The sequence below is a fragment of the Patiria miniata genome, unplaced genomic scaffold (genome assembly GCF_015706575.1).
Source record: "Patiria miniata isolate m_02_andy unplaced genomic scaffold, ASM1570657v1 HiC_scaffold_5, whole genome shotgun sequence".
Taxonomy (NCBI): Eukaryota; Metazoa; Echinodermata; class Asteroidea; order Valvatida; family Asterinidae; genus Patiria; species Patiria miniata.
In genome coordinates, this window is record NW_024037072.1 from 33,768,022 (window position 1) to 33,873,738 (window position 105,717).

Sequence of the window (105,717 nt, forward strand, 5' to 3'; positions counted from 1 at the left end):
TCATACAGATGGGAGAAATGCAAATGCCAGTTTTAATTTTTTATATTTGAAATCTGAAGCATTTACTCCTTTTTATTCATAAGAAACGAAGTATATTGCCACAACCTTGATACAGTCTTGAAAGTGAAACTGGTTAATTGGACCATCTGAACAGAATGACGTTGAAGGCTTCCTCGGAACAACACTTGTAAAAACCTTGACTTCTTTTTTTTCTTCTAAAGGCGTGATAGCTTTCTTTGACAAGGCTTGGGCCAAGTTCGGGCAAGGACCATTAGTCGACTAGTGGTTGATTTGTGACGTACCTTACGCCTGCGCACTGATAGCAACGTGCGAACATCTCTGGTCAAACGCTGGTCAAATTGTCATCGCAAAACTTCTGGCTCCTGGCTCTCTGCTTGCGTTATGAATGCGCGCGGCTATTGGTTACCAGCCAAGCAACCAACCCCAGTAGGCTGGTTCCAAATAGTCGACCAGCGTAGTCAACCACCGTCGACTACACAGAGTTTGGCAAAACTGTGACCCAGCCGTGTGCAAGAATAACATGGCTGGCGACAAAGTGGATCTATACCAACAACGCCCAATCGGTGGAAAAACCTATTGTAAACAGAGACCATTGCTCGTCGTCTGCACCCCATTATAAGCTATTCGTTCATTCATTTGGTTTACTGCTTCGTAGGATACTTGTGTATCGGGAAACTTCAATACTCATGGACGCGCCATGTCAAAAAGTTCGGCTTCTATGCAATGTGATAAGATGACGGAAAATCTGTCACTTTTATATAGTGACAGATCTACGGGGAGATTTTTGGGGTCTAAATCCTGGTCTCTAACACTATCAGTCAGTTGTTGTTACATTATTGGTTAGGACTGATAATGTAACAAAAATTGACTGACAGTGTAGTAGCTCTGCGCTCGCATTCCTCGACGAACAAAATGCCAATTCACGCTGCCCTAGGCTGGCTATCACGCTGTGATGACGTTAAAGGGAATATACATCATTTGCAAACATCGAAAAATAAAACTACAAAGTTTTTACGAAATACCTTACTAGGATGTTGGTAAATGACAGTCTAAAGCATCCTGTAAAATTATGGCACCTGGTGTGAAGTCATTGTCAAGAAAATGATATTTTTGTATACATTTCCAACGGTGGTCGGCCGATCACCGTTGGAAAAACCTAACTATTTATCAACTACTGCTCCAACTTTACACTTTTTCAGTCCAAATTTTGTTTGCTATTGGCTACATGTTCATGAACAGGTACAGGCCAGCTAGACTGGTTCCTTTACCTTACAATTTTCCGACATCTATAAATTGATCCATTTTATCTTTAGTGGAGTCAAGGAACCAGACTACTTGAACATTTTTGTTTTTCTTGGTTTTTCCAGCATTTTCGAACGTAAAACTTCAAACATGTCAGTGTAACAATATTTGATCTATTATACTAACCCCTCAAATAGTTCATTTCTGAAAATTACAGCAAAAGCCAATGATGTACATTCCCTTTAAAGGGAATATACAACATTTGCAAACATCGAAAAATAAAACTACCAAGTTTTTACGAAATACCTTAATAGGATGTTGGTAAATGACAGTCTAAAACATCCTGTAAAATTATGGCACCTGGTGTGAAGTCATTTTCAAGAAAATAGTATTTTTGTAAAAATTTCCAGCGGTGGTCGGCCGACCACCGTTGGAAAAACCTAACTATTTTTTAACTACTGCTCCAAATTTACCATAAATTTAGTCCAAATTTTGTTTGCTATTGGTTACATGTTCATGAACGGGTGCAGGCCAGCTAGACTGGTACCCTTACCTTACAATTTTCCGGCATCTGTAAATTGATCCATTTTATATTTAGTGGAGTCAGGGAACCAGACTACTTGAACAGTTTTGTTTTTCTTGGTTTTTCCAGCATTTTCGAACACAAAACTTCAAACATGTCAGTGTAACAATATTTGATCTATTATACAAACCCCTCAAATAGTTCATTTCTGAAAAATACAGCAAAAGCCAATGATGTATATTCCCTTTAAGTTGACGTCAATGTTCGGCGCACAACTTCAGATGCTGGTCTAAGTGTGTACCAATTATAAAGGCAATAGGATTGATTTTACTGGCCAAATTGCCGGTAACCAAAAAAACGTGTACAAATGCTATGGGCGAAATGACTGAAAAAGAATTATACTTGAAGCATTAAAAGCAAGGAAATATACGCGATTGTGTATTTAAGAATTCCTGTATACATTGTGGTTATATTACTGTCTGGAATATTTGATTATTTAAAAAATGACTTTACTGACCTTTAATAGACTTCTCTGAATCCGAATAATACCTGCTTTTGTCATTTGAACAACTTTGCCCTGAATTTGTTTTGAAACCACGGACCCTCTGTGAAGCCGTACAGTATAGGGCCCTGACCTTGTGTAAACAACGCACACATTCATGGCGTAACAAGTCAAATGGACTGGACCATTTCACACAATGGGTGGATTCTAAATCTCGGGACATACCGTTATTTCGTTTTACCGTTTTGGATTTCCTGTTCAACCTACACGTTGCATATACATGCATATTCTAACCGGGTCATGGTCTAGAAGAGAGACGTTCCATGATTGGAAGCAAAAAAGCCCCTTAGTCCACTCTTCCAATCAAAATGATTCTTATATAAATTCTTACATGTAGTTTATTCAGAAGTGCGATTCGAATATGTAGGACAAAGAGAACGACTGTGCCGTTCAATTAAGTGAGACAACCCACCGGAAAATGATCGAAAATCGTGTTGACCTCCTTTGACTTTGTCGATTTTGAGGTTTACACCCGGTTTTTGGAGTGAAAAAAAAGCCCCTTTTCTCCGTGCATCATTTGTTAAAAATAACCAAACTACAGGTAATACTCTGAGCTTTGAAATGTGTAGCGAGTTGGTGAGAAACATTGACGTACTTTTTTGTTACTGACGAAAGTTTGCAATGAGGGCTCTGTATTCGTGTCATTTTCATGCGCTGAGCGTATAGGGTCACGGAGCTCCGTGAGCAGATGCGCGCAAGTTGTTCATATTATGGAAAGATTTACCAGGTGGAAAATGCAATTTTCTTACGCGGGTCACGTTTTTGCTGGATCAAAACTACCCCAACCCCTATCCCGCCGCCAGGTGCATTGACGTGTATAAAGGGGTATTGCGCAATCTCGTATTTTTTTACTAGTTAACCCCATATTTCTCTCAAACAAAGCTTGTAATCTGTCTACGACATAGCTGTTTGTTCAGAATGTGGCATGAACAAACAACTTACGAGTAGAATGTGTTCATCCGTGGGGAAAAGTGTCCTAAACTTCACAATCGCGATAAAATAACAAAAACAAAGGCTCATTTCGGCTGGATGCCGAAACAGCCAAAAAAACGAAACCTGTTACTAGTTCAAGCCCAAGGAATCCCGAATGCGGCAGAGTTCATCAGAAAGTGTCTCGCGGCTGTTTCCTGTGAAAAAACTTGTCCAAGGGGCGTGACGGGAACTCATGCGCGCCCGTGGATTATGTCGGGCATGCACATAATGTTTACTGTACTGTTGCTGTAATTGATCTCTTACTTAGTTAGGCCCCCTACTTTGTCTTATTATAGTCACTTTTGCGCTGTTTTTTTTTGTCTGAAGAATTGTTTGGAATTGACACCTTTGTTTTGTTTAGAGGGACTAATTAACGACTTTCTTTAAGAGAGGAAGACATGAGATCAGCCGTATTTTTCAGGTTGTACCTGTCAACTACTTTCTACCTCAGTTTAATCTTTCATAAATCACTCCGGCATTTCAGAGTATTTCAGCACAAACTGTTTGTGTCTGCTCAACGTAAACATCGTGCAGACACAGCACATATTGAACTACAACGGCTGTTTATTGTTGGCTAGTTTAATTTCTTCATCACATATGAAACTTACAGTGCAACATTTGACTAATTCCTCAAACAGCCGTCTGTTGTGCAAAAGTAAGAGGCTGTCGGTATTTTAACATTTACGGACAAATCTTTCAAAAACTAGTCATAAGCTACTGTTTTAGAAGATCTATCATATTTGTCTGTACTTTTCATATTTTTCTCCACTGAAAAAATCATATTAGACTTATCCCCTCAAAATGGTACCGATAAAATTTGCTGGCTCATGGACTAAACAGACGGCGTCTCGCAAAGGAAATTTAGAAACATCTTGACTTCCTCCCTGATGACATCTTTGACGGGATGTATGTGGTATCCGCTCCGGTGGCTTAAAGTCATATCCCAGACATCAATGATGGCGACGTCAGGAACGTCGGCAAACACAGCCCTCATCATCTGGTCCAGATCGTAGGCAAACAGATCGTTGTTTTCCACGCTGAAGGAGTTCATCGTGTTGGCAGACTTGAAGAAGATGGGGCTGGTGCCCGTCCCTCGCTTCTGCAGCCGCGCAAGGGCGTCCCTGATGTGCTCCAGTCGGGACCGGTAATAGGTGAGATTGGTGGGGGTGAAATGAGCCCACAGGGCGAAAGCTACCACCGTGTCCGCACCACCCTCCAAGCCATCAATCTCGCTGACCGTGAACTTGATGTCCGTGACGTTAACCCATCCGCTCCTTATCGGGTACTCGTGAAGGCGGAAAAACATGGTGATGTTATGCTGGGTGTCCCTTGCGCGCCTCGGACCGACTTTTGGATTGCTGGCGCCCATTGCCTCTTCCTTCATAGTTTTACCGAGGTTCGTGGCCAGATACTCAAACCATTGCCGTAGGGTGGAGTCGCCGTAGAAGTAAAGACTCCTATTGCTCAGACATTTCAGAGTGTCGGTTGGATGGAATTCCCTCGCACGGCAGAGTTTTGATCTCCAGGAATCTTTGAAGTAGAAACCAGCGGCGTGATTGGGTTGCTTAGGTGGAAGGCCAAAAGTACAAGTCGGTAGATCCATACACGTAGCATCACTCACTGAAACAAAATATAATACTAGAGGTCAACTTTTTTTCAGATTAAAATTGCACAGATTTTCTAAATACGTTGTTCACAGTTCTGTTGTTATAATTGTGCAGTTTAACAGCGCTTTCCATCGTATCAACAATCTCAACGTGCTTTACAATAACCCCGTTCATCAGGCCAAGGGACCAAGCGACAGCCGATATCAGCGCTCAATCGGTCCTCGACCCTCACATTAACTTCTGGGTAGAGAGAGGCAATTGTAGTTAAGTGTCTTGCCAAAGGGCACAAACACCATGTTCCTGGCAGGGTTCGAACCCACGCACCTCCGTACACGAGTCAAACACCTTATAACCACTGGACTCCCCGAATAAGTATGAGGTATTTGTAATCTCTTGTGAGGCGATATTGAGCATTAGAATTGAGATTTGAATGATATTACTCAAGCTTACCGTTAGAAATCACTGTGACTATCTTTAGTTTTCCTGTATTCTTTAAAGCTCCAGGACTATGGAAAGAACGGGACAAAACAAAAGAGATCATTATGAGAATTATGAATTAATAATGTTTATGACCTTGAAATAATTGAAATAGTCGATTTAAAAAAATGATGCTGCATTATATACCGTGACTCATAAGTGATATTTTGCCATAATCATATTCTCATTAAATCCCCAATGAAAGGTAATTTGAATCATTTTGACAATACGGTTTTTTTTGTACAACCAACATAATATCTTGCATTTAATGATCTTTTTTTTTGCTTCAACGTTAATTTCTAGTTCCTTGCTTCATTGACATTTAGACTGTTTCTTTTGATTCGTCTTTCATGTTCATGATGTTCTAGGTTTCCTCCATGTCTTTTGGTTGTTGTTGATTTATGATTAATGAATAAAAGACATGAACTAATAACTGGTAAAAGTCGAAACTGAGTGAGCCAAGTTTGGTTTTACAAGTGGCGTAACTATGAAGACATTTCTGGGGGCAACATCAATTCGCCAGTGCATTGTATGTTTTTTTTTTAATTTATATTTCAAATGGGAGTGGCAAACAGGGGAACACGGACCATCGCTGCCGGGGGCGTACCCCATTCCCCTCCCCCTAGTTATGCCACTGGGTATCACCCACGTATCACCCTGTGATGTTGGTATCGGGATGGGCCCTGTGTTTAGATTTGGCTCAAGTTGTATCTAAATTTCAGTTTAGTCGTTATGAGAGTGGGTCATAATGCTTGCTTACCGGCCCACCACACTTGATTCTCCTCGTCTTATTCTTGCATTGACATATTCCCGGCCTCTCTTCAAGTTACCCCGATGTTGAGTGAAATTGGAGCACGTAAGAGTCTTTGGCTTGAGACAGTACCACGTCGTGCCTGCCGTCCGATTTGAAAAGTCACAAACCTCAGATTTCGAGGACAGTGAAAGCCCCACGGCCCTTTTGTCGACGAATACATCTCTGTCGATGTGACACGGAGTTATTTCGACGGTAGTGTTGCCGTTCGTGAACATGGCATCGTAGGCGAATCGCATGGGTGCACGCTCTCTGATGTTCCGCAGGTAATCAGCATGTTCCGCGCTGAAGGAGAGCCGTACCAGCGGCTCGATTGCCCCGGTCCAGTGTAGCGTGAAGCGGGCGGTGAAGGTGCCGTTACCGTGGTCGATCAGCTCGTCTGCTGGGGCACTGGCGTGCAATGACGCCGTCCGAAGAAACGGCCACATGTGGTCGCCTCCTCTGGTCTTTCTCTTGTTCTTACCGTCCCTGCTTTCAATGTACAACTCCAGCTGATCGCATACAGTGTAACTTGCCTTTGGGTTTCGGATGTAGAAGAAGGAGTTGCTGGTACTAGTTGGGTTTGGCACCTGTGCTGCTGAAGTACTTGGTAGTACCATCGCATTAACGTTTGGTTTTGAAGTGCTTAGTAGTACTTCGGTTATAGGGTTCGAGGTCGCGTTTAGAACTTGTGTTGAATTTGATGACAACACACGTGTAGATGATACATTTCTGGTGAAGTTTGTGCTGGGTGCTGGTTGTGGCCGATACCACTGTGGGGGGAAATAGAAGTCAGCATCAGACCGGAATATTATGATATAATAAAAGCAAACTGTTTGATTTTTCAGGATTTAGTCATGGAGTTGATAAACGGAACTCATAGTAAGTTGAAAGCCATTTGTTTCTGAAAAACAAACGTTTTTGAACGATTTTTTTTTCACAGACCCTATCTCATGGTACCCCGTCTTGAAAATCTATAGGCGAGGCATTTAAGGCAAACACACATGGCGACGTTAATAATAGTGTGTGCGATGAACGAGGGTCTCGCAAACCTATATCAGATTGATAGTCTTACAAATGGAGGGAAAGCTCAAATACATCGAAAAATCAATCAACATTCTCGGTAGGTCACGTTTCATTGTAGTTTGAAGAAGGACCTGATATCTACAAAGCCCAAAACCAGTGCGGCCGAACTGAAGTTGTTGTGTTAGTTTAATAAGCGTATGTACAGCACCACCAGAAAAACGTCAAGAATTCATATTTTTCACTTTTTCATCCTCAACGGTTTTCTGAGCTCAAATTACGTTTAGTAGATATTTAAGTTTTGAGGCTAGCTGGATTTGCAAGATTGCGTATCCTGAGAAAGGTCTATTTAACAAATCCATATTGATAGTGAGTACCGATAACAAAGGAAATGAAAATATGAAACGAGGATATTTCTATAATAACGACAAACTTCGTAAGGTTTTAAGGCGGCAAAAGTGAGCAAAAAAAAAAAGAAAAAAAAAAGAATAAAAAAAATCGGGTTGATCATGGTTTCGTCGCCCGTCACTGTAGGTTTGGGCATATTGAGGAAGGAACCATGGTTCGGGCATGGACAATTCAGCCCTAATTTGTAAGGACAATTGTCCATTGTTTGAAGTCCCGCTTTTCGGTTCAAATTATAGGCAATTTTATCATGAAATTCTGATTTCGATTTTGGCAATTGTTGTTGAGTTTTAGGTTCTCATGAATTCTGAAATCTAAGCAAACATTTACAGACTGAGGACGTTTTGTATTGTATTCTTTCTTTTTTTACTGGGACAGAAAAAGATAGTCATGAACTCACCTGCACATTGCTGTTGCCAAAATACACCAGCGCATATACAACCAGTCCGTAAGTTATCAGTATCGCCCACAGCAGCCACGACCGTAGGCACGCTTTGCCGGTAGGCGAGGCCGTATTTCCAGCGTAACTTTTCGATCCATTGAGGTTGTTGTTGGAGGTCTTATTTGATGCCATTAGGCTATTTCTCAGTCGCGTATTCACACAAATCGGATCGAAATGCAAAACGCGGTTTCCAAAAAGTTCGTCGGAGAATTATGTCAGGTTTGAAACACTGCGCGTAACTTTGAACGATTCTGCTCTCCGTTTAGTTTGGTTCCCATACCAAAAGATTCTGACTATTCCTGATGAATCTTAGGTCAGGCTTCGCTCGTACACCCCGCCCTAGCCCTGCAAACAGGACGCTGGGATACTCTGATGAATTCACGCTCTGATTGGTTGGATTTTGCGTGACCAGTGACCTGCGCGTCATCAAGGTCATGGCTCTGACTGATTCATTTCTCTTTTATTCCAGTTTAGAGATGTTTTTTTCTCTTTGAAAAGCGTAATAATGTGGGAAATTCTGTAAAACTTATATGTGTCGTAAATTTACAATTCCCGTCACTCTCTCAGGCTCCGTTGAACGGTCGGATTGCATTATGCGACGCTCAAAATGAAACAGAAATCACATCCGGTATGGAATGTGCGCATTTCTATGGGAAGTTTTCGGATAGTATTTGCGCACATTGTCTAACTGCGGTCTTGAACAGCTCAACCTCGTCCCCAGTGCTTACTTTATTTCCAACCGCGTTTCCAATAGTAAACCCTGGATAGGAAACTTCCTTCCTGTATCCTGATTGGATACCGCAATTGGCTAGTAATGGATTTTCATCGTGTACATGTACTTGGTGCTATATTATTCACAACGTGCAGTACGTGTTTTCGCGATCATTCGTCCACGCCTTCTCGAAAATACTAATTTCCTTTCCAATTTGCTCATATTAATATGAAATATGATACTGCATGTTGTCTCGATAAGATCGTAACAGTTTGATTTAAAAAATCGTGTTTTCGTAACTCACGCCGTGCTCGCGCTGCTACGAATTGACTCTGTTTTTACCCCAGACACCGCATACAAAAACAAACGGTAACGCATATCCAGGCACCAGACTGTTCCTCATTTGCATACGTGTGCAAAAAATCTTGCACATGCAAATGATCCAATACCAGGGTGAGAGAGCAGGTAGTGGTGGGCGCGTACTGCTCGACACCCTGGGGACGAGGTTGTGAACAGCTAGCTGCAGCCAGATGCTTTATACATAGGTCATAAGCCATTTCCTTCACAATATTCTGTGAAGCTCATCAGAGTATCCCAGCGTCCTGTTTGCAGGGCGGGGGGTACGAGCGAAAGGTCAGGCAGCCTCCGTGGTTAAAAATAAACATGACGACATTGATGGCCCTTTTTCAAAGCTCGGCTTCATTTCCGAATGCGCTTTATCACTTTTAGCTTTTAATGTTCGATCTGATCAAATTAAGTAAATCACTTGCTTCGCAATATCATACAGTTATGATAATACAGTTTGATGTTTCTGCAAGATAACATTGACTTATGTTGATCTGGAATCTTCAAAATTAGGCACCCAAATACCACTGTTAGCAGGCGGAGCCGAATGAAGACCGAGTTTTGGAAAATCTCAGTAACGGTCGTCAAATTCAAATCAAAATTGTACATGCCGCAGCAAAAAGTTCGCCCATACGATCCGAGTATATTTGATGTACAAAATCGTCGTTGAATTTCAAGTTTTCTAAATGAAAGCAATGAATATTAATTATCAACTCATTTAAAAAAAAAATTAATAAGCAATTAGCAGTTAATTTAACCTATATTATATTCGGAAATACTCGGGCGCTATCCGATTGTCGACGAAACGAATTCGCCAAACTTCGGAAATTTTCGGAAAAAGGAGGAATTCCTCCCGTTTTAGTCACGTGACGTTAATTGTAATACAATGTATTACCGGAGGCTACCGGACGCAAATATTTTATTTACACAACTATCTGGGGTACCCATTTTTCAGGCGACTTGAATTACGGTTATAGGATTGTAGAGCGCCGCGTAGCGGCGCTCCACAATCCTGTAACCTCTTACCTACGTGCGCGCGTATACTCTCTCCACGTGTGTGAAAGTATATAATTTATGAATTGCAGGGATTTTTCGAGCACATGCCGTTGCCTAGTGGTTAGGCATGTTGGCTAATGATCGGACGTCTCGAGTTCAATTCCTTGCTCTGCCCACAAAGATTTTGCTCTTTTTTTCAACAATTTAAAGTTGAATCTTAAAAACGTTATTTTTCAGTCGGATACTACTTGTATAGCAGCAATTTCCATTTTCTTTTCCTGATCTGAGGCTCTGGAGGATTTTTAAAAAAGGGAAATAAAGTCCGAAATCCGTACCAAGTTGAAAAATAGTAGCCTCCACTCAAGCCTGGTTATAAAAACCAAGCCCCATAGGAAAGCGCACAAAGTACCCCAGATAGTTGTGTAAAAAAAAATATCGCCTACCGGACCTCAACCTCATCCCCAGGGTGTCGAGCAGTACGCGCCCACCACTACCTGCAAACTAGGTTGGAAATAAAGTAAGCACTGGGGACGAGGTTGACCGGACCTAAGGGTGCAGACCAGTAAATCGGTCCGAAATTGCCTGCGCCGGCCAAATCACGATTTGCATGCCCTCAAAATCTTCGGTATTTGGGCATGCTTTGGGCCATGAACTTGAGGGTTTGTAAAAAATATGGGTGGAAGCCGTGCACAGGACTGGGAGCTTGCAGTTCTGTGTAATTTTGATGTAATTTGGACCCTAAAAGCGCTCTATTTTGCAATGGAGTGTAGGCATCGCTTTTCAAAATGGCGATGGGCTTCAGGACTATTTTCAGGGGTGATCATCTTCAGATGGAAATTTCCCCTAAAAGTCATCAGTTGACCCCCCGAAAATTGAAAAGAAAATGAAAGATGATGAAATAAGCTTTTATTTGATATGCGTCTCGAACACCTTGGAGAGTTGTGAGTATTTTTCCCGAATTTTTGAAGTGGGAGCATTTACCATTGGGGTCTATGGAAGTTTATTTACTGGTCTGCTACCCTAAGATCCATCGGGAATAGTCAGAATCTTTTGGTCTGGGAACCAGACTACTCTCCGTTGTGGGATGGAATTTTATGTATATAAGTGCACGTACTTAAGCTCAACTGAGGGCGCTGTTGTAAAAACCGCAACCCTCCGAACCCACCATAAACATCAGCTGATAAAAGCGGTCCTACTAAAGCGCGTCAACAAGCGTCAACAAGCGTCAACAAGTTTTAGTAATCGTTAAGTGCGCGTCAACAAATTTTGTATAGGCCTTTGAACAATAAAAACAGCTTTATATGGTAGGAAAAGCAATAATGAACATCTTCTGCATATCAATTAAAGTTAACATTATTTTAAAACTTGGTTTTTTGAACGCGAAATGTACAACGAATTTGTCGATAAAAGTTGGCCGCCATCTTGTTTATGTGTAGCTAGCCGTACTACGCATGCGTGAAGTGTAAAGAGCCATACTACTGAGCTATAGGCGTGGGGTTCGGGGCCCGCTTAGGGGCCCCGAAAAATGTTGGATTCTAAATGCTCTGTGGTGCTATCTGAGGCAATTTCTGACCACTTTAACCAATATTTTCTTAGCAAAAGATACATTGTAGTACATAATAGGGCCCTGTAAATGAGACACGAGTTCAAAAATCTGGGGGGGGGGGGGGGGGACATTTGATATTGTGTCCCCCATCCTTCAAAAAGTGGGGGTGGGGGGGGGGGAACCAGTCCCCCGTCCCCCCCCCCCCCCCCCCCCCAGGATGACGCCCATGGCGTCATGTAGATCAATGATAATTTTTGTAGAAACTCAAAATCTCAGGGGGGGGGGCGACTGGGGGGGGGGCAACAAGGTTTCATGGGGGGGGGGGTCGCCCCCCCCCCCCCACCCCCCCCCCCCCCCCCCCCCCCCCCGGTGGCTACGCCACTGGAGACACGTTCTCGCTGAGCCGAATGCAGCTACGCGATGTCGCGCACTGATCTGAAGAATTATAGCAACCGGGGGTGCGTGTGCGTCGTGCCAATGCTTGCGCGCGCTTCGCCGAATAACAAAACGAACTACTAATTTAAATTTTCCTACTCTTAAGAAGCACCGTTGGAAAGGCCTTCTTTCGTTGATTACTTCAAAATGACAGCTTGCCAGAAAGAATTATTTCACAGGGAGTTTAGTACCCTTACTATCTTTCAACCAAGTATGTTTTTCAACAATAATTACGCCAGCTACTTTTCGGATAGCTGCAAATGATGGACTATAGCTTTAAGGATTACTTTCAGGGGTGATCATCTTCGAATTGAATTTTCTCCCGAAAGTATTTCGTTAACCCCGAAAAAAAATTAACAGAATCTGAAAGGTGATTATATAAGCTTTACTTTGATGCGTGTCTGAAACAGCTTGAAGAGTTGTAAGTATATTTTAAATAATTTTTGGAAGTGCGCGTAACTGTTATTGCTGATGTCTATGGAAGTGTACTGGTCTGGAACCCTAGGGCGCTTTTGAGGAATCCTTGGTTTCATCATGGAGGAATACAAGCACATTACCAAATAAATAAAACCAAATAAATAAAACAATAAATAAATATTCCAAAGTAGAATCCCAAGTTGGTCTTTATTGTGTCTGGCAAAATGTCGGCCTTTTATTCCAGTTCCTTTTGAGCCTAAAATGTAAAAAAAGTTGTTCAATTTGGCCTTATTATTAAGCCCGGTACGTGTGACTCTAGCTCTGTGAAAGGGTTTTTTGGCACCTTTTTTGGAAGTGCGCCCTCTATCTATACTTGTAGTACAAAATGGCGACTTACATGGCTGCATAACGTGCTCGAACGAAAGAACGGGTATTGTAAAAGTAAAAAGCATTGTAATTTGTATTTTAAAAACCTCTTGTAAACTTTCCCTGTAGTTCCTCAGATTTCAAAATTATAATCCAGGGTAGAGACTGTTGGGTTAAGGTTTTCATGTATTTTTAGTAGTTTTTATTTAGCAGTGTCGACTCGGCAGCGCAACGTTTGAAATACGTACTCCTAGAACTATGAGGCTCCACGTAGTGGAGCCTCATAGGTTCAGAACCCCGCAAAATTGTTGTCAGCACAAAACACTAATTAAGTACAAAAACGTCCCTCCTAACCAAGCCGTTTCCCACAGAACCGCTGCACAGTTTGCCCCTAAACTCCGTACAATACCTCATGACATACTCACGCTATGTGCACCCAACAAACATCGGTGGATTCTGTCGTTTTTTTTGCAAAAATGATGGAAAATATGCCCTTTCCGCACTGAGCCAACCTGACACTTGAAATTTGCACGCGCGCAGAATGATCGCAGTCATTTTCGGTCCGATCGCTCGGAGCGCGCCGCGGGGGGTATGGTGTAGGAGCGGAACGATAGTATGCGCATGCGTACAAGTGCGAGTACGTACCCCCCGCGGCGCGCTCCGAGCTATCGAACCCGAAAATGACTGCGATTCTGCGCGCGTGCAAATTTCAAGTGTCAGGTTGGCTCAGTGCGGAAAAGGCATATTTTTCATCATTTTGCCGAAAAACCGACAGAATCCACCGATGTTTGTTGGGTGCACATAGCGTGAGTATGTCATGAGGTATTGTACGGAGTTTAGGGGCAAACTGTGCAGCGGTTCTGTGGGAAACAGCTTGGTTGGGATGGACGTTTTTGTAATTAGTGTTTTGTGCCGACAACAATTTTGCGGGGTTCTGAACCTATGAGGCTCCACTACGTGGAGCCTCATAGTTCTAGGAGTATGAAATACGTTCATGACGATGTCACGCCCCAACTATCGCATCGGTCCCAACTATAGTTGGGCCTGTCCCAACTGTAGTTCCACAGTTGGGCTGGCCCAACTATAGTTGGGCCTGTCCCAACTATAGTTGGGACGGTCCCAACTGTAAGTTCCACTGTTGGGCTGGCCCATCTATAGTTGGGCCACTCCGATCTTTTTATTTTGCGGTGTCCCAACTATAGTTTACATTGATGTACAACTCTAAAACGTTCCCTACAGCTCTGATACACGTCTGACTTTACTGGGGACCACTGAAATTAGTTATTGATGGGGCGAATCTATAGTTGGGCCACCCCAATCTTTTTATTTTGCGGTCCCAACTATAGTGTAAATTGTTGTACGATTATAAAACATTCCCTACAACTCTAATACACATCTGACTTTACTTGGGACCAATGAAATTATCTATGGGTGGGGACCATCTGTAGTTGGGCGACCGCAATATTTTTATTTGGCGGTCCCAACTATAGTTTACATTGATGTACGACGACTATAAAACATTCCCTACAGCTCTGTTACATACTGTCCGACTTTACTTGGGACCTTTGACATTAGCTATGGGTGGGGCCCATCTATAGTTGGCCGGCCATGGCAATCTTTGAATTTTGCAAAATGTTGCTGGACAATCAACCCAGCAGCTGGACAACTCATCCAACTAGGCAGTACCACGTGACCGGCCAGCCTTGCGGCATGCATGCACGACGAATACACGGTGCCAGCGCCGCGGAACATTTAATCCAACAAGATCTATCAAGCATGAAGCATCCGGCGCAACTCCAGTCCTAACTATAGTTGGGCCGACCCAACTGCCGCACTGTAGTTGGGACAGTCCCAACTATAGTTGGGACCGATGCGATAGTTGGGGCGTGACAACGACATTGACGTTACTCACTACTCAGTGTACAGGCTGTAGTTTAACGGATGGCTGTAATGGCGGTAGGCTGTGTAGCGGATGCTGTAGCCATGGTGGTACTAGCCAGGGGGACGGAAGGGGGGGGGGGTGGGGCCTGAGAAGAGCGCGAATGATGCTCTGTCATGTCTGTGTGTCTCTTCCATTCGTAACAAAGGGATGTGCAAAATAGTGATAAATAATAGAAAATCCTAGCTCTACCGAGTGGAGCGTTGAACTACGGGGGGTGCTCTCAATTAACTCTCTAGTCCAAGTAACTTTGACCCTACTTATCACCTTTTTTTGACATTCAGACATGGTCTGGCGACAGCAGGAAAAAAAACAGAGTTGTCTTCGAAATTCCATAACCATAACTGGAAATGAACATGAGCAATCTGAATGATTCGTGTATTAAAAGAAAGCTTATTAATTGGACTTTCATATCCTAGATCTGGAAAGCACTACCACTGAATGTCGGACACTTCCCCCCATTTCCACGTCGCCCCATGTCACTTCGCCCCTAACCACTTCGCCCCATCCCCACTTCGCCCCATCCCCACTTCGCCCCATTCCCACTTCGCCCCATCCCCACTTCACCCCATCGCAACTTCGCCCCAGCCGTTACATGTAAAAAAAAAAAAATGTCATCTACAAATGTACATGTATTTTATTGGCTTAAAAACAATTGCAACAGATTCACTAATTGCTTACCAACGGAAAGAATTAGCCCACCAAATGAACAATTCATAACCAACCTCTCAAGCTATCACTCTCCCCTACCAAGAAAAAAAACTTGAAGTAAAAGATCCAGCTTTGTTCCCAACCCGGCTATAGCATAGAGCAAGGACTTGCTCTATGGCTATAGTACCAACCCGTCTCCCACTTATAGAGAACGACAATACCTTTGACATCCTAATTTCACTCTTGGAGGAACCAATCTACATGGGGCGAAGTGGGGATGGGGCGAAGTGGGGATGGGGCGAAGCGGGGATGGGGCGAAGTGGTGATGGGGCGAAGTGGGGATGGGGCGAAGTGGAGATGGGGCGAAATGGTTAGGGGCGAAGTGACATGGGGCGACGTGGAAATGGGGCGAAGCGTCCGACACCCCTACCACTACATGCAGAAATTCCTTCAAAAAATAGGGGGCACACTTTGGGTTTCCTTTTTTTCTCACCCAGAACATCTCAAATAGGTCAAGTTTGTATAAAATTTGTGGAAAATATAATTGTTTAAAGCAAACTATATATGATTATTATTGGATATTTTTTCCTCACATCAGGTCATCAAGGAGTCAGTGTTTGTCCTAAAAGCAGCGTTGTACCCTAAAAGTTCAATATGAGTGCCGCTAAGAAGGGAGTAGGCAGGTCCCAGGCTCCCACTGTAGAGCAGATCAATGCGGATATCCTGACACAACTGGCCAGTGAATACTGGGCACCACACAGCCATCTCCCAAGGAGGCCCTTCAATCACCAGGTAAGACTCTGGAACAATTGGGCTTCTTCAATAGCGGCTATGACCTTGCAAATTTATGCAGCACGTCAGACAAAGATTGAAGGTCAATACATAACTATTGATGAAAATAAAATTTACAAAAAGCCCAAGGCTGAGTTAAAAAAACCTCAAATTTTCTGTCTGGGCTTTTTGAAAAAATGGTTGGGGATAGATTCTTCCATTTTCTCGAATTGTGTCACCATTTCGACATCTATAGACTAATTCAGCGACGGCCAGTTTCTGAGGTGGCACCAGACACTTGCAAGTCGCACTCGGGTAGTACGCTAGCCTTTCACCAACGCCATCGTGGCTTAACTTGCCCGCACTCAAAGCGGCGAACGCGAAGCGACTGGAGATGGAGACCACACATGCGAGTGGCGAAGCCACGAGGGCCTTTTGCAACTTGTCGAGAAATTCTTATGTTTTTCTTTATAATCTCGATTTTTGCTACCCCAACAGGGTAGCAAAATTCCAACCAATCATCAGCCTTTTCGTGCGTGCGTGGCTACCACGCGGACGCGTTGACGCGTGGTCACGTCGGATGCTTGCACAAAATTTAAAAACAAAAAATGCGCGTGTAGTTTTTCACAAGATGGTGACTGCGTAATTGTTATTACATTATCTTATTTTAACTTTACTTATAAAGGTATTTCAACAAATTATTTGAGGGTATGAACTTATTTTTCATCTGAACTTACAGTTATTTGCTCTTACGGTTTCCTAATACTCACCCTTCTTTTAAAAATGGAAGCGACTAGTCAAAATCCGCGTTGTGATTGGTTAACCTTCAGCACGCTTCTTATTTGCATAAAAACTATGAATAATTCAACAAAATCAAGTAGCAAAAGGCCTTGTGGCTTTGCCACTCGTGCGTGCTGACTTAATCTTTGCTCCTGTCGCCTCGGGTCTTCGCAACTCCGCCGCTCTAAGCCACGAAGGCCTGGGCAAAAGGCTAGTAGTACGCAAGCACTCTGTGCTCTTTGGACCAATAGGGCTACCAAAATGCGCGCACACCTCTGCAGCAAGAATGCCTGTAACAAGTGCGTGAGTGTAGCACCGCCGTAAAAATGGCTTCTAATTTTGTTTGGCGAATTACACTATAGGATAAAATTGGTCGACCACATAAGGAAACCTGGCACTGCCTAGTGTAAATGAGAGTGTGAGATATAAACCATACTCACTCATGATATGACCATGTACTTACTTTATTTGCAGCATAGCATCAACCCCAGTCAGACCCATGGTTTGTGCTTAATAAAAAGCAATTGATTTCTCCCCCGGCCTGGTCGAAAATACCCCCGCTTACTCTTGCTTCAATTTTGTTGGAAACAAATAAAGAGACAAGCTTGACAACATTTGCAAAATATATATTGAAAGTATACGAATTTAAGAAAAAGGAAGGGGGCGGGGAAAAGGGAGTGGGTGGTGACAAAAAACTGTTTTATCATTTGCAAAAAGATATCTCGATGATGGGCTTTTGGAAAAATTTTGAGTAAATTTTTTCTCCCAATTTTAAGAAATCATTAATGTTGGCGTTTTGATCTTTTGAACATAGATGTCATCTTTGGGTTGTTCTGTTTATTAAAATAATTTCAAGGAAAGTAAACACAACAAGAAGGATGCTGCAGACTCCTAAAAGTATATGTCATGTAATAAAATCATTTCATTTCTTTATTTTTGACCTGTTTATGTTTTTTTGTTTTATTCTTTGAAGGTGATTGAAGACGTGTACCAGAAAGAGCTCATCCAAAACAGGTAAGCTCAGCTGATTCAATACAGCGTTTGGGCTCTATATTACATGTACTATGATCACTGCAATGTTAGCAAAACGCATTTCTGTTAAAAGTTTGAACTGACAAGAGTTATTTCAGCAGGGAGCTGATGATGAGTATTTCCAAAAAATGTAGCAACATTGAGCTGTATGATACACCGGGGAGCTGCTATAATCTGAGGAATGCATGGCCTAACTTTGCTTTTGCTAGCATGACGTACCTTGCAGGTAAAAAAAAACTTTATCGGCCACAAGACCTGAGGCATAATGAGCATCATGCTTTGTTAAAGCCAGAGTCCATCATTTGCAGCTATTCAAAAAGTAACTGGCATATTTATTGTTGAAAAACATACTCGGTTGAAAGATAGTAAGGGGACTAAACTCCCTGTGAAATAATTCTTTCTGGCAAGCTGTCATTTTGAAGAAATCAACGAAAGAAGGCCTTTCCAACGTTGGAAATTTCCGTTAGTAGTTCGTTTTTTTTATTCGGCGAAGCACGCAAGCGTTGACACGACGCACACGCGCGCTGTTGCTATAATTCGTCGGATCGGTACGCGACATTGCGTAGCTGCATTCGGCTCAGTGAGAACGTGTCTTGGATGCTGAATTGAGGCCCAATTCAAAACTTGATTCAGCAACTTTTGATTGAAATTGAGATCCTAGAATGGTGTTTTCTTGAAATATACAGCTGAAGCTGAAACTTCATCAGGTTAGTTGTTCAGCACCCTTCTTTAGATCTTGAGCACTTTTGTTGCTTCAAACGAACAAAATGCACAAATTACAAATGATGGACTATACCTTTAACATGTTGGTTTTCTCATGGGAGCTTGTTGGTCTGCCTAGCTCCCATGTCAACAAAGCATGACACTCTATTTTATGTTTCACGCCTACTGTGGCCTGATTGTTGACTGATGACTTTGCATTTCACCCGGCAGGTTTGCGATTCGCAGAGTGATGCTTCTGGAATTCAGCCAGTACTTGGAGAATTACCTGTGGCCGAACTACTCCCCAGATAAGGTAAGCAGCTTTCTTGACTAAACTCGGTACAGAACAACCAGACACGTCTTCTACATCATAAATCAGAGAAACAGTGTACAAGGGTTTCTAGTGTCAGAATATTGTCTGACGATAGTCCCTGAAGTTTGGTTTGAACTTCCATACAGAGTGAGCATGATATTTTCAAATGCCAACTTAACCCATCAGCACTTGTACTACATTGTATTACATAGTGTTTATTCACTGAAGAATGAATAAAATCACAGAGTGAGCGGGCGGTTTTGGGCGCAACAGTGAGTAATAGGCAGGGCGGTTTTGGGCGCTACAGTGACTAAAGGGATAAAGCCTTTGTTCATCAATGCTCAAACTCGTGAGCAGTTGAAACATACCCCAACTGAGCTTCTGTTCATCTCTGATGCTGCTTGTAACTCCCGTAGCCCAGTGCCATGCCAACTCTAGCGAAACGTGGCTTCTACTGTTTGGCTTATAAAGTTTGATACAGAATGAGTAAAGACATGCTCGTTGATGTGATGTTGATTGCCTGATGTTAGTGGTGGTTTGGTGTAACCAATTTGATCAATTTTCTTTTAATAGGCCAAGAAAAACCATGTCATCTCCATCGTGGTCATGATCAATGAGAAATTCAGAGAAGGTGTTCCACCATGGGAGGTAAGCTCATGAAGTTTGACAAATACTCCTTAAAAACCATCCCAGAAAAGGAGACTTATCCTTTCACAAGTAACCCTCAACAGTGATAGTGACAGGCAGTCAGACTCTTGGCGCATGGCATATGTAACAAATCTACTAGTGCACATTTAGATTGGTTGAGCGTACTTACATGTACGTACACTAAATACACGCGAACCAGTTCATGCATGCAATTTGCCACGCACATGTAGCTATCATGACTGGTCACAAAGCGCCATCTACTTTTCATGTATGGAGTCTGTACCAACAGGCAGACCCAGTAGTGGACAGTGTCTCATCCCTGACCCCAAAACCTTACCACCACCCCCCTCCCACCCCCTCCCCCGCCCTATTCAACATTGTGCCATTCATACTTCCCGGGCTACTTCCCGAACAAGAGAGGGCACTTTTTGACCACTATCAAGTGCCCAGTGGACTGTTTTTTTCCTGCAGCATACATCGTATATTAACCAATCACATCACGTACCCTAGCATGAATATTTATCACGCTGTGTGGATGGAAGACACTTAGATTCTCGCAGTGTTTTCCCTTCAATTAAACTTATCCCAACCAACAAAAATATTTGATGAAAATGGACAGGTGTCCGAACCACAGATCTTGCGATCCATAGTTCACTCCACTGTCCACTAGGCCACTGTGGCAGCTCGACAAACGCTGTTCTTTAAAATACTTTAATGTACTTGCATGACTGAGTTATAGCAATGGCGTGACATGATTGTTATTTTCCTATGAATAAACATCGAACTAGCTGAATAATCATGATCCATTGACGATGTGTGCTGCAAATAAAAACACCGCGGACCGGACACACCATGTGCACGTACTGGTTTACACACGTAGCGCAAAATTTGCACAACCTATGTTTCTTTTGAATGTGCGCAAAGCCATAGCATCTTTGCATGAGCGTCGGGCGTCATCGGCAATGTGTTCTTAAGCCTTTCCCTGTGATCTTCCCAACTCTCCCTTTCTTATCGTTGAGGGGGTACTTGTGCAATGAGCCAGTAGTATCCTGCGAGTCACAAGGATGCTCCGATTGAGTCTTTGTGACAAATTAAGCATACTGTAATATAAGATGGTAAGATATGGATTATGATTATTGGTGTATTTTGAAAAGATGGCTCTGAACATTTGCTCTTTTTAATTATGGGTAGCAGTCCAAGTAGCTGAACAAAATGACTCCATACCTTGTTGATCCCTTATATTTCATCTATTCTACACATCGTCTCAATGACCTTCAGTCTCTGGAGCTGAGTGAATATTTCTTTGCAGTTTTCTCCTTGGCACTGGTTTGTTGGTTCATGACAGGAGTCCATCAATAACCTGAAAGAAAACAACTATAAGGCCAACTTAGGGGCATAAAATAAACCTGCTAGTTTGTTTTCCTTCTTTAGGCTTGCAAGGCCAAGCCAGAGCATTTTGCCGGTTTCTTCCATCATGTCATGGAGCTTTGTCTTGAGGAGGATGCAGCTGTGGTCAGCACCAAGGAGCAGACAATCTTCATGGGCTTTCTGATCCATTGCTTCAATAGTCTGGTGAGTCTGTGGCTGTAGTCGGTACAAGTATAAAAGTTGTGGGAAAACTCGTTTGCAACTTAGCATGGTTTTGAGAAGAACCTGTGGCAATCTGTTTATTTATTTTTTTTCTTGTCCGAAAGTTTTTGTAAAGATTTTAAAAGTTTTTTTTAAAGAGTAGTGCTTGCATGGCGTGGTTTGCCATTGTCTGAACTCCATGGAAGAAATGTGGATTAAAAAAAAAGAAGATATTTCACATGAAAACTGTACCATCGTCAGCACTTGACTTGGCAACTAGTTTCTGTCTGATAAAATGGCCAAGTCTTACCCAATCCAGGGGCGCTTAAAAATATCCGTGCCCTACATAAACCCAGTAGGACTATGCTCTTGTAAAATGCATGCACGTTTCCAGCAATTATTGCTTATAATTAGTCATTGGCATTGCTTTCTCTTATTTGATTGATTTTGTAGGAAGTTGATCTAATAAGGGAACAGGTCCAGCGCCTTGTGTCCCTGCCCATGTGGGTTTGCCTGCTGCCGGTAAGTACAGTGTTTTTCCTTTACCTCACGTTCTTCTGCAGGGTGTTTAATCTAAGACTCTGCCCAATGCAACAACATACAACACCAGTCAAGATGAGAGGCCTGCACAGTGTAACAAGATACCACCTGCCAAAAGCCTTCAAGTCGAACTACTCCAGATTCCGTGGTTGCCAACTGCGACAGGACCATAGAGCTGTATTAAATTACTAGAGCGCTAACTCCTCATTCTTGCGCGCGGAGACGCTTTGAAGCCGTCCTGGGCGCAGTCATTTTGAATTCATATTCGTGTTTGTAGAACATAATGAAATTAGATGGATTGAATTTTGAAAGTGTACTCTAAATGCAACTCTAAAACGCAAGTAGAACGTACGCAAATTTCTTACGTGTGTTGCGGTTAAAAAAAAACACGGCTAATCAAGGCTGCAGCGGATACGCACACATGTTGCGCTGTTTGCGTAGAGCAAAATGACACGCTCATTTGCTGATCGTGCGTTTCGGTTGTGGGCGTATCGGCCTCGATGACGCACCGGTATGGAATACAAACGCAGATAAGCAAATTGACATACAAAATACGTACAAAATTTCTAGTTCTCCATAGGTTTGTGTACAAACATGGATGCGCCCAGCAGGCAGCTCTTTGTACATCGAGTTAGCGCTCTAGTAATTTAATATGGCTTTATGGACAGGACACAACTCTGGCATTGTTCAATTGGACTGACTCTCAGTGTCTCAGAATCGGCAGTTTATGCACTGATGTTGTAGCCCATAGCAGCAAGGTCCCACAGACTTCCTCAAAGCCATGATAACCTCTCCAAACATGATCTTCCTTTTATTCTTGCAGGGACGTCTTGAGAAAGAGCTGCAGGCATATCCAAAGTACAAAAAATTCTGGAATATTATCAAGAAATCTGATGCCAAAGCTGACGAGAAAACCAAAGCCAAGTAAGTGGATAGTCTTAGTTTTTGGGGAATCACTGAATTTAAAAGTAAACTTCTATTCAGTAAAAATGGGTTTAGAAAAAGGGAAGCAACAAATTATGAAAAAAATATCAATTTTTAATCACAGTTATTGTTTTGTCATGCCAACTTTGTTTGTATAAAGTGATAGAATTAATGTGTGATGTTTTATTGTGATTTTCAGGAATGACATTGAGAGGAAGTTTCTGGCAGGACTGATTCAGCGTTTCTACAAAATTCTGGATTCTATCCCAGAAGATGGTAAGTTGTTAGGACCTGAACTTAATCATTCACAAATTCCCTAAGTCAGTGTTTACAGATTCCATCATGCAAAATGGGTGCTTAGAAATGCACAGTACCATGAAATGGGGCTTTGATATTTTTTTGTTTTGATATTTGCTTGCTCTCAGGGAGAATCTTAAAAAAAAAGATTTGGAGTTTTAAGATGTTGGTAAATTATGGTGGCGTTGGTAGTACTGTAGTTCAGCTTAGATAGGCATCAGCCATTTTTTGGGCGAATTTTTTGTCATTGGAATTTAATTACAAAAAGTGGTGTTTGTGCCCTTGGGCAAGACACTTAACTACAATTGCCTCTCTCCACCCAGGAGTATAAATGGGTACCTGTGAGGGTCGAGGACCGATTGAGCGCTGATATCGGCCGCTGATATCGGCTGCCGCGTGGTCCCATGGCCTGCTGAACGGGGTAATAATTGTAGTGGGCTTTGAGATCGTTGATACGATGGAAAGCGCTATATTACTACTATTACTGTAATAGGGCGACAGGTTTTGCGAACTCCGTCCACAATAGGGCGATACACCTTATTGAGGCGACAAAATAACTGTCGCCCTTTTATGAAAACGACCCTTAGGACAAGGAATTTTGCTGTCGCTAACCATCTAGATCGATTCCTCATGGTCCAATTAGTATAAATACTAAATTTCGTGGAAAAAACATAAGGTAAACTTGGGTTAGGTGACAGTTTAGGTTTGTGCACAAGTCTATGGGAAAGTCACCCTATTGGGGCGAAAAGAGTAAATTATTATAAGCACAATTATTATTATTATTAAATGCCCACTGCAGATGGCTGTTATGCTGTGCAGCTGTCTGTGAGGACATGCAATCAGTGTATGGATCTGTGCACTGATACCTACATGTATCTGATTCATTCCGTTTCAGGCAAAGCTCAAGCCAGTTCAGTCCACTACTGTGAGAGATTTGTCGAGCTCCTCACAGATTTAGAGGTAAAAGGTTAACATGTTACATTCTAAACCCTAATATACTCTCAAGCACCTAGCAAGCATCAAATCTACTATAGATGTGACACAAGTCAAAAGCCACGCACACTTTTTCAAACTTTTTGTTGGAACCCAAATTAAAATTTAAGTGTTATTTTACAAATAATTATTACATTTATTCAATGTACAAAGTTCCAGGAGTGTCTTATTACTTAAAAACCTCTTAGAGAGGTTACATTGTACATTTTCAATGATCAGCAAATAATCTTATTGTTCATGTAGCTACTTGTATATGCATTGTCCCAGTATATGGGGGCAGCCTTTAAGTATAAAGTGTTGACTAAACGTTTAAATGTTCAGACATGGATTCCCATCCGTACAATTTACAATGCTTATTATGTCAGTGCAGGGAAAACCCCCATATTGATCTTTAATGGTATATAAACATGGCCTACATTGAGAGTTTGTTTTTTGGGGACCATCACTTTCCCATTAGGCACAGCTACCTACCAGACGGTTCCTCAATGTGGTCTTGGATGACAGTCACGTGGTGGTACGGTGTCGCCTCTCCAAACTGGCCCAACGCAAAGAGGGTAAACTCTTTAACCAGGTAGGCACAAAATTTGTTTCATATTGATTCAGGATCGCTGGTCACTGGAGGTCTTCTCTTATATCCGGTCAACACAATTGGCCAGGTATTTGTGACGTGGTAAGTCAAAATCAGGCACTTATGGGCAATGAGTCAGTTTTGAGTTAGTGAAACATAGACCTTGCTCTTTCAATCACCGTTTTTATCCCCTTCGCTTTTAAGCAACTATTTAGTACTGTCAATCTCAACCAAACTCGGTGACAATAATCTTTGGGTAGGGGGACTTCAAATGAGGTCGTTGATGTTTTTGGTTTATAGGTAAACTGAAAAGTGCTGTCATATGAAAAGCCAGACTTCACTCTCAACCAATCTTGGTGACAATAGTCTTTGGGTAGGGAGACTTGAGATGACTTGAGACATTTGGGGTCAAAAGTCATCTAGGGGTCAAACAAGGTCATTGTTGACTTTGGTCAGGTCAACTAAAAGTGTACTTACTGTATATATACTGCCAGCATGCCAGAGCGATCGCGCAAGTTATTGCAGTATTTTTGTTTTTGAAATTGGATATTGCAAAGCGAAGTTATTGCATTTTAAAATTGGACTGTCCAAAAGTCATGCTAATTTTGCATCATTTCAGAACAAAATCTTGAACAAAGGGTCATTTTGTGAAATGACATACCTCAAAGTGTTTTATAAAACACTTTGCCTATGAAATTTCAGTTTGAAATTCTTACAGAACATTTTAAACACTAGAAGCATCAAAAATTGTAAAACAACATCTCAAAATCGCTGAAAATTTCCCTCATCTTTTGCAGCTGTTTCTCCATTCGTAGCTCAGCCCCATGCTGCCTGGTTTTGACGTACCACGTCACATTTGTGCAAAAGCTCTCTGCCAAATTAATTTTTTTTTGCTAACGTAGTAAAATTCCCTTAAAGGTGAAATATTTTTTTCCCCATCATAGCCATGCATTTTGTTTGGGTGCAGAGCCTTGTTAACAAGCCACGCATTGTGGCATAATGTGAACTTTTTAGTTGACACTTTATAGAATAGCTCACTTGATCTTTGAAGTTAGTGTGGATTATTAGTGAGTGATGAGTAACGTAATGAGGCACGAGTATTTTAAACCCGTGACTCAAAAGGTTAAAAATGAAAATATTAATATTCATCCTGCCTGTCAAATATACCTCTCTCATCTTTAGAGGTTCTTCACAACGTTGTACCATGGAGGAAAATGATTCATTAGTGATTGCAATTGCGTCTGTTTTTTTTCTGTAAAGCTTCTCGACATGCTTGCATTCTACACTGGTTTTGAGATCTCTGATTCCACTGGCACTGCCCTGACTGATCACCAGATGACAGACCTACACTATGATAACATGAGCTCCCTTCAGGTAACAAACATACCAATAGCTACACTATCTTGGGGTCCTACTCAACTGCATCAACAAGCGTCAACGGTCGTCAACAAGCATCAACACATTTTTTATATATGCTTTTGAACATTAAAAGTAGCTTTATATGGTAGAAAAAGCAATAAAGAACATCTTCTGCATATCAATTAAAGTTAAAATTATTTAAAAACTTGTTTTTTTTAACACGAAATGTACGACGAATTTGTCGCTTAGTGTTGGCCGCCATGTTGTTTGGATGGCGCTGTACACTTCGCGCATGCGTAGTATGGCTCTGTACACTTCATGCATGCGTAGTACGGCTAGCTTCACGTAAACAAAATGGCGGCCAACACAAATTTGACACAGTTGTCGTACGTTTCGCGTTGAAAAAAACAACTTTTGAAATAGTTTTTACTTTAATTTATATGCTGAAGGTGTTCTTTGTTGCCATTTCTACCATATAAAGCTGTTTTTGATTTCCAAAACTTCTACAAAATTTGTTGACGCTGGGTTGACGACCGTTGAAGTTTGTTGACGCCAGTTGACGCTTGTTGACAGTTGTTGACGCTTGTTGACAGTTGTTGACGCATTTTAGTAAGACCGCTATCTTGTGCTATTACGACATCTTTATCATCATTGGCAAAAATGTGACTTGGTCCCACAAAATGAGTCTCAAGGACGTAGTTTGAAGTACTTTGTTTTCCATATGCATTTTAAAGACCACAGGAAACTCTTCAGTTTGGGATAATTCTCGGTTTCACATCTTGGTGAATGTGGACATTATGTGGTTGAAAACAATATGTTGTACTGACTTCCATTTGTATAAGGGCATATGTGATGCGATCAAGCTAAATGAGTCGTTTGTCGACCCTGGTCAATTTTTTTTTTTTACAGATTTGAAAAGAGCACAATCTCAGCATTACTGCTGTGAAAACCGCATGCTGGTACCATCTTTAGTTTAAAAATTATGGGAAACGGAATGCCAAGAGATGTGATGAAGTGATGTGATGAAGTGGCCCTATTTTGGCCTGAATCTCCAAATGAAAATTCCCGACAAATGACTCATGTAGCTTGATCGCATCACATATAACTAAAATTAGCTGTGCAGACTACAGCATCATTTGGCTGTGTTGGGTCACAAGTTATACATGTCTCAAGAAGCTTTTAGCCGTCACACAATTTGTTTTAGAATAATACAAATAATAACCATTCGTTAAACCTTTTTCAAGAATATTAAATTGCACCTCCTGATTTGAATAAGGGAATAAATGTGTGCTTGGGAGGTATTAAACAATATGTTTCAGACTGGTTGGAGTCTGGAATGCTGATATTCACCTCGGTTAGTTATCAGCATTCCGGACTCCAACCAGCCTTAAACAAAGTGTTTAATACCAAGCAAGCACATATTTATTCCCATTCATAAATACCTTTTTGGTAAAAAAATCTAAACTTTTCGGCCCAAAACAAGTCAAAAATTAAAAATGTTCTACGATTTTGTTCAACAATTTTACTTTCTGTTTTTTGAAACACCCCTCTAGCTATATAATGCTTAGCTAACACATGCTTTGTCTTTTATTGTGCTGAAATATTTGCGGGTTTTGTGTTTCTACTGAACCAAGACTTGACTTTTGATGTCATTCCTTTTCTGTCAACAGAGGGCAGCATTCAAGTTGTTTGAGGACCTTCGGAGATTTGCCTTGTCCAACGTAGCCAGTGTGGACACCAGGAAGGCACTATCTAATCATTTTGAGAAGCTCAAGTAAGTGTCTGAGGTACTTGGTGGTTTTGGGACCTATGGGCTCCGTGTGCCAACGAAAGAGGGCGCCCTTTTACTAAGCAACGACATCCCATGGGCGGGACATTTAGCTGGTTGATGTGCACCATTCCTTGTGTGTGACCATTGATCTCCATTAGTCTAATGGAGATCAATGTGTGTGACGCACGTACAACAGGGGATTTGTACCATGTGCACGCAGTGAAGTGGTACGGCCGCGCGTCGTGACAAAATTGCAGTCAGGCAAGATGGCGTCGGTCGGTCATCCCCAACTACTTTCTTTGCCAGTGAGGGAGTACTTGTGAACGGATTAGATTAGAGTGAGGAATAAGGAGATGGGAAATTCTCCGCTGTTGCAGCCTGAAAAAAAAATCAGTCTATTCCTACATTTGATGAACAAATGCCAGCATCACTTGTGGGACGCCTCAATTTTTTTTGTTACATTGTGGCAGTTTTATTGCATAGAATGCGTTGGCCTCATGTTCTGGAGTCCAAATTTCATGTGACACTGGAAATGTGACAACCAGTTAAAACTGGCCATGTGACGGGCTCTCAACCAATAGGAATGGGTAAACTGTTTTGGGTATTTATGAATGACACTTGAATTACATATTACAATTGTTCACAGGTAACATGGACAGGAAAAAGGTCACACTTTAAACCCTAACTTTATAGAATGACTCATGTGGCAGTTGTTGGCAAAGCCCATGTTGGCCTTGACGGGGATGGTCTTAATTAAAGGCACGTAGGGACATTTGCAATCACCCGGAAATGTACCGAAAATCCTTGATAGATAGGTACCAAATACCCTGTGAAATTATTCCGCCTGAAATCATCATCAAGTCGACTCTCGTCGGACTGCAACAAAGGCATGCCACACATCACGGTCTCCCATGGCCGTCCTGATCTCAGCTGCGGAGGCTAGCCCAGTATCACGACGCAGCTGGTCCACGTATGTTAGCGTCTGCCCACCTCGGGAGGCTAATCCATGAGTGGGTTCCCATAAGATGAGTAGGCTTGCAGCTATCTCTGGATGCCGAACGCAGTGACCAGCCAATCGCAGACGCCTAAGTCTGATAGTTGTAGAGATCCTTGGCAGATTGCCATAGAGCACCTCATTCCTGACTTTGTCTCTCCAACTCACGTCTAGAGCCATCCTCAGCATGCTGAAATGGAGTCATTCGGAGGAGAACAATCATTGAAGGTGGTTTAAGAAAATGTGTCAACGGGCACAGTTTTTTTTTATGTGCATTAGCAACGGAATTCAGGTATAATTCCAAAATTTTTTACATATACTTTCTGTGTTTTCTCAAAATGTATGGTATCCACTGAGCGGAAACTTCAGTAAGTTGTCTTGCAACCGTCCTAAGATTTTGAGCAATTTTGTTGCTTCAAACGAAATACAGAAAAAGAAAATGTTCCCATGTATCAAGTTGGTCCAGATTAGTTGATTTCCTCTCCGCTCTCATTCCAGTGCTAATCAGTTGCATCAGTTTGCTGCTCATTTGCACCTCCTTCCCCCACTCCCTGAGGACACCAATACCGTGCATGACAAGGAGTTCCTTCTGGAGCTGATGGTAAGCTATAGACATAAAGCTGAATATCATAGTACGCAAGTGCGTGTGACAGTGTACAAATATTGACTGCTTCGAGTGATGTAGTAAAACTAGCCTCCCGAGGTGATCCATGGACATTCTATTTCCCGAGGCGAAGCCGAGGGAAAATAGAATGCTCCATGGATCACCGAGGAGGCTAGTTTTACTTCACCACGAGATAAAGCATTCAATATTTGTTTTATAACTCTTCACCCACAGATTCTGCTTGATTATAATATTTTAAATTATTTAAATCTGAACACAGTTGAAATAAACTGCAATTTCAATACAAAATTGGTGGAAAATGTATTTCTCTCTTCCAAACTACCCCTTCGCGAAATGTTTGAACCCAACTCTGTGGCGCGCTCTCTTTGGAACAAAACGCGCTGCGTGCAACGCGCATACCAGCATGCATTTGCACACAAATGCCGCGCCGTGGAAATAGTACTTTGGTTGCTAATGGTATAGTACTTTGGTTGTTATGGGTATAGTACTTTTGGCCGTGCACAGAAAGATAGCAAAAATAGAAAGTATCATGTGACTCGCTCTCGGCCAATCAAGACACAGAATCTGAGGGTGAGGTGTTATAATGTACAAATATTGACTGCTTCGAGTGGTGTGCTAAAACTAGCCTCTCTCTGTGATTCATGGAGCGTTCTGGTTTCCCGAGGCATAGCCGAGGAAAATGGAACGCTCCATGGATCACTGAGGGAGGCTAGTTTTACTACACCGTGAGAAAAAGCAGTCAATATTTGTTTGGATTGTTTTTTCTTCTTCAGGTGTCAAGACATGAGCGTCGCCAATCTCAAATACAAGTCTTGAATGAGACTCCACTGTACCCAACAGAGGATGTCCTATGGGATGAGAATGTGGTCCCCACGGAGTATTTCTCGGGAGAAGGTACGTTGTCGACCCCTGCTCCTACCGATGTCTTGCTCTCCTAGAATTTTTGTTTTTGATATCTTAGTAATTAGTTGTTTGGTTTCATTCATAAAAATTGTATTGAAAAAGAGGAGAAATAAATAACACAGTTTTTTCCTAAGTGCCAACCTTACTTATTTCTGGTAATGAAACTTTGGATTCCTAAAAACACCAATAAAATTGAGCCTTGTAAACCAAAATAAAAATTTGGATAAGGAAACTCTAAGAAATGACTGGTGTCAACTGGGGCCAATTTCATAGAGCTGCTTAAGCACAAAATTTGCTTAAGCACAAAAAAAGCTTGCTTAATATAATCAGGATACCGGCCAAAACTCCATGCGATGTACATTGCTTGTGACTGGTATTTAGCTGTTGTTTACTTGGCATAATAATCGAGTGGAGTTTGGTCGGTTAACTGATTTTTACTAAGCAATGTGTTTTCGTGCTTAAGCAAATTTTGTGCTTAAGCAGCTCTATGAAATTGGGCACTGGTTTTGATTTCAACGATCTCATGTCACCAATTAGTTGCTTTATGAAAGGAAGTGTAATGTCTGTGACAGAACCAATTAACCATGATATCTAATTAATGATTCAGAGAAATGATCCCAAACTCCTAGTCTGTAATCTCCTTGACCATCACTAGATGATAGATGTACAAGATTTGAAAAAATACATTTTCGTGTTTATTCACTGAGCTCGTAAAAGCTCCGTCACGGAAATTACACGGAATTAGCCGTTTGCTTTCTGAATATCAAGGTACTGGCCTGTTTCCAAGCATTGTGGGGAAACTGATTTGATGAACGTATGAGATGTACTGGCTCATAAATATGCATGAGCTGTAATAAAATATGCATGTGTTTTAAAGGGAATATACATCATTTGCTTTTGCTGTAATTTTCAGAAATGGATGGAATTGGGGGGTTGGAAATATATAGCAAATATAGTTACATTGACTTTTTTGAGGTTTTGGGTTCGAAAATGCTATAAAAACCAAGAAAAACAATCATTTTCCTGTAGTCTGGTTCCTTGACTCCATATAAGAAGAAACAGAGCAGTTTACATACATTGGGGGATTGTAAGGTCAGGGAACCAGTCTAGCTGGCTTGTACCCGTTCATAGGTGTGTAATCGATTGCAAACAGTGCGATGGTCAATTGGGGCCAGTATTTGAAAAAAAAAGCCAGTATTTTCCAACGCTGGTCGGCCGACCAGCGTTGGAAATTGATACAAAAATACAACTTTTCTTGAAAATGACAGTATACCAGGTACCATGATTCTACAGGATGCTTTACACTGTCATTCACTAACAGTCCAGCAAGGTATTTCAAAATGATTTGGTAGTTTTATTTTTTGATGTTTGCAAATGTTGTATTTTCCCTTTAACTAACCTTACCTTTGTTTGTCTGCTCTTCAGGCTGTCTTGCCCTACCCAAGCTGAACCTACAGATGCTGACCCTGCATGACTACCTGCTTCGGAACTTTAATCTCTTCAGATTGGAATCCATGTGTGAGTCATTATTATTATTATATGACTAAATGTACCATTATTAAAGGAGACACGTTATCGTAATTTCTTCGAACGGTGGGAGACATTGGTCATATGTCTCCCTAATGTCACAGCCCCCTTTCAGAGGCAAAATGTTTCCGTCGCAATTAGGTTATATTTGTTGCTCGTGGTCTAATTAGTAAACATACCGAAATTCGTGGAAAAGGGACAAGGGAATATTGGGTAAGGGCACATTGAAGTTTGGAAAATTTTGTGCACAAGTCTATGGGGATGTCTCCCAAATGTCCAATCCAGGATAATGTTATATTATTATTATTATTGTAATAACATTTCTGATAATGTCAGGGGTTGTGGAAAAGACAGAACAGTCTATCTTGGATCGCTTCCCGGGTAAAATAAATAAAGTTTATAATAGTTAAATAATAACCTGTAAATAAGAATGAACGCTATTTAAAGTAACTAAAATTAAAATTTGAGAAATAAAAAAAATGAAGTAGGAATAAATTAAGGAATATTGCGACACATGCGAGTATAAAAACAATTAAAGAAATGAAATGAAAATAAAATGGTAAAATTAACATGATAAAACCCACTGACCTACAAAAACAAGGGAGTTAAATAGAAGTATGATCAAACAAATTACACGCAAGAACGAAGTACATGTATTATAACATTGGTGGTTTTTTTTACATGTGATAGCAGAAAGTTACCATTTTTAAACACTAAGTTTATATAACTGATTGTAATGATTTGGTACAAATGTAATGAATATACATATATGTTAGATGTCATTGTGCACACATGTTTGAAAGAGTAATATTCAGCATCCTAAGGATAATAAAGGAAAAGAGTGATTTTTGAAGTGTGGAAAGTTCAAAAATTCATGAGCATTTTCCTAGTAAAATTGAACATTTTGGGCTTCTATTCAGCAGCCAAGCAGAGTATGTAGCATCTTTTATAATTGCTCGGGATCATAAGTGAAGTCTGAAGGTGACGCAATTTATTGCTGTCTTTTGTTGAAATTCTTATGAACAAGAAACTAATGTTCTCTTATTTTTTTTACTGTTTTTTTTAGATGAAATTCGGCAGGATCTTGAAGATGTAATTTTGCGTATGAAGCCTTGGATTGCTGAGAATATGGAGACATACTTTGGTGGCTGGGCTCGTATGGCACAGGTGATACACAGGCTTCTTGTTTTTTTTCCCAGTTGTTTCCGTCCAGAACATGTCATTTTCGTGGCTTCTTTGCACCCTACCCATTTTGTGCCCTATTACAGTGGAATGCCGCTATACCGAACACCGCTATACCCATTATCGTCCTTGGGACCCAATTTTTTTTGTACAAAATGTACCAAACATTGTTGTTGAAAAAATGTCAACAGAAGAGCGACAAGTGGCTAGTATTTCCCCAAGGAATAGAAGGGGAAAGCCACCCATTGCTGTAGGTAGCATGCTCAAAAACTGTAATTACTGTACATGATTCAATAGTCGGCACGTGTTTAAAATCGTCTTTCAGTAACTACCATGGCGTGCAGGGTGAGGTTCCAAAGGGGCTAATATTGAAAAGTGAGTACCAGAGCACCGGCAGCTTAAAATCGCTATACCGAACGATCACTATTACGAACAATTTCTGTGGATCCCAGGATGTTCGTTATGGCGGCATTCCACTGTAATTAGATTTAGTCGGCACTTGCTCAAAGTCGTATTTCAACAGGGCGTGCAGGGTGAAGTTCTGGAGGGGGATATTTATTGAAAAGTGAGTACCGGAGCATCAGCAGCTTAAAATCGCTATATCGAACGATCGCTGTTACGAACAGGTTCTGTGGATCCTGCGATATTTGTTATAGCGTTGTTTCACTGTATTGCAAAATGCTGATTATAACTCTGTGGATTACGTGTTTTGTTTTGTTTTGTTGTCGCAGCCAATCACAGCCTTATCTGTTGTGGAGGTAGCTAAGCCAAATATCGGAGAGACCCACCCGGCCAGCGTACGGGCTGATGTGACGGTCACCCTCAACCTACGCCAACAGATCAAGGCTGAATGGGAATGTAAGTACGGCAGTCAGATAGTACCTGAAGACATAGTGCAGTCAAAAGAAATATAGCAATTGATGGAAAATTTGTACTAATACATGGATTTGGCTTTTTATTCGTCAGGTTGCCGTTTGTAAGATGCATCTGCAAGTGCTTGTAGTTGCTCAAGTAAATATTGTAGTTAGTCCCCTCAATCCACTCTCAAATCGTCCTGGCTCAAGTCAATTTACAAGCTATTCAAATAAACTGTGATAAAGACATTCCTTTGTCGTTGTTTATGCCCTGCTAAAGGTGGAGTAGATCATTTGCAGCTATCCAAAAAGTAACTGACAAAATTATTGTTGAAAAGCCTACTTGGTTTAAAGATAGTAATGGCACTAAACTCCCTGTGAAATTAGTCTTTTTGGCTTGCTGTCATTTTGATGAAAACAATACAAGAAGGCAATTTCTAAAGATGCGTCAAGTGACTTTCCGTTAGTAGTTGGCTTATAATTTGGCCAATCCGTAAGTGGGCGCGTGCAAGCGTTGACACAACACATACGCGCCAGTGCCCGGTTGATGATGTTCGTCGGTTCAGTGCGTGACATCGCGTAGCTGCAATCCTCTGAATGAGAACGTGTCCCAGACGATGATTTCGTGCGCAATTCAAAACATGACTCGGCAACTTCTCAATTAAAATTGAGATCCTAGAATATTGTTCTCTCAGAATATACAGCATTCACTTAGCTAAAACTTCATCGGGTAGTTGTTAAGCATCTGTATTTAGATTTTTAACCCTTTTGTTGCTTCAAACAAAAATTTTTAAAATGCACAAAATGACAGATAATATATCTATGTTTAAATCTGACCAGACTCTGCTTTGAAGTTTGCAGTCTGTTTCCATTAAAGTTGCATTACCTGTGCTATTTAGATTGTCATTCCAAATAATAAGATTCCTTTTCTAAATTGCTATTTTCTAGCAATACCAAAGCTATTCACATTTGAATGAGACATCGACCGAAAAAAATTGTCCTATGTGTAGTTGTTGAATGATTACTTTACAATTTCGAATTATTTGCTGCCAGACAATAATTCCGTTATCGCACGCTGGGTAGGCTGGTTCCACCCCACAATGAGTGTTGATAATGTAATTTACAGACCGGGAGCCAGTCCAAATCTGGACGTTGCAGACGTCCAAAAAAGGAAAAAAGGTTAAGTTCATAATTAAAAAAAAAGAGTAAAACTGCTGCAAACTGCTTACTGACTGGATGGACCTGAAATATATAAATCTTAAAATTAATGTGGCCTGACGTTGCGAACTTAGCAAGTTCTTTGTTCTCTCATCCACCCTCCCCTGCATCTTTCCACACCTTTCACACCTAATCCTCCTTTTGTGTTTCTTCTTTCAGCCCTGCATGTTTGTGTGCACCCCCATGTTAATGTATGTACCTCTGTCATTTCTGTTTTAGCCTCTGAAGAAGAACTTGCTAAGTTCGCAACGTCAGGCCACATTAATTTTAAGATTTAAAAGTTCATAATTAGTCATACATAAAAAAATTGAATTTGTTGTAGAGCATGCGGTATGCAACTTTAACTTAGATTGTTCTTAACTGTTTTCAAATAGCTCTCCGCAAGCATGACGTTGCATTCCTCATCAGTGTCAGACCCACCAAAAAGATAGGCACGAGGTTCAATCTTAAAGAGGAGCACTTCATTGAGGCGGTGGGCCTGCTTCATGTCAGAGGCTGTGAGGTGGAAGGAATGCTGAATGAAGAAGGCAGGGTCATTGAAGATGGTAAGAACATAGGGCAATACTCTTTTACGACCCTGGAGGTGGCCTAAAGTTTAATATTGTCAGCAAACTTTGCAAGAAGCTTGCTAATGGAGCTTTTGACAAGCATTCATAAATACCTAAGACAGTTTACCCATTCCTATTTGTCGAGAGCCTATCACGTGGCCTGTTTTAAACGGATGATAAAGACATGGCTAGCTGGTCTTAAACACTTTTCCAGTGTCACATGAAATTTGGACTCCTGTGAAATCCAGTGCCTTTTACAGTTTTGGATGACCATTCACAATCCTCACGTAGGCATGTGCAGTACTACCAGTGAGTCATTATTTCATGGTCCTAAATTCACACTACACGCCACATCACACAGTACGCGTGACGTACGCATCAATTTCCATATAAGGAGTTGTTTTCCCAGAGGGCCTTACCATTGTATAGTCAGAGGGGTATTTTGTTGATCGAAATTGTTGAAAATTTATAATTTTTGACTTGTTTTGACTTTTGGACGAAAAGTTTTGATTTTTTTTCACCGAAAAGGTATTGATGAATGGAAATAAATATGTGCTTGGTCGGTATTAAACACTCTGTTTAAGACTGGCGATTAATAATAATACACATGATAACACACAGGTATTGCCACTCATGTGATTTGTATTTTATGTCGCGCCAGTTTGGCTCAAAATTTGATGGCTTTATTCACTGATGGAAATATGTATTGTGTCCAACCGAATCTCACATTTAAGCAAAATAATTGTTTACATAAATTACAGTGCAGCATTAATCAGAGTCCTCCCCAAGTTGGATTTTTAAGGATTTATTATCCAGCCCCTCCACCCCCCCAAAAAAATAATCCACCTTTTTGAAAATTTCCATTTTGTCTTTGGCCAGGACCTGACCCCAAACCAGAATTGCCCGGTGCCCAGCGTACCTACCGTGTATGGTTAGATCCCAATCAGTACCAGCAGGATATGGCTGGTACTGCCGCAGGCGGTGAGGATGTGTACGAGTCATTCAACATCATCATGAGAAGAAAACCAAAGGAGAATAATTTCAAGGTTGGTCAGATAACCCCTCCCCCCCTTCCCCTGAATGCCACTCTCACTCCAACCCTCCCCCTCCCGAACCCCCCTCCCCCCGCGTAATTTATATTCCTAGGAGGGTTAGGGGCAATGTCATGAATAATTCATGTTTGTCCATGAGAACGGACAATGACATCAACAGCATTGTTGTTAGTTACTCAACTAGTTACAATACATTAAAGCATTTTAAAGAACGGTTGTCGTCGAGCTACCACACAGTAGCCTAGTGGATATCGAGATGAGCTATGTATACAAATATCCCTGGTTCGAATCCACGTCGTTGCTGCTCATTTTCATCAGCTATTTTTCTTCTCCAAATTTATCACTGAGATAATTTTAAATTAGGGGAAAATAGAACGAGAACCTAAGTCTTGCAATGATTCAAAGGAAAAACTGAATTATTCATGACATTGCCCCTAACCCTCCTAGGAAAAAAAATTACACCTTCCTCCCACTGCCCCATCGCCCCACCACCCCACCGCCCCACCACCCCACCGCCCCACCCCCCCCACCGCCCCACCCCCGTAGGTAAAGATATATTTGTTATATTGTGTCCGTTCTATTTGGTATTATAATAGTGCTATTTTCTCACTTTTATCAAATGGATATACAAGTATGTCCCCAAAAGTGTCATTCTAAATATTTGTGAAATAACAACAAAACCAGGAAGTAAATTTTTTTTTTTAAATTTGTGCAGAAACTCCTGATCCTTGGCCTCAACCGGTATGAATATTATTTAATTTCCCTCACGCCTCACTGCACAATGGTCAATTGATCACAACTGCATTTTTGGACACTGTGACCAAGTTCCTTGCCTTAATTTGCCTGTGTTATGCAAGCTGGGTCAAATCCTGCATGTTGTGAAAAAGGCTGGGGTTGGGATTGGAGTCATTTGCATGGCTATCAGTCATCATGGCCAGACCTCAGTTTAATGCTCAAGGGCAAATGATTCCAATCCCAAACCGCTGCCCTTTTTCTCAACATGCAGGATTTTACACAGCTTACATAAAGCACTGAAAACGACTAAGGCAAGGAACTTGGTCTCGGTGTCCAAAAATGTTGTGATCAGTTGACCATTGTGCCATGAGGCGTTATGGAAATTAATTGAAACTCATAGGGGTTGAGGCCAAGGATTAGGAGCATCAGCACAATTAAACATTTTCAAAATTTACTTAATGGGTTTGTTGTTATTTTACAAATATTTAGGCAGACACCTTTTTTGGGACATAGCGTTTTGGAATTGAACTCATCATATTATAGTAGCTTTTTTCTTAAACCTCATGTGACCAACAGGCAGTACTTGAAACCATTCGCAACCTGATGAACACAGACTGCGTAGTCCCTGATTGGCTTCACGACATCATCCTGGGCTACGGTGACCCCGGAGCGGCCCATTACTCCAAGATGGAGAACCAGATCGCTACGCTGAACTGGAACGACACCTTCCTCAGCTTGGACCACCTCAGGGCGAGCTTCCCTGGCTATGAGATCAAAGTCACCACAGAGGAACCTGTCAAGCAAATACCACCTTTTAGGTACTGGTCCTGAAATAGAATTCAAAATTTCGATTCAGTGTCGTCGTTTTCCAGACTTCGTCGGTGGCTAAGGCATCGACTCCAGCTCTGTAATCATTTTTGAGGCCTTTATTTCAAACAAATGGAAATACTCTAAACTTTAGCCAGAAATTAAACATCAACCTTTTTTTGAGCTGGATACCTAAAAGTATACCGGGACTGAAGTCATAATAACTAAAGCTGTGTTTGCTTTTGGGTGGTGTTTTTTTTTTGGGGGGGGTGTAAAACTTATGAAAACTTTTGTCAATTTTTACCAAATTCAATGAACACATACACTTCCAAAATTGTCAAGTGTCGACTGTAGGCAGGGTTCGAAATTAGCAGTAGCCCGCTAGCCAAATGCTAGTCAAAACAGCGGCGGCTAGTCAAACTATTCTTTAACTAGCAAAGATGAACGTACAGGAAGAAATAAATCATTACATTCAGAAAGGAAACCCTATCAATTTGTGTCTAAATTTATCAACTGTTTTAAAGGATTAAATTATTGGATCTGTTAGTCCAAAAACACTGTCAAAATTGCCTCAGAATTGAGCCTGAAAATACGCCATTTTGTATTTTAAATAAGAAAAAAAAATGCGGGCTAGTGAAAATGCCCGCGGGCTAGTTAAGAGTCCGTTTCAGTAGCCCGGCTGGCTAGTGAACAAAAAAGTTAAGGTCGAACCCTGCTGTCGGTGTTACTCTCTGCAGCGGTACATTTTACAGGGACAATTGGGTCGCAGAGGAGTTACATTGTTTTACTTAGTGAATGACTTTCCACGGTTCAAAGTTAATCTTAGATGAAATTTTAATTATCACTCACCTTAACTTACAAAAAATCCATACGTTCAGTGCGAATGCTGTAATAGACCCCCTAAATCTCAAAAGGAAACCTTCGGTGTTGGCTGCCAACAATCTTTTAGCTAACACGCTGAATCTGAAGGTTTAATTTCTTTATTTCATTGCTTTAACCCATTAGCCCTTATACCACCCCATACCGCCCCGTCTGTTACTCCTCATACCGCCTCAAAGCGCCCCAGCATTCTAGCGTTCTATTGAGGAGTAAATACAATGTAATACAATTTAATACAGGTGATGAATGGATAATTCCACTATTAAGCCGTCTACTTTACTATGTTAACCTCAAACCTGTGAAACTCCTACAGTTAGTTGGATCATGAAATATTAACCATAGTATGGCTGCGTTGCCTTGATGTCTGGTTAATAACCAGTTACAATTCTCGCTCCTCAATGCAGGATTACCTTTCCAGTCACTTCTGGTGGAGGAAAGAAGCGCAAACAAGCAGACAGCGATGGCACAGAGAAAAGGGAGTTGTTAGTTGAGCCTCATGTTATTCCTAACAGAGGCCCCTACCCTTACAACCAACCCAAAAGGTAGGTATTAAATACATACAGCATTGATATTCAGTCTAGAATTGTATCTATTGCTGCCCATGATATGTTAAAATAGAAACACTTGAAGTTTTGGTCCAAACATCTGGCCAGTTTATGGTAAATCTGTGCAACTTTGGCGATTAACGAGCAAGACAGCTACCTCTGCACCTCCAGATTTTGACAATTCACTGGGCATCAATTATCATGCCGTCAGCAACCAACGACGTAATAGATGAAACCATGGCACACCACCGTTGCCGACATTACAGACCCAAACTGCTGATGAATAAGACTTTTCCCGTAACCACTGGGGAACTGAACAAAATTTGTCACACTAGTCCTTTACAAGTGCACAAATTTCAGTTTTCTGTACCTCTGTCTGCTCTTGAATTGATGGATGGAGAGTGTTCAAAGCTGACGAAAAAAACCTTTCCCATGGATGCCGCAATGTTGATTAATGCAGAAGGGTCAGCTGAGAAGTTTTGACTGGTCAACAGCTTGGGACACTCTTCTGTCCAAGATTGTGTCACAGTTTCAAAAAGTTAACTATGATTACCCAGCACACAGGTCGCATAAAATTTGCATGCAAAGATCAAATCAGACGATTGCGGCCTCCATTGAAGAGTTGATACTCGGACTACTGGCCACTTACATGGAGCGCACAAATAGGGCTCAACCTTGATAGAAGGTTCGCTTCACAAGCCAAAAATTGGTGTGTATTTGCATAGCACAGCTAGGTTTATTTTGAGGTGAACGTTGGCTAGTTGTTTCATGGGACTGACATTCCTTGTTTTTTTCTTGTTTTTGTTTTCAGGAATGCCATTCAGTTCACACCGACACAGATTGAAGCCATTAAAGCGGGCATGCAACCAGGTCTGACCATGGTAGGTAAAAATACTGGAGTGTATCGGGGCCTAATTTCATGGCGCTGCTTAACAGTCCAAGTGATAGCATGAACGGATTGGTCTAAACTAGGATTTTACTGCCTTGAGGATGTGCGTCAAAGTGTTCTGTGTCCTAAAAATGTTGACATGAATGCAGACTGCACACATGTTCTAAGAAGTGTCTTGCTCTGCTGAAGATATTTTTGCGTTGTGCTTTGAACTTCTGATGGAGATATTTTTCCGATGGAGAAACTTTTCTCACGTCGTTTATTTCCTTTTTACTAAACGAGACTTTGAGAACCAGCAATGCAACTGTTCCCAGAGATCAATGCATAGTTTAGAAGTCAAACTATGATTACAATTTTTTCTTGCTCCAATTTGCTGATTGGCCGTGCTTTGTTTTTTTTTCTTTAGTGTGACTTCTTGTTGTCTTCAAACTCTTTTGCATCTTATTTTTCTTTCCGAAGGTTGTTGGTCCTCCTGGAACAGGCAAGACTGACGTGGCCGTCCAGATTATCTCCAATATCTACCACAACTTCCCCTCCCAGAGGACGCTCATTGTTACACACTCCAACCAGGTACAGACATCTACATTGAGATTTCACCAGGACTCTCTTGCCTACAGACTTTTAAGTTTGATGCTCATTATTCAATGCTTACAGGGCTAGCATAGGAATTCTGTACCTAAGCTGTTAGCATATAATCCGCAGTTTCAGAAAGTATTCTTACATGCAAGCCAAAGTTTCTTAACCCTAACAATCCCCATCCAGTCAAACTCCAACACCAGGGTCTGTTGGAATATGTCGGAGTGAGTACTGCACTAGTCAACTGATTATGCTTTACATGGGGTCAGGCACACCACCACAATCAGAGTCCAATAATGGTGTTGGAATTTGCAAGAGTGAGGAAGGTTCCTAGTAAATCACTCAAGGGGGTTAGGGTTATTGCTGTACATTGGTGGCACAGAAATGGTATGGCTTTGAAATCTTGTGAAATATTGTCGCTGTTTAAAGGTAGAGTACATCATTTGCTGCTATCTAAAACTTAACTGACAGAATTACTGTTAGAAAACTTACTTGGTTTAAAGATAGTAATGACACTAAACTCCCTTTGAAATGATTCATTCTGGCATGCTGTCATTTTGAAGAAAACAATAAAAGAAGGTCATTTCCAAAGATGCGTCTAAAGATGCATTTTTGGAAATTTCCATTAGTAGTTCGCACACACGCGTGGTTGCTAAAATTTATTGGTTCAGTGTGTGACATCGCGCTGCTGCAGTAGGCTGAATAAGAATGTGTCCTGGATGCTGATTTTGGGCGCAATTCAAAACACGACTTGGCAACTTTTCAATTGAAATCGAGATCCTAGAATATTGTTTTCTCAGAATATACAGCATTCACTGAGCTAAAAGTTCATCAGGTTAGGTATAAGGCATCCGTTTTTTAGATTTTGAGCACTTCTGTTGCTTCAATGAACATAATGCACAAATTACAAATGATGTGCTGTACCTTTAAAGAGTGTTGCTATTAAAGACATTTGTATTTTCAACAGGATTTTTCCTAGCATTTGGGAACTTGGTGTTTTCGGGTTGAACCAATGGAACACAATCTGTTCCCAGTGAAGAACAGCCGGTGTCATTTATGGAACACTTGAGACTCTGCCTAAATTGTTTTGACGTTTTGGTTTGTTGCCATCCGTTCCCCTGTCCGCAGTATGTTATGTCTTCCTCTAGTATGTCCCTTAGGCCAAAAAAAAAAAGACTCCGGTTTCTGGTATGCGCGCGCGTCGCCGTAGCCATGCGCGTCGGCAAAATGAAAAAGTTTTTTTTTAAATGAAAGATGATGTCCCAAAACCGCCAAACTCACTGGTTTGACTGGAATACTGCTGCTGCACAATTTTAACGTGTTTTTAGATTGGGTTATGGTCGAGAATAAGCTTTATGTGGCCTCTCTGGACTCCCATATATTTGCACTAAGTTTAGTCGGGCACCATTTGCAGTCATCAGCACACATTTGAAGCAAAAAAGTCAGGAAAAAAAAAAAAAAAGCCGCGTCGCCGCATCACTTTTTGGGCAAGCTCCATACCAGAAACCGGAGACTTTTTTTTTTGGCCTTATGGATGAGATTTCCCGTAGGCCACTTGGCTGATTTTTGGTTGCATTTTTGTTTTTCTTCCCCAGGCCTTGAATCAGTTATTTGAGAAGATCATAGCGTTGGACATCGATGAGCGGCACTTGCTGCGTCTTGGTCACGGAGAGGAAGCCCTGGAGACAGAGAAGGACTTCAGCAGGTAAGCATCAGTGATGCAGCATTGTAGTCAAGTCACTTGAGTCAAGTCTGAGTGTGGGTAACGAGTCATGGCATGTAGTCTGAGTCATGGTTGACGAGTCCGAGTCCTTTGACAATTTGACTCGAGTTGAGTCCAACTCTCCAAAATTGCGACTTGAGACGGACTTGAGTCAAAGTCCTGGACTCGAGTCCTACGACACTGCTACGAGACATTTTGTTAACCGTAAACCTCCCAGAACATTCCAAATCCTGTGGGAAGTTTTGGAGGATAATTAAGGAATGAGGACGATAGCACCCAGTCATCATTAACTTAGGCCAAGTAAAAAAAAATAAGCCAGTTTTCTCATCCCCGCCCGCTTCCTTTTTCCCGCCCGCCTCCTTTTAAAATGTTTTATTCATACATCTGCAAATATTTTGTAAATATAGTGTCAATATATTCTCTTTTTATTTGTTTGCAAGAAAATTGTAGCTAGATGTAGAAAGGGTTATGGCTCCTTTGGACCCAATTTTGTATCAGCAAAAGAGTTGAGAAAATCGAAGAATCCATCCGCCATCTTGGAAAATCTGCCAACTGAAAGGGGAAAAAAATGCTCACCTTCATTTTTTTCAAAAAGCCTGGAGGAGAAACTGTTACATTTTTTTACTCGGCCTTACATGAGTTCCAGCATGGCAAAAAATCCAAACAAACAAACTATAACAATCCTTCAATGGAACATTGTAGGTACAGAAAATACGATCAAATTCAAAGGAGCAATGTTTTCCAGACTTCTTACCAAGATCATGCATCTACATGCATTTCCACATTTATTAGACTGGATTTATCAAGCAATTGTCACACTTGACTTAATCTTATCTTTGCAGATATGGCCGTGTCAACTATGTATTGGCACTTCGTCTGGAGTTACTCAAAGAGGTGGAGAGACTGCAAGCAAGTCTAGGTGTTACTGGCGATGTTTCCTATACATGCGAGACAGCAGGCCACTTCTTTTTGTATCAGGTACAAGAATCTGTCTTTCTCTGTGTCCAAGCTGCCCACTGAAACACTTTATTTTGCTACTCATTTAAACTTGCCTTCCCTGTCCAATTTTCAAGTTTCATCCTGAAAAATAGATTCCTTTTCCAAATTGCTACTTTTCTAGCAATACAAAAGTTATTCACTTTTGAATGAGACATCGACCAAAAATATCGGCCCATGTTGAATTTATTTATTTTTTATTGAATTATTACTTTACAGTTTCAAATAGTTGGTTTCCAGACAATAATTCCATTCTCGTAGGGTAGACTGGTTGCCGCCCCACAGTCAGTATTGATAACATATGGACCGTGAGCCAGTCTGCTTGCAAAGTGATCTGTTTGTGCCCAAAACAAGTATTATTTTTTGCTCAAAGGGTTTCAGACGTCCAAAAAATGGGGGGGGGGGGAAATCAGATTTTTTGGTTGTAATAGAACATACAATTTGTTAACAGAAAAAATATAGGATTTATTGAAGAGCATGGGAACGGAACATTAATTCATTTAACAGATCTCTGATCAGTTTGTTTGGTTTGTGATCTTAGAAGGTTTTAGCTAAAAACCAATGTGAGACCAGTGCGAGGCCCAATTGCTGAGAAGTTTTTGGAGCCAATAGTAGAAATTAAAATATTTGGAGACTTTTTTTATGAAAAAAACTTGGTGACTGGCTGACTGAAGTAATGATCATCTGTGCTCCATCTTTATCGGGATTTCTTTCTGATTTTGACCTCAAGCGGTCATGAAAGAGGCTGGAATTTGAAAATATTATGTCAAGCAGCTCACAATGCTTCTTTCATTTTGGATGGATTTCTTTGATATCATGTGCATTTTATGGCCGCGACTGTGGCATCTTCAATGTAAATGTTAGGGAATTTGCCGGGAAGTCTGTTCACGTTTGCAGATAGGTGTAGATTTGGAAAATTTTGAAAATGTCAGTTTCTTGTTTTGATCGGTTCGTCCCCAGGTGGTTGCAAGATGGGAGAAGTTCTTGAGTAAAGTGAAGCCATCCTCAGGAAGCAGAGCAGGGAGTGCTCCAGCTATTCAAGAACACTTCCCCTTCAACAAGTACTTTGAGAATGCTCCTCAGGTATGTCCTGTGAATACAGATAACAGCAAATTGTTTCTTCTTATTGGAGGGACTAATGGGTTCAAGTTTGGAAAGCAGTAAGAATTTAGCTAGCGATATAGCCCAGGCCACATTCTAAAGACCGCTTCAAACGTCGAACTTCTGCTGCGTCTAATTTAATTCATTGTAGTCGACAAAATAGCGGCAGAAGTTCGGCAGTTGCTTCAAATGTCATATTTCTGTTGAACGTAATTCGGTCGTTCAAGCCATACGGTACTGCGACAAATTCTTACTATGAGGAGGCGCTCTCTCCTTCCACAGTCAATTTTATTGTGATTTTAACTAGGAGAGTTTTCATTAATCCTGCTGCTCCTCCTTTCTCGACAAAATGTCACAACATCCCTACCAGGTCGGCGTTTAGTCAAGAATACCGGTCGGCTTGATATGATGCTCAAAACAGATTTGGAGGAGAGATTAAAAAGACCTGTCAAGTTTCCAAGGCAACCTTTGAAACATGTCCATGGGCACCACCATTTTGTTTTAACGCCGAAACGTAAACAGTCGGCTGGTGCATGTACATTTTAAAATTGTACCAATGCGATTCTGATTTGGGACGTGCCAATTGAATTAGACAGGGCAGAAATTCGCCGTGTGAAACCGTGCTGCTCTTCTGCTACTCAGAGCGGCTGCCACTCGGCACTTTCGGCAGAAAGCCGGCTGTTGCTTCAAACTTTGACTTTCTGTCATGCCTAATTCAAATTTTGGGCCATTAGTTGAATAAGACACAGCAGAAGATTGACGTTTTGAGCGAGCCTTAGAGAGGCCCCGTTTTGAGGAACGCCAACAAATTTGTTGATTGAGCCAGTAAATGTACATGGGTTACCTATGCAATTTTCTGTGACGTTCATGTGAGTTTCCATGATGCAATGCAGGTCCTGGGCATAGACTTGCGAAAAATCATAGCATTAACCTACTCACTGATTGGAGTTCCTCACAAATGGTTTGTATGGAACACATTTAGAGATTTTTTTTGTCAATTGTTTCTGGTAAATTTCTGGGAAACTCATGACCATGTTACGTGTATTTGATTTTGGAAAGTCAGAAATTAGAGAATTTGTCCAACATGAAACCATTGAATGCTTTGCCTTAAACTTGGATTGATTTTTGCTCCAATAGCCTGTCTTCAAGGGACGGACATTTGAAGAGGATATGGATATAGCTGAGGTAAGACAAGTTGTTTCAAGTTTAACAAATTGTTTTAGCAGCCCCTGAAAAGGGCCACAAAGGTTCCCCTTGCTGTACTCCACTGTCTTTGTGGATGTTGCCTTGTGAATTTTTAAAGATGAAAATTAATATCTCATGATCATTACAAGTTCAGAACAGAACTGAAGGGAGGAACTTGGCTCTACAATAGAGGAAAAACAGAAGATGATAAAGATGCAAAAGGAATTGGCTTCCTGATCAATAGCAAATTCAAAGACTATGTGAAAGAAGTGAAAAACTACTCCAACAGAATAGCAACCCTAAAAGTACAGTTGACAGTTGACAAAATAAAATGTGTATCATCCAAATATATGCACCAACCAGTGGCCACGACGACTTGGAAGTTGAGGAGTTTTATGAGGATATCAATAAAGTCATCCAGGATAATCCGTGCACCTACACAGTTCTTATGGGAGATTTCAATGCAAAAATTGGACAAAGGGAAGAAGGGGAAGAAGATATCATTGGAAACTTCTGCTTTAGAGAAAGGAACAAGAGGGGAGAGAGGATGGTCGAGTTTGTGTTAGAACACAAACTAAAAGTTGGAAATACATTCTTTAAAAAGCACAAAAGCCGCTACTGGACATGGGAGAGTCCCAATGGACAATACCAGAATCAGATAGCCTACATCCTCTGCAGTAGCCGTGGGATAATCAAGAACTGTGAAGTAATAACAGCTGTAGACATAGCCAGTGACCACAGAATGGTAAGAGCTTCCATAAGTATCAACCAAAAGCTTGCCAGGCTTAAATTCATCCAGAACAAGAAGAAGAAAGGAATTAATATAATGAAGTTGAAGGAAAGGAAAGAGGAGTTCCAACTGAAGATCCATAACCGATTTGCATCCTTGGAAATGGAGGAGATGGATATCGATGAACGGTGCCAGACCATTACTACAGTAATGCTGGAAGAGGCTAGAGAGATAGCCCAACAGGGAAAGTTGATGTACCAAGATCTGAGGAGGATCAAGAAATTGAGGAATTAGATCGAAGGAGGAAGGAGATCAGACTGAAAGAAAATAAGACAGCACCAGAAAAAGTAGAATATGCAGAAATAGTAAAAACAGTGAAAAAGAAACGCCGTCAAAGGAAAAGAAGAACGACTACCAAACTCATCTTAGAGACATTGGAAAGTGGACGGGGACCAAAATCAGTGCACAAAAGAGAAGGCAAGAAATCTAGAATGAATAAACTAAAGAAAAAGGATGGAACCATTACCTGTGAGAGATCTGAACTACTTGATATATGTGCAGACTTCTATCAGGACCTGTATAGCTCAACGAGACAACAACATCAAGTAGCTCCAAACAACTCAATAAGGAACACAGATATTCTATCGATTCTACAAAGAGAAGTAGAAGAGGCACTTAATTCAATGAAAGACAACAAAGCACCGGGTATTGATGAAATCACAAGCGACATCATTAAACAAGGAGGAGATGAGATTTTACAACAGTTAACCCAACTATTCAACCAGATATTTGAAACCCAGAAAATACCAACATCATGGAAAGAAGCAAAGATGATTCTTCTGTTCAAGAAAGGAGATAAAGCAGATGTAAAAAACTATCGTCCAATCAGCTTTCTGTCTCATCTATATAAGCTCTTCACAAAAATAATCCAGAACAGAATCAAAGATGCGCTCGACGACAACCAACCAAGAGAACAAGCTGGTTTCAGAGCTGGCTTCTCAACAACAGACCACCTACATGCAATCAATCAACTGATTGAAAAGGCTTGTGAATACCAACTCCAACTGTGCCTAGGATTTGTCGACCACCAGAAGGCATTCGACTCTGTCGAACATTCTGCCATGTTCGAGGCCTTGAGAAAGGTGAATGTTGATGAAGGATATGTCCGAATTCTAGAAGACATTTATACTGATGCAACTGCCCGTATTTATATTGACAACGCTGTATCCAGGACTTTCAACATCCAGAGAGGCGTAAGGCAGGGCGACACCCTTTCTCCAAAGATATTTACTACAACTATAGAGGAAGTGTTTAGAAAGACAGACTTGGATAATGGTGTTAATATTGACGGAGAACCTCTCACAGACCTGCGATTCGCTGATGATGTGGCAATGATTTCAACAACTGTTAAAGGTATGGATGAGCAGCTATCCAGCTTAAACAAAGAGAGCAAGCTAATTGGCTTAACCATGCATAAAGACAAAACAAAGTACATGACAAACTTTGAGACCCAGGAAGACATTGAAATAGAGGGACGGAAACTAGAGAAGGTGAACAACTATAAGTACCTTGGACAGACACTGAAAATGGAGGACACCACGAGAGAAGAGGTGATGCTGAGAATCAAAGCAGGGTGGATGAAATTTGGTCAACACAAAGACATGCTAACAGACAACAAATTACCAATATCACTAAGGAAGAGACTATTCAATCAGTGTGTGCTATCCACTATGACTTATGGATCAGAAACTTGGTCATTAACTAAAGAACTTGAACAGAAACTCACAACAGCACAGAGAGCTATGGAAAGACAGATGCTTCACTTATCCCTACGAGATAGAGTAAAACATGAAGTAATTCGGCAGAAAACTGGGGTGAAAGATGTCATAGAGAAAGTCAGCGAAGCAAAATGGAGATGGGCAGGGCATGTAGCAAGAATTCAGGATAATAGATGGACATGCAGATTAACAGATTGGCAACCACGAATGGGAAAGCGAAGGAGAGGAAGACCAAAGAAAAGATGGAGAGATGATATAACCACATATATGGGAACAGCGACTTGGACTAGGACAGCCAGAAACAGAAGTGATTGGAAACGTCATGAGGAGGGCTTCATTCGACAGCGGATGGATGTAGCCTGATAGATAGATAGATAGATAGATAGATCATTACAAGAAAAGACCCCAATTAATAAAGTTTGCTCTACAGTTTTTTAGTATTAAATGTTAGGTTCAGATTACAATATGCCTGGAGCAGGATTCAGGAAATGTCTTTGTTCTTTTCAAAATGTATTAAAAAGTAAATTTTCTCTTACTCTCTTTAAAAATGTTCTGTCATTGAAAGAAATTTCTTTTGGATAATTGGATAAAAGGTATTTTGCGAAGGATTACACTTGCAGGAATTTTAAAAACTGGACATTAGAAGACAGTGTTGTACAACTTTTTAATTTTTTTTTTATAATTTTTTTTTCTTTAGGGATGCTACCGACATATCAAGAAGATTTTTCAGCAGCTGGAGGTATGTAGCACTCTTTGACATTTCGACCAGTCATTTGTAAATCGTATCAGTCTGAGTTCAAAATGATGTCAACGCTGTAATTTTGATGACTTGTAGTCAACTTCTTTGTAACTTTGTGAGTGCTTTTTACACCCACATTGTACTATGTCTTCTGAATGTACAGGGTGGTCCAAAAAAAAGTTTACATTTTTTCAGAGGGAGATTTCTTAAACTTGAAAGACCTGTTGAAATTGTTTTAAACTACAAGATCTTGGTTGTATACGGTGAAAACGGTGTTAAAAAAAAAGCTCAAGTTAAGGAAAAAAATCCTGTATTTCCAGGCAAAAAAAGATGGAGAAGAAGAGTCTAATTTGTTCACTTTTAACGACAAAGGTTGTGTGTTGTCGTCCTTCTTAGGGACCCATTTGTAATGATATCCATGCTATCATTTGACGTGTTTCCCCCCTCTTTTTGTTGTTCAGGAGTTCCGTGCCTTTGAGTTATTGCGTAGCGGTGTGGATCGGTCCAAGTACCTGATGATCAAGGAGGCTAAGATTATCGCCATGACCTGCACGCATGCTGCCCTCAAGAGGCATGACCTGGTCAATATGAACTTTCAGGTGAGCTGCATGTATGCCATGAAACAAAATTGAAAACACTGCAGAGAGTCTGTTACAGCTTGAAATATCCTCTGTTTTGACTTCAAATTTGCATGCCTGTAGATAATCACTAATAATAAGCAATTCACATTACAGGGTGATTAAAAAAAAACGAAACCCAAATGTCGGGACCACTGTTTTAGTGAAGTTCTACATGTAGCACTTTCAAAATCTAGGATATGAAAGCCCAATTCATAAGCTTTCTTTAGTACAAGAATCATTCAAATCACTCATGTACTTTTCAAGTTACGGAGTTTTAAATCCAACCACCGTTTTAAAGTTTCCACGGATCACAAAAAAGGTGTGCGTTCTTTCAGCAAAACGAAAACGATTCACACACATCCTTATACGATTTGTTTTCGTTTTGCTGAAAGAACGCTGAACTTTTTGTGATCCGTGGACAGAACCTTAAAATGGCGGCTGTGTATAAAACTCCGTAACTTGAAAAGTACATGAGTGATTTGAATGATTCTTGTACTAAAAGAAAGCTTATGAAATGGGCTTTCATATCCTAGATTATCAAAGTGCTACATGCAGAACTTCACTAAAACAGTGGTCCCAACATTTGGGTTTCGTTTTTTTTTACTCACCTTGTACAGTGAACCACCAAGTGTTTTTTTCTCAAAGTTGGCACTTTTTATATTCTTGGTTTGACATTCTTCATATATTTTCCCGCAGTTAATCATTGTTCTGACACCAAACACACATTTGCATTTTGGAGCCTTTTAAAAAAACTCATTGTTATTCACACGGAAAAAAATCCGACAATTTCACACCAAAGATAAAAACTTTAGTCACATTTGTCCAAAGAATGTAACAACTTATGTGCCCATGTGCATAGAAGGAATAGAGTCTGGCATGCGTTTGTTAACTTTTTGGTGATGACTTTTTGGTGTAGTTACGGGCCCTGTTCCCATAAGAGAACAAAAATCCACTTTCAGGTTATTGGACGTACCAGACTACATGTAGTTAGCGACATTTAAAACCAACAGGAGTGTCATGGATAGATGGCAGGGTTTGAAATTATGAAGGGACATTTTGGGGTAAAACAATGATGAAGATGAAAAAAAACAACATGAAAATAAAGATGGCGATCACCGCAACGCACTGTGAATGTAAAATACCGCGTTGATTTGCATGGCATCAACTTTAAACTGCCTAAGAAAATTGAAAGAGACACGTCAAAATTTCAAAAAAGTAGTGTCATTAAAAAATAAAGATAAGTCTGCTTTAGGTTGCAGAAGTCTTTTTTGAATGATAAAAAACACTCTTGACTCTCACTTGACCAAAACTAAAGAGGGGCCCATAACTACACAATCGTTGACACTTTTTCTCGGCCAGTGCGTTACTGTCCTAATGACCTTTGGCCTGACCTTATCTTTTCTTATTTCAGTATGACAACATCCTGATGGAAGAGTCTGCTCAGATTTTGGAGATTGAAACCTTTATTCCGCTACTGCTCCAGGTATGTGAACAGAAGTGTGCATTTGTACCCGGTTAGTGTGTATCCACTGTGTGGTGTGAGCGGGCCGTCACCACGTTATGGGGAATTTTGTCATTGTTACGGTAATTAGGACCAAGTTTTGGGGACTTTCTGCTGTCCCCATAGCGTCTTCTGTCCCCATAGTACCATGGGACAACTTGCTTGTAGTCCCCACAGTTACTGAACAAGAAAGTGTGTCCTGTCCACTGGGCTCTTGAGAGTGGTAGAAAAGTTCCCTCTCTTGTTTGCTCATGGAGCCCATACACATTGAGCAACAAAGCCTTTTTACAAATTTTGACAACTTCTAAATATAATGGGGGGGGGGGGGTTGGTGGTATGGACATGTACTAACCCCACCAAAAAGAATCATCGCCCGTGACAAAGAGTTTGTCATATTGAGACTGTTATTCCCACTCTGTTGCAGAATCCTGAGGATGGTTTCAGTCGGTTGAAGCGCTGGATCATGATTGGGGACCACCACCAGCTCCCACCAGTCATCAAGAACATGGCCTTCCAGAAGTACTCCAACATGGAGCAGTCTCTCTTCACACGCTTTGTCCGCCTGGGGGTACCCACGGTGGACCTGGATGCCCAGGGTAGAGCCAGACCCAGGTAGGTCAGAGGACATTTAAAAGAGGGTGGACATGGATTCCTAGGGTAGAGCCAGCTCCAAGTAGCTCATAGGTCATTTAGGGAGGATGGACCTGGATGCCCAGGGTAGAGCTATGCCCAAGTAGGTCAGAGGTCATTTGGGGAGGGTGGACCTGGATGCCCAGGGTAGAGCTATGCCCAAGTAGGTCAGAGGTCATTTAGGGAGGGTGGACCTGTCATTTAGGGAGGGTGGACCTGGATGCCCAGGGTAGAGCTATGCCAAAGTAGGTCAGAGGTCATTTAGGGAGGGTGGACCTGGATGCCCAGGGTAGAGCTATGCCAAAGTAGGTCAGAGGTCATTTAGGGAGGGTGGACCTGGATGCCCATGGTAGAGCCAGTCCCATGTAGGCCATAGTTCATTAAGGGAGGATGGACCTGGATGCCCAGGGTAGAGCCAGGACCTGGATGCTAAGGTTTTTTTATGAGTGGGGGTGAGAAGATAGCACCTTGCTCCCATAAGAAAACACCTGTGTATTAACAAAGTGTGACATCATCGTCTTGGGATCATCATGTAACTTGCTCCAGTCACCACTTGATGGAATAGTCATCCAGTATTGATAAAAAACATTTGTATGTAGCAGTAACAGTCTTCACAGGTGCCCTCTCAAAACTTTTTTTGAGTTTACACACAAGTCTGTTGTAAGCCCTCAAATTTATTCTTTTGGTTCGTTTTTCTGCTACACTGATAAATAAATCATAGAAATCTTCTCTTTGGGATTTGACGAATTGATTGTTACAAATTCCCTTGATAACTCTACAGCATTGCCACACTGTACAACTGGAGGTACAAGAAGCTGGGCAACCTTCCCCATGTACACCTGACGTCAGAGTTTCACATGACCAACCCCGGCTTCCAGTTTGACTTCCAGCTCGTCAACGTCGAAAACTTCAATGGCATCGGGGAATCAGAACCCAATCCTTACTTCTATCAGGTGGGCTCACCGATCATTGTGCTTTGTCATTTTATGACAGTTTTGCTGAGAAATGAATTGCTTTCAACCTACTGGATATCAGAACAGGGTTCCACCTTTTTTTTTTATTTTCAATAGCCAGCCGGGCTACTGAAACAGACTCTTAACTAGCCCGCGGGCATTTTCACTAGCCCACACGTTTTTCTTACATAGAGTCTCATAAACAACAATGTGCATACATGTAAAACGTGTATCCTGAGGCAAACATGTCACTGTTTTTAATAAACCAATGTGATAAGTTAACCCTAAACAGTTAATAAAATTGGACACAAATTGATACAGGTTTGCTTTCTGAATTTAATGATTTATTTCTTCTCATCTATTCATCCTGCCGTAGCCCAATAATTTTTGACTCGCCAGCCGGGCTACTTTGGAATAGGTTGACTAGCCAGTTGCTGTTTTGACTAGCATTTGGCTAGCAGGCTACTGCTAAAAGTGGAGTAGGTACATACAGAAACCCCGCCCCAACGCCCCCAAACAATCTTTATTAGGCTACTGTTAATCAATATGTTAATCTTTTTGCCCCAAATAATTTATCGTAGAACCTGGCCGAAGCGGAGTATGTGGTGGCAGTCTTCATGTACATGAGGCTTCTGGGATATCCAGCTGAGAAAATCAGCATACTGACGACCTACAACGGGCAGAAGCACCTGATCCGTGATGTCATCAACCAGCGATGTGCCAGCAACCCACTGATTGGCCAGCCAAGCAAGGTAGTAAACATGGTCCAAGGGAGAAGAACGCTATACAATCTGACCTAAAGGCGGTTTTAGGACATATGATCCCTAATATGCAAGCGTAGTTCAACTATCATGGGAGTAGCCCTTGGATAGTGTACTGCACATCGGGTGTCCCCCCCCCCCCCCCCCCCCCCACTTAAATTTGGCTACTGCCTTCACAAAAAAAGGGTATTATGTAGCAAAAAAGTGAAATTAAGTTATATACATAGATAGAAAGTCCATATCGTAAGCTTCCATTTGGTATGTAATAGAGCTCCATAGCCCCTCCCTTTCTGGAGATATGGCGTATTTGCATATTAATTACTTCTTGCAGGTGCAGGTCAGCTAGACTGGTTCCCTTACCTTACAATTTTCTGGCATCTATAAATGGATCCATTTTATATTTAGTGGAGTCAGGGAACCAGACTACTTGAACATGTTTTTTGGTTTTTTTTTTCCTGCATTTTCGAACACAGAACTTCAAACATGTCAGTGTAACAATATTGTATCTATTATACTAACCCCTCAAATAGTTCATTTCTGAAAATTACAGCAAAAGCCAATGATGTACATTCCCTTTAACGTTGAGTGGACCATTGGATAATGCACAGCGCGACTTAGTACCCTTTTTTGTGGAGCGGGGCACATATATGAGGTATAGTAATGTAGTTTTGCAGTTTGCTCTAAATATTGCATAGTTTTCTAATGGAATGGTTCCCCTCTGTGTTTGTATTCAGGTGACTACAGTGGATAGGTTCCAGGGCCAACAGAATGATTACATCCTCCTGTCATTGGTCAGAACCAGAGCTGTTGGTCATCTCAGGTATGAGGATCATTAGATGATTGCATTATCACTCGACTAGAACCAGGCTAACAAAGGCAGTGAAATGGTCTATGGAAATCAGTGAAATGTTTTCACAGGGGTCTGCTAGCCGGTTCAAGACTAATGAAGGCAGGGGGTACCACAACCAATATATAAATGTACATATTCCTGATGTGAATTCCATCTTACTGGAGGTATTTTTGTCATAAGAAGGGGTCGTGTGTTTCTATAAAATTAATGATGACTTTTTTTCTTGGTGTCTGTTTTTTTTTTCCAGGGATGTTCGTCGACTGGTTGTAGCCATGTCTCGAGCGCGTCTGGGCTTGTATGTCTTTGCCAGGGTGTCGCTGTTCCAGAACTGCTATGAGCTCTCGCCGACGTTCAACCTGGTGAGCAAACAAGACCCAGTTGGCAAAACATACCAAAACATCAAGCATGTTCTTTTTTTTCCACTTTACTTGTCGGCTATTTTGTCTTTCCCGATACTTGTTATTACCTCAGATAACTCTAGCATTTGTCATCCCTCAATAGAGTCCTAGCTTAGAATCCAATTTTTAACCCTAATCTTCCCAAATCCTCCAAAATGATCTTTGCAAAATGGAGGATTTTGCAGGATTGGGACTATATGTCAAAAATGTGTGGCTGGTTTTGGAGGATGCACTTTGTCAAGGTCTTAGGCAGGACCTTGAGTAGTTTATGTTTAGCCGTGCACAAATTTGGTCCTAAATAATGCTTGAAATCCTCCGCACTGCTCCAGGATGTCACTGGCTCTGCCCCAACAAACAATGTACATATACTGACAGTGATTAATATTGCTGGAGGATTTTGCAAGATTGAGACAGTGGTCACCCCTCCAAGGACAACATTCAAGAAATAACAGAGGATTTGGCAGTATTGGAGCTGTATGCTATTGTAACATTTGAGCAATTGACACAATTTGTTTTGACATGGCGCGCCATAGAAAGCGATAGACGCGCAATTAGTTTGTCGCCGCCAGCGGGCTAGTCAGTTGGTGAACGCTACTTGTGCTGGAAGGACCAACCAAGCCTACCGGAGCGTCAATCCAAGGAGGCGAAAGGGCGTACTGCAGTAAGTATATGTGCCTACCTACCTTTAGCGTGGGGCATATAGCGGAGCCATAGGCGCGACTGTTGGCCGGACGCCTCGAGGGACGACGTACGCTAGCGAGCGTACATCTACTGAGGCGTCGGTCCGAGCACTGAGGCGCAGGGCTGCTGTAGGTACCAGTGGAGGCATAAGGACCCATCGAGGAGTTACACGCTCCATATAAGCCAGGCTCACGAGGAGCCTACCCCTTTGAGGCCCGAGGAGACGAGAGGCGTTGCCGAGGGAACAACTGTGCGCGACATTTAGAAGCTCATAAATGCGGCACTTGTGTGGTGGATAAGTGCAAACTAGTGGCGGGAGGCGCTATACACTCACTAGAGGCGCTATAACACCCACTAGAGGCGCCATAACACTCCATTGAGGCGCTATTTAGGGCGTATACAAGTAAATCACTCTAATCATAATAATCGATCTAATTAAATAAATCAGTGAAACCTTCTTTCTTTTGTCATTGCGTCACAGTCATTTGTACATGTTTGTCAGTCTGTATTGTCTGTCTGGAAGTCAGCGATCAGTGAGTAGACTGAGTATACGTGGTGGTATATTTCCAACCAAACGGACCTGCACCTCGACGCTGTTAGGGTTACTCGCTTTACCCGCGAGTGTTCGCCGAGGACAACCGACCTGGCAATAGTAAAATCCGCCACAAATAATGGCAGCGGTGGGATTTGTATGCTCAGCTTATTACTTGACGCTTGGAACATTTTTTTTGTGTGTGCACTGACCACTTTACGAGCGTACGTGTAAACAGACTGATAACTAATCTTGATTGCATAATCAAATTTGGAGTTGATCAAGTGTTGCGAGTGATTAGACAAAGTTGGACACTCCGATTTTTGCGGAGGACTTGGAAGGATAATTCTCAGGACGCTGACACTGAATGGCCAAGGCCAAGTGTTCGGACGAGATGAGCAGTAAACAGAGAGAAAGCACAGGTACCCTCACAGGCGAGCGTACTGTGCCGATATTGCAGGAGGAAATTGACCTACTGCGTATGGAAGTCCAACTGAAAGAGGATCAGTTGGCAAACTCGATGAGAGAAAAGGAACGTGCCGAGACCCGGTTGGGGCAATTTCTGTCTCAATCCCCGGGGTCTCCGGAAGAGGAACACCACCAACGTGGGTGGATACACAAAAGGCCCGAGAGGGATGACAAGGAAATCGAATTTAAGTATGACTTAACGCGTGACATGGAGACCTCTGGTTATGGTTCCATGTTTGGGCGCGTAAAACAGATGCAGCGAACCGGTACGGAGACAGGCCGGAACACATCTACACCGATGAGAACGATGATGAAGAATACAACATACTTGCCACAATCACAGTCGACGGCACAGACACATCCTACTACTGATCGTGGAGGAGCTATAACGCCTCCGGTGGAGGGCACTCCAGAGAGTGGAGGCGCCACCCCCACAAACGACAAACACGGTGATGCGAAGGAGGGCAGGCCAACCTCTCCTAACACCCCGTGGCCATTGAAGAGAGAGGAGCGGATTCAATCGTCACAAGAGTGGCAGGACCGATTTGGAGGAAAAGCCAAACGACCTAATATTGTTCCGGATCGATTCAGCGGAAAACAGCCCTGGATAGATTATAGGGAACACTTCGAGTCTTGTAGGCGAGTAAATGGCTGATGAGGAAGCTGCAGCGTTCCTGGCCGCAAGTTTGCAAGGATCCGCTGTGAAAATTTTGACTAATCGCCAAGGGGAAGGACAAGCCCGGCGATACAAGTATACTGAACTAATTGGACTACTCGATTCACGTTTTGGGCCGGGGCAGATGGCTGAGAACTTCCTTATGGAACTGAGAAACCGTCGCCAAGGCCCAAAGGAGACTTTACAGGAACTTGGAGGAGCAGTCCGAGAGTTGGCTACCCTATCATATCCGGAGTTAACGGAAGACAGTAGGGATAGATTGGCTCGTGGGCATTTTTCAGACGCAATCGCCAGCCAGAGCATTCGGGAAGGAGTTTTCCGGTCAAGGCCGTCTTCTCTGAATGACGCCGTTCGTGCGGCGCTGGCGACGGAGAATTTTGAACGGATTGAGGAACAACGATGTGGAAAAAAGGACAAGAAATGCCGCATGGGGCGAGATGAGGAGGAGTACCGGGACACCATCATAGCTGATGTGGTCGACCATCTGAAGCAATACTACAAGAATGTGAGAGACGAGCAGGCAACTGAGGAAAAGTCACCTCAGCCTGAAAAGAGAAGAGACACACGCGTATACCACCCGAGACCGCGTAGGATAGCCAACCCGGATGACAGGTGTTACGGGTGCCAAGGAAAGGGACATTTTGCAAAGGATTGCACAAACCCAACTACCCCTGCACGAAGGCGCTCGGGAAACGGCCGCCAGCCGACTCTGCGACCCAAGAGGAGGCTGGGCGAACAGAAGGGTCAACCGACAATGGACTCAGAAGTTCAACAGGACAAAACTCATCTCAACCCTGACGACAAAAGAGAAATATTTGCACCATTGGTTGTTCCAAAGCAGGGACTTTACGTACAAGGAGAGTTTCGGTCAGTCACTATCCCATTCCTGGTGGATACCGGGACGACGGACACAATAATCTCGGAGGAGGTTTACTATCAGATACCGACAGAGAGACGCCCACCGTTGGAGCAGGATGGCATCCGAGTCGTGCAGGCAGATGGTAGTGTTATGAAAACAGTAGGTGTGGCAAACATGGACTTGCGTATTGGAAGGACAGCGTGCCCAGTACGGGCAGTCATTGCCAAAGTCAAAACCAAAGGCATACTCGGGATGGACTTCCTGCTCCCAACTGGAGGGACACTGGATTTCAACAAGTGTGAACTTTTGCTTCACGGAGAACACATACGGTGCACAACTAGATGGGGAACTACCTTGCATGCCAGGGTGGTTGTGGCAGAAACGACTGTCATTCCGCCCGGACACGAAGCTCTTGTTCAAGGAAGAGCGACCCGTGATTTCGAATCAGGTGACCTGGGGATTATAGAACCGATTGAAGGAGGTGGTGAGTTGGCGCAAAAAGGCTTGATTCTTGCAAGAACGTTGGTAGATCCTAAGGAGGGAGTACTTGCCTTGCGGTTGCTTAATCCGGGCAGCCGAGAGTGCATGGTTCGGTCGGGCACGACAGCCGGACGCCTCACACCGGTGGTAGAGAGAGATGTGCTGCAGGCACATGCAGTTGAACCTGGAGATGAAAACAGGGATGTTCATGTCCCCGGTCACCTTGAGGATCTCTGGAAACGCAGTGTGGAGAATCTGGATCCCTGTTATCACTACGCAGTGGCTCGGCTGCTCACTGATTTTGCGGATGTATTTTCGGAGGGCGATCATGACATTGGGAGAAATGATTGGGTGAAGCACCATATCGACACGGGAGAAACACGACCAGTCAGGCAGAGGCCCCGCCGGCAGCCATTGTGCAAGCAACAGGAGATTGACCGACAGGTGCAGGACTTGTTGAAGAGGGGACTGATTACGCCATCAGACAGCCCCTGGGCCTCAAATGTGGTGCTAGTAAGGAAGAAAGATGGAAGCCAACGCTTCTGTGTAGACTATCGGGGACTTAACGAGACAACTATCAAGGATGCGTACCCAGTTCCTCGCATCGACGACACCCTGGATGCACTGTCAGGTGCGAGGTGGTTTTCCACCTTAGACCTCGCATCTGGCTACTGGCAGATCGAGCTCGATGAGGATGCGAAGCAAAAGTCAGCCTTCGTGGTGCGCGGGGGCTTGTACAGCTGGAGGGTCATGCCCTTCGGCTTGTGCAATGCCCCTGCCACCTTCGAAAGGCTGATGGAAAGGGTCGTATCCGGACTACAATGGGAGACTTTACTCGTATACCTCGATGACGTTATCGTGTACGGGAGAAGCGTCATGGAGGAGATACAGCGCCTACGCGAGGTGCTGCAGAGATTTAGATTGGCTGGATTGAAGTTAAAGCCGAAAAAGTGCTTTCTCTTCAAGGAGACCGTGAAATATCTGGGACATGTGGTTTCACCAGCCGGAGTTTCCACTGACCCGGACAAAATCGAGGCTATTAAATCATGGCCTATCCCGACAGATGTGAAAGGAGTGCGAAGTTTCTTAGGACTGGCCTCCTACTATCGCAGATTTATTAAGGGATTTGCAGATGTGGCTCGTCCACTCCACCGGCTCACAGAGAAGTCAAGGGAATTCCTTTGGGATGATAGCTGTGAGGTGGCATTCGTGACTCTGAAGAATCACTTACAGGAGGCGCCCATCTTGGCATACCCGGACCCAACAGGTGACTTTGTACTGGACACGGACGCCAGCGGGGAAAGCATCGGAGCAGTCCTTTCGCAGATACAAGAAGGAGAAGAACGGGTAATCGCTTATGCGAGTAGGACTCTTTCCCGTCCTGAAAGAAACTACTGTGTGACTCGCCGAGAGCTTTTGGCAGTCGTCTTCTACCTCAAGCACTTTAAACAGTACTTGTATGGGAGAAAGATTACCATCCGTACTGATCATGCCGCATTACGCTGGCTGGTCAACTTCAAAGACCCGGAAGGACAAGTAGCCCGCTGGCTACAAGCGATTGGAGAGTACAACTATGAGATCATTCACCGCCCAGGCAAGAAACTTGTAGTCAGTGTGGCCTGGCGGATGATGTTAAGACAGAGGTTGGAGCCAAAGCTGAAGTAAGTGACGTTCTGTCAGGTGAAGACAGTGTAGTACGAGAGGAGAAAATGGTGACCAGGTTGTTGCAAATGGAACCAACCATAACATTGAAGGATATCGCCGAGGCCCAGCTCCGGGACCCCACACTTTGCGGGATTGTTAACTGCAAGACAGGATCAGAAGAACGTCCGGACTGGAGCTATGCTCAAGCACGAGGCATAGTGGGCAAGATATACTGGGGGCAATGGGAACGGTTGGAAATAAGGGACTCAGTGCTGTGCCGACGTTGGGAGTCGCATGATGGGCGAGATATTGAGTGGAAGGTGATCTTGCCACGAGAATACAGGGAGGTTGTCCTGGAGGAGCTACACGCAGGTGTGACCAGTGGACACTTTGGGGTGGAGCGTACACTGGCGAAAGTGAGGACCAGATATTATTGGGCTGGGATGGCGGCGGACGTAAGGTCATTTTGCCGAAGATGCTTGAGGTGCGCCCAGCGGAAATCCCCGCCCAGGAAAAGGCGGGCACCTCTTCAACAACACCAGGTGGACATGCCCATGGACAGGGTTGATGTCCTCCGAGGTCACGTCACCAGAGTTACAGAAATTAGCACTCAGACAACCTTCCAGGATGGGACCAAAGTCAGCGAAACCCGGGTAGAGCGAATCTACGAAGTCAACTTTGACCAGCTATTCGAGAAGAAATAGTCTTCAAGGCCAACCCTACCAGATGTTGCAGATCTTCGATTTCCACTTGTTTTGTTGAAGTTACTAGTTAAAAAGAAAAGAAATGTTTTTGTAGAATAGATTGTTCCCTAAAATTTGTTAGTCAGAGACTTGCCTCGTTTATATAACGTTTTGATAAACTAAATTTATGAGGAAACAGTGTCCTAAGTTATGAGACACTATGAGGCGACATGGGGCACTTGATGTTAGTCCACTTAAATTATTGATGGCGAAAAAGTGAGATAATTTAGAGACGTCGCCATGTTGTATTTAGAAGCCGATCATTTTGAATAAATAAGTTTTGAGTGTTACTTTTTGCCTGCTAATTTTCTTTGTGCATAATTAAGTAGCAATTGCTAATGTTTGTAGTGATTTGTGTCAGCTGATTCTGAACGGGACGTTCAGGCTTAGAAGGAAGCTGTGTAACATTTGAGCAATTGACACAATTTGTTTTGACATGGCGCGCCATAGAAAGCGATAGACGCGCAATTAGTTTGTCGCCGCCAGCGGGCTAGTCAGTTGGTGAACGCTACTTGTGCTGGAAGGACCAACCAAGCCTACCGGAGCGTCAATCCAAGGAGGCGAAAGGGCGTACTGCAGTAAGTATATGTGCCTACCTACCTTTAGCGTGGGGCATATAGCGGAGCCATAGGCGCGACTGTTGGCCGGACGCCTCGAGGGACGACGTACGCTAGCGAGCGTACATCTACTGAGGCGTCGGTCCGAGCACTGAGGCGCAGGGCTGCTGTAGGTACCAGTGGAGGCGTAAGGACCCATCGAGGAGTTACACGCTCCATATAAGCCAGGCTCACGAGGAGCCTACCCCTTTGAGGCCCGAGGAGACGAGAGGCGTTGCCGAGGGAACAACTGTGCGCGACATTTAGAAGCTCATAAATGCGGCACTTGCGTGGTGGATAAGTGCAAACTAGTGGCGGGAGGCGCTATACACTCACTAGAGGCGCTATAACACCCACTAGAGGCGCCATAACACTCCATTGAGGCGCTATTTAGGGCGTATACAAGTAAATCACTCTAATCATAATAATCGATCTAATTAAATAAATCAGTGAAACCTTCTTTCTTTTGTCATTGCGTCACAGTCATTTGTACATGTTTGTCAGTCTGTATTGTCTGTCTGGAAGTCAGCGATCAGTGAGTAGACTGAGTATACGTGGTGGTATATTTCCAACCAAACGGACCTGCACCTCGACGCTGTTAGGGTTACTCGCCTTACCCGCAAGTGTTCGCCGAGGACAACCGACCTGGCAATAGTAAAATCCGCCACACTATTTTAAAATGGAGGCAGTTGGAGAATTTTGCAGGATTGAGGTTGCATCCTAGCAAAAGTGCCAAGGGAGTTAAGGTTAAAAGCTTGTTTTCTGAAGACTTTATGAAAATTAAGAAACCCAGAAGTTTCAGATACCTTTATCTCATGAAACAAAGGTCCCACAGAGAGCTAAGACATACCACATGAATGCCTAAGTGGCTTTGTGAAAGTCATGAACTGAGAAAGATAGTTTTGTTGTAACTTAAAGATGTCGGTTACAAATGATTTATTTTGCTTTGTGTTACAGTTGCTTGAACGACCATTGCAGCTTCACCTTCACGTGTCACAGAGTGAAACATATCCATCCACAAAGAAGGTAAGTGAATGTAGAATATACTTCATTTACAACTTAAAGATCAGTCACTTTAGTGTGGCAAAAGTTGACTAGATTTAAAGATAAATTTTAAACAATCTACAATATCAAAAACTAAATACGGGAGTCTCAGCCATAAACAGTAAAAGTAAAAAATCGGCTAAATCCGCCCCATCTGCTAAAAGCCATAAACAAAACAAAAGCTGTAGGAAGCATCTGCTACAAACCCATTTTGATGATGTCAAGCTACAGCTCTTTCTATCAAGCGACTGTTTCGTGCCATGCTCATTCATAGGCATAGTGAATGCACTTCACACGTGTCGATTTATGATTTGTTCGCGAATTGAAACAATTTAGGCCTATTTTCTGACAGCTCGTCTTGTTTCAAAGATTTAACAAAGGAGAAGTGAGGCACAGTTTACAGAGATCTTCTCCCTTGCAGAAATAATAAAATATTGGGAAGCTTAAGAATTCAACGACAAGCGTACTTCAAACTTTAAACTGAATTTTCTCAAAATACCAGTTTTCGAGTAAGGCTGTTTTGCCATACAAGGGCTGCTGGCATTTTTGCAAGGGCATCTTCCTGAATACTCTACTTTACAGGAACAAGACGATGTTTTCTTAGGACTTCTATTCTTTGCAAGTTTAAGGTGCATCAGGCCCTCAAGTAAAATTGACAGTGGCTGGGCTCTAACATCCTAAATCCTTCAAACAATTTATATACGTCACATCCCACATCACAGCAGTCAACAATTGTTTTGTTATATCGTACCAAGAAGTCAAACAGATAAATGGTTGTAACTTCTTGTGAGAGAAATAAATTAAATCACTGTGATGTACCCTTTGATAACTGAAGGTTTTGATGTCCTGCCTGACATGAGACTGAGTGTTTGACGTTGCAGTTCTCATTGCGCGAAGCTAGCGCGCCGGCAGGTTCCAAACGCGCACATAGTGAACACAGTGCGATATCACTGATCTCCACGTAAAAATGGATATAAGTGTTTGACATGTGTTTTTATAGACCAGACACGTGGCTGTTCTAGACCAATGAAATTACAGTATCCAAGCACATGATGTAACAATCTAGTCTTCAGTCTTGGAAAATAGTGTTATACAAGGCTTTGCCTCGCTAGGCAGTGGAGGGATCTCACTGCCTGTCATTTGCTGGACAAGATAAACTGCACTTTGGTCTCTTGGCGATAGTAAACCCTGCCATGTGAGGACTGCAGAAAAACAAAATTGTCGGCTCATCTGTCAAATTCTTTCGTTTTCATTGTCCTGTGAATCATGTCCACGTGAGGAATCCAATGTTTTGCAGAGTTTAATTCCAAGGCTAAGGCCAAAAAAAAAGTCTCCGGTTTCTGGTATGGAGCTTGCCCAAAAAGTGGTGCGGCGACGCGGCTTTTTTTTTTTTTTTTACCGGATTTTTTTGCTTCAAATGTCGGCTGATGACTGCGAATGGTGCCCGACTAAACTTAGTGCAAATATATGGGAGTCCAGAGAGGCCACATAAAGCTTATTCCCGACCATAACCCAATCTAAAAACACGTTAAAATTGTGCAGCAGCAGGATTTCAGTCAAACCAGTGAGTTTGGCAGTTTTGAGACATCATCTTTCATTGAAAAAAAAAACTTTTTCATTTTGCCGACGCGCATGGCTACGGTGACGCGCGTGCATACCAGAAACCGGAGACTTTTTTGTGTGGCCTAAACAAGGTTTATATCACAAGATACCGTACAGGAAGCTTGATACTCTCAAATCATTTTCTTCCTGTCAGGTCGAGGAACCTCGGTACGATTCTCCCTTGGTCATAGAGGACATGCCACACATGGCACAGTTTGTTTATGACTTCTACCAGGACAAGATACGGAGGCTGCAGGCATCGCGAGGGGTAAGTACCCCCTAGATTTTTTATTCAGAGCTGCACGAGTTTTATTCCTGATGGTTTTAATGTGGAAATTTGTCTAAAAAGCATGTTTTGAAAGGCTACATCATATTACCCCTGCTCATCATCAGGTGAATGAATGCAAACCAAAGACCAACTGAGCTCCTTAGAAATTGTTCAATTTTCACCATGCTTCCTCATTCCGCTTAGGCATCCCATTTAGTGTCTTCAGTATTTTGGAATTGATTATATGTGATGGTTAAAGGGAATATACATCATTTGCTTTTGCTGTAATTTTCAGAAATGGATGGAATTGGGGGGTTGGAAATATATAGCAAATATAGTTACACTGATTTTTTTGAGGTTTTGGGTTCAGAAATGCTATAAAAACCAAGAAAAACGATCATTTTCCTGTAGTCTGGTTCCCTGACTCCATATAAGAAGAAACAGAGCAGTTTACATACATTGGGGAATTGTAAGGTCAGGGAACCAGTCTAGCTGGCTCGTATCCGTTCATAGGTTTGTAATCGATTGCAAACAAGTGCGATGGTCAATTGGGGCCAGTATTTGAAAAAAAGCCAGTTGTTTCCAACGCTGATCGGCCGATCAGCGTTGGAAATTGATACAAAAATAGCACTTTTCTTGAAAATGACAGTATACCAGGTGCCATGATTTTACAGGATGCTTTACACTGTCATTCACTAACAGTCCAGCAAGGTATTTCAAAATGATTTGGTAGTTTTATTTTTTGATGTTAGCAAATGTTGTATTTTCCCTTTAAGCCAAAAAGAAACCAAAAACAATAGAGCTTTATTAAATTACTAGAGCGCTGATTCTTCTTTCTTGTGGGCGGAGATACTTTGAAGACGTCCTGAGCGCAGACACTTTGAACTCATGTGCGTGTTTGTAAAGCAAAATGAAATTAGGTGGAGTGAGGTTCGAAAGTGTACTCTAAATGCAACGCGCAAGAACAACATACGCGTGTCATGACGGTAAAAAAACGTCACGGCAAAAATCATCTGCAGCGGATACGTGCACGCGTTTACGTTGTTTGCGCAGAGTAAAATGAAACGCTCATTTACTGATCGTGCATTTCGGTTTGGGGCGTATTGGCTTTGATAACGCACCTGTATAGAATACAAACGAAGATATGCAAATAGCCGTACAAAAGCCGTACAAAATTTTGAGTTTTCCACATGGATGCGCCATGTGCCCAGCAGACATCACTTTGTACTTCGAGTCAGCGCTCTAGTAGTTTAATATAGCTCTATGCCGATAATACTCTTATTGTCGCCAGTCAAAAAAAAATTAGGTTTTTAAATAATGTTAAAAAATAGATCTTCCTCTTTACAATGACAGTTTTATATTTGAAATGAATCATACTTGGCAGAATTATGCCCATTTTAAAATTTTTGGTGTCACAAAGTGAAAAACATATGTTTCCCGTCATAAATTTGCCCATTTCCTGAACTCAACGTAGACCCAATGTTAACTTGTCCTTAGCAACACAAGCATTTAAATGTTTAGGAAGTGACCAACAAAACGTTTAGCGTAACTCTGTTTCAAAGCAGAAGTATATTTTTATTTGTTTCCCCTTTGATGGACTCATTAGAACAGTGATGACAATGTAACATCATTTGTGCATCTTATCCCTTTCCAAGACAATCCCCGTGAAGAAAAGTTCCAGAACAAAAAACATTTCAACAAAGTTCCTATTTTATGAAACTGTAATCTGTTTCAAATAGCAAAATAACGAAAGTAGCAGCATGGGATCATAATGTGAAGAATGCTGATCTGAAAGTATTTTTAATCTGAAGACTGGACTAAAATTTAGCCTATGTGTCAAAAGGGTCTCCTTAAACTAAGTTCCACTAAAATGTCCTTCAGACTTTAATAATTACGTTGAAATGTTTACATGGTATAGTCCATTGTATCAGCTTAAACGGATGTAAGATTCCAACTGAATTATAAATGTTCATGAATTACACAAGCTAGTTATTTTGTCTGTCTGAGAAAATTCTGCAAATGCCTCAAAATTTGACGTGTAATGTGAAATAATTGGTATACATTAGATGAGAAGCACGGCGGTCAGTCCAAAGATCCATACCAAGAAATCAATTGATGTTTTCTTGGCACTGGATTCGTCAGATGGCTTGTCCATGTCCACCTGTATGTAGCGATCGTCACACTTCAGGTCACTACAGGCTTCCAGAGACTCAATCTTAACAATGTCATCCAGGTACCCCGATTCTGCAGCAGTTGTAAGCTTTCTAACCGTCCCTTCCAAGTTGGTTGGTTGTGAGGTGTCAGTAGCTTGGGCCATCCCTAGAGCCACTTTATCTCCGAGAAGTAAGATCAACTGAGTTGAATCAGAAGAGCGCCATGCCTTGGCTGAGACCTCAGTGTAAGCATACCAGTCCAGAGTGTTGCTGTCCCATTCCAGTAACTTGGCAATCTTGTCTGCGACCCCTTGCGCGAAGCTGTCCAGTTCATCAGTCACAGATGTGTCTGGATCAGGTGCAACACTGAGTGTCACGACAGCAGAGTAGCTGCGCATGTCGCTCTGAGGCAGCTTGGATTCAAGTTGGCGGGAACAACCCTTTATGGCAGTTTCCAGGAACCCCTTGATGGATTTGTACATCTCTGAGACAAAGGCCCCTTTGATGGTCCAGAATACCCTCCACCAGTCTAGGGCTCCAAGGGAGCAAATGGACGGTGCTCCTGGGGCTGGGGACAGGTAACATCCGGTGTGGGATGCAAACGCTGCTGTCTGTATCTCCTGACAGCTGAGAGATTCCCACGGACGGAGGACGTACACCAGCTTCACTTGCAGACACCTACGAACAGCGTCTATCCAGTCTTGGGCCCGACTACTAAACGTGTGGTAGGTCTTGTCGTAGGCCTTGCAAAAGCGCTCACCAAACGACAGGGCATAGTCGTATTTCGAGTCATCACACGGTTGCTTCATGTTCAGGCATTCACGGTACCAGCTGCACGTCTTCCCGGGAGGGTTGAAACACCAGCTGGGAAGAGGGGGATGGGGAGGAAACGTCGCTTGCTTGGAACAGGTACACCTAGCTGATTGGTCTTCGACTGAACAGGGGCGCCAGCAGTATGCATCCCCGTCAGGACATCGGTCAGACCCGCCTGTTAGTATCTGCAGGCTCTCGTCATTCATACACACATACCATTGATAATTTGCAGCTGATGAAGACTGGTTAAAACATACAAATCCATCGCCAGGCCCTGTGACTGGATCACAGCCGTTACCTTCACATCCTGCAAAGACACAGTACAAGATGATCGAGAGAAATACAGACCACATTTTTCTTTCCATACTGAGCAGTTTTACTAGCTGCACGAAAGAATTTTCCTTTTGTCATGCATTTAAAACTTGTTCTAGCACTCATTGTTTTTTTTTTGCAAAAAACTCCAAAGTCCGCCGGCCTTGCAGATAGTGAGGGCTTTTTAACAACTCCAAGTCACGAGGAATCATAAAATAGAACTTTGTCAATAATGCAAGTGTCGGCTACTACAGTTTTTTTTTAGTCCGTATGGTATAAGTCGTGGCATATGTTCTGGCCAGCCTATCTAGGGGTCGTCGTTCAAAAGTTATCTGATTTTTATTGGCTGATAAAGGAAGAAATGAAAAAAATAACTGGATTACTTATTGAAATATTATCTCAACAAAAAAATATGACTTTGAGAAAAACGACAAGTGTTTGATATACACATGTAGCATCAAAGCGCTTCACAGTCTTTTATTTAAAATTAGTAAAGAACACACAAATAAAGGTGTAGGCCTATATTTTTTTATGCAGTATATAATACAACCAGATTGCTGAAAAAAAGGCTTTGTTTCGAAAAAGTAGCAGAATACAAGGCCTACAACACGTTCAGGAATATTTTGCAAAATGGGAACTTTATTGCTGAAGGGAATGCCAACGAGCAAACTATCGATGGAATGTTATTTTGGCTATGCATTTAAGCAGTGGCATCTAGGCCACCTGCAAACATTTTCTGACCGCATCAATCTAGTCTACTGCATGCTGGCTGATGGCCAACATTTCCAAATTGTCCTTGAACAGATTGCAGTAAAGCATAATCAGTTTACTAGTGCACCAACTAACCCTGGTGTTGGAGTTTGACTGGATGGGGATTTTTAGGGTTAATCCATACATGGTAACGTTTCAGTGGAACTTTACTTCAAAATGTCATGAATGTGGTGGGTATTTGGAATAATGATGGTGTTTTTCTAAGTGCCATGCATTAATTTAGAGAGACAATGAAAGTGTTGCTCTTTCTTTTTGCAATTGGCCTGTCCTCAACAAAAATATCAATTCAGAAGGGTTTGTTTTATTTCTTTGACGTCTGACATTTATGTATATTGCAAGTTCATCATTTGTTGCTCAGTTAATACATTGGTTGTGTTGCATGGCAGAGGAAGAGAAATGAAGCTTTATTTCAAATTATGAATGTGATGGGTTAGTGCCTGATTGATAGCCTTACAAATCTATATTTTATAAGTAAGATGTGTTGTTATTAAGAACAATACAGTCAGTGCATTTACATATTAACATGTTAGGCGAGTGTTCATGAATTTGCCAGTTTTACTTGAACTTGGTTTTTACTTGATATCAAATCAGAGTTGTGGTTGAAATCACCTTTAGGCACTCAAACTTTCCTAGGACATTCGTGTCAATCTCAAAGGGGAGCGGATCTTGCTCATCTATATAAGAAATTTACAGAGGAAGGTGTTTTTTGGGGGCCCTTGTAGTATCAGAGAAAGAGTAGAACATACAAATAAATCGTCAGGCCCTCTGACTGGATCACAGCCATTACCCCCGTACCTTGCTCAAGATGATCGAAAGAAATACATGTACAGAACACATTTTTTTCGGCCCAAACTGCAGTCCTAGCTGCACGAAGAGTTTTTCCTTTAGACATGGATTTTATACTTTTTCAAGCACTCATTGTAACAAAATTTCCTTGGGCATATTGTGTCAATCTCTAAAGTGGACCCTTTTGTAGACGATCTTGCTCATCTAAAGATATTTACAAAGGAAGTTTTTTTTTTCCATGTAGCACCAAAGACAGATGCAAGCGGAGCTGGCTAAACCCCCTGTTTCTCGCGAGCCACGCCCAGCCAAGCCAGCGGGCTGCGAGCAGCCTAAGCCTCCTGGAATGCCTGCGGACGTCCAGGCGGTTGGAGAGGCATCTAAGCCCCAAGAAGAGGAGGCTATGGAGGAGGGGAAGAGCGACGAAGCAACCAAAGAGAAAACGGAGGAGAGGCCGGGGGGAGGGGAGGATCAGAAGATGGAAGATGTAAAGACGCAGGAATAGAATATCTAGTGTATTGGGGGAGAGAACTGAATTGGATATGTACTTTTCCTGCATTGAACAGGGAGCTTTGAAATGTTTCAGAGTCCTGTTGATTTAATAGAGTCCTGCTGATTTAATAGTCTGGCCAGTTCACATTCACATTTCTATGCGTTTATCTTGTTACCAAACACTAAATTGTCTAGTCATACAGACTCCAAGGTCTGCATACAGACTCCCAGGTTTGCATTTACCCAGTTATGCGAATGGTTGATTTAACGTTAGTCCAGGCCATAATGTTATACTTTATTTTAGTCTTCAATTGGCACAAAAAACTCCTTCACAGAACTCGGTTAATGCCCTTAAATGGATAAGTCTAGTCGAGAACAAATATATTTGCAAAAATATATAGGATGTTACTCACACCGTAGCTACTATACGATGTACCATATTCCCGTAAAATCTTGCAGGTTCTTGATGTCAATGTGCTGGCTCTATTGCACGTAATGTTGTAGCCACCACCTTTGGCCCATACGGTAAGCAATGGATAGTCACGATGTGAGCTCTGCATTTACAGGATTTCCGTAAATTTTCTAACATTGTTGTGCCATACATGTATCACTGCTTTTAATGTGGACCTCCAGTTATTTCATTCTTATTTTAACTAGGTAGCCCATTCAGTGGAATCCACTGGTCTCCAGGGCCCACAGGGCCCAGTGATTTGATTAAGAGAAGACAGTGTGAAGAAATTACAGTATTAGACGTGGGAGGAAAAACCCAGTAGAATATTATGACAAAAAAAAACACGGAATCAGGCAGGGACTGAAAACCCTCAGTTTTGTTATATACCTCAGTTCTGTCTGTCAAAACTTTTTTCTTCTTCAAATGTTGCAGTCTTTTTTGCTGAGTTGTGTTTGTATCCAGTGAAGACACTGGTAGTAGAGGATACACACTTAAAATGTACAGTGTAACATTTCACCTGCGTAGAATTAAAGTAGTAGTCATACAGTGTTGGAGAAAGGGTTAAAAATTGTCCATCGGCGTTATGTGACCATTAAACGCTCTTTTGTTTTTATACAAGATTGGATGTAAATAGTCAATACAATGTGGTAATTCTGTCTTTTATTTGTTGGTCTGTTCTAAAATTAACTCTGATTACCGCAGTAGAAGCTGCCGTCTTGCGATCTGTCAAAAAGGAAACAAAAGAAACGAAAAGTACAGGTTACTGCATGAATAGGTATATACATGTACATACATGTCTTTACTTGGTGTCAACCGCATTCTGTGTTTGTAAAGCTCCCAAGCTGAGGCAACATGGTCAGGCCATTTGAAATTTGGTTCATTGAATCACGGAGGAACGTTGCACATTTGGCTCAAATTCAACTTGTTGACCAATTCCTATACCGATTATGACATTAGAATTACAGTATAGCGCCGTGGCGTCGAAAACGGGTGAACATTTGTATTTGGTTTGTACGGGAATGGGTCATGGGTACATTGATGTGAAAGGATCTTTCTCGGCCACATACACTGTAGGTGTGCTTAAATGGCAACCTTCTGCGCTTGCTTCTTATGGTTGAAATCTACCTACATAATGCTGATCGACTATAGTTGGACTAGCACTACCTCTGTCGAATATATTTGGGACAGCCAATACCGAGCTAGGACGGGCGCTTTGCTGATTACAATAGCCTTGTGCATCACAATGTACAGTTCTAGCAGGGTCGGGTCGCCGGGAGCCAGGAGCAAAACGTTTCGTGATATTGAATTTGGACCATCAGTTGGTTAAAGACTTTCGCGCGTTCCTGTTGATACGCAGGCGTGAATGTCGTCACAAATCAGCCACTAGTCGACCAAGTGTGCTCTATCGAACTTGCTCTAAATTAGCTGAGTGAATCGGTGCCTACGTCTTCACTTTCCTGCAGTATTCAACGAAGTGTACCTTAGTTACGGCCGAGAGGTTTTAATGTGATTGCATTTGCATTGTTTTTTTTTTACCGTGCTGTCAACTACGGGATGTACAGCATGAGATTGGGAGATTCTGGGCCAGGATTCTTGACTACGTCAGGTGTGGCGTCCTTCAGAATCTTAGCCTTCACTTCAGCCGCTTCCAACGTTGGATCGTTGCTGCGGGCTATCACTGCAGCTCCTGAATGGGAAACAGTTGACGAATTGAACATTAATTTTGACAAACCACATTCTAATGTATTTGCCGCCGGGACTGGATTTCGCTTGTATCACCAAACGCGCTATCTCTCGGCCCTGGTGACCTCTCACTCCCTTTGAGGTTTCACGGGACAGGATCGGCCAAAAAAAAAAGATTCTAAAACTGCACTATTATTCTTGTTCTCGGATGTGACGTGCAACGTCTAGGGGCTGTACTAATAGAGTTGAGTTGGCCTATATGTTTTGCTTATGCAGTTTGGAATTCAGAGATCCGATCGCTAATGGTTTATTTCTAGGGGGTTGAAAACCCACCCAATGGTAAGGGGTATAAGTACTTTGATGGCCTACCACTGACGTGTGGACAGGACATGGAGGTTCCACTGATGGTGTTGACTGCGAAGTCTCCACCCATCCACAAGCTGGGGAAGTCCACGCCGGGAGCAAACAGGTCAACGCACTTCCCGTAATTGGAGAAGGACGCCCTCTGGTCCTCAATATCAGTGGCGCCCACCGTTATCGCCTAATGATCAGATCGAGTGAAGCCATGAGTCAGAAGAAAATTCGTGTTTCTTCTTCACTGACAATTTTAAAGCTGAAGCGAGGAATGCTGGATGTCTTGGAAAGTATGTGCGCGCGAATTCGCCAAAAATGAACGTTTCGCATCGAATCTCGCTGCGCACGTTTAGTGATAGGCCCTATAAGCATATACAAAACGATTTGCATTCGCATGCACCCGGAGTACATATTTAATAATTTATTTTGCCATCATAAGCCAAACGCTCCATCTCCATGCCACTAGTTCACTAGGCGGCATACAAACAAGGTAAGAGCAGTACATGTATATTACAATCATGAGAGTAACGGTAACTGGTTAAGACACAACTACATTGTATACAGAAAATACAGTTTACTACCTCGTGAGGAGTGTGGCCTAGTGGTTAGGGACTCATGATTAGAGGGTCAGGGGTTCCAATCCAGCTGCTGGTCATGCGTTGTGTCCTTGGGCGAGCCACCTCACCCCACTAGTTGCCTCTCTCCACCCAGGAGTATAACACTAATGGGTACCGGCATTAGCTGGGAAGTAACCTGCAATGGACTAGCATCCCATCCAGGTGGAGTAGAAGTATTCTCTGTTGTTTCATACTACTGAAGCCGGAGATGTGCCACATTGGATCCTGACAGACTTGACTTTTACCTATGCTTTTACTTAATACCGCGCGCCTCTCCATCCGTTGGGTCCAACACGGGACGGCCTTTGGTACACCTTTCAAACAGTCAAGAAATTGAGAATGAGCAAGAGCCTTATTTTTCTACTCCACACTGCACTCGTTTTGATCATCTTTGATTTGACATGTACGTGTAATGTGCTGTTATAAGACATTTGTAGTGACGTCACTAATTGCTCATCACGTGCACAGAGTATTTCAAATATCCGAAACAGCTTGTGTTTGTCCACAAACACATTTCTAGTTTACGTTTGTAGTCGTCATCGGTTTTTGAATTCCTGCTTTGTATTGCTTTCGTCGTGTTTTGTTATAATGTTTTTTTTTCTCTGTTGTCATTGTTGTCTGTAAGGACTGTTTCTTACAAGCCTCGGCTTACTTCAGCAGCTCCATACTCCTTATTTTCTCTTGTACATAAATCAAAGTAAGTTTATCATTTGTTCAAAGCGTATTTTACTTTTCTTATTTTGATTGAGACATATTTATTGATTTTGTTATCTTGCTATGTACCAGATTTCTTTTATTTATGGATGTATTTCTCTAAAGGAGTATGGAATAAATTCTTCTTGAATTGAATTGAATATGCTGTGTTCACAATCAGAGGACTCCAGTTCACCAATTTTTAAAGGAGGGTCACTCACAGTTTCAACTTGCAAAACTTTCAAATTCTCTTCAAACACAGGGATGTACGCCACCTGCAATTGTCTGATTTCAGGCTTTCTCAAAATTGTACATTTGGCACGTACGGTACGTACCATACATGTGTACGTACTTTTCCTTCATACCTGAAATTTTAGGCAAAAATATCAGAGTTGACGTACATCCCAGCAATCACTCCTTTACCTCTACTCTCAATGAACCACCCCACTCCCTAAAAACATTTTTACATTAAATATACCATGAAATAACTGACAATATTGATAGGATTCAAACTAGCAGTTTACTGTTGTCCTGGCAAGATAGTAAACCCTGCTCCACAAGATACTTAACCCTGCAATGTGAGGACTGCAGAAAAAAAAAACTGGTTGGTTCACATGTCAAATCCTGTCGTTTTCTCATTGTCCTGTGAATCTTGTCCATGTGAGGAGTCCTACATGCAGAGTTTAGTTTCAAGGCTAAACAAATTTTGATCACAAGATACCTTACACAGCACTTCATACTCTCAAATCATTTTTCCCCTGTCAGGTCGAGGAACCTCGGTACGATTCTCCCTTGGTCATAGAGGACATGCCGCACATGGCACAGTTTGTTTACGACTTCTACCAGGACAAGATACAGAGGCCGCAGGCATCGCGAGGGGTAAGTACTCCCCAGATTGTTTTCCCAAAGCTGCATGAGTTTTATTGTCAACCCTAACCTTCCTAAATCCTGCAAAATCCTCCTTGCATAATTGCAGGATTTTGCAGGATTGAGGCTATATGGCAAAAATGTGTGGCTGAGTTTGGAGAATGCACTGTGTCAAGGTCTTGGGCTGGACCTTGTGTTGTTTATGCCCAGCCGTGTATAAATTTAGGCCTGGATTATACTTGAAATCCTCCACACTGCTCCAGGATGTCGCTGGCTCTGCCTCAACTTATTGACAGTGATTGCTGGGTGATTTTGCAGGATTGAGGCAATGATCACCCCTCCAATGAACACGTTCCAGAAATAACGGATGATGTTGGAGGATTGAGGCTGTATGCAATTTGGACAGAGAGGCAGTTGAAGGATTTTGCAGGATTGAGGTTGCATCCTAGAAAAAATGCCTAGAGAGTTAGGGTTAAAGGTACTGTAACGGCGGTGCCGGGCCGCCGGCAGAGGGCGCCAGCACGGACCCACGGTGCAACCGTAGCGTTGGGACCCCTGCTGCTGGGCCAGGGAGACCCGTTGCCAGACTGCGCCGACTCAGTAGTGTGACTTTTGTATAGCGTCTTTTTTGTTGTGAGTTGTATAAAGAGAGAGTCTCGTGTAAAGAAAGTGGACAGAATAAATGGCCGGAGAGCCCCGAAACCCTGAAAAATAGTGTCTGTGGTTTCCTTCGTCTGGCGTGTGAGAACCCCAGATTCGTTCTACGTTACATTGGTGGCAGCCATGGCATGTCTGACGGAGGAAAAACAGGTAGAATTTAGAGTGTTTTTCGCCATGAATACACCGAGTCGAGTTAGTCTAGCGTCCGACTCGCCACGCGGCGGGTACGCACGTTGGATCAGGGCCTCGCAGAGCGTAAACCAACCTGGTGAGATGGCCAGCAAAGCGTTCGTCACTTTGGATGACTCGGAGTTGGGGCTTTCGGGGAGCCAGCTAGGCCCACATGCTAAATCCCATGGGGAATCGCTCCGCACTATGCACCACGGCGCAACAGACGCTCCGTTCCACTCGGAACACTGCCGAGTTGTGCCTGTTGATAAAGCAGGGCTGGCCGGGCTTGATCGTCCGGAGACACCCCGCATCAACACACGTGCCAGGTCCCGCGAGGGGCCGCCCCGTGCTGTAGACGCTGGCGCAGCAGACGTCTCGTTCCATTTGGAGCGATTCCGAGCTGTGCTGGTTGATGCAGCCGGGGCGGGTTTTCGTCCTGGGGCAACCCACAACCCCTACGGTCATAAAAATAGTGCTAGGCCCCACATGGAAGCACCACTCGGTGCTTACAAATACGACTGGTGCGGCCTCCTATTCGGGGCGCCCCCAGGCTGGATTTGCCCATACACCGGGGGCGGGAAACCGTCCGAGCGTGCCTCAGGCGGCACGACCGGGAGTCGATCTCCCCCAGCAGTACGTTCGTCCCCACTATCGCAGTATAGGGAGTCCTGACCTCCACTCGCGGAGCAGGCTCGCACTGCACGACTCAATGGAGTGGAGCCCGTGGAGTTGCTCCGCGCACAAGTCAATGGACGGGAGCCCGTAGAGTTGCTCCGCACACGAGTCTATGGGACGTAGCCGATGGAGTTGCTCCGCACGGGACGCAATGGAGCAGAGCCGATGGAGTTGCTCCGCACAAGAGTCAATGGAGAGGAGACCCCGGGGTGGGCCCAGAGGAGAACCTAGAGGTGATCCCAGAGGTGATCCCAGAGGTGATCCCAGAGGTGATCCCAGAGGTGATCCAAGCGGAGAACCCAGAGGAGACCCCAGAGGTGACCCCGGAGGAGACCACAGAGGAGATCAGGAGACCCAAGCGGAAACCCCAGCGGAGGCGCCGCCTTGTTCGGGGACGAACAAGGGTCCTCGGAGGGGGCTGTGTAGCTGCGGTGCCGGCCGCCGGCAGAGGGCGCCAGCACGGACCCACGGTGCAGCCGTAGCGTTGGGACCCCTGCTGCTGGGCCAGGGAGACCCGTTGCCAGACTGCGCCGACTCAGTAGTGTGACTTTTGTATACATGTAGCGTCTTTTTTGTTGTGAGTTGTATAAAGTGAGAGCCTCGTGTAAAGAAAGTGGACAGAATAAATGGCCGGAGAGCCCCGAAACCCTGAAGATTAGTGTCTGTGGTTTCCTTCGTCTGGCGTGTGAGAACCCCAGATTCGTTCTACGTTACAGTACTCTGATGATTTTAATGTGAAAATTTGTTAATGAAGCGTATTTTAAGACGCTACATCATATTACCCCTGCTCATCATCAAGTGAATGAATGCAAACCAAAGACCATCTGAGCTCCTTGGGAAGCATACAATTTTCACCACACTTCCTTAAACATCCCGCTCAGGCGTCCCACGTAGTGTTTTCACTTTTTTGGAATTGATTACATGTATATGTGATGTGTTAAGCCCCAAAAAACCACCAAAACAGTAATATTGCCTTTTAAAAAAGTGAGGTTTTAAATAATGTTAAACTATAGATCATTTTTCTCTTTAAAACGGGCAGTTTAATATTTGAAATGAGTCAGATTTGTCAAAATCATGCCCATATTAAAATATGTGGTTTCACAAAGTGAAAACCGATATTTTCCGAAATAAATTTGGCCATTTCCCAAGTGCAACATAGACCCAACGTTAAAATTTTCCTTCGCATTTAAATGTTTAGGAAGTGACCAACAAATCATACTTATAAATCCCCAAAAAATAAATCATTCACACAACTTATTTTTATCATAACTCCTTTTCAAGCAGAAGTATAATTTTATTTGCTTCTTTTATGATGGACTAATTAGAATAGTGATGACAACATATCCTCATTTGTGCATCTTATCCCTTTCCAAGACAATCCCTGTGAGGTGAAGTTCCAGAACAGAAATTGTTTCAACTAAATATCCTCTCTAAGGCCCCCCCAAAAAAGTCTCCGGTTTCTGGTATGCGCGCGCGTCGCCATAGCCATGCGCGTCGGCAAAATGAAAAGGTTTTTTTTTTCAATACAAGATGATGTTTCAAAACCGCCAAACTCACTGGTTTGACTGGAATTCTGCTGCTGCACAATTTTAACGTGTTTTTGGAAGGGGTTATGATCGAGAATAAGATTTATATGGCCTCTCTGGACTCCCATATATTTGCACTAAGTTTAGTCGGGGACCATTTGCAGTCATCAGCCGACATTTGAAGCCAAAAAAAAAAAAAAAAACAGTTAAAAAAAAAAAAAAAGCCGCGTCGCCGCACCACTTTTGGGGCAAGCTCCATACCAGAAACCGGAGACTCTTTTTTTGGCCTAATCAAACAAATCATGTTATGATATCTGAATATGTACTGTTACGTACGGCGAATGCACGGCAGAAAGTAATAATAAAAATGGGAGTCATGAATTTGAAGCAAAGGCAAAAACAGGCCAATATATAATATAATTAATTCTCCCAAATCAATCAACAGTTCAATGCAACTTTAAACGTCATGCAATCTCCAAAGCATTATATACAGGCAAAGCAAAATATATTACCTCTAAATTAGCAAAGCAGCATATTATTTAAACAGGTCAATCAATAGGTCAATTCAACTTTAAACTTCATGCAAATCTCCAAAGCATTATATTCACAAATCCAAAGCAAATTATTCAAACAAATCAATCAACAGGTCAATGCAATTTAAAACTTCATGCAAATCTCCAAAGCATTATATACAGGCAAAGCAAAATATATTACCTAGAAAGTAGCAAATTTTTCCAACAGATACAATACAATAAAGAACAGGCCAGCAAAAAAAAACTTAATAAGCAAAAACAAAAAAAACCAAATTGTATTCGGCCGAATATAATCACCCTTTATAAGGAACCTGTAACAGGAACAGGCCCCGCCCAGCCAGTGCCCACAATGGTAATAGTGCATCCGTCGAGCCAAGCATCTCCACACCCATCAGCCAAGCGATAGGTAGGTCGGCATTGAACCCCGGGAAGTCAGCCACATCAGGCGGGCCACGACAGTCCAGGTCTCCGTCCGGTAGTACCGTCAGCCTTGGCCACGATCCAGCGATGAGGAGTACGTAGATCATTAGAACAATGGGAGATGCTGGCTCAACGGAAATTGCACATTAAACAGGTGTACATGGGCACTGACTGAGACCAAATAAAAGACAGTCAGTACTAATATAGGATATTTACCCGCCCGTTGCCACCACTGATCTCTATATAAAGACTGAATAGCGGATATCCATACACCAGTCACACATTAGAATTTACATTGACCAATTCGCCCCCGGTCTCACGAAGATGGCCGCGTATAATACGAACCTTCTATGCGTATATACAGCGTGCGTTTATAGATATAGAATAAAAAGACTAGATCGGAAGTGCGTGCACACGCGCGGACTTTCATGGAGGGTCACGTGCTGGAGGAAAGATACAAATAATGCGCGAAAACGTGACAAACGCAACGCCGTTTACGCGAACGCCCTAGCGCAGCGCGTAAATACTCGGTGCGCATTTCTAGTTCCGCGCGCGTTGCGCTTGGTCACGTGCTCGAGGAAAGATACATTTAGCTCCATTACTTTACGTTCATTTGTTGCGCGTCCACGAGGGACAACAAAAATGGCGGAGATTTATCGCACAGTGAATAGGCGAGTGTGGACGCGCTGCCGATCTAGTCTTTTTTTTTCTATATCTATGCGTGCGTTGTATCAACAGTTGACGCGCATTTTGGTCACGTACACATATTATGATGTTCTAAAAAGGACACATTTCCGTACTGATTATTATTTCCAAAACGCCGAAATAGTGAACCGCGGCATTAAAAAAGCAAACCACGACGTTGGAAAAATTTTAAACCTTGGTCAGTGGTGGTGGTCAAAATATAAGTTAAGTGAACCGCGATGTTACAAAAGAAATCATGCTGTCTATAAAGACGCAACTTGTCCTTTGTAGATCACCAGCCGGTCTCACCGGTCTCACCAATATGGCGTCAAATTCATTCATTGTGCGGCTCTTTATCCGCTATCCAGTCTTTATATAGAGATCAATGGTTGCCACCATAACAAACATTCATTATTCATACATATAATTTAGTACTTTCACCACTATAACCATAAAAAACAATAAGTATTGGCCTCTACCTCCCTATCCTGGGATCTCACTGCAAAAACAAAATAATGAAATGTTAAATTGCAATAGTTTAAAGAGTATACCACTTCTACGCATCAAGCTTCATTTCCTTGAGTTATGCTTAATAAAAATGTAAAACAGCCATACAGCAATGACATGTGCTTGTGGCTGCTTCTAAAATGTCAACCGATAATTTTCAGGTATATCATTCAGAATTTTATTAATGAAAATGAATTTTGTGACATTATTTGATCTGAAAAGAATACTACACATAAGTTCACTACTGACAATTGTTTCTGTTTTGTGATTTTGTTTGGTGGAGTAGCTGGATGGAATTCACCAAACTCTAGTAATTGCCATAAATTCCTTAACCATTTTGTACTAATCTGTTTCAAGTAGCAACAAACAATAGTAGCAACAAAGGATCATAATGTGAAGAATGCCGATCTGAAACTATTTTAATCTGAATACTAGACTAAAATAATTGTTCCAAAAGGGTTTCCTTAAAGTAAGTTCCACTAAAATGTCCTTCAGGATTTAAAAGTTACGTTTACATGTTGTTTACATGGTATAGTCCATTGCATCAGCTTAAGCGAGTGTCAGATTTCAACTGAATCATAAATGTTCATGGATTACACAAGTAAGTTATTTTGTTAGTCTGAGAAGATTCTGCAAATGCCTCAAAATTTGATGTGTGATGTGAAATAATTGGTATACATTAGATGAGAAGCACGGCGGTTAGTCCAAAGATCCATACCAAGAAATGAATTGATGTTTTCTTGGCACTGGATTCGTCAGATGGCTTGTCCATGTCCACCTGTATGTAGCGATCGTTACACTTCAGGTCACTACAGGCTTCCAGAGACTCGATCTTAACAATGGCATTCTGCAGTTGTAAGCTCTCTAATAATGTCTTCCAATTTGGTTGGTGGTGAGGTGTCGATAGCTTGGGCCATCCCTGGCGCAACTTTGTCTCCGAGAAGTACGATCAACCGACGTGGATCAGATGAGCGCCGTTCCTTGGCTGAGACCCGAGTGTAAGCATACCAGTTCAGAGTGTTGCTGTCCCATTCCAGTAACTGGGCAATCTTGTCTGCGACCCCTTGCCCCTTGTCTGGATCATCTGCAACACTGAGTGTCACGACAGCAGAGTAGCTGCGGGAGCAACCCTTTATGGCAGTTTCCAGGAACCCCTTGATGGATTCGTACATCTCTGAGACGAAGGCCCCTTTGATAGTCCAGAATACCCTCCACCAGTCTAGGGATCCAAGGGAGCAAATGGACGGTGCTCCGGGGGCAGGGGACACGTAACATCCGGTGTGGGATGCGAATGCTGCTGTCTGTATCTCCTGACAGCTGAGAGATTCCCACGGACGAAGGACGTACACCAGCTTCACTTGCAGACACCTGCGAACAGCGTCTATCCAGTCTTGGGCCCGACTGCTAAACGTGTGGTATGTGTTGCCGTAGGCCTTGCAAAAGCGCTCACCAAACGACAGCGCATAGTCGTATTTCGAGTCATCACACGGTTGCTTCACGTTCAGGCATTCACGGTACCAGTTGCACGTCTTCCCGGGAGGTTTGAAACAATAGCTGGGAAGAGAGGGATGGGGAGGAAACGTCGCATTCTTGGAACATGTACACCTAGCTGATTTGTCTTCGACTGAACAGGGGCGCCAGCAGTATGCATCCCTGTCAGGGCATCGGTCAGACCCACCTGTTAGTATCTGCAGGCTCTCATCATTCATACACACATTCCATTGATAATTTGCAGCTGATGAAGACTGGTTAGAGCATACGAATCCATCGCCAGGCCCTGTGACTGGATCACAGCCATAACCTTCACATCCTGCGAAGACACAGCACAAGATGATCGAGAGAAATACAGACCACATTTTGCTTTCCATACTGAGCAGTCCTACTAGCTGCACGAAAGAGTTTTCCTTTTGACATGCATTTTATACTTGTTTAAGTACTCATTATTTTTTTGCAAATGACTCCAAAGTCCGCTGGCCTTGCAGATAGTGAGGACTTAAACAACTCCAAGTCACAAGGAATCCTAAAATAGAACTTTGTCAATAATTCATGTTTCAGCTTCTATAGATTTTATGTAGTCTTTATGCTATAAGGTGTGGCATTATGTGCTTGCCAGCCTACGGTACCTAGGGTCGTCGTTCAAAAGTCATCTGATGTCATTTGCTGATAAAGGAAGAAATGAAAAGAATAACTGGATTACTTATTAAAATATAATCGCAACTCTGAGTCACGAGGAGTCCTAAGAGAGAACTTTGTCAATAATTCAAGTGTCTGCCACTACAGATATTATTTAGTCTTCATGCTGTATGTTGTGGCATTGTGTACTTCATGGCCTGCCTACGGTATCTAGGGGTCATTAGCTGATAAAGGAAGAAATTAAAAAATAACTGGATTACTTATTAAAATATTATCTCAGAAAAAAATGACGAAATGACAAGTTTTAGATAAATTGATATGGCACAGTATTTTATTTAAATTTAGTAAACAAGCAGTGTCTCATAAACAACAAATGTGCATACATGTAAAACGTGTATCCTGAGGCAATCTTGTCAGTGTTTTTAATGAATAGATCCAACAATTTTTAAACAGTTAATAAAATTAGACATAAATTGATACAGGTTTGCTTTCTGAATTGAATGATTTTTTTCTTCCTGTCCTTTCATCTTTGCCGTAGCCCAAAAATTGTTGACTCGCCAGCCGGGTGACCTAAGGAATTGTTTGGCTAGCCCGCCGCAGTTTTGACTAGCATCACTATAGTTTGATTTAGGTTGTATTGTATTTTTGGAAGCCTTACATAGAATGTATCGTAACGGCTATAGCAATTCTGTTTTATCGTTGCCAAGGACACAGCTCATTGCTGCAATAAGTAACTGAAACTATCGAGTTTAATTCCTGCTTTTGTACTGCATCTACCAGCTCTTTCATCATGCCAATCAGGTTAACGCTCAGTGCATCTGCCGCTTGGGTCATGCAGCCCAAGGGATTTAGCTTGTCCACGATGAGGTGGATGGTTTCTGTGTCTTTGGTTTTATTGTGTGTCCGGAGCATAGCCGGACCAGACAAGTGTGTGTCCATCCATGGAGGTAGCTCCATGGTCCATCCCAGCTGCGTAGACAATATACAACCATGTGTCACTGTTGGGTCCACCTCTGTGGTCGACCATGCATGAGAGATCCTGTTGCAACCAGCGGCATGGATGTTGCTTCAGGTCCATCCTCCTTGCACACCTGTTCCCCATCTTCGCCAAGCCTTGATTTAAACCCCAGTGATGAAGCTTGCTTTGATAGTCCAGAGCTCAGCCAGCCAGTCTTGGAATCCTAGGCTGCAAAATCGAGTCCCTAGTATAAGAAGCGAAGGCTTGGTCTCTGCTCAAATGACAGGTCGGTTTATGCCAGGGGAGGGCAGCAGTGGCATCAAGGCCACCTGCAAACACTTTCTGACGGCATCAATATAGTCCTTGAACAGATTGTGGAACTTAACCCCGACCCTTAGAGTGTTTAATATACTAACCTTCCTCGCTTCTGCCAATTCCTACACCATATTGTAAACTCTACACACACAAATATTGGGCTCTGATTAGTGGGTTGTATGCCTATCTAATACCATGTAAAGCAAAATAAGTTTACGAGTGCAGTACTCACTCTAACAGATTCCAACAAACTCTGGTGTTGGAGATTGACTGGATGGGGATTGTTAGGGTTAAACCATACATTGTAATGTTTCAGTAGCACTTTACTTCAAAATGTGGCAGGTATTTGGAATACTGATGGTGTTTTTTTAAGTGCCATTCAGCAATATACAGGGACAATGGAAGTGTTGCTCTTTTCTTTTTGCAATTGGACTGTCCTAAAAAAAACCCACCCCATCAATTGGAAGAGTTTGTTTATTTCTTTGACGTCTGACGTTTATGTATGCTGTAAATTCAACATTTGTTGCTCAGTTACATTGATTGTGTTGCGTGGCAAATTAGGAATGTGATGGGTTAGTGCCTGATTGATAGCCTTACAAATCCATGTTTCATAGGGTGTGTTCTTATTTAGGAACGATACAGTGAGTGCATTTACATAATAACATGTTTGGCGAGTGTTCATAAATTTTCCATTTTACTTGAACTTGGTTTTAACTTGATATCAAATCAGAGTTGTGCTTGAAATCACCTTTACTGGCACGCAAGTAATTTCCTAGGACATTCGTGTCAATCTCAAAGGGGAGCCGATCTTGCTCATCTATATAAGAAATTTACAGAGGAAGGTTTTTTTTATTGGTCCTTGTAGTATTAGAGAAAGGGTAGAAAAACAGATCCATCGTCAGGCCCTCTGACTGGATCGCAGCCATTACCCCTATACCTCGCAAGACGCAGCTCAAGATGATCGAAAGAAATACATGTACAGACCACATTTTTTCGACCCAAACTGCAGTCCCAGCTGCAGGAAGAGTTTTCCCTTTTGACATGCATTGTATACTTGTTCAAGCACTCATGATTTTTTTGCAAAAGGCTCCAAAGTCCGCCGGTCTTGCAGGTAGAGAGGGCTTAAACAACTCCTAGTCACAAGGAATCCTACAATAGAACTTTGTCAATAATTCATGTTTCAGCTATTGTAGTCTTTATGCTATAAGGTGTGGCATTATGTACTTGCCACGGTATCTCGGGGTCATTGTTCAAAAGTCGTCTGATTTTATTTGCTGATAAAGGAAGAAATGAACAAAATAACTGGATTACTTATTAAAATATAATCTCAAGTAAAAATATGACTTTGAGAAAACATGACAAGTGTTTGATATGGCACAGTATTTTATTTAAAATTAGTAAACAAGCACACAAAATAAAGGGGCATATTGTTTTTATTCAGTGTAATACAACATAACCAGGTTGCTGAAAAGACTTTGTTTTGAAAAAATCTCAGATCACTTTCTAACGGCATCAATCCAGTCTACTGCTTGCTGGCTGATGGACATTGTTTCCACATTGTCCTTGAACAGATTGCAGAACTTAATCCATACATTGTAACATTTCAGTAGCACTGTGGCAGGCTATAAGTGCCATTCAGTAATATACAGGGACAATGAAAGTGTTGCTCTTTTCTTTTTGCAATTGGCCTGTCCTCAACAAAAATATCAATTCGGAAGGGTTTGTTTGACTTCTTTGACATCTGACATTTTAAGTCTATTGCAAGTTCAACATTTGTTGCTCAGTTACATTGATTGTGTTGTGTGGCCAAGGAAGATAATGAAGCTTTATTTCAAATTAGGAATGTGATGAGTTAGTGCCTGATTGATAGCCTTACAAATGTGTATTTCATAAGTAAGGTGTGTTCTTATTAATAACGATACAGTGAGTGCATTTACATATTAATATGTTTGGAGAGTGTTCATGAATTTGCCAATTTTACTTGAACTTGGTTTTTACTGGATATCAAATCAGAGTTGTGGTTGAAATCACCTTTGGGCACTCAAAATGTTCTTGAACATATTGTGTCAATCTCTAAAGGGGACCCTTTTGTAGCGGATCTTACTATTTAAGATATTTACAAAGGAAGTTTTTTTGTCCATGTAGCACCAAAGACAGATGCAAGCGGAGCTGGCTAAACCCCCCGTTTCTCGAGAGCCACGCCCAGCCAAGCCAGCGGACTGCGAGCAACCAAAGCCTCCTGGAATGCCTGCTGATGTCCAGGCGGTTGGAGAGGCATCTAAGCCCAAAGAAGAGGAGACTATGGAGGAGGGGAAGAGCGACGAAGCAACCAAAGAGAAAACCGAGGAGAGGCCGGGGGAGGGAAGGATCAGAAGATGGAAGATATAAAGACGCAGGAATAGAATATCTAGTGTATTGGGGGAGAGAACTGAATTGGATACGTACTTTTCCTGCATTGAAAAGGGAGCTTTGAAATGTTTCAGAGTCCTGTTGATTTAATAGAGTCCTGCTGATTTAATAGTCTGGCCAGTTCACATTCACATTTCTATGCGTTTATCTTGTTACCAAACACTAAATTGTCTAGTCATACAGACTCCCAGGTTTGCATACAGACTCCCAGGTTTGCATTTACCCAGTTATGCGAATGGTCGATTTAACGTTAGTCCAGGCCATAATGTTATACTTTATTTTAGTCTTCAATTGGCACAAAAAACTCCTTCACAGAACTCAGTTAATGCCCTTAAATGGATAAGTCTAGTCGACATCAAATATATTTGCAAAAATATATAGGATGTTACTCACACCGTAGCTCCAATACGATGTACCATATTCCCGTAAAATCTTGCAGGTTCTTGATGTCAACGTGCTGGCTCTATTGCACGTAATGTTGTAGCCACCACCTTTGGCCCATACGGTAAGCAATGGATAGTCACGATGTGAGCTCTGCATTTACAGGATTTCCGTTAATTTTCTAACATTGTTGTGCCATACATGTATCACTGCTTTTAATGTGGACCTCCAGTTATTTCATTCTTATTTTAACTGGGTAGCCCATTCAGTGGAATCCACTGGTCTCCAGGGCCCACAGGGCCCAGTGATTTGATTAAGAGAAGACAGTGTGAAGAAATTACAGTATTAGACGTGGGAGGAAAAACCCAGTAGAATATTATGACAAAAAAAAAAACACGGAATCAGGCAGGGACTGAAAACCCTCAGTTTTGTTATATACCTCAGTTCTGTCTGTCAAAACTTTTTTCTTCTTCAAATGTTGCAGTCTTTTTTGCTGAGTTGTGTTTATATCCAGTGAAGACACTGGTAGTAGAGGATACACACTTAAAATGTACAGTGTAACATTTCACCTGCGTAGAATTAAAGTAGTAGTCATACAGTGTTGGAGAAAGGGTTAAAAATTGTCCATCGGCGTTATGTGACCATTAAACGCTCTTTTGTTTTTATACAAGATTGGATGTAAATAGTAAATACAATGTGGTAATTCTGTCTTTTATTTGTTGGTCTGTTCTAAAATTAACTCTGATTACCGCAGTAGAAGCTGCCGCAGTAGAAGTACAGGTTACTGCATGAATAGGTATATACATGTACATACATGTCTTTACTTGGTGTCAACCGCATTCTGTGTTTGTAAAGCTCCCAAGCTGAGGCAACATGGTCAGGCCATTTGAAATTTGGTTCATTGAATCACGGAGGAACGTTGCACATTTGGCTCAAATTCAACTTGTTGTCCAATTCCTATACCGATTATGACATTAGAATTACAGTATAGCGCCGTGGCGTCGAAAACGGGTGAACATTTGTATTTGGTTTGTACGGGAATGGGTCATGGGTACATTGAAGTGAAAGGATCTTTCTCGGCCACATACACTGTAGGTGTGCTTAAATGGCAACCTTCTGCGCTTGCTTCTTATGGTTGAAATCTACCTACATAATGCTGATCGACTATAGTTGGACTAGCACTACCTCTGTCGAATATATTTGGGACAGCCAATACCGAGCTAGGACGGGCGCTTTGCTGATTACAATAGCCTTGTGCATCACAATGTACAGTTCTAGCAGGGTCGGGTCGCCGGGAGCCAGGAGCAAAACGTTTCGTGATATTGAATTTGGACCATCAGTTGGTTAAAGACTTTCGCGCGTTCCTGTTGATACGCAGGCGTGAATTTCGTCACAAATCAGCCACTAGTCGACCAAGTGTGCTCTATCGAACTTGCTCTAAATTAGCTGAGTGAATCGGTGCATACGTCTTCACTTTCCTGCAGTATTCAACGAAGTGTACCTTAGTTACGGCCGAGAGGTTTTAATGTGATTGCATTTGCATTGTTTTTTTTTTTTACCGTGCTGTCAACTACGGGATGTACAGCATGAGATTGGGAGATTCTGGCCCAGGATTCTTGACTACGTCAGGTGTGGCGTCCTTCAGAATCTTAGCCTTCACTTCAGCCGCTTCCAACGTTGGATCGTTGCTGCGGGCTATCACTGCAGCTCCTGAATGGGAAACAGTTGACGAATCGAACATTAATTTTGACAAACCACATTCTAATGTATTTGCCGCCGGACTGGATTTCACTTGAATCACTAACCGCGCTATCTCTCGGCCCTGGTGACCTCTCACTCCCGTTGAGGTTTCAAGGGACAGGGTCGGCCAAAAAGGAAGATTCTAAAACTGCACTATTCTTGTTCTCGGATGTGACGTGCGACGTCAAGGGGCCGTACTAAGTTGAGTTGGCCTATATGTTTTGCTTATGCAGTTTTGGAATTCAGAGATCCGATTGCTATAAATGGTTTATTTCTCGGGGTTGAAAACCCACCCAATGGTAAGGGGTATAAGAACTTTGATGGCCTACCACTGACGTGTGGACAGGACATGGAAGTTCCACTGATGGTGTTGACTTCGAAGTCTCCACCCATCCACAAACTGGGGATGTCCACACCGGGAGCAAACAGGTCAACGCACTTCCCGTAATTGGAGAAGGACGCCCTCTGGTCCTCAATATCGGTGGCGCCCACCGTGATCGCCTAATAATCAGATCGAATGAAGCCATGAGTCAATAGAAAATTCGTATTTCTTCTTCACTGACAATTTAAAAACTGAAACGAGTGGGAATGCTGGACGCCTTGGCAAGTATTTGCGCGCGAATTCACCCAAAATGAACTTTGGCAGCGAATCTCGCTGCGCACGTTTGGTGACCCTAAGCATGTATACAAAACATTTTGCATTCGCATGCGCACCCGGAGTACATTTTACACGTTTTATTTCTTTTCAAAGACGGAAAAAAAAACATCTACGTCCACAGAGTCAAGAACTGAACATTGATTTAGCCATCATAAACCAAACGCTCTATCTCCATGCCACTAGTTCACTAGGCGGCAACAAATCTTATAGCAGTGCATTATATAGGCATATTACAATCATCACAGTAACGGTAACTGGCTAAGAAAAAACTATACACAGAAAATACAGTTTACTATACCAAGCACATCGTGGGGAGTGCATGGTTAGGGTTCGTGACTCATGATAAGATGGTCATAATAATAAATTATTATTATTATTATCAGACACATGTCAGAGGGTCAGGGGTTCGAATCCAGCTGCTGGTTATGCGTTGTGTCCTTGGGCAAGCCACTTCACACCCACTTGCCTCTCTCCGCCCAGGAGTATAAATGGGTACCGGCATTAGCTGGGGAGTAACCTACGATTGACAAGCATCACATCCAGGTGGAATAGAAATATTCTCGGTCGTTTCATGCCACTGAAACCGGAGATAAACGCCGGCCTGATAGGCCACATTGGATCCTGACAGACTTTACTTTTACCTGTGCTTTTACTTACTACCGTGCGCCTTTCCATCCGTTGGGTCCAACACGGGACAGTCTTTGGTACACCATTCAAACAATCAAGAAATTGAGAATCAGCAAGTGACTTATTTTTCTACTCCCTACTGCACTCGTTTTGATATACGGAGGTTAAGTTATATTTTTTCCGAGGAGTAGCCAGTCCAAATATACATCGGGACGAGCGAAAAACACCCATACCTCCTTAGCACTAGCGGGCGACTGGTTGCACGCGTCCCCGGCACTGTTACCAGCCGACACCGAGACAGTCACATCCGCATCGTTCATTCTCCTGACGGCCTCCTCCATGGCTTCGGATTGCGGAGACCGCAGAGACATTGATGCCACAGCAGGGTGCTTGGCATTTTTAGCAACAAAATCCATCCCTGAAAAAAAATCCCAAACTTAAATGTATAATTACTGACAAAAAGGACGGGTGTCAAAGATGTATTCCCCGTGCTTCTTTCGAGTTTCTCCTCGAAAAATAGATTTTTTTTTTTAATTGCCATTTTTCTAGCAATAATTATAAACGTTGTTCACGTTTGACTAATTTAGACCTTGAACAAAAAAAATCTACCGATCTTTAGTTATTGAATAATTTTCCACAAAATTTGATTCATTGGCTGCCAGGCAATAATTCGGCTCTTGCAGGGCGGTTTTTTTGTGTGGGCACAAAATGAAAACCCCAGTTTCATTTCAGAGAAAATAACTTGTTAGGAAGTACAGTACCGTCAAGAATGCTTGACGTGGAGCCGCTACCAGCACAATCGAGTACCCGCACGCCGTACAGAGAAGCCTCCCTGGCGATACCGAATACTTCACCTCCTATTGTCCCAGCACAGTGGGTACCGTGCCCGTTACAATCGATTCCCTGCAACAAATTTATAAAATGCTAATAATCGATACTTTGTGTTGCCTGGTAAATTTTGTAGCTCGACTATGCATGGGTAACTGAAAATCACGTTCAGATTATTATGGCATCGTGCAAGTTTTGAGAACATCACTGTATGAGCTGCAACGATAGTGTAAAAAAAAATATTCTACGAAAAAAACACATTTTGAGACCACTTGGAATCTGTGACCTTTTAAACATGGTGAATTAAACATCAGCCTCAAACGGCCATCCAAACTACCAAATTTCTGCAGGATGTGCCCCAGCTCTGAACTAGGTTTGGTTGAATATTTTTCCAAAAAAAATATATTTGTGTTATCTTCGCAGTCACACGTTTGTATTATTGGCCATCTAATTCCCGTTTATTTCCAATGATATATACACGTGCTGAGTGGCAATGTTCAGCGCAAATTAGACCTCGCGGAATGTATTGTTCTGATTCCTGAGATAATTATCTTATGAATTAGGACATTGAACTGCGCAAAAAAAAGTCAGTAAATTTTGCTCGAGGTCCAAATTTGCGCTGAACAACACTACTATGAAGATACAAAGTCCACGAAATATGGCATTTCCTTCCCGTTTTCCAGTGCTTGAACCATCTGTTAATCGGTATAATCATACAGATATCATTGCTTCATTATGAAAAGTAAAAAAACAAATCCATATCTTCATGCCGTGTAGTAAAACAAGTTGTGATGAGAGCCATGCATTTATACCTTATTTATTATTAGGCGAAAGTGCCAAAATTGCTCAGTAAATAGGCATATTGTGTTGTAATAAATCTTCGGTGATCCCAGTTTTGTTTGTAGGTAGAAACTGCAAAACAAAAAGCAACATGTCCACTGACATAATTCAGTTGTTCTTAGCGCTTAACACATGCGGAAGCCGAGATCGAGTGTAACCTCAAAATTTATGGACATCCTTCAAACACTTACACACTCGGAAACAAGTCGTTGGAAAAAGAACAGTGGATTCTAATTGCCAGCGAATTGGGCTGCAAGTAGACATCGCGAGCAGAAATTTGAGAGAGAAAAAACCCGCCAACCCCTGTGGCCAGATTCATGATTGTCTTGCCCGTACCCTGCACTATTGATGTTACCTCTTTCCCGTCACCCACATTATCGTAGGCGACGAAAGCACGTTCGGAGAAGAATTTGTTGTCTGGGTAGATACCCGTGTCGATGATGTAAGCATTTACACCCACGCCATTACCTTTAGATAAATCAATAAAAACAAAGCACTGACAACTCTAACGTATATGGAATACATTATTAAAGACATAAAGGGTCATTTTTTGCATTTCTTGTATTTTACTTTCCAATAAGAACACCACTCAAATCCAAAGAAAGATTAAAAGCTTGTTTTCTGAAGGCTATATGAAATTAAAAAAAAAACCAAGAAGTTTCAGATACCTATATCTCATAAAACAAAAGTCCCACAGAGATCTATGATATGCTTAATGAATTCAAGAAGCAGCTTTGTGATGAAGTCATAAACTGAAAATGATAGTTTTGTTTTAACATAATTGTCCGTTACAAATAATTGATTTCGCTCTGTGTTACAGTTGCTTGAACGGCCGTTACAGCTTCACCTTCACGTATCACAGAGTGAAACATATCCATCCACAAAGAAGGTAAGTGTATGTAGAATACATTCCTATTTACTGCAGTCATGTTACAACGTGAACGTACATTTGATTGCTTTTTGTGTATTTTTGTCTGTCAAAGCAACAAGAGTTTAAATTCTTAAGTAGGGTGCATGTAACCTACATCGTGTAAAACCTAATCTTGTTATTAGTCACATGTGGTGTTCCGAGAAGGATCTGCATGACTGTTTCAAATAATTGTTTTAAACGTGTACAAAACCTATGGGGAAAAATGCATCTATGACCATCTGTGGGTGGTGTAAGTATGTGTCACGTGACGTGACATTAAATGTGCATTTTTTCAAATCGCTATAACGTCGGTTAAAACTTGGTACGCACATCCACAGGGATGTGTTATACATGTAGATGGAAATTGAAGTGACGTCATCATAAAATTTCATGTGACATCCCTTAAAGGGGCATTTTCTTCTTTTATAGGCCTATATATGAAAATAACTAGAATGTTCGATTTCGTTGAAGCTCGACACGTACGTATAATGTGCTGTTATCAGACTTCTGTAGTGACGTCACTAATTGCTCATCACGTGCACAGAGTATTTCAAATATCCGAAACAGCTTGTGCTTGTCCACAAATTTTTTCTAGTTTACGTTTGTAGTCGTCATCAGTTTTTGAATTCCTGCTTTGTATTTTTTTTTGCCGTTAGCTTTCGTCGTGTGAGTCTTTTGTCTCATCTGTGTTTCATTATAATGTTGTTTCTCTGTTGTTATTGTTGTCTGTAAGGGCTGTTTCTTACAAGCCTCGGCTTACTGCAACAGCTAGCCCCATACTCTTTATTTTCTCTTATACATAAACCAAAGCAAGTTTATCATTTGTTCAAAGTGTATTTTACTTCTATTATTTTGTTTGAGACATATTTATTGATTTTGTTATCTTGCTATGTACCAGATTTCTTTTATTTATGGATGTATTTCTTTAAAGGAGTATGGAATAAATTCTTCTTGAGTTGAATTGAATATGCTGTGTTCACAATCAGAGGACTCCAGTTTACCAATTTTAAAGGAGGGTCACTCACAGTTTCAACTTGCAAAACTTTCTAATTCTCTTCAAACACAGGGATGTACGCCGCCTGCAATTGTCTGATTTCAGGCTTTCTCAAAATTGTACATTTGGCACGTACGGTACGTACCATACATGTGTACGTACTTTTCCTTCATACCTGAAATTTTAGGCAAAAATATCCGAGTTGACGTACATCCCAGCAATCACTCCTTTACCTCTACTCTCAATGAACCACCCCACTCCCTAAAAACATTTTTACATTAAATATACCATGAAATAACTGACAATATTGATAGGATTCAAACTAGCAGTTTACTGTTGTCCTGGCAAGATAGTAAACCCTGCCCCACAAGATACTAAACCCTGCAATGTGAGGACTGCAGGAAAAAAAACTGGTTGGTTCACATGTCAAATCCTGTCGTTTTCTCATTGTCCTGTGAATCTTGTCCATGTGAGGAGTCCTACATGCAGAGTTTAGTTTCAAGGCTAAACAAGGTTTTGATCACAAGATACCTTACACAGCACTTCATCCTCTCAAATCATTTTTCCCCTGTCAGGTTGAGGAACCTCGGTACGATTCTCCCTTGGTCATAGAGGACATGCCGCACATGGCACAATTTGTTTACGACTTCTACTGGGGCAAGATACAGAGGCTGCAGGCATCGCGAGGGGTAAGTACTCCCCAGAAGATTGTTTTCCCAAACTGCATGAGTTTTATTGTCAACCCTAACCTTCCTAAATCCTGCAAAATTCTCCTTGCATAATTGCAGGATTTTGCAGGATTGAGGCTATACGGCAAAAATGAGTAGCTGAGTTTGGCGAATGCACTGTGTCAAAGTCTTAGGCCGGACCTTGTGTTGTTTATGCTCAGCCGTGTATAAATTTAGGCCTGGATTATACTTGAAATCCTCCACACTGCTCCAGGATGTCGCTGGCTCCGCCTCAACTTATTGACAGTGATTGCTGGGTGATTTTGCAGGATTGAGGCAATGATCACCCCTCCAATGAACACGTTCCAGATATAATGGATGGTGTTGGAGGATTGAGGCTGTATGCAATTTGGACAGAGAGGCAGTTGAAGGATTTTGCAGGATTGAGGTTGCATCCTAGAAAAAATGCCTACAGAGTTAGGGTTAAAGGTACTGTAACGGCGGTGCCGGGCCGCCGGCAGAGGGCACCAGCACGGACCCACGGTGCAACCGTAGCGTTGGGACCCCTGCTGCTGGGCCAGGGAGACCCTTTGCCAGACTGCGCCGACTCATTAGTGTGACTTTTGTATAGCGTCTTTTTTGTTGTGAGTTGTATAACGAGAGAGTCTCGTGTAAAGAAAGGGGACAGAATAAATGGCCGGAGAGCCCCGAAACCCTGAAAAATAGTGTCTGTGGTTTCCTTCGTCTGGCGTGTGAGAACCCCAGATTCGTTCTACGTTACATTGGTGGCAGCCGTGGCATGTCTGACGGAGGAAAAACAGGTTTCGCCATGAATACACCGGGTCGAGTTAGTCTAGCGTCCGACTCGCCACGCGGCGGCTACGCACGTTGGATCAGGGCCTCGCAGAGCGTAAACCAACCTGGTGAGATGGCCAACAAAGCGTTCGTCACGTTGGATGACTCGGAGTTGGACTTCTTCAGGGTTTCGGGGAGCCAGCTAGGCCCACATGCTAAATCCCATGGGGATCGCTCCGCACTGTGCACCACGGCGCAACAGACGCTCACTCGGAACACTGCTGAGTTGTTCCTGTTGATAAAGCAGGGCTGGCCGGGCTTGATAGTCCGGAGACACCCCGCATCAACACACGCGCCAGGTCCCACGAGGGGTCGCCCCGTGCTGTAAACGATGGCGCAACAGACAGTTCGTTCCATTCGGAGCGATCCCGATTTGTGCTGTCCGATGCGGCGGGGGCGGGGCTTCGTCGGGACATACCCAAGTCGGTTGGTAATAAAGTGGCATATGCCAGGTCCCGCGAGGGGCCGCCCCGTGCTGTAGACGCTGGCGCAGCAGACGTCTCGTTCCATTCGGAGCGATTCCGAGCTGTGCTAGTTGATGCAGCCGGGGCGGGTTTTCGTCCTGGAGCAACCCCTACGCTCATAAAAATAGTGCTAGGCCCCACATGGAAGCACCACTCGGTGCTTACATAGATACGACTGGTGCGGCCTCCCATTCGGGGCGCCCCCAGGCTGGATTTGCCCATATACCGGGGGCGGGAAACCGTCCGAGCACGCCTCAGGCGGCACGACCGGGAGTGGATCTCCCCCAGCAGCACGTTCGTCCCCACTATCCCAGTATGGCGAGTCCTGACCTCCACTCGGAGCAGGCTCGCACTGCACGACTCAATGGAGTGGAGCCCGTGGAGTTGCTCCGCGCACAAGTCAATGGACGGGAGCCCGTAGAGTTGCTCCGCACACGAGTCTATGGGACGTAGCCGATGGAGTTGCTCCGCACGGGACTCAATGGAGCGGAGCCGATGGAGTTGCTCCGCACAAGAGTCAATGGAGAGGAGACCCCAGGGTGGGCCCAGAGATGATCCAAGCGGAGAACCCAGAGAAAAACCCAGAGGAGACCCCAGAGGTGGCCCGGAGGAGATCACAGAGGAGACCAGGAGACCCAAACGGATACCCCAGCGGAGGCGCCGCCTTGTTCGGGGACGAACAAGGGTCCTCGGAGGAAGGCTGTGTAACGGCGGTGCTGGCCGCCGGCAGAGGGCGCCAGCACGGACCCACGGTGCAGCCGTAGCGTTGGGACCCCTGCTGCTGGGCCAGGGAGACCCGTTGCCAGACTGCGCCGACTCAGTAGTGTGACTTTTGTATAGCGTCTTTTTTGTTGTGAGTTGTATAAAGTGAGAGCCTCGTGTAAAGAAAGTGGACAGAATAAATGGCCGGAGAGCCCCGAAGCCCTGAAGAATAGTGTCTGTGGTTTCCTTCGTCTGGCGTGTGAGAACCCCAGATTCGTTCTACGTTACAGTTCTCTGATGATTTTAATGTGAAAATGTGTTAATGAAGCGTATTTTAAGACGCTACATCATATTACCCCTGCTCATCATCAAGTGAATGAATGCAAACCAAAGACCATCTGAGCTCCTTGGGAAGCATACAATTTTCACCACACTTCCTTAAACATCCCGCTCAGGCGTCCCACGTAGTGTTTTCACTTTTTTGGAATTGATTATATGTGATGTGTTAAGCCCCCAAAAACCACCAAAACAGTAATGTTGCCTTTTAAAAAAGTGAGGTTTTAAATAATGTTAAACTATAGATCATTTTCTCTTTAAAACGGGCAGTTTAATATTTGAAATAGTCAGATTTGTCAAAATCATGCCCATATTAAATTATGTGGTGTCACAAAGTGAAAACCGATATTTTCTGAAATAAATTTGGCCATTTTCCAAGTGCAACATAGACCCAATGTTACATTTTCCTTAGCATTTAAATGTTTAGGAAGTGACCAACAACTCGTACTTATAAATAAAAAGTAAATCACTCGCACAACTTATTTTTATCATAACTCCTTTTAAAGCAGAAGTATAATTTTATTTGCTTCTTTTATGATGGACTAATTGGAATAGTGATGACAACATATCCTCATTTGTGCATCTTATCCCTTTCCAAGACAATCCCTGTGAGGTGAAGTTCCAGAACAGAAATTGTTTCAACTAAATATCCTCTCTAATCAAACAAATCATGTTATCTTATCTGAATATGTACTGTTACGTACGGCGAATGCACGGCAGAAAGTAATAATAAAAATGGGAGTCATGAATTTGAAGCAAAGGCAAAAACAGGCCAATATATGGTTAACAAAATTTAATTAATTCTCCCAAATCAATCAACAGTTCAATGCAACTTTAAATGTCATGCAATCTCCAAAGCATTATATACAGGCAAAGCAAAATATATTACCTCTAAATTAGCAAAGCAGCATATTATTCAAACAGGTCAATCAATAGGTCAATGCAACTTTAAACTTCATACAAATCTCCAAAGCATTATATACAGGCAAAGCAAAATAAACGAGAAAGAATTTAGCAAATCAGCAAACTATTTAAACAGGAAATATGCAATAAAGAACAGGCCAGCAAAATCAACTTAATAAGCAAAAACAAAAATAAAGGGAAATTGTATTCAGCTGAATATAATTACCATTAACCCTAACTGCCTTGAATCCTTCAAAATCCTCTTTGCCAAAGTGGAGGAATTTGGAGGATTGAGGTTACATGGCAAAAGTGCTTTACTGATTTCCTAGAATGCACTTTGTCAAGGTCTTTGGCCGGACCTTTTGTTGTTTTTGCACAGCTATGCATAAATATAGGCCTGGATTATGCTTGAAATCCTCCGTACTGCTCCAGGATGTCACTGGCCAAGCCTCAACATATTGACAGTCATTGCCACAGGATTTTGCATGATTCAGGCAGTGGTAACCACTCCACGGACCATATTCAAGAATTAATGGAGGAATTTGCATGATTGAGGCTAAATATTATTTTTCCATGAGGCCAATTGGAGGAGTTTGCAGGATCAAAAATGCCTAGGGAATTTGGGTTAAATTAAGGAACCAGCAGGAACAGGCCCCGCCCAGCCAGTGCCCACAACAGTAATAGCGCAGCCGTCAAGCCAAGCATCTTTGCGCCCAGCCGTGGATCAGCCAAGCAGGTCGGTCGACGTTGAACCCGGGGAAGTCAGCCATCAGGGGTCCACGACAGTCCAGGTCTCCGTCCGGTAGTACCTTCAGCCTTGGCCACGATCCAGCGATGAGGAGTACGTAGATCGTTAGAACATTGGGAGATGCTGGCTCAACGGAAATTGCACATAACAGGTGTACATGGGCACTGACTGAGACCAAATAAAAGACAGTCAGTGTAGGATATTTACCCGCCCGTTGCCACCACTGATCTCTATATAAAGACTGGATAGCGGATATCCATACACCAGTCACACAGTAGACTTTACATTGACCAATTCGCCCCCGGTCTCACGAAGATGGCCGCGTATAATACGAACGTTCTACGCGTATATACAGCGTGCGTTGTATCAACAGTTGACGCCCATTTTGGTCACGTACACATATTATGATGTTCTAAAAAGGACACATTTCCGTACTATTTCCAAAATGCCGAAAAATTGAACTGCGGCATTAAAAAAGTAAACCACGATGTTAGAAAAATTTTAAACCTTGGTCATTGGTGGTGGTCAAAATATAAGTTAAGTGAACAGCGATGTTACAAAAGAAGTCATGCTGTCTATAAAGACGGCAACTTGTCCTTTGGAGATCACCAGCCGGTCTCACCAATATGGCGTCAAATTCATTCATTGTGCGGCTCTTTATCCGCTATCCAGTCTTTATATAGAGATCAGTGGTTGCCACCATAACAAACATTCATTATACATACATATAATTTAGTACTTTCACCACTATAACCATAAAAAACAATAAGTATTGGCCTCTACCTCCCTATCCTGGGATCTCACTGCAAAAACAAAATAATGAAATATTAAATTGCAATAGTTTAAAGAGTATACCACTTCTACGCATCAAGCTTCATTTCCTTGAGTTATGCTTAATGAAAATGTAAAACAGCCATACAGCAATGACATGTGCTTCTGGCTGCTTCTAAAATGTCAACCGATAATTTTCAGGTATATCATTCAGAATTTTATTAATGAAAATGAATTTTGTGACATTATTTGATCTGAAAAGAATACTACACGTAAGTTCACTACTGTCAATTGTTTCTGTTTTGTGATTTTGTTTGGTGGAGTAGCTGGATGGAATTCACCAAACTCTAGTAATTGCCATAAATTCCTTAACCATTTTGTACTAATCTGTTTCAAGTAGCAACAAACAATAGTAGCAACAAAGGATCATAATGTGAAGAATGCCGATCTGAAACTATTTTAATCTGAATACTAGACTAAAATAATTGTTCCAAAAGGGTCTCCTTAAAGTAAGTTCCACTAAAATGTCCTTCAGAATTTAAAAGTTACGTTTACATGTTGTTTACATGGTAAAGTCCATTGCATCAGCTTAAGCGAGTGTCAGATTTCAACTGAATCATAAATGTTCATGGATTACACAAGTAAGTTATTTTGTTAGTCTGAGAAGATTCTGCAAATGCCTCAAAATTTGATGTGTGATGTGAAATAATTGGTATACATTAGATGAGAAGCACGGCGGTTAGTCCAAAGATCCATATCAAGAAATGAATTGATGTTTTCTTGGCACTGGATTCGTCAGATGGCTTGTCCATGTCCACCTGTATGTACCGATCGTCACACTTCAGGTCACTACAGGCTTCCAGAGACTCGATCTTAACAATGTCATCCAGGTACCCCGATTCTGCAGCAGTTGAAAGCTCTCTAACAATGTCTTCCAAGTTGGTTGGTGGTGAGGTGTCGGTAGCTTGGGCCATTCCTAGAGCCACTTTGTCTCCGATAAGTAAGATCAGCTGAGTTGAATCAGATGAGCGCCGTACCTTGGATGAGACCTCAGTGTAAGCACACCAGTCCAGAGTGTTGCTGTCCCATTCCAGTTTCTTGGCAATCTTGTCTGCAACCCATTGTGCAAAGGTTTTCAGTTCGTGTGCAACTCTGAGTGTCACGACAGCAAAGTAGTTACGCATTTCCTCCGTAAATTTGCCAATGCAACCCGCTTCAGTTTCCAGGAACCCCTTGATGGATTGGCCCGTAGCTGAGACGAAGGCCCCCTTGATAGTCCAGAATACCCTCAACCAGTCTCGTGCTCCAAGGGAGCAAATGGACGGTGCTCCAGGTGCAGGAGACAGGTAACATCCGGTGTGGGATGCAAATGCTGCTGTCTGTATCGCCTGACAGCTGAGAGATTTCCACGGACGGAGGACATATACGAGCTTCACTTGCAGACACCTGCGAACAGCGTCTATCCAGTCTTGAGCCTGACTGCTAAACCCGTGGTAGGACTTGTCGTAGGCCTTGCAAAAGTGCTCACCGAATGACAGGGCGTAGTCGTATGTAGAGTTGCCACATGGTTTCTTCACGTTCAGGCAATCACGGTACCAGCTGCATGTCTTTGCGGGAGGGTTGAAACACCAGCTGGGAAGAGAGGGATGGGAAGGAAATGTCTGATGCTTAGAACACCCACACGTGGAATACTGGTCTTCGAGAGAACAGTAGAACCAGCAGTATGCCGCCCCATTAATACATCTGTGAGACCCGCCTGTTAGTATCTGCAGGTACTCAGTATTCGCACACAGGTACCATTTATAATCACCAGATGATGGAAGCTGGTTAGAACATACAAATCCATCATTATGCCCTGTGACTGGATCACAGTCATCACCCTCACACCTCGCAAAGAGGCAGCACAAGATGATCGAGAGAAATACAGACCACATTTTTCTTTCCATACTGAGCAGTCCTACTAGCTGCACGAAAGAGTTTTCGTTTTGTCATGCATTTTGAACTTGTTCTAGCACTCATTGTTTTTTTGCAAAAGGCTCCAAAGTCCGCTGGCCTTGCAGATAGACAGGGCTTTTAACAACTTCAAGTCACAAGGAATCCTAAAATAGAACTTTGTCAATAATTCATGTTTCAGCTTCTATAGATTTTATGTAGTCTTTATGCTATAAGGTGTGGCATTATGTGCTTGCCAGCCTACGGTACCTAGGGTCGTCGTTCAAAAGTCATCTGATGTTATTTGCTGATAAGGGAAGAAATGAAAAACATAACTGGATTACTTATTAAAATATAATCGCAACTCCAGGTCACGAGGAGTCCTAAAAAAAACTTTGTCGATAATTGAAGTGTCTGCTACTACAGATACTATTTAGTCTTTATGCTATAAGTTGTGGCATTATGTACTTCATGGCTTGCCTACTCTAGGGGTCGTCGTTCAAAAGTCGTCTGATTGTATTTGCTGATAAAGGAAGAAAAAAAATAATTGGATTACTTACTAAAATATTATCTCAGAAAAAAATGATGAAATGACAAGTGTTTGATAAATTGATATGGCACAGTCTTTTATTTAAATTTAGTAAACAAGCCGTGTCCCATAAACAACAAATGTGCATACATGTAAAACGTGTATCCTGAGGCAATCTTGTCAGTGTTTTAATAAATAGATCTTACAATTTAAGCCTAAACAGTTAATAAAATTAGACATAAATTGATACAGGTTTGTTTTCTGAATTTTAATGATTCCTTTCTTTCTGTCTTTTCATCTTTGCCGTAGCCCAATATTTTTTTGACTCGCCAGCCGGGTGACCTAAGGAATAGTTTGGCTAGCCCGCTGCAGTTTTGACTAGCATCACTATAGTGCATAGTTTGATTTAGGTTGTATTTTTGGAGGCCTTACATAGAATGTATCGTAACGGCTAGCTATCGAGTTTAATTCCTGCTTTTGTACTGCATCTACCAGCTCTATAATAATAATAATAATAACACAATATTTATTAAGCGCACTTTCTCTGGAATCCATTTCAAGGGGTCGGTCTATAGGTTTGTGAAGAAAAAGAGCTCAATTGTTTGGAAAATGCAGCATAAAGAGATGTGTGTTGAGTCCTGTGGGAAAGATGTGATCTTTTCCTTGTCTCTGATTTCAAGTGGCAAACGGTTCCAAAGCCGAGGTGCAACATTTGAAAAGGCTCTGTCACCATAACTGGCAAGATGAGCTCGGGGAATTGAAAGGAGACAGACTGCCAGATGACCTCAAGCCCGGTCTGACAATACGAAGCTGTAGCAGGCTTTGTACGTAGGGTGGGGCAGAACCGTGAAGTGCTTTGAATGTCAGGAGAATGAACTTGTATTGTATTCTGTGTTTAACCGGCAGCCAGTGAAGTCTGTGAAGTATGGGAGTGATTTCTTTTGACCAGTAAGCGGACGTGCAGCAGCATTCTGTACCAACTGTAAGCGATTGAGTGTGTTCTGAGAAAGACCATAGAGTAAACTTTTACAGAATTCGAGTCTAGATGTTTGTACTGCATCTACCAGCTCTTTCAGGGCGTCAATCGGGTTGACGCTTGTTGCATCTGTCGCTTGAGTCATGCAGCCCAAGGGAAAGCTTGTCCACGATGAGGTGGATGGTTTCTGTGTCTTTGGTTTTATTGTGTGTCCGGAGCATAGCCGGACCAGACAATTGTGTGTCCATCCATGGAGGTAGTTCCATGGTCACTGTTGGGTCCACCTCTGTGGTCGACCATGCATGAGAGATCCTGTCGCAACCAGCGGCACACCTGTTCCCCATCTCCGCCAAGCCTTGATTTAAACCCCAGTGATGAAGCTTGCTTTGATAGTCCAGAGCTCAGCCAGCCAGTCTTGGAATCCTAGGCTGCAAAATCGAGTCCCTAGTATAAGAAGCGAAGGCTTGGTCTCTGCTCAAATGACAGGTCGGTTTATGCCAGGGGAGGGCAGCAGTGGCATCAAGGCCACCTGTAAACACTTTCTGACGGCATCAATATAGTCCTTGAACAGATTGTGGAACTTAACCCCGACCCTTAGAGTGTTTACTATACTAACCTTCCCCACTTCTGCCAATTCCTACACCATATTGTAAACTCTACACAAAAAATATTGGACTCTGATTAGTGGGTTGTATGCCTAACACCATGTAAAGCGTAATACGTTTACAAGTGCAGTACTCACTCTAACAGATTCCAACAAACTCTGGTGTTGGAGATTGACTGGATGGGGATTGTTAGGGTTAATCCATATATTGTAATGTTTCAGTAGTACTTTACTTCAAAATGTGGCAGGTATTTGGAATACTGATGGTGTTTTTTTAAGTGCCATTCAGCAATATACAGGGACAATGGAAGTGTTGCCCTTTTCTTTTTGCAATTGGACTGTCCTAAAAAACCACCCCATCAATTGGAAGAGTTTGTTTATTTCTTTGACGTCTGACGTTTATGTATACTGCAAATTCAACATTTGTTGCTCAGTTACATTGATTGTGTTGCGTGGCAAATTAGGAATGTGATGGGTTAGTGCCTGATTGATAGCCTTACAAATCTGTGTTTCATAGGGTGTGTTCTTATTTAGGAACGATACAGTGAGTGCATTTACATAATAACATGTTTGGCGAGTGTTCATAAATTTGGTTTTTACTTGATATCAAATCAGAGTTGTGGTTGAAATCACCTTTAGGCACTCAAACTGTCATAGGACATTCGTGTCAATCTCAAAGGGAGCCGATCTTGCTCATCTATATAAGAAGTTTACAGAGAAAGCTGGGTTTTTTTGGGGGGGGGGGGGCCTTGTAGTATCAGAGAAAGGGTAGAACATACAAATCCATCGTCAGGCCCTCTGACTGGATCACAGCCATTTAATACCCCGCACCTCACAAAGATGCAGCACAAGATGATCGAAAGAAATACAGACCACATTTCTTCTGTCCAAATTGCAGTCCTAGCTGCATGAAGAGTTTTCCTTCTGTCATGCATTTTATACTTGTTCATGCACTCATTTGTTTTGCAAAAGACTCCAAAAGTCCGCCGGCCTTGCAGATAGTGAGGACTTTTTAACAACTCCAAGTCACGAGGAATCCTAAAATAGAACTTTGTCAATAATTCAAGTTTCACATAGATTTTATTTAGTGGTATGCTATAAGTTGTGGCATTACATGTATGTACTTGCCAGCCTGCGGTATCTAGGGGTCGTCGTTCAAAAGTCGTCTGATTTTGTTTGCTGTACATGATAAAGGAAGAAAGGGGAAAAAAATAACTGGATTACTTATCAAAATATAATCTCAACTAAAAGTACGTTTCAGTAGCACTTAACTGTGGCGGGTTAGTGCCATTCAGTAATATACATGGACAATGAAAGTGTTGCTCTTTTCTTTTTGCAATTGGCCTGTCCTCAACAAAAATATCAATTCGGAAGGGTTTGTTTTATTTCTTTGACGTCTGACATTTAAATCTATTGCAAGTTCAACATTTGTTGCTCAGTTGCGTTGACTTGTGTTGCATGGCCGAGGAAGAGAAATTAAGCTTTTTTTCAAATTAGGAATGGGATTGGTTAGTGCCCAATTACGGTAATAGCCTCACAAATCTATATTTCATAAAGTGTGTTCTTATTTAGGAACGAAACGGTCAATGCATTTACATAAAAAAAATGTTTGGCGAGTGTTCATAAATTTGCCAGTTTTACTTGAACTTGGTTTTTACTTGATATCAAATCAGAGTTGTGGTTGAAATCACCTTTAGGCACTCAAAATTTTCTTGGGCATATTGTGTCAATCTCTAAAGGCATGGGCGTCAATCCGGGGGGGGGGGGCAGGGGACATGTCCCCCCACTTTTTGAAGGGTGGGGGATGCAATATCAAATGTCCCCCCCCCCCAGATTTTTGAACTCGTGTCTCATTTACGGGCCCTATTATGTACTACAATGTATCTTTTGCTTAGAAAATATTGGTTAAAGTGGTCAGAAATTGCCTTAGATCGCACCACAGAGTATTTAGAATCCAAAATATTTCGGGGCCCCCTATGCCTTTAGCTGAGAAGACCTCGAAAATTATGTTTAAATTATTATCTTTTGCTAAGAACATATTTGTAAAAGTGGTCAGAAATCAGAGCATCTAGAATCAATTTTTTCGGGGCCCTTAAGCGGGCTCCGAACCACACGCCTATAGCTCAGAATGCTGGTAGCTGATTCAATGACACCAAGCTAGAAAACGATGCTCAAATAATTCTCTTTTGCTAAGAAATAGTAGTTAAAGCATGGAAGAAAGTAGTAAGTAATTGCCTCAGATCACACCACAGAGCATCTAAAATCCAAATGTTTTCGAACGCTGTAAGGGCTTTGCGCTTCGCGCTCACATCAGTTCTGATCAAGGTATGTCCCCCCCCCCCACTTTTGAGAAGCGATTGACGCCCCTGTCTAAAAGGGACCCTTTTGTAGAGGATCTTGCTCATCTATATAAGATATTTACAGGGGAAGTTTTTTTTCCATGTAGCACCAAAGGCAGATGCAAGCGGAGCTGGCTAAACCCCCCGTGTCTCGCGAGCCACGCCCAGCCAAGCCAGCGGGCTGCGAGCAACCAAAGCCTCCTGGAATACCTGCGGAAGTCCAGGCGATTGGAGAGACGTCTAAGCCCCAAGAAGAGGAGGCTATGGAGGAGGGGAGCAGCAACAAAGCAACCAAAGAGAGGCCGGGGGAGAGGAGGATCAGAAGATGGAAGATTTAAAGACGCAGGAATAGAATAGCTGGTGTATTGGGGGAGAGAACTGAATTGGATATGCACTTTTCTATTTTAAACCAGGGGGCTTTGAAATGTTTCAGAGTCCTGACGATTTAATAGAGGGTACAAGTCTGGCCAGTCAAGGGCGGATCCAGAACACAATTTTGGGGGGGGCCAAAACAATTTTTGGTCCCCCCAAAAAGTGGGCCTAAAAAATTACGGCGTGGGGTTCGGGGCCCGCTTAAGGGCCCCGAAAAATGTTTGGATTCTAGATGCTCTGTGGTGCAATCTGAGGCAATTTCTGACCACTTTAACCAATTTTTTTTTAGGAAAAGATGGTGGTGTACTCATTGCCTGCCTTTATGCGATGTCACATTAAAAAAAAAAAATTGGTTTCGTTTTTGGGGGGGGGCCATGGCCCCCTTTGGCCCCCCCCTGGATCCGCCCTTGTGGCCAGTTCACATTCACTTTTTTATGTGATCATCTGGTTACCAAACACTCACACAGACTCCCGCGTTTGCATTTACCCAGTTGTGCGAATAAATGATTTAACGGAAGTCAGGGCCGTAACATTTCGTTTTATTTTAGTCTTCAATTCGTACAATTGAGATGCTTTTCTTCTCCTTTACAGAACCCAGTGATGGATAAGTCTAGTCGAGAATCATCAAACTAAATGATTCATTTGACCAAAACGTTCATTTGGAGATTCAGGCCAAAATAGGGCCACTTCATCACATCACTTCATCACATCTCTTGGTGTTCCGACTTTTTAACTAAAGATGGTACCAGCATGCGGTTTTCACAGCAGTAATGTTGAGATTGTGCTCTTTTCAAATCTGTAAAATAAAAAATTGACCAGGGTCGACACACTCATTTAGCTTAATCACATCACATATTTGCAAACAAATATAGGATGTTTCTCACACCGTGGCTCGTATACGGTGTACCATATTCCCGTAAAATCTTGCAG

General features: G+C 42.4%; 6 protein-coding genes across 6 annotated transcripts; 3 read left to right on the forward strand and 3 right to left on the reverse strand.

The window, feature by feature from the left end:
- Nucleotides 1-3,731: 3,731 nt before the first annotated feature.
- On the reverse strand, nt 3,732-8,308 carry LOC119742074 (NXPE family member 3-like). Its single transcript, XM_038218098.1, has 4 exons — nt 8,023-8,308; nt 6,165-6,967; nt 5,378-5,433; nt 3,732-4,940 (listed from the first exon to the last, which is right to left on the reverse strand). The coding sequence occupies exons 1-4, from the start codon at nt 8,194-8,196 to the stop codon at nt 4,153-4,155; spliced, it is 1,821 nt and encodes a 606-aa protein (XP_038074026.1). The 5' UTR covers nt 8,197-8,308; the 3' UTR covers nt 3,732-4,152.
- A 4,626-nt stretch (nt 8,309-12,934) lies between these two features.
- On the forward strand, nt 12,935-71,023 carry LOC119742180 (RNA helicase aquarius-like). Its single transcript, XM_038218220.1, has 39 exons — nt 12,935-12,956; nt 16,070-16,263; nt 17,996-18,036; nt 18,988-19,069; nt 19,643-19,717; nt 21,149-21,289; nt 21,740-21,808; nt 22,650-22,750; nt 22,950-23,026; nt 23,943-24,007; nt 24,498-24,611; nt 25,869-25,982; nt 27,638-27,741; nt 29,231-29,333; nt 30,131-30,251; nt 31,686-31,778; nt 32,854-32,954; nt 33,701-33,827; nt 35,416-35,586; nt 36,469-36,635; nt 37,953-38,194; nt 39,467-39,604; nt 40,419-40,488; nt 40,956-41,066; nt 42,668-42,777; nt 43,638-43,773; nt 44,752-44,874; nt 46,030-46,077; nt 49,283-49,324; nt 49,786-49,923; nt 51,356-51,427; nt 51,870-52,057; nt 52,857-53,028; nt 53,610-53,780; nt 54,524-54,609; nt 54,887-54,998; nt 62,674-62,742; nt 64,517-64,630; nt 69,710-71,023. Exons 2-39 carry the CDS (start codon nt 16,126-16,128, stop codon nt 69,965-69,967), a joined length of 4,404 nt encoding a protein of 1,467 aa, XP_038074148.1. The 5' UTR covers nt 12,935-12,956; nt 16,070-16,125; the 3' UTR covers nt 69,968-71,023.
- A 17-nt stretch (nt 71,024-71,040) lies between these two features.
- Nucleotides 71,041-73,599, reverse strand: LOC119741393 (extracellular serine proteinase-like). The gene is made up of 4 exons (XM_038217141.1): nt 73,585-73,599; nt 72,458-72,629; nt 71,942-72,092; nt 71,041-71,128 (listed from the first exon to the last, which is right to left on the reverse strand). Exons 1-3 carry the CDS (start codon nt 73,597-73,599, stop codon nt 71,953-71,955), a joined length of 327 nt encoding a protein of 108 aa, XP_038073069.1. The 3' UTR covers nt 71,041-71,128; nt 71,942-71,952.
- A 922-nt stretch (nt 73,600-74,521) lies between these two features.
- On the forward strand, nt 74,522-86,668 carry LOC119742181. The gene is made up of 2 exons (XM_038218221.1): nt 74,522-74,631; nt 85,347-86,668. Exons 1-2 carry the CDS (start codon nt 74,560-74,562, stop codon nt 85,587-85,589), a joined length of 315 nt encoding a protein of 104 aa, XP_038074149.1. The 5' UTR covers nt 74,522-74,559; the 3' UTR covers nt 85,590-86,668.
- An 888-nt stretch (nt 86,669-87,556) lies between these two features.
- Nucleotides 87,557-91,363, reverse strand: LOC119741394 (extracellular serine proteinase-like). Its single transcript, XM_038217142.1, has 6 exons — nt 91,353-91,363; nt 91,040-91,187; nt 89,778-89,919; nt 89,250-89,434; nt 88,061-88,232; nt 87,557-87,701 (listed from the first exon to the last, which is right to left on the reverse strand). Exons 1-6 carry the CDS (start codon nt 91,361-91,363, stop codon nt 87,562-87,564), a joined length of 798 nt encoding a protein of 265 aa, XP_038073070.1. The 3' UTR covers nt 87,557-87,561.
- A 146-nt stretch (nt 91,364-91,509) lies between these two features.
- LOC119741395 lies at nt 91,510-104,753 on the forward strand. The gene is made up of 3 exons (XM_038217143.1): nt 91,510-91,573; nt 93,164-93,277; nt 104,523-104,753. Exons 2-3 carry the CDS (start codon nt 93,206-93,208, stop codon nt 104,751-104,753), a joined length of 303 nt encoding a protein of 100 aa, XP_038073071.1. The 5' UTR covers nt 91,510-91,573; nt 93,164-93,205.
- Nucleotides 104,754-105,717: the final 964 nt, after the last annotated feature.

What these genes read in the sequence shown, in the direction of transcription:
- LOC119742074 (XM_038218098.1), bottom strand. Translation starts at nt 8,196, where the DNA reads ATGGCATCAAATAAGACCTCCAACAACAACCTCAATGGATCGAAAAGT. An exon ending in GAATCAAGTGTGGTGGGCCG is followed by an intron (nt 5,434 to 6,164) that starts GTAAGCAAGCAT and finishes TTCTTTCCATAG; the next exon opens with TCCTGGAGCTTTAAAGAATA. An exon ending in AGTCACAGTGATTTCTAACG is followed by an intron (nt 4,941 to 5,377) that starts GTAAGCTTGAGT and finishes ATTTTGTTTCAG; the next exon opens with TGAGTGATGCTACGTGTATG.
- LOC119742180 (XM_038218220.1), top strand. Translation starts at nt 16,126, where the DNA reads ATGAGTGCCGCTAAGAAGGGAGTAGGCAGGTCCCAGGCTCCCACTGTA. An exon ending in ACTTTGAGAATGCTCCTCAG is followed by an intron (nt 44,875 to 46,029) that starts GTATGTCCTGTG and finishes TTGCTCCAATAG; the next exon opens with CCTGTCTTCAAGGGACGGAC. An exon ending in CAGGGTAGAGCCAGACCCAG is followed by an intron (nt 52,058 to 52,856) that starts GTAGGTCAGAGG and finishes ATAACTCTACAG; the next exon opens with CATTGCCACACTGTACAACT.
- LOC119741393 (XM_038217141.1), bottom strand. An exon ending in GTCCTGTCCACACGTCAGTG is followed by an intron (nt 72,093 to 72,457) that starts GTAGGCCATCAA and finishes TTTCCCATTCAG; the next exon opens with GAGCTGCAGTGATAGCCCGC.
- LOC119742181 (XM_038218221.1), top strand. Translation starts at nt 74,560, where the DNA reads ATGCCGCACATGGCACAGTTTGTTTACGACTTCTACCAGGACAAGATA. An exon ending in GGCCGCAGGCATCGCGAGGG is followed by an intron (nt 74,632 to 85,346) that starts GTAAGTACTCCC and finishes TTGTCCATGTAG; the next exon opens with CACCAAAGACAGATGCAAGC.
- LOC119741394 (XM_038217142.1), bottom strand. An exon ending in CACGTCAAGCATTCTTGACG is followed by an intron (nt 89,435 to 89,777) that starts GTACTGTACTTC and finishes ATTTTTTTTCAG; the next exon opens with GGATGGATTTTGTTGCTAAA. An exon ending in CGCCCGCTAGTGCTAAGGAG is followed by an intron (nt 88,233 to 89,249) that starts GTATGGGTGTTT and finishes TCTGATTATTAG; the next exon opens with GCGATCACGGTGGGCGCCAC.
- LOC119741395 (XM_038217143.1), top strand. Translation starts at nt 93,206, where the DNA reads ATGCCGCACATGGCACAATTTGTTTACGACTTCTACTGGGGCAAGATA. An exon ending in GGCTGCAGGCATCGCGAGGG is followed by an intron (nt 93,278 to 104,522) that starts GTAAGTACTCCC and finishes TTTTCCATGTAG; the next exon opens with CACCAAAGGCAGATGCAAGC.